Source organism: Manacus candei, unplaced genomic scaffold (genome assembly GCF_025592945.1).
Source record: "Manacus candei isolate 608988 ecotype Guabito, Panama unplaced genomic scaffold, ASM2559294v1 h1tg000048l, whole genome shotgun sequence".
Lineage (NCBI taxonomy): Eukaryota > Metazoa > Chordata > Aves > Passeriformes > Pipridae > Manacus > Manacus candei.
The window spans coordinates 13,979,334-14,101,229 of record NW_026138096.1 but is presented as its reverse complement, the minus strand read 5'-3'; the positions used below and the strand labels follow the sequence as shown (position 1 = coordinate 14,101,229).

The 121,896-nt window shown below is 46.6% G+C and overlaps 1 protein-coding gene across 14 annotated transcripts; it reads left to right on the top strand.

The window, feature by feature from the left end:
* Nucleotides 1-17,115: 17,115 nt before the first annotated feature.
* DNAAF9 (dynein axonemal assembly factor 9) lies at nt 17,116-90,335 on the top strand. 14 transcript variants are annotated; one of them, XR_007906429.1, is made up of 39 exons: nt 17,116-17,236; nt 26,801-26,880; nt 32,196-32,315; nt 33,663-33,787; nt 37,049-37,145; nt 38,185-38,291; nt 41,289-41,366; nt 43,579-43,677; nt 45,238-45,293; nt 46,281-46,416; nt 47,951-48,032; nt 48,930-48,966; nt 51,821-51,908; nt 52,309-52,385; nt 52,666-52,710; nt 53,180-53,225; nt 53,574-53,685; nt 54,138-54,208; nt 54,948-54,998; nt 55,779-55,866; nt 58,941-59,044; nt 61,819-61,965; nt 65,449-65,537; nt 65,767-65,865; nt 66,112-66,229; nt 67,165-67,253; nt 68,472-68,630; nt 70,642-70,767; nt 72,729-72,766; nt 77,191-77,326; nt 77,678-77,764; nt 79,230-79,336; nt 80,040-80,114; nt 80,261-80,463; nt 81,981-82,046; nt 82,374-82,467; nt 83,925-85,089; nt 85,158-85,205; nt 86,103-90,335. XR_007906429.1 is itself a non-coding variant. In XM_051798159.1 (37 exons), exons 1-37 carry the CDS (start codon nt 17,154-17,156, stop codon nt 84,035-84,037), a joined length of 3,528 nt encoding a protein of 1,175 aa, XP_051654119.1. In that variant the 5' UTR covers nt 17,116-17,153; the 3' UTR covers nt 84,038-90,335. The 14 variants fall into 14 exon arrangements, 3 of the variants coding, with proteins under 3 accessions (XP_051654119.1, XP_051654121.1, XP_051654122.1); XR_007906427.1 differs by lacking the exon at nt 85,158-85,205 and having other exon boundaries at nt 85,854-90,335; XR_007906420.1 differs by having other exon boundaries at nt 85,158-90,335.
* The last annotated feature ends 31,561 nt before the right edge of the window (nt 90,336-121,896 follow it).

The following is a 121,896-nucleotide window of genomic DNA, read 5'->3' as shown; positions in this document are numbered from 1 at the left end:
CAATGCTCTCTCCTGCTGGATTTCTTTATCCCACCACACCAGTGGAGAAGCTGCCACCGTGTTGTCCTTGTTTCGTTTTCTTTCTTTCTTTGCTTTTTTTTTTTTTTTCCCTTTTAACCTTGGGTTTTGCAAGCATTAGAGACTTTACACCGGTTGAATGACTCGAAATTGGATTTTCAATCCCTGCAAAGCTCCTGCAGAGGTATGACCCCAGCACTGATGATTTTAGCCTCCAACTACTCCAGCAAAGAGAGCTCGGTGCCCCCCCAGCTGCAGCAGGTCTCACTCAGCACTAATCCTTTAAAGCATTTGGGTACATTTCTAAGGGTACATTTCCTTCATTTCTAAGTGAATCCAGGAGAAACTGAAGCTTAAACAAACATGGTGTTTGTTTGGAACACCTTCAGGTCAGCTCTGTAAGGTGGGGTGTGAGAATCTGTACCACGTCTGCATTGGGAAGATAAATCCACTGCCAGGACCTCAGCAATACCAGAAAGAGTCATGAATACTCATTGCTTTTCACTGCACCTTTAGTTTTCAGTTCCTCCCCCTGTACTGCTTCATTCCAGCACGGTTGTGCTTTGGAAATAAGGCTGAAATACTCAAAAAAAATTATAAACTAACGGGCTTAGAAGCTTAGGGGCACATTGACTGCATCCCACAGCGTGGGCAGCAGAGTAGGGGGGGATTCTACCCCCTCAGGTAAGATCCACCCTGCAGAGCTGCCTCCAGCCCTGGGAACAACAGCACAGGGACGTGGAGCTGCTGCAGAGAGTCCAGAGGAGGCCCCGGAGCTGCTGCCAGGGCTGGAGCCCCTCTGCTCTGGAGCCAGGCTGGGAGAGCTGGGGGGGTTCCCCTGGAGAAGAGAAGGCTCCAGGGAGAGCTGAGAGCCCCTGGTAGGGCCTGAAGGGGCTCCAGGAGAGCTGGAGAGGGACTGGGGACAAGGGATGGAGGGACAGGGCACAGGGAATAGATTAAGGGCAGATTTAGGTGGGATATTGAGAAGGAATTGTTGTCTATGAGGGTGTTGAGGTCCTGTCCCAGGTTGGGCAGAGAAGCTGTGGCTGCCCCTGGATCCCTGGAAGTGTCCCAGGCCAGATTGAACAAGGCTTGGAGCAACCTGGGCTAGTGGAAGGTGTCCCTGCCCATGGCAGGAGGTGGAACAAGAAGGTCTTCAAGGTCCTTTCCCACTCAAACCATTCCATGATTCTATTCTTATAACTGTTTTTTCCCTACACTATCCAGCACCAATACCAGGGCATTCCTCTCCAAGCAGCTCTTCCATTGACTCTCCACTTCCCTCCTGCCTGGCTGCCCTGAGGATGTCACTCAGCACTCAGAAATGCATAAGCTGCAGGTGTATTTATTCAGCACAGCATCTGTTTAGGCTGCAGATGATCTGAGACATTCATCAAGTTAGTGGAGCTCGTTTTATCCTGTGCTGACAGCCTGAATTACACGGTGGGAGAATTTGGGCAGAATCCTAAAGAGTTCCTGCATTTCCATCCCACTTAACTCAGGCCACGGGCTCAGCCATCCTGATGGGATCCCTAGAGCTGAGCTGGAGGATAATAATCTTCAGGGGGGGGGGAGAATAGGAGTTTTTCCTAATATAAATTAGGATAAAAACAGGATTGGCTCCTCAGGGAGCTGCAGGAGCTCTGGGAGTGAGCACACATTGTTCCAATCCTCTGTTTGCAGTTGGAATCACTCAAGGTCCCCAGTGAGACCAAACCTAAATACAAGAAGAAGCCTCTTTATGCCACAGCACTGCTGGGGAGTTCATTTTGTGCTTTGCTGAGTTGATAGTTTTTAAGGTACCTCCTGAGGGAGGGAGGTGGAGAAAGAGCTCTGCAGACCCCCAGAGAGCTCAGGTGAGTGTTTCCACAGAACCCCAGAATGGTTTGGGTTGGAAGGGACCTTAAAGATCATCTTTTACCAGCCCCTGCCATGGGCAGGGATACCTTCCACCAGCCCAGGTTGCTCCAACCTGGCCTTGGACACTTCCAGGGATCCAGGGGCAGCCCTGTGATTTTCAAAAGGGACCTGAGCAAGGGCCTCCTGGAGGCAAAATAAACCACTGATGTTTTAACCCTTCCTGTTGGTGCTGAGAACTGGGGGAAGGAGCAATCTCACGGGCCAGGATGGAGCAGTGGTTCCTTCTCACCAGACACTGCACTTAAAGCTTCTCCTCCAGGTTTGTGACTCCGCATTTTTGGTCAGAAATGCCATTTTTTTTCTGCAGTTTTCATGCAGCTGGAGAGTCCTGTCCCAAATGTTGTGCTCCCAGAGATCCTGGCACCATCCCTGGAGTGTGGGAATTCCTGTTGCAGGGCTGAGGCATCACTGTATGGCCCTTCCATCAGGGAAAGAATCCTTTGCTCTGGTCAGACCCTCCCTGTAGAGCTGCCTCCACCTCTGGAATCCCCAACATCAGAAGGACATGGAGCTACTGGAGCTGAGCCAGAGGAGGCCACAGAGGTGTCTGTCCTTCCAGGGCAGCTGTTCTTGCATCCCTAGGAGTAAATCACACACCAAATTCCCAAAATTTAAGGCACCAAGTGACACAGCAGCCACTGCACCTCCCTCCTCCAGTAGCAAGCTCGGTGTCCACGGAATTTCCAGGAGGGACATTCCATTCCTGCAGAGCTTCCAGCCCCCCAACAGCAGGACACAGGGCTCCTTCCTGCATCTCCTGCTGCGGGTGACAGCAAATTCCAGGTTTTGCCTGGAGGCAAAGGAGAGGGGACAGCGGGAGCCGGCAAAGCCTCGCAGAGCCAGAGGAGGAATCCGCTGCAATTAAAACCGGGAACGTGATGGCAATTTTTGCTGCTTCCCCCGCCCAGCCACAGCCACAGGAGGCAAAGCAACAGCCGGGATGTGTTTCCATGCCTGGCTTTGCACCTTTGTCGTGGATTTGCTGCCTCCTGGTGCCGGCAGAGCAGGAGCCGGAGAGCGCAGCTCCGTGCAGGAGCAAAGGCTCGAGGGGTGGAAAAATCAGCTCACGACCCAAAAACACACCCAGCTTTAAATATTTTGTTGCTCGACAGCAAATCTGGGACATCCGTTGTCGATGCTCTTGTAAAGCACATCGGGGTGCGCCGGTGGAGAAAGGATTTTTTACTAAATTCAGACGGTGGGAGGTAAAAACTTTCCTGGGGAGGAGAGTTTCCCGTGCGAGCAAAGTTTTGTCAGGGGTGTAAATATTCCTGAGTGTTATTTAAGCTGATAACAACGTGATATATTTAATCAGGGAATACCCCGAGCTGGAAGGGACCCACAAGGACCATCCAGTCCAACCCCTGCCCTGCACAAACACCCCAACAATCCCCCCCCTGACCCTCAGAGCGTTGTCCAAACCCTCCTGGAGCTCTGGCAGCCTTGGGGCTGTGCCCACTGCCCTGGGGAGCCTGGGCAGTGCCCAACCAGCCTCTGGGGGAAGAACCTTTGCCTGAGATCCAACCTGAGCCTGCCCTGGCACAGCTCCAGCCGTTTCCTCAAGGATGTTAATTCCAGAAGCCTTTTGTAGACCATGTAGGGAGAAAATAGACCCACCTCAAGCAAAGGTTTTGCTGAAGTGAAGTCTCACTCTGCTGACTTGTCATCTACCCTTTCCTGTGCTTTGGCTGCATCTTCTTTGGATCATAAATGTGGTCAAGAACTGACCAGCCACCAGCTCTAAAACTCCTGATATTTGAAAGGTGCATCCCCCAGCAGGGTGGGGGTTGTGCTTGACATTTGTGTGCATTTCTCGCACATAATTTTTCCTTCCTTTTTTTTTTTAATTAATTTTTTTTTTAAATTCAATGAGAGTTTTCAAACTGCTTTTGAATACCTGGAGGAACTGGGTGATGCTCCTTGTGGCTGTTTGATTGCAGGAAGGTCTAAGACTGCAATGGGAGAGCTTCAACCCACCTGCATCGAGATCTTAAAAAAAAAGGCTGATGTGTCTCCTTTGCATTTTATTATGGGAAAAGCCAGGTGTGGTGATTTCATTACTTCTTCCCTCAAATGAGATGGCAGGAGTGAAATCCCATCCCTTCCATCCCATTCCTCTGCCTGAGCTCTTGAACAGCGAAATCTTCTAACATGAAACTAGAAACACATGTAAGGAAAAATATTTTGTATTATAAGAGTGGTGAGGCCCTGGCATGGGTTGGCAGAGAAGCTGTGGCTGCCCCTGGATCCCTGGAAGTGTCCAAGGTCAGGGTGGAACAACCTGGGCTAGTGGAAGGTGCCCCTGGCCATGGCTGGGGGTGGAACTGGATGGTCTTTAATGTCCCTTCCTACCCAAACCACTCCCAGTTTCTACAATTCTCTTTGCTGAGGCAAATCAAAGAGTTGACCCTCCCTGAGACCGAAGATTTAATTAAAACACAGCTCGAAAAAGAACCTAAAGGGCTCACAACTGTTTTAAAGGTATCAAACCAAAACATTTTAACATTCAGGAGCGAAGCCTTTTCATTTCTCGTTTCAGAAGGGGCTTTTTATTTCAGCAAGGAATAAATATAGGCAGACAACGCAATGAAGGCTGGGTCTGGATGCTCTTTAATGTCTCTCCCGACACAAACCATTCTGTGATTCTCTGAACTCTGTGGTCTGATTAGAAAAACACAACTTTTGATAATAAATAAATAAATAAATAAATAAATAAATAAATAAATAAACGAATAGGATATTTCCTGTATTTCCTTCCCGAGATTCCCTATGGTTCGAGAGATGCGGAACGCCGGGAGCCGCCGGGCCCTTCGCTAATGAGCTCAGCGGCTCGTTTTCATTTAATGGGCTGCCCGAGGCCGCGGTGTAAAACCCCCAAGCCCCTTTGTTTCGGCTCTAAATTGCCATTTAACTCGACAGCTCCGCTCCCATTGTTCCCCGGTGCAGGGATCGCGCAAGGTGAAGCGCGGGATGAAAAGCTCGGGATGACACGAGGGAGGAGGAGGAGGACAAGGTCAAAGCCAAGGTCGGAGACGGGAGATTCCCCACGCCCTTCTCTTGACAATAGGGCGATTTATTTCTGTTCTCTCGGCGGAGGACACTTTTATATCCTAATTTTAGCTTCCCCTTTAGCTTGTAAACAGGGAATACCGCGCTGGTTAAGTAAGAATTACACTCACACAAACCCCACTGGAGATACTTTCAATCTGATGTAGGACCCTTCTTCCTCACGTTGTTATTTTACAGGTAGGAAAACCAGCATCAATAACATGATATTTTTTTAGCCCAGACCTCAGACTTTCCCTTGTTTTATTACGTTGCCAGCCCAGCACGGGGGAGCAGAAAAAACCCCCACGGAGCATCCACACGAAGGGCTTTGTGGCCGTTCCTGCAGATGCCATCGCAGCGATTCCCCCGGGCAGCCTCACCCCCTCCTCCTTTTTAGCTTTTGTCCGACGCTCTCCTCTGCATAAAGCCATTCCTCATCTCCAAACCTCTCCCAGCTGGTCTGGGGACAGTTTGTGGTCATTGTCCCCCGCTCTGTCACTCGGAGGCAGCGTCGCTGCCGTGCCAGGTGAGCATCTCCCTCCTCCTCCTCTCCCCCCCTCACCCAGCGCTCTCCAAAGAACACAGAATATTTCAGAGGTATTTTGCAGGCGGCAATTTAGCCCTTTTTCTAACTCACTCTGGGATCCTTTTCAATTATCTGTGATTGCAGCTTAAGTGTCCATTTTTCGCGCGGGGAGTCATCAGATTTTCCTAATTTATTTTTTTTTTTTTAATATAGGAAAAAAAAAATCTTCTCCTTTGTCTCCCGTAGAACAAAGAAAGGCGAACGCACTATTTAAACAGAGAGGGCCGAGCCCACCCCCAGGGGAGAGGCGCTGCCTTAATGGGGTTACACGCAGCAGAAATTTGGCCGGGAGTGTGTAATCACTGCCTGAATTAATGGGAAAAGGGGATCTTTGGAGCCGGCTGAATAGCCCAGCTGCAGCGATTATCTCGTCACTCATCGGAATGACGACGGAATTAGTTCCAGAGATAAACCCGGACGGCGGAGGAGGCGAGACACCCACCGGGGATTTATTTCCCACTTAACGACACTGGGGAGGTGCCTTTCGGTCGGGCAGCCTGTGCCGCTCGCAGGGGGGTCACGGGAGGTCAGAAGGGGAGCTGGGCATCGGTTTGTGCAAATTCAGTCCTTTTTCAGGGATCTGCCGCTGCTCTGTCCCAAATCACCTCCCTGTTCCCCAGATCCTGCCTTCGAAAGGGCAGTCCCAGCCGGGCTGAGCCCCATCGCTGCTGGGGATGTGGGAACAGTGTCCTCACACCTGCTGAGGGCTGCACAGGTATTTGCCCAGCCATCCAGGACCCACAGCTCTCCTAGGACTTGTGGGTGCCACCACGAGGCTGGGAAAAGTCAAGAGGGACAACTGGTTCCTGGGGAAAGCCAAACACGAGACCTTTGGGTTGGAAATGCCCCAACCACGTGTGCTGGCACCAGAACCCCCCTGCCCTGGGCTGATCCCACAGCAGGGTAGGGGGGGATTCTGCCCCTGTCTCAGGTGGGACCCCCCTGCAGAGCTGCTCCAGCCCTGGGAACAACAGCACAAGGACGTGGAGCTGCTGGAGAGAGTCCAGAGGAGGCCCCGGAGCTGCTGCCAGGGCTGGAGCCCCTCTGCTCTGGAGCCAGGCTGGGAGAGCTGGGGGGGTTCCCCTGGAGAGCCCCTGGTAGGGCCTGAAGGGGCTCCAGGAGAGCTGGAGAGGGACTGGGGACAAGGGACGGAGGGGCAGGACACAGGGAATGGCTTCCCAGTGCCAGAGGGCAGGGATAGATGGGATATTGGGAAGGGTGAGGGTGGTGAGGCCCTGGCACACTGGACCATCTATTCCACCCCCTTACCATGGGCAGGGACAACTTCCACTATCCCAAGTTGCTCCAAGCCCTGTCCAACCTGGCCTTGGACACTCCCAAGGATGGAGCAGCCACAGCTTCTCTGATGCTTTGACACCACATATCTCCCTGACACGTTCAGTACAGCTGCACAGGCAGCTCCCATCCTAAAACAATTAATAAATGCTGTATTCCCTGTCTTGGGATGACTTCAGGAGGTGGAAACACAGTGACCAGTCTTGGGGTGACTTTAGGAGGTGGACACACAGTGGCCAGTTGCACATCAGATACAGCTGTGCTGGATGGTGGGGAAGAAAAGACTGGTGCATTAATTCTGTGTTTTCATTTTAAACATCTGCAGGAACGAGTGTTTTTATGTGAGGAAAGATCCCAACAGCCTCAGCTGACTCGCTGCACTCTCCCATTCGAGGAGGTTCATAAGGAGCCGGGGAGAAAAGCGTGTAATTTATTTAAAGAGGGTTTTGTTTGGTTGTTGTTTTTTTTTTTTTCTCTCTCCTCCTGGCACTCGGAGACACTCAAGAGAGCCTTTGCTTCCATGAGAGCTGTGATTGCTCGAGTGCTCCGGAGCCCACCCTGTGCATTGTTGTTCGCACAAACAGCCCAGCTGCCGCCGCCGGGTGTCACACGCGACTCCTGGCCAAGGGCTCACAATGCCCCTTTTCCCAAGGAAAGCCGGCAGGGCTTGGGAAAACCCCTGGGGAAGGGGCTGGGAACGGGGGGAAAGCCGTCACCCCGAGTGACCTCGGGTGACAGCGACAATCCCTGCGACGGGTCCTGTCTTTGGGCTGAAACACAAAAAAAGGGCATCGCCGTGGCACCAATTCCCGGCAATTCCCAGCAATTCCCCGCTTCCCTCCGCCTTTTCCCAGCTGGTCCAGAGCTCTGGGAATCTCCCCGTGCCCGCGCACCGAGCACTTTAATCGCTGCCGCTGTATTGGTATCATTGCTGCTAATGGTAATCAATAAATTAAGGGCTGTGGGATTCCCCGCTGAGAGATCGCCCCGTTGCGACAAGCACTTTAAACCCCTACACCCCCGCTGGGAAAGCCATTCCCGCTGGAATTGCTGCCGTGCCGGCTGGGACAGCTCCCGGGGGAGACGGAGAGTTGTAAATCACGGTCTTGTAGAGGCTGGTACTGGTTCAGTGCGAGGGATAAAGAGCCCACGAAGGCTTTTGTGCTGCGGGTTGGAGTGACACAATCCCAGGGGTGAGAAATCAGGGATGCTCATCCTTATGGAATCAGGATTTCTTTTTTTTTCTGGTGGAAAACTCAGGTTGGAGTTTTGAACTCAGACCTGAGGTGTGTGTGACAACACGGTGAGGTTGGTGAGGTAATCTGAAATCTTCCAGGTAATAAGAGACAGGACAAGAGGAAAGAGGCTTGAGTTGTGCCAGGGGAGGTTCAGGTTGGATATTGGGAAAATCTCTTCATGGAAAGGGCTGTCCAGCCCTGGCACAGCTGCCCAGGGCAGTGGTGCAGTCCCCATCCCTGGAGGGATTTGAAAGCCATGTGGATGTGACACTTGGGGACATGGGTTAGTGGTGTTGGGATGGAATTCCTGTGGAGCCTCCCTGTCAGCTCTCCTTTCCACTGGCAATTTCCCTGGCATGTTAAGAAAGGCTCAGAGCATTTCCCTTTCCAGCTGCCCTGGATTGGGAGAGAAGACTTTATTAGCAACCCAAGATTTACAGCCTTGTGCTTTCCCAAGCTGCCTATTTCCCAAGAATAAATGGGAAGGGGGAAGCTCTGCACAGCTTTCCTTCCCAAGGCTGGGTTTTAGGCTCTGGTTATTGTTTCATTAAATGAGTGGTTCTGTTTTTTTCTTTCTTGCAGCTGCAAAAAAGCCCTGGGCCCAAGGGTGGCAAATTGACCAAACACCACAATTTCCCCAATTTTCCCTTCCAAACCTCCATATTCACGTGTTTGATTTGCAAAGGATCTTTTTGCAGCGGCCTGAAAGTTTGACCTGCTTGGAGCAAGTCATAAAATGAGCCGTGTTCCTCTAATTTGTCCTGGTTCTGGAGGGATGTGGCAGCTCCAGAGCCTGGAATGCTGCCACGCTGAGGTGCTTGAGGAGCACATCCCAGTCTGCCTCCAGCAGAGCTCCAGGATCCATCAAATCCATGATTAAATGGCTCAGGGGGACACAATGTGTTCGTGCCCATCCATCACTGAACAAAACCCGGGAGCTGAGCCTGGCGTGGTGCTCCAGCTCCTGGCTTTGTCCCAGCTTTGCTCCTGCTGGTTCCCACAGCCCCTCCACCAGGCTGTGAGCTCAGCCTTCCCCCCTCTGGAAAAGGATGGAGTGCTGCTGGTCGGAATTTATCATCACCTTGTTTTCACGGATGAGGGAAAACGAGTTTAATTTCGATTTCCACAGAGGGCGAAGGTGCTCAGTGTTTGCCAGGCTCCCGGATTTCCTCTGGGCAAGACAAATCTGGACAAAAAAAAAAAAAAATCCCAGCTTTCCAAGTGATCTCATTGTTGTTTCCTTCCCCCTGGAGCCAACAAAGTGCTCAGTGAAGTGGCCAGCGAGGCACCACTCCATCGGATATCCGGGAAACGCCGCAGGGAACCTGCCCAGGGGCTGCTTTTTGCCATGGAAGAGGCTCCAAAGGAGACTGAAAGGCAGCAGTGATTCTGCAGGATGGGAATTAGGGATGGAATCCAAAGGTATAAATGCCCTTTGGAGAAAATGAAGAGAAAAGGGTCCAGAGGAGTTGAATTCCCACTGCACGGCTGGTGATTCCCTCCTCCTGCAAAGCAGAGGGACAGAACATGGACTGAGCATGTTAAAGATGCATCAGCAGCGTGAAAATCTTATTTAAATTAAGCATTGGCAAAAGGAGATGAAAAGCCTAGGTTGGTTTTCCCTCCCTGACATCCCTGGCCTTCTCAGCTCACAACATTTCTGAGCCAGAAACCGTCGCAAGCTGGAGACAGGGAGAGCAGGAGTGGGAAACTCCCGGCAAGGAGGAATTCTGGATGCTTTCTGGGAAAAGTGGTGGGTGAAAGATGGAGGGAAATGGTCTCAGAGAGAGAGAGAGAGAGAGAAAGAGCTTCTGGGGATGTGTTTGGGAGAGGAAAACCAAGAGGAAAGGTGCACCAGCACAGCACGGATCACTCGTGGCTCATTATTACAAGGGATGGAGTGATAGGACAAGAGGGAATTGCTTCCCAGTGCCAGAGGGCAGGGTTAGATGGGATATTGGGAAGGAATTCCTGGCTGGGAGGGTGGTGAGGCCCTGGCACAGGTTGCCCAGAGAAGCTGTGGCTGCCCCTGGATCCCTGGAAGTGTCCAAGGCCAGGCTGGACAGGGCTCAGAGCAACCTGGGCTAGTGGAAGGTGTCCCTGCCCGTGGCAGGGGGTGGAACTGGGTGATCTTTAAGGTCCCTTCCAACCCAAACCATTCAGAGATTCTATCATCCATATCTTCCTACATCCCCTAACAGTTTTCCAGTGTCATGCCATGGAGTTACATGAATTAATTTTCTTAATCACCTTCAGTGGACCCCTTAGGAGGAGCCCAGAGCTCTCCAGGACCACCAGCTGAGGAGCTCTGCCCAACGTGGAGATGCTCTTCCCTCTCACATCCAGCCTTTGAAGAAGCTGCTGTGCCTGAAGTCGCAGCCTCTCCCAGCCCAAGGCCAACAGGCAGAGACTTGAGAGCTGTAAAATCAGATGCTCTGGGCTTAAATCAGGTTTTAAGCAGCGATTATCCCCAGGCAGTGTGGAGAGGAGGATCCTGGAAGGGCGAAGCACGAGGAGGGGAGGGATTTGAGCCCTGGAGGAAGTGGGATGGGAGAGGTGGGAAGCTGTTCCTGGAGATAACGAGGTGCAGGGGAGGCCACACAGCAAGTTCTGTGGGTCCTGCCTTCCTCCCTTCAGCTGAGGCTCAAAAAAAAGGGGAACAAAAGGATGAGTGTAGGGCTGGTTGGATCCAAGAGCTGGTGGCCACACACCTCGAGCACAGCTGAGGTGGGGTAGGTGGTGGCTGTGGAAAAGCAGTGGAAAAGGGGCAGGTCCCAAGGAAATCTTTAATTTTGGGGTACCAGGGAGGCACCCAGGGAGGCACAGGATCCCAGGGAGGCTGCACTGTCTCCATCCTTGAGGATTCCCAGGGGCAAACTCAACACAGCCTGGTCTGCCCTCATGGGTGACCCTGCTCTGAGCAGCAGGTTGGACTAGAGACATCCTGAGGTCCCTTCCAACCTGAATTTCCCCACGATCCCAAGACATATCCAGACGGTTCCTCCTTTGCAGAGCCTTTCCAGAGGATCCAGGGTGTTGGGGGAGAGAAGCCAGAACACCACTCCAGACAGGAATTTCCTGACAAGTCCCACACTGGTAAATCTGACACGGCCAAACAGGTTTGGAAAACGCTGCCTTGAACCTCCAGGGACACATGGGGGGTGGGCAGAGGAGAACTGAGCTTGACCCCACAGAGCCAGGCAGAATAATTCTGTGGAAATGATGGTTGGCAGAGATTTGGAAAACAATAATACTTCTTTTTTTGCCTCTCTGCCCTGCTCAGGTGAGATCTCCCCTGCAGAGCTGCCTCCAGCTCTGGGGTCCCAGCACAGGAAGGACGTGGAGCTGTTGGAGCAAGACCAGAGGAAGGACCAAGATCATCAGAGGGATGGAGCAGCTCTGCTGGGAGGAAAGGCTGGGAGAGTTGGGATTGTTCAGCCTGGAGAAGGGAAGGCCCTGGGGTGACCTAACTGTGGCCTTGTAGTGCTTGAAGGAGCTAAAAAGAAAGATGGAGAGAGATTATTGACAAGGGCCTGGAGTGACAGGACAAGGGGGAATGGCTTCCCACTGCCAGAGGGCAGGGTTAGATGGGATATTGGGAAGAAATTCTTCCCTGTGAGGGTGGTGAGGCCCTGGCACAGGTTGGGTAGAGAAGCTGTGGCTGCTCCTGGATCCCTGGAAGTGTCCAAGGCCAGGTTGGAGCAACCTGGGCTAGTGGAAGGTGTCCCTGCCCATGGCAGGGGGTGGAATTGCACGCTCTTTAAGGTCTCTTCCAATCCAATTTTTTGGCTCTATGATCCTGTAGCACCTGGAAATGTCCCAGACCCCGTTGGGATAAAGAAGCCACAACACTGAATTAAATATCTCTCTGCTCCAACCGCCGTTGGAAAAGCCAAAGGCAACTTCAGCAACTTCCAACAGCACCAAATTCCCTCCTTTCACGAAATCAGCTTTGCAAACACAAACACAACATCTCACAACCCCCTCCTGGCTCCTGGTCACCCTCAGCCCTGTGTCTCCTTCAGCCAAACTCTCCATCTCCAAGGAGCAGTGGCTGTAACAAAACAGCTGGGGGTGACTCGGGGTCAGCACCGCTGGTTTTGTGACAGCTTTCCTGTGCCTGCAGGATCCTGGGGTGTTGTGTCTCCCTCCACCCTGTGTTTGATGGGCACATGGGGCCAGATCCATGGTGGTATAAACGTGCAGATCTCAGCTTGTTGGAGAACTAACTCACCTTTTTCATTTCCTTTGACCCAGGGGCTGCTTTTTGCAGCGAAAACGAAACAATAATTTAAGGGCAGAGGAAATTTTAATATCCCTCCTCCCAAAATAGCACTGGAGAAGAGTTAAGATCTTTTAGCCTGAAGGACTTGGATAAATGGAACAGGAGGTTTTTTTATCGCCATCATCATTTATTATTTAATTTTCCCTCCTCAGGTAAAAGTGGGAGACTTTTCTTGCAGCCTGGTTTTATCCCTTTCTGGTGCCATCCATAAATATTTCACTAAGAGCTCCGTGGGCAGCAAGTTTATTTTTGGCATGAACATCCACTGCCTGGAGGGTGGACTCCTCTGAAACATTTATGGGATCCCATAAATGCAACAGGATCCCATAAATCTGAACAAAAAGGAGGAAAAACAATTCTTAGGAAGCACAGCAGGGGATCACCTTGTTTGTTTACCCCACAAGCACAGTGTACTTTGTGTTTGCTCTCCAAGAAATCTGAATTATTCCCTTAAAAGAGCTGTTAGGGTGGGAAAACAGCTTTGTAGGGATAAGGAAAAAATGAATTGGAAGCCCCAAAGGAGGGATGGATCTTAGGAGTCTGACAGTGGGATTTGTGTGAGCCACGAAGCTTCTGTGTTGGGTTTTACTGGGAGCCCTTGTGCTGCCACTGGTACCAGTTACCAGCTGCATCGTGGCCCAGTTGAACACCAGGGATGGAGACAGGTCTTCCAGGAGTCCCAACATCCTGGGAAATCCTGTAGGATGGCTCATGGGTGGCACCAGGACTTCAAAGGCTTCCCAGCAGCCAATGTTTTCCATGGGGAAAGGCTGGGCACGTGCCAGTGGTGTGGGTTGTATCCACTGATTTTTCTTTTTAAAATAAAATTAATTGAATTTTTAAAAAAATTCAGCCTCTCTGAGCAACCATCAGCCCAGGGTGAGAAGTTTAGGAATTCCTCGTGGGTGGGGGAATGAGGGACCTCTCCAGGTGCACATCTCAGGGCGAACCACAGCTATTTTTGGCCCCTGTGTATCCACATTGTTTTCTCCATGGATGCAGCAGGGATTTACTAAAAATAAACAGGTATCCAGGGAAGAGGGTGTGAAGGCAGCTGCTCCCATGGGCAGGTGCCAACGTGGAGGTGCCCAAGCAGAAAACACAGCAAGAAACAGCCCCAGCAGGTCATGGGAGCAGGGATTTAACCCAGATTTGGTGGTTAATGTTGGACCAGGTCTAGGTCAGGAGGACCCACCAAGGAGCACACCATCCCTGGCTTTCCCCCTTTTCCAAATCACTCTGCTTTCCTCTTCTTTTCTTTGGGAATTGTTGTGGATTTCATTCAGCTTTTGCAGCCCTGAAAACACGGAACAATAGTGGGATGGGGAAGCTCAGGAAGCTGGGGAGCAGGAACAATGGTTGGTGTTGTGTCCTTTCCCCTTCCACATCCCTCCTTCTCCAGGAAGCCTGACCTCTCTGTTGGATGTTTTCCAGGCTTTTGCACCCCAAGGCAAACCCAAGGCTGCAGGTCACAGCCTGGTGAGATGCACCAGTGGTGTGAAATGTCTTCCCTTGTTGGCTGAAAGAGTCTTGGAGGTAAAAAATGGCACTAAATCCTGTCCTGGAGAGATCCCTTTTCCCTCTCTGATCCCACCATAGCCCTGCTGGGGCTTTGGAGCTCTGCACACCCCTGGGCAGGCACATGGATGCCCCTGTGATGGATCCATGGCCAGCAGGGACTTGGGTGCAGGTCAAGGAGGGGATGGAAGGAGCCAACACAGCACCCCAATGTTAAGGATGGGGCTGTTGCAAGCAAAGGAGGTGCTGTCAGGACATGTATCCTTCCTTCCATGAGTGTTGGATGTGGAGGGAGCACGGGAAAGCCTTTTGGAGGCTGGTGGTCCATGGACTGGGATGGAGACAACCAGCAGGAGACTGTCCCACTCAGCACATGACAAGAGAGGCAGGAGGGATGTGTTTTAGGAGCCTTCTGCAGGGAAGCCAAGGGTTTTTAGGGATGTGTTTTAGGAGCCTTCTGGAGGGAAGCCAAAGGTTTTTAGCAGTGCTGAGTCCCAAAGGTGTCCTCTTTTCCCTTCAGAGCTTCAGCTCTCACTGGTGACGTTGCCTTAGCAACCTCAAAGTGTGTCCAGGGGCTCCAAAAACAGGGAGAGGCTGGGATTGAGATGGTGCCAACTCCCTGCCAGCACAGGGATGGGGCCGGATGGTGTGACCTGTGCCGTGGGGACGTCTGTACATGGATCCTATCCAAGCTTTATCCAACTAAAACACTTCCCAGCGGCCACGGGGCAGCTGGGGCATGGCCCAGCATATTTATCTTGTCTTTGCTTTGTGAGCAAAGACCAGTTTGGTTTTTTGGGGGACAAAAAGGAAGAGCACTTTGCAATGTGTTCCCACCCGCGCCGGGTTCAAGGCGAGGTGGGTGTGAGAGCCCTCGAGCCCTCCCCGTGTGCTCCCCTTTCCTCTGGGAAGGAAAAAGGAGTTTGCTCCGAGCAGCCCCTGCCCCAGAGCTGCAGATTCAGGGCTTTATGCTGCTCTTGGTGTAATTAAAACAAGATGCAGACAAGGGGTCTTATCCTGCTCTCCTCCGGGGATGAGGAGCAGGGGTGATTAACAGGGATGGGCACCAGGGAGGGACCTCCTCACAGATTAACACTGGGGGAGGGGGATTAACTTTCTGGGGGGGGGAAAGGACCACGTGGGGGATGAGAGTCTCCACAGCAAATTTGGTTTTCCTCAGTGCTCACTCAGCCCCTTCATTCCATGGGGCAGCTTTCCCTTCCCCTGGGGCTTGAAGATGAGGATGCAGGAGGAGCAGGATGTGTCCCCTGTCACTGGGGGACGTGTGATTAACGGGTTCCAAGCCATGTGTCCCTCACAGTTCGTTAAATCCTGGCTCCAGATCCTTCCCTGCATGGTATAGATCTCAGTCATTTAATTACAGATCCTTGGAGGTTTTGTGTGTGGGACCAAAAATCCCATTCCCTGGAAGCTGGGGGTGCTGGCTCAGTTTTTTGGCAACGGTGCAACACACAGGCACAGAGGGGCTGGTGGAAAAATGCAATAACAGTAAAATGGGAAAGACTGGGAAGGCTGGGAATGGGGTGTCAAAGCTCAGAGATCGTGGCAAGACTGGAATCTCCGGGCTGGGCAGGACAGGGCAGCACAGAGGAGGCAAAATACCCCAAATTTGTGGTGTAAAATGAATAATCCGTGTGATGGTGGTGCTGGTACCAGGACATGGCCAGCACAGATGGGGGCTGGGTGGAAAGGGAGGTTGGTTTTGAGGGGGTAACAAGAGAGGGACCATGGGAACAGTGAGATGCCGGGGACTCACCCCATCCCTGGAAGTGTCCAAGGCCAGGTTGGACAGGGCTTGGAGCAACCTGGGCTAGTGGAAGGTGTCCCTGCCCATGGCAGGGCGTTGAAAAAAGATGATTTTTAAGGTCCCTTCCAATCGAAACCATTCTGGGATTCTCTGGTGAAAGAGGTGCCCAGATGGGGCTGTGGCAGTTTGGGGGCAAGTGGGGTGGGGAAGGGTAAATGGGGAGGGGTGACAGGGGGGGTGCAATGCTGGGGGCACACGGGGGGGCAGGGGATGTTCATGTGCTGCAGGGTTTTTGGGGGGCAGTGTTTCGCGGAGGTCAGGGCACATCACCCCAGGGAGCTCCGGGTGGGTCTGTGGGGGTGCGTGACACGCTGCTCCGGGGGCTTTGGGATGCTCCAGGAGCTTTGGGATGCTCCAGGGGCTTTGGGATGCTCCAGGGGGGGAGGTCCGTGTCACACGGCCTCGTGGGGCTCCGGGGGATTCGGGACACACCATCCCTCGGGGTTCCAGACCGGGATCCAGGACACCCCATCCCTCGGGGCTCCGTGGGGTTCCCTCCGTGGGACCTCGAGGGGTCCGTGTCACCCCACCCCAGGGGCAAGTGGGGAGCTCCGGGAGGGTCCGTGTCCCGCTGGTCTGTGGGGCTCCGGGGGGATTCGAGGGGCTCCGTGTCCCCTCGCTCCTGGGGGCTCCGGGGGGGTCTCTGTGTCCCCCCACCCCGGGGGTCTCTGGGGGTCTCTGTATTTCCCCACTCCGGGAGGTTCCAGGGCGTTCCAGGGGGCTCCGTGTCATCCCTCCCCGGGGGTCTCCTTGTTCCCCCTTCCCGGTGGCTCCGGGGGTCACCGCGCCAACCCTTCCCTGGGCTTTCCAGGGGGTCCCGGGGGTCTCCTTGTCCCCCCTTCCCGGAGCGCTTCGGGGGTCTCCGTGTCACCCCGCTCCTCGGGGCTCTGTGTCACCCCTTCCCCGGGGCTTCCAGAGGCTCCGGTGTCCTCCCTGTCTCCTTTCCCAGGGTTTTTTGGGGTCTCCTTATCCCCATTCCCGGGGGGCTCCGGCGGCTCGGACGAGCCCACGCCCCATCACGGGGGGGGGGACGACAGCGGTGGGAGCTGGACGGGCGGGGGGGGGGGGTGTGGGCGTGTGGGATGGCACCGGGGGTGTGCGCGCCGGGGGCTGGAGTTGGGCGAGCCCATTCCCGCCGGAGGGGTGGCCGCCCGCATCGCGTCGCTGTGTTCGCTCCCAGAACCTGCGGCTTGTCCGCGAATTCCCGACGCCACTCGCTGCGAGACGAGTAAAAAATTTCGAAGATGGACGCTGCGCGGGCAGAAAGGCGCGGAGCAAGGAAAGCAAGCCAGGTGTCGCTCGGCTCCGTCCGTTGCCCCCCCTGCCCGGCGGCGCGGAGTGGTGCGCGCGGCGCGGGGCGGGGCGCGGCGCGGCCGCGGCGGGGCCGCCCCGTCCCTGAGGCGCATCGCGGTCGCCATGGCGCTGTGCGGCCGCTCCGCGCTCCTCCCGCCGCCCCCGCGCCACCGCGCCCGGCCCCGCAACCCCGCCGCCTCCGTCAGGTACCGCCGGGCACACCGGGGAGGGAGGGGAGAGCGGGTGACAGCCGGCGGGAGGGCTGCGCTGAGGGGGCGTGAGGAGGAAGGGGGATGGGGCGATGCGGGGCTGTCGAGGGAGATGGTGAGGCGATAAAGGGTTTGATGTGGCCCAGACTGGGGTGTTCGGAGGGCTGGCAGTGCTGATGGTGGAGAAAATAGGGTTTAATGGCAGTTTGAGGTCGTTGGGATGGGAAGGCTGGGGGTGTGCAGGGCTTTGGGGGGGGGGGGATAGAGGAGGTGCATTAACTGCGTTAAGGAGGGGTATTAAGGGAGATGATGGGGCGATAAGGGTTTTTTTTATGGCCCAAACTGGGGTGTTCGGGGGGTTGGCTGTGCTGATTGCGGAGAAAAATAGGGTTTAACGCCCGTTTGAGGGCGTTGGGATGGGGAGGATGGGGAGGAGCGGGGGCTGCGGGGCTCTGGGGGTGCTGAGGTGGGCTGGGATAAAGGGGCATTAGGGAGGGGTTTTAAGGGAGATGAGGGGGCCGTAAAGGGTTTGGTGTGGAAGAAACTGGGGTGTTCGGAGGGTTGACTGTGCCGATTGTTGAGAAAACCGGGTTTAACGCCGCTTTGAGGGCGATGGAACGGGAAGGGCGGGCGGCGCAGGGCTTTGGGGATGCTGAGGTGGAGGGGTTGGGGTATTAGGGAGAGGTTTTAGGGGATAGGAGGGGCTTTTAAGGGGGTCGGTGTGGGAGAAGGTGAGGTTTTCACAGAGCTGTGACGCCGATTAGGGATAAAATAGGTTTTAGCGCCTGTTTGAGGGTGTTGGGGTGGGAAGGACGGGGGTGGGATTGAGGGGTTGGGGCATTAAGGAGGGGTTTTAAGGGAGATGAGGGGGTGTTAAGGGTTCGATGTGACCCAAACTGGGGTGCTTAGAGAGCTGATAGTGCTGATCGTGGAGAAAATAGGGTTTGACACCTATTTGGGGGCGTTGGGGTGGGCTGAGGAATGGGGGTGCAGGGGGGTGGACAGAGGGGTTGGGGCATTAAGGAGGGATTTTCTGGCGTGCAGGGGGCGTCGAGGCGTTTTGGGGGGTGTTGCAGGGGAGGTTTGTGGTCATTAAGGAGGTTTTGGTGGGGCTGGAGCAGTGGGAGCAGCGTGTGAGGGGCTGGGAACAGGAGGAAAGGGAGTAGCACAACAGGGACAGGCAAATTTGGCAGGTTTGGCTACCAAGAGGGAGGAGTTGGTGGCCCCGACAAGAGGCCAGGCAAGGGCCTGACACGACCTTGTGGGGATTGGAAAAGCTGGAATCCTGCTGGAGCAGGGTGTGTGGGAGGCCGGGATGGATGAGGGACAGGGGGACAACAAGGGGAGTTTGGAGAGGGGCTGGTGTGGAGGGAGTGGGCTTGGGGTCCTGTTCCTGTGGGGATATAAACCTGGCTCTGGTTTGGGAGGGGATGGGTGTGGACTGCCTTGGAGACAGGGAAAAAGGGCTTGGGAAAAGGTAGGAAAGGGGAATTAGGGCAGGGGTAGCCGAAGTTTGGGAGGGGGTTGAGGGATTACAGAGAGGAAGGAGGTGGTGCATTTGTGTGGGCACCTTCTGGGTGGTTGAGGAGGGTACAAAGGGAATAAATAACACTCCCTGAGGTTCTGGAATACAGTGGGATAGGCCTTGGAGGAGGTGGGGTGTGAGGACATGTGAGATGGTGGCCTGGGCTCTGGGAGCTCAGGTGTCAGCTCAGGTGTCCTGAGGTTGCCAGGGCTCTGTTTCCCTGAGACTTCAGGAGCAGCCTGAAGGGTTTGAATGGAGGACACGGCCCCAAGTTGTGCCAGGGGAGGTTTAGGTTGGGCAGCAGGGAAAATTTCTCCACTGGAAGGGTTGTCAAGTGCTGGAACAGCTGCCCAGGGCAGGGGTGGAGTCACCAGGTATTTAAAAGGTATTTAAAAGCCGTTTCTGTGGCACTTGGGGAAGTGGTTTTGTGGTGGCCTTGGCAGTGCTGGGGTAAGGTTGGACGGTCTCAGAGGGCTTTTCCAACCTTCATGAGTCCATGATTCTGTCCCTTAACACCACAAAGAACAGCCCAGGAACTGAAGTGCTTGGTGCTTTCAATAGTTCCAGCACAATACATGGAAGTATTCAGCAGTGGAAAGCCAGATAATAGGCGTTGCACGTGAACTGCAGACAAACACTTGGCCGAGCAACCTGGGGGCTGTGTTTGCTGGAGGTTTTCAATTAAAACAAAACAAAAACACCCCCCCAAAAAAAAAAAACAAACAGTTTTTCATGTTTAGTACAAGAAGGGAACAAAAGCATTTTCACTTTTTTGGACAATGAGGAATTCTGCTCTGAGGGAGAGAAATGGAGGTTGTTCTGCTGGTAACACGTGAGCGTGGCTGTGCCGTGCTGGTTGTGTTCCCTCCCTGCCTGCACTTAGAAGTGGCATTGCTCATGAGAGAGAAGCAAAAGAGACCTTTTCAAATGATGTTTTCATGGAATAAATGAATCTTAATTGTTCAGGGAGAGCTCAGTGTTTCTTTAGAGCATCCAAAAACTCACGATCCGCAGCAGAACGCCGGGATGGGAACAAAAAAAGTGCTGCAGGAGAAAATGGTTTCCACTCAAGCCTCTCTCTCTTCCTGAGTGATTTTTGTAATCTGAGACCCTGTTTTAGAGTTTGTCATGAGAACATTCGGGCTCTGGGAACATCTGCAAGCTTTTGAGCTGCACTAGGAGCTCCAGCCAGCATCTGGAATTTGGCACTTTAGAGGAGCCATGTCGTCCGTTAATTTTTTTCCTCCTCAACATTTCTTGTTCTTGTGTTCTCTTTTTTCCTTTTTCTTTTTTTTTTTATTTATTTTCAGCCCAGATGGAGGCCAGTGTTTGCAATAAATTTCCCAAGCAGTCAGCAGATAGCAGGCACTTCATAAAAATAACTTGAAACAAAGCAATCCGTGACCCTCCCTCGCCCTGCCCCTGAGTCCCAAACAGGAATGGAAAAATTCTTCAGACTATATAAAGACTGGGGTAAGGGCCAGAGGGAATTCTTGGAGTTCTTCCACAGACTTTGGAGTTTTGCTGTGCCATGTGGGGAGCAACCCCAGCAAGTAAAGAATGGGTTTGGAAACAGAAATGAAAAATCCCTTGACTAAGGGAGGAAAACTGCCCAAAAAAGGGGATGTTTTTTTGGAGGGTGATGTCATCCTTCCTGTGTCTGTGTTCCGTGGTGAATGAGTGTTTCCCTTCATTTCTGAGCAAAATGTCTATTAAATGGTTGCTTTAAGTATCTCCCCCTGAAAATGACTGTGGATTTGGTGTGTTTGGGAGGGCTCTGCACCCTCCCAGTTTGAATTCCCTTTCTGTAAAACAGAGCAGGCAAATCCTCCTCATTCCTTACCCCTGCTGGTAACAGAACACAGAATTCTCACCACGTGAGGAAATGCAAAACGAGTCCTTGGGTTCATTTTCCTGTTGTCTCTTCCCCTGTGCTCAACATTCTCATCCTCTGAACTGCCCTGTCCTTAATCACAGCGTGCTTAAGGATGTGGCTTTTTTCCTGTGGCTCCAGAGGATCCCTTGAAGAGTTGTTTGGGAGCACAGTGGTGCTGGAAACAAGTTGTTGTGGTGGTTTCCCAACCAGTTTTAATGGGAAAAATTGTGTGGAAAGATGAAGTGAAGTCTGTACCCGGGTGTTCCTGGTGGAATGATGCCGAGGTTCAGGGATTTTGTAACAGCACGGTCTCACTGGATCATTATTTTTAAGGAGTGCTCTGGATTTTAGCAATGCAAAGGCAGAGGTGATTTGACTTCCTGAAGAGGGGAAAAACAGGGAAGCAAACCCCATTCCTTGCATATGGATGGTTTTCTGCCATGGGAAGGTGGCTTAAGGTCTGTGCGTGACTGCAGCCAAAGTTGAGAGGGATGTGGAATCAAAGAAGTGATGGGAATAGAGAGGTAGAAGGAAAATGGGCCAAGGAGAGGAGCAGAGCTGTCACATCCACTCATCCACCTGTGGAGCTCCAGCTCAGGTTCCCCCTTTGCAATTGTTTGGATTGAGCTGATGGAAAAGCATCTTGGAGCTTTGTCCCCAGGAATGGGGTATTTGAGGCACTGCAGCTTCACTTCTGATTTTTGAGGTGCCAGCCAGTGCCTTGTCCTTCTAAGCAGAGGCAGAACAATCACCCTGGGGCTGCTGCTGCTTCTTCAATTATTGCCTTTTTTTTCAGTGATAATGGTTTTGGAGGGTGAGCAGTTGTAGCCTCTGATGTGCCAACATCATCAGGCAGTTCCAGAGGTTTAGGAAGGAGAGATTCAGGTTTGCTCCTTTGTGCTTTGAAGGTCTCTGAAATGCAGAAAAAAAAATGAATATTAAATGTTCCCGACCATTTGAAGTCAAGAAGTGAGGAATTTGGTCCTGGGAATGCCCACAGAGGTGAAATTTCTTTGTGTCCAGTTTTGATATTTGCTTTACTGTTCCTAAATAGTTGTTGGATCTATTTGCAGTCAAGATCTCCAGGTTCATTTTAGAGAAATTTGGGAAATAGCTGGAAAGTTTTATATGTTAAAATATGTAAACATACATATTAAAATACATTAAATTACATTACATAAAAATGTACTTTAAGGTGGGTGAATGCCGTTGTCTTTTGTGAATGCCAAGCAGTAAAAGTTATTATAAGTTATTTTAATGAGCTATGAAAAAAATAACAAAACAAAAAACTGAGAAAGCATGTCACTGTTCAAGCTAAATATTAAATTTCAAATAATCTGCTTTTGACATTAATGGAATTCTGAGAGTCTTTAACACGGTCTGACTTCTGGTTTCTGTTTTCACAGCTCCAGTGAGGTGGTGTTAATGTCAGAGTGGGGGAAATCCAGGGAAATCCTGGACTCTGATATATCAGACAACAATAATAATAATAATAATAATAATAATAATAATGTTTCTGGTAGAAACTGTGAGATCAACAAAAGACCCATAGAAAACAAACTTGATTTTTGGGTGGGGGGCAGAGTGGAAACAGACGGTAGTGACAGCAAGTTAATGAGAAATGAGATTTGGGGGAAAAAAATAACTTTCCTGTTTATTTAGTGAATGTTAAATGGAGCAGTTCCTGTTCAAAGCGTTGTCTGAGGTGGAGAGCAGGAATCTGTCCGAGCCATTCCCTGCAGATCTCCCCGGATATGGGAGGATTCTCCCACGCTTGCCAGGGAGAGCAGATTTTCCCCCTTGTTCGCTGCCATCCATCAAAGCTCGGCCACGTGCGGGTTTTTTGGGAGCCTTTGTGGGGGAGGAGCAGCGGAACATCTGCCAGGACGCGAGAGAAATCCCCCCCTCTGGCCCGTGGGAGGGGATCCATCGGGAATCGGCCCGGGATCCATGGAAATATCGCTGCATTACCACGGCAGGGAAAAGAAGAGCTCGCAGGCAGCGCCTAAATCCAGCCGGCAGCGGGGGAAAAGCGGCACATTGGGGGGAAAAATAAACGGGATTCAATGGAAAATCAAGGCGTTCGTTCTTTGTGCTGCAGAAAGGCAGAGCTGTTAATATTCCCTTTATTTGCCAACAGCCGGTGCCTCGCAGCGCCGTGTCTGTCCCCGAGCTGTGACAGCCCGGCTGTTGTAAGGCGAGGTGCTTTGCATAATTAGTGGGAAGACGTGAACAGATGAGCACTAATTCTTAGAAGTTAATGATTGTCAATTATCTTCCACCCCCACCCCCCTTTTTTTTTTCCTTTGGATCTGCTCCAAGATCAGCAGAAAATCGAGTACCTCAAGGTATAGTTCCTTAATTGGCCCAAACACCCTTTTTGTTGCCAGATGTCACCCCAAACGCTGGCTTTGCCTTTTGACCTGCCTTCATCAGCAGTCAGCTCAGCTTTGCCGCTCTTGGAAAGCGTCGTTTTCCTTCTAATTCCCGGCCTGGAGGTTGTTTGGCTCCAGAAGCTGATCCGACTTGACACATGGCTGCGGGATCGTTAGTGCAGACACAAAGGCAGCGGGAAGGGCGAGGCCGCCCCTTGGAGCATCTTATCCTGCCTCCAAACCGTGCAGAAATCACATCTTCTGGCCAAAAAAAGTGCTGGGAAAATTCCCACTTCCCCTCCCCTGCAAGTTCTTGGCCGTTCCTGAAGTTGCTTTGTAGGATATGGAATCATAAGCAGCTTCCAGCTCTTGTCCAAACTCATGGGAATGGAGAAATGAGTTCAATGGAAAAATCTCATTGAAGGATTTCGGGGCTTCCTTAGGAAAGGCTTCATGAAATGGTGCTTCCAGACACACCTGATGGAACAAATACCTGTCCATTTAATTGTGGCTAATGGATATGGGGGATCCAGAGCCACAGCTTCCAGGGAAGAAGCCCAAATCCCAGTGTTGTGGAAACCTGTCATTTGTTCTGTCGTTTCTTGGTGGTTTCTGTTTGAAATTGTGTGGCTGTGGTAAAATGCAGAGGAGTAAAAGTCAGTGCCCTTGCAGGGAGCTTGCTTTGGAGTCGGGAAAAGCCGTGGGTTTTTGTTCCCAGGACAGTCCCTTTGTTTTTGTCAGATGGCTGGTTAATGTGAAATGCAAGAAAATGCCTTTTTTTCCCCCTCCTGCCCCGACTTTATACCCAGTTTAGCCTGTATTGTTTAAAAGCATGTCATAAGAATTCTAATTATTCTCTTCCCTGTCTCTCAAAGGCATCTTTCTCCAGACACACAAGTCTACTGTGTTTATTGTCAGCCTTTGAATGTGGTGGTTTATCCACACTCGAGATGACGTTGGGAATATTTCTGGGAAGGAGCTTTTTCAAAGGGTTCTCTCCCAGAAACCACTTCTTTAAAGGAGGAGAAAGAAAAAAATATTCTGCTGAAGGTTGTTCAGTGTTAAGAATGAAATAAAAACATCTCTCTGGCCATTGCATCTCATCCTGAAGTCATGAACTTATAATTTGCCCTTTTGTGTCAGGACTGTCTCCTGCCACCCAGATTTACCTGGCAGAAGTATTTTAGCAGCTTCATCTGAGAACTTCATATATTTTTAAGGAAGGAGAGAAATACCCACCCCAGAACAAACATGCAGGTACTTTCCTCCCCCAGTTCCTCTTCCCTTTTTTCCTCCCACTGCAGTTGACTTGGACAGACCAGAAAATACTTTCACAGAGCTCAGGAAGACAACAAAATATGGGTATTTTTTGTTTTTCTCTGCTCTGGTCTCCTTGCACAGGCTCTTAAAATTACTTTTTACTTTAAATGTGTTTGGGTCACCCTTTTGGGGAAGACATTGAAATTAAGATGTAAAGATCTTAGGAGCAGGTTACCTTGTATCACATATATATATAAAATATACATAATGATAATGGTTTTTAATAAATGCAAATATCTTTCCCTGTGAGTTTTTGACCTTGTTCTTTGTCAAACTGAGTTCTAATCATTCTTTTTTTTTTTATAAAAGGGTTCATTGTGGGGGGAAATATTAAAGCAAACTCAATTTCTGTATTCCTGCTGTGTTTCTAATGCACAAAAGGTTTCAAAAATGTTTCACTCTCCAGAAAAAGCTGTGTTTGGCTGGAGAATTCCTCAAATTTGCCTTCAGAGCTGAGCACAGGTAGCAGAGGGATTATTGCATCTGGTTTCTGAGGAGCTGAGTGAAAAATCTCCCCCTTGTGCCCTCAGATAGCAACATTATAACATTCCTTCTGAGGACAGTTTCTCTCCTCACAACTGGTAAATGTTTTAATAAAAGTCTGCTTGTTGTGTCCCTGCAGAGGTCCTTGGCCAGGCTTTCCCATGGTCCTTCCAACCTGTCCTTCAGTTCCTCTGGGAATCCTGGAATTGCAGACAGCTGAGAAGCATTTTGAGAAGCATTTCGCTGATGTGCAGCTTTGTACATGAAATTATTTCATTTTCTTGTTGTTTTTTAACAGAGGCTTTAGCAGTTCTGCTTCCCTGCAGCTGGTCCTGAAATAGCTGTGGGCTTGTTTCCATACCAACAAATGAAATAAGTCCAATTTGTGCCCACAGGGAGGCTTTTCTGCTCTTGGTCTTGTGACATGGGAAGTATAAAAATATGAGCACTAAACAAAAATATCCAAGCACAGTTTGTCACAGTGGATCCTCTCACCCAGCTCAACTGGGGTCCTGCTTGAGGATGGGCCAAAAATCTCCCAGAATGAGATAAAACCCCTTCATTTTGGGTAGTTTTAGGTTAGGTTTTGGAGAATGAATAACTAGAAGTTGCTAAAATGTGCAGCCTAAAGTTCAGTGTTGTTTTCATTCATTTCCTGGCACCCCCTACATGGGCAAACATCTGATAGCACCTGATTAAGTGTCTCTTTGCTGTCATCACTGGCTTTAATTCCTGTTTCCATATTTAACATCAAACTACCCATTCATGCATCCAGCCTGGTGTGTCACAGGAATCAGGAAGTTTGAGGCAAAAAGAATCATTGAGGGTGACCTGAAAAGGGGCAGAATTAAAGCTGGAGTGGTTTGCACTGTTTTTTTTTTCTGTGACAATATTCCAGATATTGCCTGTCCTTCCCTGTGGATGTTGGGTTTCCCTTGGATTGGCCATAATGGAAACCTTTTTGTCCTTCAGAGAAAGTAGAGCACGATAATTGTAGCGTTGCTGAAAAGATCTATTTACTTTTTTTTGATGAAAACAGAAATATTTGACCCGACTGTTGTTGTTTGTTTGAACTGCTCGTAAATTTAGCTCGCTTGGAGTGTTTCTGTGAGAGGCATTTGTTTCCTGGAGCAGTTCTATAAACAAGAAAACACATTCAGGAATATCAACAGTGAAGTTTCTTGTCTTTTGTCTGTGTTTAAACAAGAACGTTGCCTGGAAGCACAAATGGCTTTGCTCTCTGTCTGCCTGCCTGTCGTGGATGGAATTTTTCCCTGGTTTGAAGATGGATGTTGAACAACTGAATTAAAATTTACATCATGGACTGTTCACTTTGATAATGAAAAATCTGGGCGAGACTTGGCATCGTTTCATTTCTTTTAATGGTGGGCTTGATGACCTTGGAGGTTTTGTCCCAAACTTAACAATTCTGATGTAGATTATCAAAGATAGATTTATAGTTTTTCTAACTGTTTATTTTCGTGGTTTATGGAAATAATTCCTTGGGCATAGAGGGGAAAATTCCTGCTTTTAGGATTGCACTTGAAAGAGTCTGGGATGTGCCCTGGAGGTGCTGAAACTCATCTTCCCCAAACTCCTGTTGGGATGTGGGTGCTCCTGCAGTCCCAGTGTCACCTTTCTGTGTGGGCATCACCCACCCCATGGCTGCAGGGCAAGGAATTCCTGGTGCCCTGGTGAGAGCAAACCTGCCCAGCAATTTTTGCAGGAGATTAGGGATTAACAGAGCACGTGGTTGGAAGGGACAGTTCCAGGTTCCAGTCTTTTCAAGGGCTCTGGATTTCAGCTTTTAGTGGGCAAAAAGAACCCAGAATGGTTTGATATGAGGCCTGAATGTGTTTCAAGCACAAAATACCCAAGTTGAAGTTCATGTAATAAAGGAAAAAGCTCAGTCAGCTCTGGAGCCTCCAAACCTGACATTTCACAACAGTGACCTTGAGCACAAACTCTCTTTTCTTTTGCAGCTGCAGCCGCCTCCGAAACATTCAGAGTATCCTGACACAGAGCAGCAAATCCCAGCCTGATGGAATCCTCTGCATTTTAGGTCAGTTTGACATTTTCCCCCCTTTTATTCTCACTGCACTCAAAAAGACACCACAAATTTCAGAAGGATGAAGGTTGTTTTCCTGCCCCAAGCCCCAGCCTGGTTTCTCAGGGAAGGAACAGCTGATTGTTGCTCTCTTTTCTCCCTAAATTCTTCAGCCCATTTACTAATTTAATAAGGCAAAGAACTTCAAGGAGTTGCATGAGAAACCCAGGAGCAGTTAGGATTTAACTGCTGGCACATAAACAACCTCAGTGGTTTCAGTGCTTTATTCCTTCTGGAACTGGGAGAAAAGGGCAGTAGGAAATAAAGAAGCATTTGCAAGTGTGCTCTGGGAAAGCAACAGGGCTTTGTGCTGCTTTACTATAATTAATATAACGTAATATTGACTCTGGTTTCTTTTTATACAATCAGTGTCAAGATATTAAAGGCAGAATTCAGAAATGATAATTGAAATTCTTTAGAGGAAAGGACTGAGGAGTGATTGTTTGAACAATGGATCAGTTAAGGATGGAGAAGTGTAGCCCTGAAGAAGCTCTGTGTGAGAAATGATACAGCAGCCTGGGCTTTTTTTTTTTATTTTATTTTATTTTAGCAAGCAAATTTGGAGCTCATTTACTGAAACACACACAAAAAAGTTGGAAATGTGTATAACCAGGTTGTCCTTTGGCCCGTGCAAACTGTACCACGTGGTTGTTCCCATCCCACATTTTCCAGGGTCAGGCTTTAAGTCTTTGGCTGAGCAGCCACTGGACAGTCAGAAGGTCTGTAAGGTCACTGTGTCAGCCTTATTCATGCAGGATAAACTCCTTGCAATTTGCCTTTGCTGCTCATTTAATGTCCTAAACCAGGCTGGGCCATCTCACCACTGACACCAGAGTGTTTGTGGGCTGCTGTTGGCTCAGAGCTGGAAGTCCCAAGCAAAGAACAGCCACTCCAAACATTCCACAGCTCCAGGGAAAGTGTCCCAGGCAAAAGGAGCTGCTTTGTGCAATCCTCAGTGTCACATGGAGGGTTTATTCCACTCATAGGACCGTCCCTCTTAATAACTAAGCCCTTGTGGGGTGGAAATGTAGGAACTGGGTGCTGGGGGCAGGTTTGGGCTTTGCCCTGGTCCCTCAGCACCCACAATGGGGCTCTTGTGTGCTTGTGGAGCCTGCAGGATTTCTGCCAGAGCTTCCATGTCACTGCTATAAATGCATTAAATCTGTCATCAAATACAAGCTTCAGATGACAAAAAACCCATGTAGTTTTACATCCTGAGTCCTGTTGGCTTGTGTGGAAAGCAGATACTCCTAACTATGGGTTTTTTACAGTCAGGGCATGTTTTATTTCACTTGGCTGCCTTTAATGACCTGAGTTATGCACTCCCCTCAGCCCAGCTTTAGTTTCATACTGGGCTGTGAGTTAAAACCAATATCAACTTTCACAGCTTTGCTTCAAGTTCATTAATATTTGTACTGAAATTAAACCCAGCATTGGGTGAGAACTGACCCAGTATTGATACAAGTCTTTAAATGTACTTACAGCTGATTTTGTTTTGTTTTTTCTAAAAGAATGCCCTAATCTGATTTTGAAGTGGTTGCCTGGTAGCATTCCTGCATTCTTTGCTGGGGAGAAAAGACATCACAACTGACAGGAAAAAGGAATTGGGAGGTTGGCATTTGCTTTTTATCCTCCCCAGAGAGCTTGGGGTACTTTACAGGCTGTGCCAGCAAATCTTTGAGTTTTATTTTATCTCGATTCTGTTCAAGTATTGCTACTTTTTTAGGTTATTTTTTCTCCATTGTATCCATCTGCTCAAGTGTTACTACTTTTTTAGATGATTATTTTTTTTCCTCCATTATATCCATCCCACACAAAGCTCTACCTTGCTGAGGTTTCTCCCACATCCCCAGAGCATTTAGTTCATTGTACCAATTTGTTCATCCCGTTGCTTTTCCAAACAGAGACTGTTTTAAGGATTATTGTGCCTCTTCTGCTGGGAGTGTGTTGGTTTGGGGCAAATCCCTGGAGGTGACCTGGCCCCCTTTTCCAGCCTCACCTTCCTGCTCCCTCCCCTGTGGATTTTGCACCAGCGCTGGTGCTTTGGTGTCCTGCCCCCCCTTCATCTTCCCGAGCAGGCAGATTTTTTTTCTCTCCCCGTGTTTAGCCAGACTCTTTTCTGCCAATTTAGCAAATTTAACGCGCTCTGACTGCAGGCCAAGGAGCAGGAGCAGCTCCTGGGAGCTGGGATTGAGCCATTGTCTAACGACACCCTTGTGCCGAGCTGGGAACGGGCTGGGGGAGTGACTGAACTCCCGGCTCAGCTGGAGACAGGCGTCGGGCTTTCCTAATTAATGGCCTTGCCATTGTTCTGGGAGGGCTCCTGATCTGCTCTCCGGGGTATCTTATCGCTGGCATTGTTCCATTTCCTGTTTGTTTTCCGCTAATGTAGCTGTTCTTTAACTCCCGGTGTTTCTGGAGACTAACGCTAAACCTCGCTGGGAGAGCTGCCCTGGGCGCTTAAAACCCCAAACAAACCCCAAATATTCCGCAGAGTAAATGGTTTTATAGGAAAGCAGTGCCTTCCCCCCCCTCGGGCCTGAATAAATTCACCCGTGTCCTGACAGGAGTTAATCTTATCAGCTACCCCCCTCGTTTAACATCTTTTTGTTTTCTCTCCCCCTCCTTCTGTCATTAACTGAAAAAAAGCAGGGTTTTGGTGTTGAGCTTGGGAGATCTTCTCTGCTTGAAGCCTGTTGGGCTGGTGCACCCAGATAAAACCTCAAACTCTTCAAGTGGTGGTGACATCCTCACTAGTTTTTTTTTTTTTAAATGAGGACAGTTCCTCATTTTTCTTCTGATCTTCCAGAAATTATAACAATGGAATCATAGAATGGTTTGGGTTGGAAAGGACCTTAAAGGTGATCGAGTTCCAACCCCCTGCCATGGGCAGGGATACCTTCCACTAGCCCAGATTGCTCCAACCTGGCCTTTGGACACTTCCAGGGATCCAGGGGCAGCCACAGCTTCTCTGGGCAACCTGTGCCAGGGCCTCCCCACCCTCCCAGCCAGGAATTCCTTCCCAATATTCCATCTATCCCTGCCCTCTGGCACTGGGAAGCCATTCCCCCTTGTCCTGTCCCTCCATCCCTTGTCCCCAGTCCCTCTCCAGCTCTCCTGGAGCCCCTTTAGGCCCTGCCAGGGGCTCTCAGCTCTCCCTGGAGCCTTCTCTTCTCCAGGGGAACCCCCCCAGCTCTCCCAGCCTGGCTGTGCCATTATTGCTCCTCTGAGGACCTTCAGGAGTTGCCTCAGTTGGACAAATAATCAGTGACCCAGATAATCCCCAGGACATTGTGTGTGCTGCCTTTCCAAGGCTGATTCCAAGGAGACTGATTCCATTGAAATGTAGCTCCCTAAAACAATGGGACAGTTGTTTCCTGGATGAAGGGAATCTCCACACTTGGTTGTGACTGAAGTCCCACCTGGACACAAGGGCTTTGGCAGCAGGATCAGTGTGCTGAGTCCCACTGAATTCCAGATTACATTGGGCCTGCTTTCCTGGGGCTGCAAATGTCCATAAAATAGAGGGACAATGTGTCCTGCCTCTCCTCTCTCTTTTGTGCCCTCTCTGTGAGTTCCCAAATCCAGGGAAATCTGGTTATGGAGAAAATTATTGACACAGCAAAACCAACATTGCAGGAGGGGAGAAATGAGTGAGTGGGTCTGAGCATCCTTTAGCTGAGTCTTATCCATGCCATGACCTGAGTGAGAGTGATATTCCTGGATCTTGATATTCCCTGTACCAATTCCCCTGAACATCTCCAGGGATGGGGAATCCAGAGCATCTCTGGACAAGTCCAAGGAGTGCAGTGGTGTAATTTGGGAATTTGAAGGGGTTGCATTTACCTGTTCCACAACCTTACACCGAATACCAGATATTTTGGAGTACACAAGAACTGTCCAAAGGCCAGTTAATGAACAAACAGGGAAAATTAAGAGGTGGGATTCAGTAGCTGGATGCAGACACAGCATCTTGGTAGCACTTTAAAAGTGAAACATAACATAAAAAATGGAGCATCCTTAGGAAAACCTGAGATTTATCCCAATTTCTGGTAAGTTCAGGTGACTTTTGACTTCCCATTCAGGTCCTGAAACCCTGACACATCCAGGCCATGCTGTGACATTCTCAGTGTCCTCATCTTTCCTCTGGACAGTGGGAACAAATCCTGACTTGCTGGCAACCATCCAACTCTATCCTGAAGTAACTTGGTGGGAAAAGTTGACTTTAGAGGAATTTTGTGGCAGTCAAGTGACCTCTGAAACGTGGATGTCAAGGCTGCTGTTCATCCATTTGTGGAGCAAACTGGATTATTACAGTAGAATTAGGAATTATGGCTGTGACTGTCACGCAGAGAGATGGAAATACTTTATAAATCTGCATTTATTCCCTTCCTTTGTGTTTATCTTTTATCTCTTCATGCTCCAGATCTTCAGTTGTTTTCACTGCATTTTTCCCAAGGACCAGGAAAGGCTTTTCCTTTGGAAGCTCTTTATACTCCCTGTGTCTTGTCAGGACATCTTTCCATGATGTGCCAGAAGTCTGGGCTGGCTCTGGTGACTCAGGGATTGCACCATAACACTGATAAGATAATGTTTAATCATGTATTCCAAAGCAGGAGATTTGGGTCACGGGATTAGTTTGTTAGGAAGCTTCAATCAAGAACATATTAATTAGAATGCATCCTGCATCCAGGCAGATGTTTGAATTACTGGATAAAATGGAACTTCTGATGCAGAGAGCTGCAAAAAAAATAGATTTATTTCATTTTTTTTTAGCAAAACCTGTGGATTTAGGTCAAAAGTGGGATGTGAACACGTGGCAGTGAACTTGCAAAAATTCCTTTTTTCCTGCTCTTCTCCCAGTGTGTTCAACAGGAATAAGTACTCCCTGACTGTGTGAAGGAGTTAATTAATATTCCTGCTTTGAGGGCTTCTTACTGGGGGAGAAAACAACCTTTTGAGGTGTTCAGTGTTGGTTCACACAGCATTGACATGTGACTGCAGAAAACCGGATTTTTAATTTTTTTTTAAGCAATATCCATGGATTTAGGTCAAAATTCCACAGCAGAATGTGACACTGAACTTGTAAAATCTCCTTTTCCCTACCCTGTTCTCCCAGTGTGTTCAACAGGAGTAAGTGCTCCCTGTGTGAAGGAGTTGAGTTAATTAATATTCCTGCTTTGGGGGTTTCTTATTGGGGAAGAAAACAACTTTTTGAGGTGTGCAGTGTTATTTCACACAACATTTGACCTGTGGTTTTGGTCTTTCAGGGATAGACAGTCGATACAATGAAGGCTGCAGGGAGCTGGCAAACTACCTTCTCTTTGGCTTGTACAACCAGAACAACAATGACTTTGAGAGGACAGGCTTTCCTGAGGAGGTGCTTGATGGTGAGGAACCTGCTCAATATTTTTACCTGCTCTTTAACCTTCCTGGAGGGAAATGGAGCAGAAGTGGCATAGAAAACAAAAAAATTCATTAAATCTCAAACTGTGTTTGTACTCTTGAAAACAGTTCTTAAAGACACCAATGAGTAACTCATTTTTAAATTTAAAAGACATATTTCATGTGTTTTATGCTCCACAAGTTCCTCAAATGTTATAAACTTAATCAGAGGCCATTAGTTGAGTCACTTGGAGAGGACAGGCTTTCCTGAGGAGGTGCTTGATGGTGAGGAATCTGCTCAACGTTTTTACCTGCTCTTTAACCTTCCTGGATGGAAATGGAGCAGAAAAAGTGGCATAGAAAACAAAACCAGTCTTTAAATCTCAAGTTGTGTTTGCACACCTGAAGGTGGTTCTTAAAAACACCAATGAGGAACTTATTTTTAAACATTAAAAGACATATTCCATGTCTTTTATGCTCCACAAGTCTCCTAAATGTTGTAAACTTAATGAGAGTCCATTAGTTGAGTCACTTGGAGAGGACAGGCTTTCCTGAGGAGGTGCTTGATGGTGAGTAACCTGCCTAATGTTTTTATCTGCTCTTCAGCCTTCCTGGAGAGAAATGGAGCAAAAAAAGTGGCATAGAAAACAAAAAAATTCATTAAATCTCTAGTTGTGTTTGCACACCTGAAAATGGTTCTTAAAGACACCAATGATTAACTCATTTTTGAACATTAGAAGATACATTTCGTGTGTTTTACATTCCACAAGTCCCTCAAATGTTGTGAACTGTAACAGAATCCCTCAGTTCAGTCCTGGTGTGTGCACACATCATTAATTACTGTGATCACACCTCTGCAGCTCTAAAATACTTGAGCTCTTTTTCACTTCCCCAGCTCACCTTTGTGACATTTGGAAGGTGGCCAGTCCACCCTGCTGGTGGATTATTGTTCCCTTATTTGCATGGAACTTTGGATCTCCACCCCCTGGGCTGTGCTGGCCTCTTGGAGCTGGAGCAACTCGCTGATGTGACATCAGGCAGGAGCAGCTGGAGTTCAGAGCTCTGGAAGTGCTCTGGGAAGGCTCATCCCAACACTCCTGGCTGCTCCAAGGACAGGCTGATGCAAGTGCTGTGCAAGAGCTTGGAATAACCCACAGTTGTCTGGAACTGTAACAAGTGCTGTGGTGTCAGAGCCAAACTGTTTCCTTTCCTTGGTGCAAACAAATCAGGAGTTCCTGTGCACTCACACAGTTCAACAGTTTTCTTTTAATGAGGTTCATGATACGAAAGTGTTTTCTCTTTCTGTGTGGGGCCTCCTGGTGCTGCAATAATCTTTCTTCTGCTCCTTGCAGATATAATCATATTAATCAAACCTGACAGTGTTCATCTGTACTGCAACCCTGTGAATTATAACCAGCTCCTGCCCTATGTGGCTCACTGGAGGAACCTGCATTTTCACTGTCTCACTGAAAATGAGGTGAGTGACAAATGAGTGCAGACAAGGCTCGCTAATGAACTTGTTAATGAACTGATATTTAAAGTGGAACTTTCTTTGACATCCCTCCCTGAAGTCTTTCTTCCTTTTCCTCCTCAGCAGGGGAGTGATCTGGGTGCCTGAGTGGGGATTAATCATTTGCAAGAAGAATATGATGTCAATACTTTTTGTGAAGACAAATGGCTCCCCTCTCCCACTAATTACTATTGTTTTGACATGAGTCAGTGATCTTTTAGTGAGGGAAAACATGTGGGTTGTGAGAAATGCAAAATCTGAATCAAGCACCACAGTCAACACTGAGATTTCCAGCAATAGCCCTTTTTGCTGCCAGGGCAGTGTTTGAATTCATTGGTTGCCAGTAGTTTAATATTAGAAAAGATCAGCTTAGAAAGCAATTAAAAAATGTAGAAATTTTATTATGTATTTTCATTTCAACTCTCAAATCTTTCTTTCAAGAACTAGTAACTGCACCACATGGTGATTCTTGCACCACAAGTTTCTTCTTGCATTTAAAAATGAAGGTGTTTTCTAGAAAAACTGAGTTTACTGAAGTACTGTTAGAGGAGTTAAAAATACTGCTTGTCTAGGTGTAGAATAAGGACCTTTACATTCCAGTTGAGAGTGGAAATGCTTCTTCCTTAATTGGGTAGTTCCTTTTCTAAGTTACAATGACACTGAGATCCCCAGGGAGTGGGTTTGGAGCTGCAGTGTCAGAGGGTGAAGCTGGTGCAAGAATGAACAGGAAGATCAAGGAGAGAAACCTTTTGCTCCCTTGAGCTTCCAGCTTGAAGGTGATGGGGCTTCTGACAAATTAATTGTGTTTTCTTGTGGCTGGTTGATGGTTTAATCACAGAATTAGGAAATAATTCTGGTTATAAGACACCATCTTGTCCAACCTCTTGCCTAAGGCAGGGTGGGTGATGAGATCAGATCAGGTTACTCAAGGTTTTCTTGCAGCTGGATGTTGAAAACATCCAAGGATGATGCCTGCAGAGCTTCTCTTGGCTGTCTGCTCCATTTCCTGACTGCCCTCACAGTGAAAAAGGGTTTCCTTTTGCCAAATCTGAACCTCTCTTGTTTTGAGTCATCCCTTTGTCATGACCACTGTGGAGAGCTTGGCTTCACCATCTCAAGGATATTTTGGTGGCTGTGGGACAGAAGCTCTGAGGTCCCAGCTTTTGGAACAAAGGCTCCATCATCATGGTGTCCTTCCACTGCCCTTACTCCAGTTTGCCCATGTTTTCCTGGTCCCTGGATCCCAAAACTGGATGCCTGTTCCCAACACAGTCCCATCAGTGCTTCAGACAGGGATAATTCTTGATAAAGACACAAACAACCGAGCTACAGGTTCAAACCTGCTGTGGCAAAACCTAAAGCCTGGCCTTGGAAGGCTTTTCTGCTGCCAAAACCCCTGCAGGAAGGGCAAATCTGCTGGTGTAAAACACGTGTATTTTGGACTCAGGAGTGGAGCAGCTCCCACCAGCCTGTTGCCAGTGCAGCTGCAATCTCAGCTATTGCATTTTAAGCTCCATCTGCTGCCGGGCTCTGATATGATTTATCTTGGTAAGTCCTAACCTTAATCACACAGTGCTGCCTGGAAAGAATGATGTAACCACAAAGGTGATCCATGGGCCTTGTTATTTGTGGGGATGAAGGCAAAGGTTGGATTTTTTGGTTTTTTTTTTTGAAGCTGAAAATGCAGTTTTGCTTCACTGCTGAGCATGTTCCCAATGTATGTGGAGTGCCTGTTTCCCTGATTACTGCTGAGAGGGAAACAAAACCTTGCTGTGTCAGGCTTTAAGTACATCCTGTTTATAGGAGGATTGTGGCTTTTAAGCCCTTTTTTTGTTTTTTTCAATGGTAGGAATAACTTTTACTTGCTTTTAAAAACATGGAACCAAAAAAGCACAAAGGTTTTAGGAATAAATAAAGCAGTGCTTTACCTGGCTCTGGCAAAACCTGCAGCCTCTCCTTCCTTTCTTCCTACTTGCTTTTAACTAGACTACAGGAATTTAGGGGAATATCCTTAAAGGGAGAAAAAAAAATCCTCATATATTTAAAAAATGCCCATTTTCAAAATGACCAAATAGGATAAAGTGGTGAAATTTGATGCAGTAAATTTTGGGGTGTCTTTGCCTTACCTTTCATGGAACTGGCTGAATTTATTCCTGCAAGAGCAGACTGGGAGCAGGCCTTTAGCACCCTGCCAAACTCCCAAGTTTTTATTCCAGTGGCATTTTTAAGCCTTGAGAAACTGGCAGTTGTTTGGGGCTTGGCTTTGAGCTGGGACTTTGATCTGATTTCCTGGGATTGAAGAAGGAACATGGAGGAACTGGGGCTGCATCTTAAATTCAGACTGGGCTTAAAAGAACTTGTTCTTAAAATAAATGAGTTGGGTGTACCCTGGAGCTCACAGGAGCTGTACACAACAAGTTCATAATCATGTCATTTGCCTTGATAAGAAGTTCAGAGCACTGTATATAAAAATATAAATAAAATAAAATAGGCAAACCACCACCGCCTTCTGATCTTGCTCCAGAAAACAAGTGACTCTTGAAGGAGTTGGTTCCAGATTTGCTGCTGAACTGTTACCTTTTCAGATAAAAACCAGTGTGTTTCCAGGTTTATTTTTTTCCTGTTATGAGCATGATTTTAGTCTGATTTGTCTCTTCAGTGTAGTTTTTGTTTTTCTGACCCACAACATTTGTTCCTCAGTCTGCTGAAGTCTTCAGTGACTTCAGTCATGAAGCAGCAACATGGTGCTGCATGGTGGTGTCTCCTTTCCCTCTCCTTTTCCTACAATCCACCTCTCCTTCCCACAGCTATTCCTTATTCTGTGTCCTGATCATTTTGCCTCAGGGCCATGTTTTTTGTGGCACATTTTTTTTGTGGCACGTGGGTCAACATCCTAAAAATACCTTTAATTTTTTAAATGTAGTGGATGATACTGAAAATCTTCGCTGAGAGCTGAAAACAAAGTATATAATTATACCTTCATCTACCAGTATTAAAAAACTTTCAAGTTTGTTTTTTTTTTTTCAAAAGAACTGTTTCCAAAAGGATGATTTCCGTTGGCTTCAGTGCCATCACTGCCGTGCTGGAATTTCTAATGCAGGGAGTAAAAGAGATGCTTTAGCTCCTTGTAGGTGATATTTTAGTGGTTTACATGCTACATATTCACTTGCCTGCTAAACAAATCAGGGCTTACCTGATCCAGCTTGATTTTTAAATGGCTTCTTTCAGTATGAAGACGAAGAAGCCGCCGAGGAATTCAAGATCTCCAGCTTCGTGGACATGGTCCGGGACTGCAGCCGGATCGGGATTCCCTACAGCTGCCAGGGTAGGTTGGGTTGGTTTATCCTCAGAGCTGAACATCCAAGTTCAGGGAATGGAGATTTCCTCACCTTTGGGAAGAAATAAGCATTATGAAGTGTGTCAGTAGGTTCCTTTCAGCCTCTTTTTCCTTCAGAGGTGGATTTTTTTTTCTGCCGAATTCCATTTCTGAGGAGTGGAAGCCCCCGGACTCGATCTGAGGAGGGAACACTCACAGTGTGAGGCAGAGGAATGATTTGCATTCAGAGAAGTGTGTTGTGCTGCTACAGAAGTTCTCTGTTCCCATGGAAGCTCCAGAGAAATCCTCCTTTATTTAAGGGAAGAATAAACGTTTCGTTGTGCAAGTTTCCCTTTTTAGCGCTGAAAGAGCTGCCCAGCACGGCTTCCTGTTGGGCTCTGGAGCCAGCCTTGCAGCCTCAGCACTGTAATCTCACATTCCTTTTTTATTCCTAATTCCCAATTGCTTCCTTTGAGGAAGGGGTGATAAGCTCTGACTGCCTGGAAAGTCATTAATGGTTCAGGGCAGGGGGGAAGGACAGAGGTTCTGTGTTAGGCAGGATCTGAAGAAGGTGTGGAGCTTAAGGGTGGCAGTCACACTTCATGTGGTTTACAGCTGCTCCAAGGAGTGCAGGATGAATAGTTTTTCTCTCCCCTGACTTAAAATTATAATTAAATGGGGATGATGGAAGAAATTCTTGGCTGTGAAGTTGATGAGGCCCTGGCCCAGGTTGGGCAGAGAAGCTGTGGCTGCCCCTGGATCCCTGGAAGTGTCCAAGGCCAGGTTGGATGGGGCTAGTGGAAGGTGTCCCTGCCCATGGCAGGGGGTAGGACTGATCTTTAATGTCCCTTCCAACCCAAACCATTCTGTTATACTGTGACAGTGTTTTACTCAAGAATCAAAACCACTTTTCACTTAAATATTTCCAGTTGTACAAAGGCAGGTTAATCGAGACCCTCTGCGAATTCAGGCCAGCTGGGAGACCTCCCAGAAAGTTAAACTGCCAGGATTTGTGAGGGGATGTCCCTGTGCTCCCTGTCCTCTGCAGGTCACCTGCAGATATTTGACATGTTCATCGTGGAGAAGTGGCCGATCGTCCAGGCCTTTGCTCTGGAGGGGATCGGGGGCGACGGCTTCTTCACCATGAAATACGAGGTGGGTGCTGCCATTTTCACTTCCTTTCTGAGGCAGGAGTTAATCATGGGATTATCTCACTTGGAAAGTACCTTTGGAGATCGTCTGGTCCTGACTCACAGCTCAAGGGAGGTTCCAAATCGGATGAAGTTTTTCGGGATGTTTTGAAGCTGAGTTTTGAATGTGCCTGGAAGAAAACACCACAGTCTTGGTGGGAGACTGTTCTGAGCTGCACAACACCCTGTCCTGGATAAACCAGGGTTATTTGGTCACCCTCTCTAACCCCTTATTGTGATTTAGAACTGTTTTCCTTTCCTTCTAGAGTCAACATTGCCAATAACTCAGTTTTTTTGGCTCTGCTAGGTGGGTTACAGACCTTCCTAGGTGGGTTTTAGATCTTCTCACACAGGTTCTAGATCTTCCTGGATGGGTTATAGATCTTCCTGGATGGGTTATAGATCTTCCTGGATAGGTTATAGGTCTTCCCACATGGGTTCTAGATCTTCCTGCATGGGTTATAGATCTTCCTGGATGTGTTATAGATTTTCCTAAATGGATTCTAGATCTTCCTAAATGGGGTCTAGACTGTACTAAATCAGATCCAGACATTCACAAATTTTTTTCTAGATCTTAAATGGGTTTTAGGTCTTCTTGGATGGGTTATAGATCTTCCTAGATGGGTTTTACATCTTCTTACACAGGTTCTAGATATTCCTGCATGGGTTATAAATCTTCCTAGATGTGTTATAGATCTTCCCAAATGGGTTATAGGTCTTCCTAAACAGGTTTTAGATACTCCTAAATGGGATGTAGATTGTCCTAAACCAGATCCAGACAGCCACAAATTTGTTCTAGATCTTACTAGATGGGTTCTAGGTCTTCCCAAATGGGTCCTAGATCTTCCTAGATGAGATATAGGTCTTCCTGGATTGGGTTCTAGATCGTCCTAAATGGAATATAGATATCCCTAGAGTGCCCTAAACCAGATCCAGGCAGTCACAAATTTGTTCTAGATCTTCCCAGATGGGTCCTAGGTCTTCCCAGATGGGTTCTAGATATTCCCAGATGGGTTCTAGATCTTCAGAGCAGGAGGAGCTGGTTAGTGACCAACACCTTGAGATGAGCTGAGGAAATAAGAAGTGACTGTATTTCTTGGGCCATTGGTTATGACACAAGAGATGCATCTGCTTCCCTCCCTGACATTATCTCTTCCTGGCTCAGCAGAGCTCACTGAACAAGGGCAGCACTCAAAATCATTTTACTCCTGGATTTAATAATGATTTGCTGCTCCACTCTGAGCAACTGGTGCCATTTGATTTGCCCATTTATTAATTCTACTCCAGCATATCGTCTTCAGAGAACAGCTTTGCATTTCTGTGCTTATTTGAAATGCCTTTTATTTGCTTTTCTTGAGCCTGTGCCACAGCAATGCAGATGTCCTACTTTTCTTGTCACTCCTCCTTTTTTACAGCCAGAATAGGCTTTGTCTGACTTGTGACAGCTGGAAAACCCCCAAAGAATTAACAGTACATTGTTAAAAGTCCCATCACATGGAGAGCTGTACACACTTACTCAGAAATCTGCTCTGTGAGTCTTTGTCTTTCTGAGCACTTTTCTCTTCCCACTGATACCTCTCCTCAGGTTTTTTTTTCCTGTTTCCACCGAGGTGCTGTAACACCTTGTGTGAACCTGCCCAAACCCATGAAATGCAGAGTGCAAACAGGGGAGCATCCTTGTGGAGGAGCATCAACCACCCTTGTTGACCTGTGAAATCACTCACTGACAATTTGTCTGTCCATTCAGGAGTTGTTTGGCTCTTTAATTGCCCTTTAATTACCCCAATTTATTTCACAAATCCTTGGAGGCTTTGGAAAAACGTGCAGTCGTGGGTGTGGCCCAGCCAGAGCCTCTCCTCTTTCATCCAGGGAGTCGATTCTGTCCTTAAAGCACTCAAAAAGGAGCAGGGAAAATTCTTGGCCTCCTGTTTTAAGAGCAATCCTGGAAGCTCTGGCAGTTCAGCCAGCTCTTGTTTTCTTCCTCCTTAAAGGGGATTTCAAGTGGGAAATACCATTCCTGACTCTTTAGCTCAGTGTTTGTGTGAGGTTCTCTGTCAGGCAGCTGCTCTGTGTCACTGCTGGGGAAGGAAACCAGTCTAAGGCAGGAAATACTGTAAATTATCTAGGAATTAATACTTCTGCCATTATTAAGAGGGGGGTGTTTTGGTGCATTTTTGGCTCCTCAAGCTGACTTTCCCTCCGTTGTGTGTTCTGTTAGATTTGAATATAATGTGAGGATGATAATTTAGGATTTGTTTTCTAGGATTTTAAGGACTTTTTCTCCCTTTCTACACAAGTCAGAGTTGCTCAGGATGCTGTAATTTGCTGATGGGTGAATGGAAGTGATGCCTGGGAAATCATCATTAACAAACCTAATTAAACAAGTAACTGGAGTAGCTGTAAAGCAGTGGGTTGATAAAATCCCAGTTGGTGCTGCATTTTGAATTAAGTGGGTAGTGGGCAAACCTGTAAATGCAGAAATCATTCAGATACAGGTGTCCCTTCAGGGTGTATTTTGGAATATTGTTCTCATATTCATCATCCTACTACTTGGAAGAAGGTGTTGCTAAGTTGAACATGCTTAGCCTAAATTATCATTACTTTAGGGCAAGAACATGTGTAGGTTGAATAACCTTGAGATTTGATTCTTTCTGAGGCAGTTCTTTGCAATTAACTCAGTTTGAAAAACTTTATGAAATGATCTGTTTGAAAGATGCAAAGAAAACTTGGCTTCAAGTGACCCCTGAAGATGAGGGGTCACAGGATCCACAACACTTTCATCTGCTCTGTTCTTGTGTAACCAGTGGTGTGAGAACATTTCTAAATTCAGAGTTCAGGAGGGCTCTCAGGGCAGCTCCAAGGCTGTCTCACTGCAGCTTAAACCCATACCTGTGCCCTTCTTTGAGATGTTTTTCACAGAAATGTGTTTCAAATCTTTCAATGTGGTTAAAATCTCTTGCAGTTGATGGATGTCAGCGTTGATTTGTGGAAGACCTACAGCAAGATGGATCCTGTTTCCTTGGAGGATTTGCTCTTTGAGGTAAAGACAGTGAAATGTTCTGAATCAACTCAGAGTTGGAGCAAAATTGTTGTGATTTTGTTTGGTTTTAGTAATGTTTATGGACTTAATCTACAGGGTCCTTGTCCTCCTTCTCCTTTTCCTCCTTCTCCTTTTCTTCCTTCTCCCTTTCCTCCTTCTCTTTTTCCTTCTGCTTTTCTTCCTTCTCCTTTTCCTCCTTTTCCCTTTCCTCCTCTTTTTCCTTCTTTTCCTCCTTCTCCTTTTCCTCCTTCTCCTTTTCCTCCTTCTCTTTTTCCTTCTCCCTTCTCTCCTTCTCTTTTTCCTCCTCCCTTTCCTCCTTCTTCTTTTCCTTCTTCCTTTCCTCCTTCTCTTTTTCCTTCTCCTTTTCCTCCTTCTCATTTTCCTTCTCTCTTTCCTCCTTCTTCTTTTCCTTCTTCCTTTCCTCCTTCTCTTTTTCCTTCTCCTTTTCCTCCTTCTCCTTTTCCTTCTCTCTTTCCTTCTTCTCCCTTTCCTTCTCCCTTTCCTCCTCCTCCTTTTCCTCCTCCTTTTCTTCCTCCTTTCCCTCCTTTTCCTCCTCCTTTTTCTCCTTTATCTCCTCCTCTTCCCCCTTTTCCTTGTCCTCCCCTCAAATCTACCACAAACTCTGCAAAACACTAAAATAACTTTCCTTGGATTCCTTGAATTCCTTATTTTACCTGAAATTCTCCTTAAAACCTTCCTAACATGTGACCTTCATGTCCAAAGCACAGGAAGTCCGGGGTTTGTGTGTGTTAATCCTCCTTTTGCAGCAAGGAGTGGGAAGAAAAATCCACTTTAACACAGAGCCATTCTTCCAGGGGAAACAAAAAAGCACTTTTCAGGATGCTTTATAACTCCTTAAAGTGGGTAACAGTGACACTCAGTGGCTGCCCTGGTGCTTTGGGAAACCCAAACACTGGGAAGTGATTCCTGGTGTTAATGCCATGCTCAGGGCTGGAGGAGAAAGCAGTGGATGAGGCCTAGTATTTATAATTTATTCATATAGATGTTTTATGAGTATTAGGATATATGATTCTGGTGTTAATTTTTTAGCAGTTTTCAGCTTGGCAGCAAATCAGGCTTTTAAAATGCAGCAAGTTCAGCAGTAATTATCCCTTATTAATAGAATGTTGGTAGTTTACACCCATTTGGTTGTTTAATCAACTGCTGTAATGAAAATTAAAATATCACAGAGCTTACAGGGCTCTCAGTCTGAGCAATCACTATCTGATATTTCACCTCCCCTTTCCTGTGTGAAAGGGAGATAAATATTTGGGACTTTTCCTACACCTCCTAAGTCTATTCTGAAACAAGCTTATTCATCCTATTTTAATGTTTTAAACCCAAAAGTTGCTGTTAAAAGGACTTCAGATTTTCTGAAAACATCAATTCACGAATGGGCTTTTCACACAACTTTAATTTCCCAGGAGTTGGTGATTTTAGAAATGATTAATCTTCTCAGGGAGGGTGAAGTCAGGTGATCTCAAAGAGCATTTGAAGCTCCTCTGTGTTTATAATTTTTTTTTGGTTCACCTGCTGAAACCAGGATGTGTCTCATCTTCCAAGTCAGGAAGTGACAAGGGACTGAAATTATTCTTGAGACCACTTTAAAATTGAAAATTTTAAAGGCTCCTTTATCAGCATTGCACACTCATTTCCTTTTATTGATCCTCTGATTTTTTAAAATTAACTCAAATGCAACAGATTACCTTTTTTATTCTGCTTTAGTGAGGTGTTACTGATATTTCCTTTTTTCACTCCCCAATTGTTTTTACAAATGCAGGGACAGAAATGACTGTGCTTCCCAAATTCCTCACCCTGTTCCTCACTTTCTGTCCATGAGCTTCCTTAGTGTCAGATAGAAATTACTGCAGAACCGTAGACTGATTTAAAATTGCAATTTAAATCTCTGCAAGGGGAAGTTTTGTGGAAAATATGAGATCTGGGTTTTGAATTCTCTCAAAGCACTGTAATTCCTTGGGTTAAAAGCAGGTGGTGCAGGGCTGTGCTCCTTCTCTCTCTCCAAAAAAATCCAAACCCAAACAAACACACAAAAAACCCCCACAAAAAAAGAGCAGCAAAGTCCTTTTCTTTTAAAATACCTTTGTTTTCTTGTATTTCTTGTTTCACTGGGCAGTTTGTGTTCTGTACTGCCCAGCCAAATATCAACCTTTGACTCTCTCTGGAAATTGAATATTGAATGTTTTTCTTGCAGGATTTAATGATCTTTGAACGCCAGTGGACCAACTTTTTTGCTAATTTTGACACCGAAATTCCCTTCATTCTGGAGCTCTCGGAATCTCAGGCAGGGGAGGTAGGTCTGCTTCAGGAACCCTTGGAAATCCTGCTCTCAGCTGTGCAGAAGGAATAAGGATTCAGCATTAGGGTTATTTTTATTTTTTTTTCCTGCCACATCCCACCTTTGAGGGCTCTGCAGAGGGACCTGGAGAGGTTGGATCCATGGGCTGATTCCAAGGGGATGAGGTTCAACCAGGCCAAGGGCCGGGTCCTGCCCTTTGGCCACAACAACCCCCGGCAGCTCCAGGCTGGGCCAGAGGGGCTGGAGAGCAGCCAGGCAGGAAGGGAGCTGGGAGTGGGGATGGACAGGGAGCTGAACAGGAGCCAGAGTGTGCCCAGGTGGCCAAGAAGGCCAATGGATCCTGGCCTGGAGCAGGAACAGGGTGGCCAACAGGGCCAGGGAAGTGATTCTGCCCCTGGACTCAGTGCTGGTGAGGCCACCCCTGGAGTGCTGTGTCCAGTTCTGGGCCCTCAGCTCAGGAAGGACATGGAGGGGCTGGAGCAGGTCCAGAGGAGAGCAACGAGGCTGGGGAAGGGACTGGAGCACAAGTGCTGTGAGGAGAGGCTGAGGGAGCTGGGGGGGCTCAGCCTGGAGAGGAGGAGGCTCAGGGGAGACCTCCTCACTCTCTGCAACTCCCTGACAGGAGGGGGGAGCCAGCTGGGGGTTGGGCTCTTTTCCCAGGCAACCATCAGCAAGACAAGAGGGCTGGGTCTTGAGCTGTGCCAGGGGAGGGTTAGGTTGGAGATTAGAAAGAATTTCTTTGCAGAGAGGGTGCTGAGCCATTGGAATGGGCTGCCCAGGGAAGGGGTGGATTCTCCATCCCTGGAGGTGTTTAAGGACAGACTGGATGTGGCATCAGTGCCATGGGCTGGGAACCACAGCGGGGTTGGATCAAGGGTTGGACTTGATGATCTTGGAGGTCCCTTCCAACCCAGCTGATTCTATGATTCTATGAAAACCTGTGGTTTGGGTTTTTTTCAGTCACCACCCACCTTAAAAATCCCTGGTATGGTGATTTAGGATTGCTAGGGGGATTCAGTGGAGTGTTTGCTCACTGATAATTTGATTTAGCTGATTTATACCTGCACAGCAGATATTTGTGGGTAGATTAACTTCGGGTTTGCTGGACTCTGGTGTGTGCAGGGCTTAGCAATTTGGAGTTGCACGTATCAAAATCTGAGATATAACAGAGGGGAACACGAGCCTGGGTGAAAAAACCACGGAATTGGTGCCTTTGAGACGTTTTGTTGCTTTTTTTGAGCAAACTGGACTAGTGGAAGATGTCCCTGCCCAAGGCAGGGGGTTGGAACTGGAAGGGTTTTAAGCTCCTTTCCAACCCAAATCACTCTGTGATTTTATGGTGATTTTTTACAGAGGTTGAAAGTAGTTTTAGGAGGTTCAGGAGTTTTCTCTGAGGAAGATAATTCAGGTTTGTTCTTAATCATAGTGAGGTTATATCATGCTTTCTGTTCTGTCCTGTTACTTGTTAAATTTTTTTTAATAATAATTTTAATATTTAATTTTAATTTTTAAACAAAAATAATAATTTTGTTTTCTTTTTTTAATTCTCCACAGCCCTTCAGAAGTTATTTCAGCCATGGCATGATCTCAAGCCACATAACAGATAACAGGTATCACTCATTTTTCCCTGGGAATTCGTACCTCAGTATGTTATTCCCATATCCCTGATGCCAGAATGCATCAGTTATAATTCCTTTTGGGACCATCTCAGTATATCCCATCTCATATTAAATAAAACCAACATGCAAAGGCACTTCCTGGAAGGGTAAAACTGAATTTTCACGGGATTTAACGCTGGAGTTCTTAAACATACAATGTGATTGTGTTTGAAACTCTCCACCTTGTGCATTTGATATGATCCATTTCTTCCCTGTTCCATCCCTGGAAGTGTCCAAGGCCAGACTGAACAGGGCTTGGAGCACCCTGGGCTAGTGGGAGGTGTCCCTGCCCATGGCAGAGGGTGGCACTGGATGGGCTTTAAGGTCCCTTCCAGCCCAAACCATCCTGTGATTCCATGACAAAGTTTTAATTGAAAGAGGAAAATTGTTTGTCTTCTGTTTTAAAACCAAAGTTCTGCTGTTTTGAGTTAAATCAAGGGTTTTTAGCTACTTCAATGTCTCTGCAGCTTCCTCTTTATTTGGAATAAACCAGTGTCCCCCACTGTTGGCAGCATCCCTTCATGTTTGCACTGAAAGAATGAAAAGACAAACCTTGACCTCTCCAGCTGAGTCTTGGGCCCAAAGCCAGAACTAAACCCAAAATAGTTTTGTTTCATTCCAATACAGTCATTTCAGGGTTTTTCAAGATGGTAAATTTTAAACATAATCACTTTTCAGTTTACTTTTAAAAAGGGGGGGAAAAAAACCCTTCTGATATCATTTGGGAACAACCTTGAGATTTGTTCTTGTGCCTGAAAGAAATTATCATCTTGTCAATGCAAGCAGCTTTTTCTTTTGGAACTCGGTCTTTACAATGGGAAGCTTTGTGAGCCCTGGTAAAACTCACTACTTGGTCCCTCAGGCTTGAAAGCTTTAATTTCATTGGTTTTTAAGTTCCCTGCCAAGTGTTTGGGTGGTGATTCCCTGTTTCCTCCCCAGCCCCAGCCGGCAGCCCTTCGTCCTGTTTGGCAGCCACTCCACCAAGGAGAACCTGAACTCTGGTAACTTTAATTTTCCATCAGAAGGACACCTTGTTCGAAACACTGGCCTTGGTGGGAGCACTGCCAAGCACATGGTAAGGCTTTGGAGTAGTTACCTGAGATTTTGGAGCTTTTTTTTTGGCAGATTTTCTCTTTTTCTTTGTGTGTTTTTTGTACTTACCTTCCATGAGTTAAACACCTGATTCTTCTTAACGTAAAAACACGTTAGTTTAGCAATTAGTTTAAGGAAGAAATTTTCTTTTTCTTTCTTCTTCTAAGTTATAAGACTGGATGCTTAATCAGGAACTGGTGAATGATTTATTTCCTGTAAAAATACAACTTTTTAAACAGTTGTCTGTGGGGTGGGGGAGAGGGAAATGCTGTTTGTGAGGACGTTTGTCCTCATGAAGTGAAACCCTTCTATGATGTGTTTAATCCTGACACACAGATATGCTTTTAATCAGATTCCTTAAGAAAGAAGTGAAAAGACACCATTTTTTTTTTTTGATATTAGAACAGAATTTTGTGAACAGACAGGAGATTTTTATGTGTATCCAAATTCCAGCTTGCGTCGACCAAACAAAACCCAGCGAGTGTCGATGAAACCGAAACTCTCTGTGGTGTCCCAAGAACGTTCCAATGAATCTGTGGTGTTCCAAGAATGTTGCCATGAAGTTGTAAAGATTAACTTGTTTCCATTTTCAAGTAAAAGCTTAGTTGGTAAACATTTGATGAGGTCGAAGGCGGCGCAGGGGCCGTGACCGGGGGAGCCCCCCCCGGCAGTTGGGATCCTCTGGCTGGAGGGGCCTCCTGGCTCCAGAAGGCAACGGGCAGCGAAGGAGGAGAGGTAGAGTGTGGACACCTCCCTGCTCCCTCCAGGGGCTCCGGGAGTGTCCGACAGTGGTGCGAGTCCAGGTGGATGTGGTTGAGTCCAGGTCATCGTGGAGTGGACGGATGAGTGAGGGGATGAGTCCGTGACAACATTCCATGTGCGCTGTCCTCAGGGAGTGGATGGACGTGGGTGTTCTGGACACGTCAAAAGCCTGAGAAAGGATTGTTTTGTAGCATCCTGCTGAAACCTCATCCTCCATCTGCTGCTCTAACACACTCTGTCTCTGAAAACACTTTCAACTTTTGTCTTTTCTTCCCCTGATAACATTGAGACCATTTGCTGCCTTTCCGAGTGCGAGTACAGTTTTATTCTGATGTACTTGCTCCATCTGTTCTCCTCAGATTCTGATGCTGTTCTTAAAAAAGGTGGTTTATTTACAGGTACAGGTGAGACTGTTGTAATAGGGTGTCATGAAAATAGTAAATAAGACCAGCATAGTTATGGGAACCTGACCCACTTTCCTCTCCATGAAAAGAGCAGTTGGCATAGGAAATTGAGAACCCAAGTCAGAGCTCATCTCCTTCCCAAAGTCTTTCAGCCATTCAGGTCGAGTCCAAAGTGAACTAGACCTTTGAAAACGTAAGTTTGCTTTTTCCACCTCCAGTTCCGTGTGTGTCGTAAACTTCCTGTAGTTTGTCAGTGCTTAGAGGACTTAAGGGGATCTTAGTTTATTGGCCATTCTTGCACCAATTTGCTTTACTAATGTCTCTTTGTGTCTCATTAATACTGACTACCAGGTAGTGCAGTGTGTGTCTCCCAAGGGACCTCTGGCTTGTTCAAGGACCTATTTTTTTGGGACCAGTCACGTTCCTTTCCTGGGTGAGTACATTAAAAAATGCCGAGGCAGATACTCTCTTTAATTATTTTTAAATTTGCAGCAATTAAAATCTGGCTCTGATCCCTTTCTGAGCCTCAGGAGTGGTAGGTGTTGTGTAGTTCTGCAGCCAGGGCATGGGATCATAGCAGATTTCAGGGGTAAAATGTGTCAAGAGGTGAGTGTTCCACAGAAAATCTGTCAGATCTGACTGTGCAGGCCTTTCCCAAGCACTAGACAAATATTTAAGTCAATGTTCCTTACAGCTTGATAGAAGAAAACTCTCCAAAAATATAGTAATTCAAACTATTTATTATCCTCAGATAACTGAGGATTTTTAAAAGAACAGAGGAAATTCTTTCACCCTGTTTTTAATTTTTTAAATTTTATTTAATTTTTTTTTTGTTTAAATTTCCCTTATCCTCTGGCTTGGGCCCAACATAGTGGGTTACAACAGCTGTTTTCCCATGTGGAATTTTTAAAGCCCATTTTTCTTCCCTGTTTTAAATGGCTGTAAGAATCCTTGGATGAAGTCAGTCCTTAGGGTTGCTGTGTATCTTGAAACCATAACCAGCTTAGAAAACAGCTTAGAAAAAAAGAGAGGATGGTTGGAGCATTGGAATTAGGGATGGATTTGCTGTGGTTGTGCTTTTTCCTGGGCACCCAGGAGTGACCACACTGGGATACAGGATATGGGGGGAGAGGGCTCCTTGTTCTGACCCCCTGCAGCTGATTTTAGGGGACTCAGTCTTGGCTGCCCTGACACAAGTTTTGCTTTGCTCTGCTCTAAACCTGCAATCCAACTGCAGCCACGTAAAATCCTGGATAATCCCACGTGAAATGTGCAGCAGAAATGTCCCCAAATTGCTTAAACCAACCCTTTTTTTTTTGTTTTCACCCAGGAAACGACAACGAGGTGCACAAGGAAGCTGATCAAGTGTAAGCTTTTTATATTATTCCTTAACTCTTCTCTCTTTTTACCTCGTGGCAGTTGGTCAAACCTGCTTTTAGTGGCTGTTGGCATTTGCAGAGACACATTTTTATTCAGAATAATGTGATTGTGAGAGGGTTTCAAAGGCAAAGTGCTTGTGGAGGGTTTCAGTGGGCAAATTAGGAATTTGCTGTGACCATCCCTTCTGCTGTGCAGCAAAGTAGGAAAGGAAATATTAGTAAATATTGCTAAATTTTAATAAAAAAATTGTTTTCAGTTACTTGAATAATTTTTAAAGGTGCTGCTTATATAGCAAGAGGGAAAATATCTCAAACTGAACAGGAGCATCATCCACAGACAGAAGGAAAAGGAGTTTTCAGACCAGTTTCATCAAGTGTAAGATTTATAGTGAAATGCCAACAGGGAACACTCAAACTTGCAAAGGAATTCACTATGGAAAGGCAGATAAAAGTTAATTTTTCAGTTGGGAAGCTGCAAAGCATTTTAACCTTCTCCAAATCCAAGTGTGTTTATCCATGTCCATGTCCTGCATGTTGGTAGATCCTGTCCAGCTTTAGGAACATAGAAAATCTGCTTTGGTCCTGCTCTCTCTCTCTCTCTCTTGACAAACCAGACCTTTCCTTAGGGATTTTGTCCTCCTTGGTAGTTGGGATCATTTCAGGAGCCTGGATTTGCTTCTGCAAACCTGCCTGACCTGTTAGCAAGAGATTAAAGATGTGTCAGCACTTCAATACTGAACTGCTGTTGATTTTTATTAATTTAATACTGTTCTCAAAGACATAAAAGTGGAATTACTGCCCTGAGCAGCAGATTTGTCCTTTTTTTTTAGTAAAAACTCCAACAGGTAATTTTTCTGCTCAAACATTACTTGTCCCACCTCTAAAAGACTTTAAATACATTTCTAGCTGAGATGAGTAGAGAAGCTGTAAACAAAGCAGTTGATAAAGGCAGTGTTTTTATAAGAATACCTTTTTTCTTGGAAGCATCCCTGTGTTGGATGAAATAATCAACAACAGCAGCATAATTAGCTTTTTTTTGGCAAACCTGATCTCATGATTTTGGGCTTTTTTTGCAGCTGAGTCCTGTAACTGGTTCTTATATTTGTCAGTATTTCCATAAGCAACATTCAGCCCAAATTTGGCTGTATTTAGGAAGCAGGGCTGCAGGTTGGCTGGAATGCATAAACTGACTGTACCTCTGAGGATAAACTGGGGTAAACTTTGTAGTTTTTTATTTTTTTTTCAGAAAATGCCATTCTGTGTTTTGCATTGTCAGTGTTAAAATTTTAAGGTGGGAAGAAGAGTAAAGTATTTATACTGATACACTAATATTAACTGTTGATGATTGATGGAAAGCACAGCCCACTGAGGTGTTTCCTTGCAAATATTTATGTGAATTTGGGGGAAAATAGGAATGGTCACAGAGTTAGGAACAATTAGACACGTTTCCCATACCAGATGCACTGAAAATGCATTGACTACATATTTAGTCCATGGAATTACATGGAAGAAACCTGAAAAAGTGGTAGGAAGTTTGAATTTTAAAATCACTTGGTGGTACTGGGGATGATCAAAGTCAGGCTTTGGTGCATTTTGAGGTCCCTCCACATTTGGGAGCTTCAGGTGCTCTTCTCCCATCCCTCAGGAATGTTTGCATTTGGCTTCAATGCTGGATCCTACTCTTTCCTCCCCCTTCTCCCCTCCCTTGATACCAAACAGTGGCAGAGGAGTAATGAGAGGAGTTAAAATTTGGGCAAGTAGGACTTTCTGGTCATTTTACACATCTTTTAGTTGCAATTCAGCAGGAATTTTGAACTGATGTTTCTTGATTGGGCACAGGGGGGGTTTTTTTCCCAGTTGTTCTGAAGCTGTAAATGTGTAATGGCTGAAAAGTCACTCTTGGCTTCACCAGCTCTGGTTCATTTCTGGGCAATTTTTTCAGTTCTCTTTTAAGAAGGGAACAGGACTAAGCTGTGGTGTGGATGTCTTGGAATCCTGGAATGGTTTGGGTTGGAAAGGACCTTAAAGGTGATCGAGTTCCAGGCCCTTGCCATGGGCAGGGACATCTTCCACTAGCCCAGGTTGCTCCAACCTGGCCTTGGACACTTCCAGGGATCCAGAGGCAGCCACAGCTGCTCTGTCCAACCTGGGCCAGGGCCTCACCACCCTCCCAGCCAGGAATTCCTTCCCAATATCCCACCTATCCCTGCCCTCTGGCACTGGGAAGCCATTCCCTGTGTCCTGTCCCTCCATACCTTGTCCCCAGTCCCTCTCCAGCTCTCCTGGAGCCCCTTTAGGCCCTGCCAGGGGCTCTCAGCTCTCCCTGGAGCCTTCTCTTCTCCAGGGGAACCCCCCCAGCTCTCCCAGCCTGGCTGTGCCAGGTTGTTGCTCCTTTCATGGCCTTCAGAAGTTGCCTCCCTTGGACAAACAGTCGGTGACCCAGATTATCTGGAGGACTCCGTGTGTGCTGCTTTTCCAAGGCTGATTCCAAGGAGACTGATTGCATTGAAATGCAGCTCCCTAAAACAATGGGATGTGATTCTCAACAAAACTGCAGTGAAAGTCAGTAGGAAAACATGTTTTCACTCTTGCCTGAGCAGGGCTGCATTTGTCTCGGGAGGCACCTCCCCAAAATATTCTGTAACTCCAGCAACTCCCTCGCTCTAATTTAATTTTCTCAACCCAAAAGCTTAATTATAAACCTACTTCTGCCCTCATTTGAGCCAGGACCCCTTTTTTTATTAAGAGATTTGTGCAGTGAGAGGAAGAACTGCCCCTTTAGGCAGAGGAGGAAGAAAACTCTCCGTGTGTAGTAAATGTGTGTGTTTGGTTCTCTCTTCAGTGCTCTGTTGTCGCAAATCTATTCTGCTGTTGTAGAGGCTGTGCTTGCTGGCATTGAGTGCTATGCTAAAACTTCCACTGAATCCAAGGTAAATGAAGCCCCCCCTTCTCTCTCTCGTTGTTCATTTGGATTGCTCACGCTGGGCCATGACATGCAAACCCAAATTAAACCCTGAGAAGAAACCCTTAACCCCAAAATTAGTGTCGTGGTTCGTCTGCGTAACACAAAGGTCAGCCCGTGGCCTCCAACCAGTCCCTGAATTCTGCTTAAAAAAACCACCTTTCAGAGTGTTCCTGTTACCCACCTACAATATTTTGCCACCTTTCATGAATTTTCCTGTGAAAGAACAAATTTTAGCCTGGTGCATCAGTGTGTTCCTGTTCAGTGTCTCGTTTCTCTCACGGGTTGTCTCCTGTGGCTGCTGGGATTTGGAAAAGGATGGGTGGGGAAAAGGGGGTTTCATCCTCCATCTCCTTTTTCTTTTTCAGGCAAAGGAGGTGGCAGAGCAGGTGCTCATGGCTGTGTTAGACACCCTTTGCTTGACACAGCTCAAATCTGCTTTACGGTGGGTATTTCTTACAGTTACTGATTGATCTCTTGTCTCCGTGGGGAAAAATATCAAATATATCAAATATATTGGGGAAAAATATACCAAATATTGATTTCAAACTGGCTACCAAACACTTCACGATGCAGTCAGGCTTTAAAAATAATTATAATTGTCCCATTTGCCTGCTTTTTTTTATCATTTAAGTTATTTTGCTTCAATTCTACTCCTGGTAATTTTTCACGTGTAGAAGAATTCTAAACAACGTGTTTCACCGGTGCAATTTCTCTTCCTGCAGCTCCAAAATTGCTTTTCAAATTCAGGCTGTGAACAATCATGGAAGGTTTGTATCACTGCCTTAGACTTCTTGTTATCAATTAGTGCTTTTCATACCGTGATAAATTTATTTTTCTTCTCTTAGAGCTTCTCTGAGAAAACGTTGCACTCGATTATTTCACACGAGATGTGCAAAAGGCTTTTGTGCATGAGATGGTTGAATGATTTCATATCTGTAGTTCTGTGGAATCCTAAAAGCATTAAAAAAAATAAGAAGCAATTGGGCAGAGCAGTTTTATTAACTGTTAATGAGTAGAAGCAGCATGAGCTCATTAAGAGTTCCCTTTTAAAATTTGCTTTTAACTTGGCTGATATCACAAGCTTGTGCTTCTTAACCCCCACGCTGTCTGATTGAAATGGCCTCCACAAATAAGAGCTTATTTTAAATTAAAATAAAATAACCTTTTTTTTTTTTGGCTGCTTTGGAGCCCCTAAAAATGATCTACCTTCTAAATATTTAATTGTCATTGTTCTAGAATTACCCCGTTAGATAACGAGGACAGCCTGAGTTTGATCAAAACGGTGAGTAAGCCCTTCATTATTTATTATTATTGGTTTTATTTTATTTGTATGGTTTTATTGGAAAATAGAGCTCAAGTGGCAGGTTTTCTGGGGCGTGTTGAGATCTTTATCTCTGTAAGAGGAGATATAAGAGAGATCTCAGATGCTGCAACAGGTTTAATATTAAGTCAGACCGTGGAAATTGGAATAAAACATTGACGTTAATTAAGGTTGATGATCTCAGACTTTCCACCACTGTGGAGAAGTGGTTGCTTGGGGTGCTTAAAACACACAGATTTCTCTGTTTCACTTGAAATATTTCAAGTTCTGCTTTCCCTTCCCTCCCCTCCACCCCTGGGATTGCTGCAGGCGTCCATGATGGTGTTTGACATTCCCGACTTGCTCACGGGAAGAGGATGTTTGGGATCTGTTGTGTTTTCAGAGTCCTTTCTGACATCACAGATACAAGTCAAAGAAAAAGGTGAATATCTGAAATTCTGAGTGTCATTCTCTTGGCTTGGCTGTGCTGGAAGAGCACAAGGGATCCCAGTGGGTGTTGTTGCTGTTCCCCTGATGGGTTTGGAGCACTTTTGGTGGGAAGGAGAGCAAAGGAAGAAGCCACATAAACACCAGAATAAATGAGGCTTTCTCTGGAATTGTCCAGCAGCCCTGTGTCTGTCAGAGCACAAGAACACTGGGAGTTAGGCTGTTGTGACTTCACTTAAACACTCATAAATCCTTAAAGCAATGAGAACATTTTCATATTTCCTGAAGAAATTTCAGCTCTTAAAAGCGACTTATTGGGCAGTCTGAAGTACAGGGGTGGAATTATGGTTTGGTGGGTGTGGTGGCTTTAGATCTGAGGCATGATTTGATGAACTTGGAGGTCTTTCCCATGATTGTCCTGCTTTGCTTCCCCGGTTTTCCCTGCAGATGGCAGCATTACTCCAGAAACCAGCCACGTTGTCCTGACTGCAGGAATCCCGAGGTTCACATCCTGGCTGGTGAGTCCACACACACTCACCTGGCTTTGTACAACAGGGAACACTTGTTAGGGATGGATGGATGGATGAGGGAAAATACAGAACTTGGGCATTGAAGTAGAATGTTAATATGTGAATCTCTTTTGATTTTTGAATTTGCACGTGGAGTGAAACACTAATGGGTGGAAACAGGCTGTGGATCCATTCTTAACACAAGTTTGAAATCATTTTTAGCTGTTACAAGTATAACAGAGGGTAACTTCTGGCAAATTCTGCTTATTGTGAGGCACTCTAGATCACCCCAACAGGAAGCAAGGTCTGATTCCAGCCCTCTAATGTGCTGCCCTGTGTTAGAGGCAGAATTCCAGTGAATTTAATAAAGCTGAGCAACATTCTGCCTTTGGCAACCCATAATTTACCAGTAGTATAAAGTAAGACTGGATGGGATACACTGTTTTCTGTCCATACACTAGTATTTTAGCCTGTAAAAGCATTTATTGGGGAGAATGTTATGCATTTAATTTCATGCAAGGAACTGTTTTGTTCCCATAATAACACAGTATTAAGAGCACAAAACTGCCTTTGCAGCACTCTGGGCTTGTCTGCCTCTGGTACCTGAGGTTCTTGTTTGCCTCAAAACTTCCTTAATGCTTTTTATTTAGCATTAGACTGCCTTTGTTTAACTTGTTTTATTTGACATTAGACTTGCTTTATCTGTGATATAAATAACAACACAAATGGAAACTCTTTCTGGCTCCAGGTTGAAGACAGTGATGTGAAACTCTCTGAAAAGGCACAGCAGGCGTTGAAGGTAAAATGAAACATTTTTGTTAAACCAAAGAAGTTCCACTTTCATAAACCACTGTGCAAAAAAACTGAGCTCCTACCAAACTGTCTTTTATTTTGTGTGTTATTTCTCTCCTACAAGGCTTGCCTGTTCTTTGAAACTCTGACCTATAAAAAGTACATTGTATGTAAAAGTTTGAGGGTTTCTTTCTGTCAGAGAACGACAAACCCCAAGGGCAAAAAAGAGCTCTAATAAAGCTACAAATTCATGGAAGTCTCACTCAACATTACTCCTGGAGCTCGTGTGTTCCCCAAAACCCCCACAACTCAATGCCACTCTACATACAAACTTTCTTTTAACTTAATTAGCCTACTAAATGTCTAAAGGAAAACACTCCGGAAAGAAAAAGGCCTCTGGAATCTGGGAACATCTTAAATCACATGAGTTTCACATTTGTGGTTGACTTTGTGGTTCCCTGGAATGTTCATTATAAGTAGATTCATTTTCCTGCCCTGTCCTTTTAGCTCAGGGGACTGACAAACTGCAAACAAAAAAAAGCTCTGCCCTGTGGTTGTGACAATGACTTGGAACTTCACAGCTGCTGGCAAAGCCAAAATGGGGGGAAGGCTCTTCCAAACCATCCTGCCACTGGCCCTGCTGGATCCAGGATAAAACTCTTCATTTCCTAAACTTCTGATGGCTGCTGTTTAAAAGGAAAACCTTCTCTCTTGGAGCAAACACATGAGAAAATGTCCTGGTCCTTGATCCAGCCTGTGATGTTACTGTTTGTTTGTTCCTGTTCAGGAGGATAAATCTTTCCTGGGCACTTTACTCACTGGAGGGGATGGAGTGTATCTTTGTTCCAGCAACCCACAGGCCATGCCTGCAGAAGGTGAGATGTGCTTGGGTGGGGTTTGTTTTTGTTTGTTTGTTTGTTTGTTTGTTTTATTTTTTTAGGTGGGTTTTTTTTTAGTTTTTTAAACAAAAGAGGCACATTTTCTGGTGAACCAAACTACACCATCACCTTAAGCTTTCTTTCCATTTGCCTTTACATCTTTCTGCTCTTAAATTCCATCTGTTGTTCTGTTTATCCCCAGCCTCTGCTTGAAACTCCTAATCCTGGAAGGAGGATTCCTCTAGGCTTGCTTTGCATGGACAGTGAGGCTTTGCAGACCTGGGAGATGCCTTTTTTCAAAACATGCCCAAAATGACTGTTTCTGTCTTTAATAGATGATGTGCCAGATAGTTCCTGCCTTTTCTGTATCTATATGAACATGAGGTTGGAAAGATTGGGCATTACAGTCCTTCCAGCTCTGGAAGTGAAGGCAAATATGGACCTTTACACTGCCTCTGATGTAGGAGAGGATTTATAAACTCATTTACAGCCTTGTATTTGCCTCTACAAAAAGCTCTTCCCAGAGCTGATGTGAGGTCCCACTTTTTCCTTTTCTGTTTTCACTCAGGAATTCAGTGTTTCCCAGCACAGGTTCTCACTGTGCTACAGGAAGATGCTTGATCTTGGTTCTTCTCAGATTCAATCCAGTTACTGCTTTCTGACACAAAATTACTCACAGGAATCTTGGATTATTCCTCCTCTTTTGGCACCTTTTCCTTCAAGAACTTAAGGGAACGTGAATATCCCAATAATACAACTAAAGACAATTTGGGTTGTTGGGAAGGTTTTCCCTCACTTCCCTCACTCCCTCCCTTGTGCCTTGAACCAATAGATATTTTTAAGGCCTGATATTTGATATTCCAATGCACAGAGAATGTGCAGTTGTGTCAGTGCTGATGTACAAGAGAGATGATGAATATCTGACATGAAGTTCTCAGCACGAGCTGATGATCTTCAGAGGAGAATTTTCAGCTTTGTAGTTCTGCCATGTGGTGTCCAGGATAAATAATGAGGTACAAGGCAATTAAAAAGCAACTGTCACTTAGAGGAATCTGCTTTTGCTCCAACTGAGCAGATTTTAAAGCAAAAATCTTCATGCAGAATATGATATTTAGCTGTTCTGCTGTGGGCACATGTTCACTGAGTAAATAATGAGAGAACGGTGGCATTTTTTTGGCTCTGTTAAAAATTGCTGTTTGTGCCCCTGTGGAGCAATTTACTTATTCCCTTTTTTTTTTGGGGGGGGGAGAAGACTTATGGAGTTAAATGTCTTGATAACTTTTGGGTTGGAGAGTTCCAATAGGGGGTATCAGGACCATTGTGAGTGAGGGGTTGTGTCAGTGGGTGAGGGATTTTCTAGACTCTCAAGTGAAAATGAAGTTGAGCTCTTTCCCTTTTTGTTGTGCTCAAATTTGGGCTCTGCTGAGGTTGCAGCTCTGTGGTCTGGCACTATTGGGTGCAAAAGGTGCATAAAATCATGGAATGGTTTGGGTGGGAAGGGGCCTTAAAGCCCATCCAGTCCCACCCCCTGCCATGAGCAGGGACACCTCCCACTAGCCCAGGTTGCTCCAACCTGGCCTTGGAATCTTCCTGGGATCCAGGGGCAGCCACACCTTCTCTGGGAAATTTATTCCAGTTTCTTACCACCCTCACAGGGAAGGATTTCTTTCCAATATCCAACCTAAATCTTCACTTTTCCAGTGGGAAGCCATTCCCTGTGTCCTGTCCCTCCATCCCTTGTCCCCAGTCCCTCTCCAGCTCTCCTGGAGCCCCTTTAGGCCCTGCCAGGGGCTCTCAGCTCTCCCTGGAGCCTTCTCTTCTCCAGGGGAACCCCCCCAGCTCTCCCAGCCTGGCTCCAGAGCAGAGGGGCTCCAGAATCCTGGAATGGTTTGAGTTGGGACTGTCAATCCTGCTGATTCCACGCCCTACCATGGGCAGGGACACCTCCCACTCTCCCAGGTTGCTCCAACCTGGCCTTGGACACTTCCAGGGATCCAGGGGCAGCCACAGCTTCTCTGCCCACCCTGGGCCAGGGCCTCCCCACCCTCCCAGCCAACAATTCCTTCCCAATGTCCCATCTAACCCTGCCTTCCTTCAGCTTAAGGCCATTTTCATTAAAACAAAACCTTAATACTGAACAGGTTTGAAGATCTCATCCCAAGCTGCCATTCCAAGTGGAAAACATCTTTATTATTTCCTCCCAACCTTGTTCTGGGAGCTGTGCAGGCACTTTCAGCCATATATTTTAGTTACTTTGATTTTTTTTTTGAAATGTAACGGAGTAAAACTTGTTTATTTTCTTCTTTTTTCTTCAAAGAAAATATTTAACTTTTCCCTTTTCCTGACTCACAAACTTCCCTGTGTGGGATGTGATACTGCTTTTAAATGCAGAGGGCCAGCTGGCAGCCCCTGCTCAGACATTTGTTGGTGGCTTTCTGAAGCCTGTCAGAAATCAGCTGTTTACTGATACCACTTTCTAACACTTTGATGGAATTTTCTTTTATCCATTATCCCACCCAGCCTTGCTGTTTCTCATTTCCAGCTGCTCTCCTTCAGGCAGGTTTGTTAAGAACCAAAATTTAAATGTTGTAAATGTCAAAGTAGAATATTTAAACATTCTTTCAATTTTAAAGTCAACTTTTCAGTTTAAATTCCAGGTTAATTTTTAATTTAAAACTTAATTTTTTAGTTAATTTTTTCCCCTCTAAATCAAACTTTAACAGTGTTTGATTTTGCCACTTAAACTATTTGTTCAATATTTAAATTTCGAGTCATTTGGGATGTAAGCTTTTCTTAAATTCTTGTATTGTCAGTCTTATATTTCTGGAAGTTTGAAATTCAGTGGGATGAAATTTTTTTAACTTTTAAAGAAAAAAAAAACCACCTCAGAATATTTATGCTAAAGAGGCTCCAGGGGGTAAAATGAAGCCAAATGCAATCACAGTGATATATAAGAACCAAAATCCTGCAGGAACATGGATTTTTTTTCCTCAGAAAGGAATGACATTCATCACAAGATGTTGAAATACTGATATATAACTAATATCAATCCTTTTCCTCTCAAATTGTAGGTAAACTGCACTTCTTTTCTGATGGCATCCTCTTTGCTCATCCCCACCACGGCAGCATTTCCATCTCCAAGAACCACATGAGTTCCATCTCCCTCTATGATGGGGTGAGTGTTTGCTCTGCTTTTACTGCCAGCAACTCTTTATCAATCTTTAACAATAATTCTGGTGCAAAATCTCCATTTCAGCCCCATTTCTTATTTCAGCTTTTACCTGTGTCTGTACAACTGTGATAACTGGTGCAAATCTCCACACTTGGTGCTGATTGACTTAACAAATCAGTGATTAGTGAGTAAAGAGGAGGGAATTTGGTATTAATCTGGGTGAGCAGTTTGGTGTTAATAGTGTGAAAATTGCTTTTGATTGAAGGAAAGGCTGAGGTGTTCTGGTGTCATGTGGTGTTTGGGAGGGTGAAATGCTGCCTTTTATTCACATTATATTCGAATATCACTTGTTGTGGCTCAGTGGGAACCGAGAGGTCCGTGGTGGCAGCTCAGCTGATTTTTCCTGCTCCAGGCAGCCACTCTGGGTTTAACTATCACTCCTTCAGAGTGCAAAAGAGATTATTTGGGTTGGCTACTGTTTTCCTAAAGTGGGGAAAATCCCAATTTCCTTTAGTTGCTCTTTTGTTGGGGTACCTCCATGTATGATTTCATCCTCTAATCCAGGAAAGCAGTGAACCACGACCCCAGTGTGTGATCCAAACACATTCCAGCCCAGGAATCTCACCTGAGCTGCCTTTCCTTGGACATCACGGGCTGCCCCTTGGAGTTTAAGAAGCTATTTTAACACTGACCTTCCTTCTATTGTTTGAGTCAAGACACTCACTTTCAGAAAGCTTCCTATTTCTGGGTCCTGGCCATCCCTGCTGAACTGGTGCCAGATTTTTGTGTGAGGCAAAGCCTTGACAGGGAGAATATTATTGTTCTACTGACTTGGCATAATGCAAGGGTGGAGGGTTTGAACTGCTCAGAAGCGACAGGAGAAGCAGGGTAATTGTTCCTTCCTCTTTTCCAAGAGTTACTGCAACAGTATTCATGGAAAAAGAAAGGTTAACTTAATGCTGGGATTCAAATAAAAGATACAAAGGCTTGAAGTGATGCAAAGTGCAGGTTTTTAGCAGCTCTGTCGCCGTGTTCTACTTTTTAACTTGAAAATATCTGAGCTTTTGCTTCAACACGGAGAAACTGGGCACAGAGCTGAGCTCCTGAAATCCTTGAGGCTCGTGGACATGGAGACAGAGTGGATTTTGGCCATTCATCCACAAATATTCCCAAGTAATATTTAGATTTCACACTGTTAACATCTCGTAAAACTTGGAACCGGCTCCTTTTACCGTCGTGTCCGTGGGGATTATTGCTGCTGCTTTTCGGCTTTTTTCAATTTTGTGGAGCCCCAAATGTTTTCCAGGACAAGGAGCACATTTGTTGGACACTTCACAGGTGTATGAGTTGGCCTTTCAGCCACATCCCAGGAAATCTCTGGGCCATCCTGCAGAATCCAGGATCTGTGGGTTCTTAGTCCCAAAAACCATTTTCTTTTAAGAGAAATTGTTCTCTCGTAGGAGAATATTTTTTGTGTGTTCCTCACTCACCTCAGTGACTTTGAGAGGATTATTTTTATAATTAATCCCTCAGTCAGCAAAGGATGAAGATTCTGTTTGCAAATGTCTCTGAATTGATAGCAGCTCTTATGTAACAGTTCCCCAACTCGAGCTTTTTCTTCTCCAGAATTAGTACATTGAGTTACTTTCCCAGTTCTGTTGACAGGGAGGTGGATGACATTCACTTTCTGGTTTGAACCCTAAGGCATGGAATCCCTGTTTCCCAGGGATGTTTCATGCTGGCAAATTGTCCTGATTTTCTAATACTTTGGTGTGACAAGAGTTCCAGGTCCAAGCTTGAGCCTGTCTTGAAATCCAGAATCACAGAGTCGTGGAAATGGTTTGGGTTGGAAGGGACCTTAAAGCTCATCCAGTTCCAACCCCTTGCCATGGGCAGGGACACCTTCCACTATCCCAGGTTGCTCCAAACCCTCTCCAACCTGGCCTTGGACACTTCCAGGGATGGAGCATCTAATCTGGGAAAAACAAACAAAAAAACAACCCCCAAAAGACCAAGGGTCAGTGTTTCATAGAACAAGAATCAGACAACCTGAGTTCAGCGCTTCTGAGGGAGACACAACTTGTGGGCTTCAGGGTCCTGTTGGTGAAGACAATTCAGATAAAAAAGCAAGAAATTTAGTAGAACTTGTGCTCAGTGAAGAATCTGAGAGAAAAGGGGCACTTCCAACATGCAAGTGAGCTGCTCTTTGAATGACAGGCCTGAGAGTTGTGTCTTGTGCCAGAACGGCCCCTGTCAGGTCAGAAGCTGAAGAGCATGGTGCAGAAACTTTGCAATAGCACCAAACTTCCAATCTTTTTAGTTATTTTGAAGCATTTAAGTCATTTGAGGTGGCATTTCATTCATTCTCCATGTGGTGTCTGTGTCAGAGGTGTGTGGGTGTGGATGAAGAAGAGTTTGTTGGGAAGCATTAACAGAAGAAAGGTCTATTTTTTTTTGATGGGGAAAAGAGTAGATATTAAAAAGCAAGCTTTTCTTTTCAAGACAAAACTTAGGTGTTTAAAAGCATCTCAAATCCTTTATTTTAAGCTTCTGATATCTCCAGAAGCTGCAAAATAGGAATTCAGGGGGCCTATAAGTGGCTTCAGTTGACCCTTGTGCTCCATCCCTGTGCCATGGAAACTCAGGAATGCCCAGCTCTTTGTGCCTGGGGGTGACTGTAACAGTTTTTTTCTCATCTCTGCTGTTTAATGCATGAAGCCTTTTTTTCACTTTCAAGAGCTGTTAATGATAACTTGTCCTGTTTTTCCCATTTCTAGGATTCAAACAGTGTTGTTGCTGCTCTCTTCATAGACTTCAAAAGTTCCCTGCTTCCTCACCTCCCAGTTGAATTCCATACCCAGAACAACTTTCTGATGATTGCACTTTTCCCCAAAAGAAAGATTTATAAAGCTTTTTACTCACAGGTAAAGGAAAAAAAAGATTGGTAAGCTTTCCTTAAGTTCTTGTATTGTCAGTCTTATATTTCTGGAAGTTTGAAATTCAACAGGATGAAATTTTTTTAACTTTTAAAGAAAAAAAAAACACCTCAGAATATTTATGATAAAGAGGCTCCAGGGGGTAAAATGAAGCCAAATGCAATCATAATGATATATAAAATAATATATAAATCATGGGGACCCCCATAATTCCTGTGTTTAAGATGAGACACAACGGTGAGTTTGGTGCCTGTATTAACTAAGTTTGGAGAGAAGGGGTTTATGTCTCACATAAATTGAGCCACTAAAGCTTGTTGCCTGATGAGTAAATACAGGGAGAGTTAAAATTCTTTCATCAGTCTTCACAAACAAAACCTTTTCAACGTAGAATCAATATAAAATCTGCTGCTTTGGGATCTCCAGGGTCTCTCTTCCAACTGGGAACTCTGATTCTTTGTGTGACCTGTGGCATCTGCCTTGCAAACTCAAGCTTATCAAGGCCTAGACCATCCCAGGAGTGTTATTGCTCCTGATCTCAGGACCTTGCATGTGTGAGAAGCCTGAATTTCTGTCTGAATTTCTGGGGTGGGGTGGTGTTTGTGCAGTTTAATGCTCCCCATGTGCTTCCCTTTGCCTGCTCTGAGAGCTCCTTTCCTGGGAGCTGCATTTCCATGTGTGCCCTTGGCTGCAGCAGTTCCATGGAGTGGCAGAGGTTCTATTGTGTGGGGTTTTTTTTTGTGGTCAGACACGTTGGGATCCTGGTTCTTAGGGAAGTTCTGTGGAAGGCTTTAAGTCTCCCATATGGCATTGTGTTGTTCCCTGAATGGATTGGCCTCATTCAGAGTGCTGCAGAGGCTTTTAATAAACCCAGCTTGGGAACAATGGTGCTTTTGAGGAAATGAGCCTGGAGATTTTAGGACTTCACAAGGGCTTTTTGGGATGTGATCATCACACTGGACTGGGAAAGACCACCTAGCTCAGTGAGTAGTCCCCACTGGAAGTATTAATGGCACCATAAAATGTCCCCTCCTTTTATCTTAAGTGTTTAAATTCTTCCCACTGTTCCACTCTGTGAATGGCTGGGAATCTGTTTGTTTGGTTTGGGATTTTCAGCCTATTTTACGAGTTCTACTTTTATATCTGTTTTATTTTTCTCTCCTCTCCCAGCACACACCCTTGAGATATCCAGAAATTTCAGACCTATTCTTTCTGCCTTATTTGGCCTAATAAAATAAAACCAGATCCTTTGTAATCTGTGCCTATAAAAAGTTCTCTTTTCTTCTGAGTGTTGCAGTGCTTTTCTTTTGATCTTTTTTTTTTGGCTGTAGACATCCAAACTGTGTGCAGTGTCTGAGATCATAGAATCATAGATGAGGGGGTTTGTTTCCTGTACAGAGGCATTAACAATTCCCTGCTCTGAAAATGTTCTGAGATCCCCTTGGTTTGCCTTTACTTTTCACTGCTGCCTTGGATTCACAGATTCACAGACCTTCAGGTCCTTCCTCTCTTGCCCATTGATGTTCCAGCTGATTTTAGAAACATTTCTTCCTTTCATGCTTACCTTCCTCTTTATTTTTCCTTCCATTTCCTCCCAGAATGTTTCTAGCATTCTTAAATTTACTTTTCCATGAGGCATCTCCCAGCTTAGCTCCCCAAAATGCTGTCAGTTCACTTCAGCCTCCCGAATTCATTGCAGAGGATATCCCAGGGCATTCCCTGAACAACTCTGCTGCTGGACTTGCCCAGCCTCTGCTGCTTTTTCTCAGAGCTATTTATCCCTGTCCTCTTTTAAATTCACTTTTTACCACACAGGGGTTCAGTTTCTGCAGTTGAAGCTTCTCATCTGGCCCCACACCAAGTCGCTTTGCTAAAATTCAAGTCAATAAAACAAACCTTTTGTCTTAAAGATGTTCCCTCCTGAATAAAAACTCTCCATCAGGTGGAGTGCCCCCGGCTGTGTGAGCCTTGGAAACTTGTTGTTGTGGTTTGTCAGTTTTTACCTTCAGGTATTTATTGATTTGCACCAAAATTCTCTCTATAAATCCACGTGCCCTTGAAGTCTCACAGATCCCAAGGATTCACTAAGATGGAGGTGCTGGTTTTACTCCTCTAAATCATCATACCTCACTTATTGGACCTGTGCTTGAGTTATTCCAAGCTTCCTGGAAACAGGGAATGGCAGATACCTGTTCCTGCAGACCTGGGTTTGTTAAAAACTGAGGTGGTGGCAGGATTTTGAGCACACAGAGCTGAAATCTGGTTTTACAAATCCTGTGAAAATGGGACAAAACCTTTCACATCCTCCCTCTCATGGGTAAGGGAGAAAGGTTTGTTCAGGCTTTGGGATGTGTTGATTTCCCTTGTTTTCTCCACCTTCTCTAAAGCCCACAGCAGCTCTTTTGCCTGACCTGTGTTTTCACTTCATCCCCAGCCCTTTTCCTCCTCCAGAATACAATTTTCCCTTCTTCCCATCCCTTGGAGGCATTTCTTTTAGTCTCTCCTACATCTTTTGAAGTGGCTGGGTTTTTTTTTTTTTTTTTCTGGTTGCCTGGATCTTTCTGCACAGGCAATATTGCCTTTGTTAAGATCAGAAAGATCTTTTATTCTGCTGGTTTTTTATCTCCTGCCCTGGTGTTTGGGATGCTGATTTGTTAATGGGAAGCAGTTGTCTCCCCTCCAAGTTGTTTTGTCTCGCAGAAAGTTATTGTGAGAAATGACAATGGCTGTTGCCTTTTCCTTAGGAAAAGAAGGGAAATACCGAGCCCTGACTGTGTGATTCATCTGAATCTGATTTCTAGGTTCACAGTGCCAGTCAGATTAATGTGCCTTGGCTGGAGCAATGGGATGGGAGCCAAAACATCACTCCCTGGAGGAATGAAGGGCTCCCTTTTGCTTTTGGGAAGGAGCAGAGTTTTTCTTAAATGTCTAGAAATGTTTGCTGCAGTCTTACCTCATGAAAATGGTAATAGGACTTAAAAGAGGCTTGAATTAATTCAATTCCTGCTGTTCAGCACTTGGGTTATAAACACCTACATTTTTGTCAGGGAAAACTAAAGTGTTTCAGTGAAGTTACTTCTTAAAGCAGTTCCAGCCCAGCCACAGAGGTCACAAAATCTGATCTGTGGAGACTTTTGCCATCATTTGAATTCATGGAATGGTTTGAGTTGGAAGGGACCTTAAAGATCATCTCATTCCATCCCCTGCCATGGGCAGGGACACCTTCCACTAGCCCAGCTTGCTCCAAGCCCCATCCAACCTGGCCTTGGACACTTCCAGGGATTCAGGGACAGCCACAGCTTCTCTGGGCAATTCTTGCAGCAAACCCAGTATTGTGTAATATTTGATGGCCAGTGAAAATGGCTGAACAAATGGACAATGAATCCCTGAACAAATGGACAGTCAATCCCTGAACAAATGGAAAGCAAATTTGGGACAATAACAATGCTCATGCCCAACTCTGCTTTGCTCCAGGTTTTCTCCTCGTGGCAAAACCAGGCAAGCTCAGGATTATCTTTAAGGGTTGTCCAGGAAGAATTCCTGTCTGTGGAACAAAAGAGAATGTAAGTTCCTACCAGTGCAGTGCAATTCCACATAAACTGTGTGCTACAGTCAGAAAAATGCTGTTACTCATTGATTTGGACAAAAATTAAAAAAAGAATCGTTGCCTTCTTAGTGCAACACTCACTTTATTTTTTTTGGTACTATTTAATATGTAGCCATGTGGTTTAAAGAACATCAATGTTTAGGTTTCTCCTTTAACTAATTCATTAATTACTTTGCTTCTTTTAGGCATTCCAGTGTTCAGAAGCTCTTTAATGCCTTGTCTTTTCCTTCTGGGGAAAGATGCAGGGAGCTGAAATTATCCTCTGCCCTTCCAGAATTGGAGAGGTGAGAAGTTATTTTTGTGTTCAGGGGCTGAGTTTTGTCAGAAATGATACCAAATTATTTTAGTACATGTAGTCATCTAAAAATTGCTTATTAAATAATTCTTCAATCATTTCTGTTGTGAGATGAATTCTTTCCTCTCCAGTTTGACCTTTGGATAATCTTATTTTAGCGATTTCCTGGCTATTTTTACGAATTAAATCTTTTGCTCGTGGTTGTAAAGAAAATAAAACTTTTTATTTTCACAAGGTTTGTGAGACATTTCACCATCAGCAGCGTCAGCAACAAGCCAGTGGTGAGGGCACATCTCCCTGTTTTGTTGCAGCAGTCAGAAACCACTCCTGAGAGCAAAGCAGAGAGTGAGAAGGTGAGGACAATAATAATAATAATAATAATAATAATAATAATAATAATTCACTATGAACTCAACAGTAATTCCTAGTGTAGAATATTTAATAAATGTTGCCATTAGTGTAATAAAAGCACTGCTGGATGTCCAGCCATACTCTGCCTCCTCCTCCAGTACCACCAGCTCCCACTGAACTGGATTCTTAGAATATGAATAATTTTCCTGGTTACATATGTAGTTTTTTTTCCCACTTAAACAATCTTTTGGAAGTACAAATGGCTTGTGAAAATGAGGTGTAAATCTTCAAGTTTTCTCTTCTGTCCAGAGAGACTTGGCCCTAAAGCAGCAGCTTGTTTTTATGAATTGCTGCATAATTTAACTGAATTGTTCTCTGGAACATAAAAGTCCTTTAAATAGCATGGAGGGAGCACATGATATTTAACATTTGCTGATATTATCTGTAGAACACTCCTTTCTCTATAGGGGCAGTAACAATTGGTCAACTTAAGGCCTGCTTTAAATAGCATTTTCAGAGAAAATATTTCCTTGTAACTTCCCAGCATTTGAAACCTGCTGAAAGCAACCAAGGCAGAGCAGCAGGAATATAATTCCCTTGGAATATTGCAGTGTGGTGGCACTCATTTCCTGGGATCTGCTTCAGAGACCCTACTGACACTTAATTCATAAACACTTGGGAATGATTTTAAATCTGATTTTAAGGTTGGTTTAACTGTGTGTGTTTAAGAAAGAAAGAAAAACATGTTTGAATGTGCCCTTTTCATCATGAAAACAAACTATTTGGTGTCTTTTCTCGTGTTTCTGTGGTTACTGTCACTTCATTTTGTGTTTTGAGTTAAGATTTTATCAAAATAGAGGCCTTGGGGGTGTTTAATTGTTGTAGCTCATTGCTGATGTTGGACTTGTCCCCTTCTTCCCTGTTCCCTGTTTTCCAGGTGATCATCACCATCCTCACTGGGCTCCCAGGATGTCGTTCCAGTGATCTCTGTGCTTTCCTCGTCACCTTTACCAAGGAGTATGGAAGGTTTGTACAGTCCTGGTTGTATTAATCACCAAAAAACAACCTGACATGATTAAATTATCCATGTTTAATTGTTATTTTTAAACCTCGTTTCTAATTTGTAAAGAGAAGTGTTGTAAGAATAAGGTCAGTAAACATTTTTGAGGTCCTGTAGGGTCTGTTACTTCACTTTTATGACTTCAGGTATCTCACTTAACTGTGTCTCCAGGTAGATTTGCCCTTAAATTTTAAATATTCAGACAGAAAAAATAGCCCAGGAGGTTTTTTTGTTGCTGTTCCATGTTAGGAAAAGCACAGGAATCCCTGCAGATCTCACGTGTACCTGGAATGCCACTGAGGTTACAACAGTCAGGAGAAATCTCAGAAGGGCCAAATGAATCCTGCCTTAAGCAAGGATAGAAGGTGCCACAAATTGAAGGAAATGAGTGAAGAGCTTCCTTTTTTGGGGAAAAGACTCCCCTGGCACTCCTTGTTTTTAATGTGACCTGATTTCTATTCTGCAGGAGCAGGAGGTGCGTTCAGGACATTGTTGTGTGGCAACAAGATAAATCTAGGGGAGGAATTTTTTCATTCTGTGTGTTGATAGAGCTTCTGGAAAATCAAAAGAAACAGTTGTTATCCTTTTAAATCTTGCAGCCAAACACCTCAGCATTTCATCTTAGTCATGTTCTGCATGTTTTTCACTTTTTACTCAGCGTCTTGATATTATCAAGTTGATTCAGGGGAGTTTTTTGGTTCTGTTATAGGGCAAAGTGACTTTTGAAGGTTGTGTAATAATACTTTTCATCACGTTTCCTGCAAATGTCAGTGCTGTTTTCCATTTTTGCAGTGGAAATATTTTCATGCCCAGAGTCTTTTGAATTGGATTCGTATCATTTTTGATGTTTACTGCATCACTGACAGTGATCACAGTTACTGCTGTGATGCACAGCTTTGAAAAAAAAGCTGTTCAACATTGTTTTATTAAAAAACCAACCAACCAAAAAAAAACAACCTTGTGGCACTAATGTAAAGAATGTACCTGTGCTGGAAAGGACAGAAAGCCAAGTCAATCCCCCTTTCCCACGTGGTCAGGTGGAATGAGCTGATGATGAGCTGGTGAGAGATGTGGGATCTTGGGGTTGTCAAAATTTATTTTCAGTCTGTTGGTTCCAAATAAAAAGAGAACAGAAATGTTGTGTCACAGAACGTGAACCCCTTTCCTTGGTTCCTGTTGTTTAGGTGGATTGTTTATAGGCAGACCATGGATAGCCCAGAATGTTTCAGTGCCACCCACTTCCAGAGGTACCTGTCCGGGGTCCTGGAGGCTCAGCAGAACCTCGGGGGCCGTCAGTCCATGTTCTCCAAAAAGAACAAGAGGCTCCTGGTGGTCCTGCAGGGGTAAGTGTTTGAAACTGTGGCAGTGTTGCAGAGAATAAGGGATTTTTCAATCCCCTTCCTATTTCCCAGGCATTTTTAAACTTTCCCTTTAAGATTCTGAGCTCCAGTGTGGCACTCTGGGAATTCTGTTTTATAGGTGTACTAAACTCAGCTTCTCTGCACCTCTTGATATTATTGGTTGTTGCTCCTTTGGAAGGAGTGTCCATGGGATTCCTTCAGTCATTTGGAAGCAATGGGCACTCACAGCCCAGACCCCCCCGTGCCCTGGGCTGATCCCCCAGCGTGGGCAGAGGGCAGGGGGGGATTCTGCCCCTCTGCCCCTGTCTGAGGTGAGACCCCCCTGCAGAGCTGCTCCAGCCCTGGGAACAACAGCACAAGGATGTGGAGCTGCTGGAGAGAGTCCAGAGGAGGCCCCGGAGCTGCTGCCAGGGCTGGAGCCCCTCTGCTCTGGAGCCAGGCTGGGAGAGCTGGGGGGGTTCCCCTGGAGAAGAGAAGGCTCCAGGGAGAGCTGAGAGCCCCTGGCAGGGCCTAAAGGGGCTCCAGGAGAGCTGGAGAGGGACTGGGGACAAGGCATGGAGGGACAGGACACAGGGAATGGCTTCCCAGTGCCAGAGGGCAGGGATAGATGGGATATTGAGAAGGAATTGTTGACTGTGAGGGTGGGGAGGCCCTGGCACAGGTTGGGCAGAGAAGCTGTGGCTGCCCCTGGATCCCTGGAAGTGTCCAAGGCCAGGTTGGACAGGGCTTGGAGCAACCTGGGCTATTGGAAGGTGTCCCTGCCCTTGGCAGGGGGTGAGACTGGATGATCTTTAAGGTCCCTTCCAACCCAAACCCTCCTATGATTCCATGGCTGTGCCCTTTGGAGCTGCCAGCACAGAGCAGGGCTGTCAGAACTCTTTGCCTGATGAAAGAGGTGATATTGGAGTAACACTTATTAACATGTTTCTGAGAAATGCCAGTTTTCTTGTGGAATAAAGGTGAAGACTCTGAGCCACCTCTGTTTGACATTTCCATCTCCAGGGTAGCATTTGAGGACCAGGATCACCTGCAACAAGTTTCCCCCCTCTGTTTCTGAGTCATTATAAGGTGACACAAACTAACCAACACACCCTGACCTGACTGGAATGGTTTTACTTCCCAGGATTCAAAGTGTTCCTCTGTTTCACTACATGGAGCTCAGCATTTTCTTCATTATAAACCATTCTGATAGTGCTAAAAATCATCTTTTTTTTCCATTTAGAGCCACATTTGCATTTTTTTTTTTTACTCAGAATTAGCAGGAGTGGTGTAAAGTCCAGCAATGTGCAAAATAACTGGTATTCTGTAGCAGCAGTGGCTTCAGGAACAGCTAATTGGCAGTTTTCCATCCTTTCTGGATAGTTGGATATTGGTACAGACAGCTCTAGAGTAGCTGGAATTCTCTAAATAATCCATTAAATTGCTACCTGACAGCACAGTTTTGAGAGAAGGTTGTGACTGGCTGAGAAATAAACACCTGGAATTAAAACTCAGGTTCACTTAAACTTTGTGATCACACAGAAATAGGACCCAACAGTGTCTGGAGCAGTGAATAAGAAATAAACTCATTGATTATATTAAAATTAATAAATACATTAATTACAGAAGCATATTTAAATTGGGATGCTGATAAGTGAGAGGGTGTTGCTTTTTTATTTCTTTTTCTTTTTTTTAATTTGACTTGTGTTTAATATGCTTGGCATTAGGTGTAACTTACTTTTGTTATATTATGCTTTTTGTGCTTCCTGAAAGCTGGACTTTTTATCCTGCTTTTCTCTCTGTGTTGTCAATAATTATTTTTAAGGTAACTCTCAATCAGCTCCATTTGTCTGGATTGGCTTAAATTGGATTTGCCAAGTTTTGAGCTGCTTTCTCACTATTCAATGGACTTTTTTAGGAATCCAACCTTCTTGCTAGTGATGGATTTCTTCCTAAATGGTGGAATGTGTCCTTCTGCTTCTCTAAAACCACATTTCATTCTCTTTTCTTACAGATACACTGATGTTATTGATGTTGTACAAGCTCTGCAGACTCACCCTGACCCAGATGTGAAATCTTCCTTCCTCATTGGAGCAGTGAACACCTGTGTGGAGCCCCTGAGCTGCTACATGGAGCACAGGTATGCTTTAAAATATATTTAAAAGCAGATATGTGTGTTTGTAAGATCACTTTTATAATAATTAGGGATATATGATGGTTAAATGCCAGTGAAGTGTCTTAAATCCCATAAAACTTGGAAGTGCTCTTTGATTTATCAGGATGGCACTTGATTTCCACAAGGTATAGAATTATATATTATATTAATGAAAGTTTAGCTTCTGGAAGAACAAACTAAATCTACTTAAATACATAAGTCTAGGTAAGGATTTTGTATAATTTGGACAGCCCCCTGTCCCTCTAAATCATTTTATTTCTTACAACCCTTTTTGGAATTTGGACTGAAAATCGAGACGTTCATCTGGGTTTGGGTTCTTGATTCTGTCACTGCTTTGGGCCGTTAAAAGAAAGACTTTGCAGCCTTTAAACGTGGAACTGAAGGGAAGCAATCCCAAATTCAGTGGAAGGGAATGACAAAGCACGGAAGCCAAAGCACTGCAAGTGTTAAAACCTGATATCCTGGGTCACTGCAGAGCCAGGGCGGGGAGGAAACGCTCGCCAAGCCAAGTCGGTGACATTTGGAAACACTGTGCCTTGGTTGCTGTTTCGTAGTTAGATGTGTGTGCTCCAGACTTCAGCAAACATGGGAATCATCTCTTAGATTTCTCTGTGAAATTGTAACCCTCCCCTTTTTTAATTATGCCTTGCAGCTGAGTTGATCAAAGTAAGTGGAAGCAGTTAGAGTGTTCGGAGTTGTTAGCGTCGCTTCTGTTTGTGAGCCAACTCTGTGCTCCACAGCTTAGAGCTGAACTGCCCGAGCAGTTTATAAAAGTGCATTCCTGAGATTTCCTGGCTGTTCTTAACCACTAACCACTGTGCTGCTTGTGCTTTGCAGTAGTCAATAAATAGACCTTATCTTGCTGCTTTCTTCTTGTCTCCGTGACAAAGGTTGTCAAGAAATAATAAAACTCCCGTGAACTCCTGGGGATTTGGTGCTGGAGTGCTGCTTAAACTTGTGCTTTCCATAATTGGAGGAAAGACAAGTTCCATTTCTTGTTGGTTTTAACTCACTAATGTGTCACTAGCCCTGGTCCTGAGTAGCATTTAGAGCAGCCCAGCCTGCAGTGCTTTAACCAGCAGAGTTTTGTCTCCTCCAGTGCAGGAGCAGTTGAAGGAAGAGGCTCAGCCTGTGCTGTGGGTCGTTTATGTCTTGCTTTGAAGTTTGTTCTGATCAGAATTTACCAAGTAGTGCCAATGGCAGCTCTTGCAGTTGGGCAGCTTTGGTGATTTCACTGTGGGAATGCACAAGAGTGGGTTCAATGTTTGGCTTGAAACTTTTGCAGTCGAGAAAATCAAACCCCTTTCCTGCCTCAAAGTTCATTCCTGTAGAGATCCAGCTCTTCCATGAGCCTGGGATGGAGCTTTTCCCTTCAAAGTTTTCCCTAAAACTATCTTTGAATAGCAAACCAGAGCAGGGGGAGAGGGAGTTGAAGTGGGACTCTCTCTAGAGCTTTGTGTGCATGCTAAAGCTTTTAAATTATAAAAATAATGATAAAAATAATTGTCACTTGTCTGACACAGCACCAGAAATTGGCATCATTATTACAATCTTCCCATGAAGAGTTCCCACCGTGCTTGGAAGGCAAATTTTTTTAAGACAAGCATAAAAAAATTCCTGTTGTTTAAATAGGAATTCTGGTGACCTTGAAGCCTTTCTGACTCTCTGGAATACACAGTGGATTGTGTGGTGGGAATTAGCTCTTAAATCCATTGGAGAACTAAAACCAGCTACAAAACTAGTTCTTGGGGAAGAAGTCCTGAGAGACACAACCTGTGGGGATGTTCCAGTGGTGTGGAGTGAGGAAAGGAAGCATGAAAATGGTTTGGTTAGTGAGATTGTAGCTGTCAGTGTCCAAACAAATGTACATGTTTTGCTTAAATAACAATATCCAGCCTTGATATACAAACTTTTTGGTTTTTTAGGCTTCTTTTTCCCAAGTTCTTGGACCAGTGTTCCCAAGGTAGGTGTCACTTTTCTTGACTTGGTGCTCTGCAGAACAAGCAGCTGATCCACGTGGCCAAATGAATACATTTATATTATATATTTAGCTATAAATTCACGTAGCCAAAGGATCATGATAAACCCTTGGAGAACAGACAATCTCTGCCCAAACTATCAAACATCACAGGCACCTGGAGAAGGTGGAAGATTCTGGAACATGGTCCCTTCCCACCCAAACCATTCCATGAATTCCTGGTTCTATGGAAGAAGTTTAAGTGTCAAGAGCAGAAGCAGATTTGACAGTTGTTCTTTTGTGCAGCTGATGCACAACATTAAGGCAGGACAGAACATTTCTTTTCAAGGTACCAGCTCTCCCTCCCTCTCAGCATAGAACACGTATTTTCAGGATGAAAATATGAGATACCACTACTGGACTGGTGAGAGAGATCAAACCAATAACAATATAGAAGCAAAATGACATTATTTATTAAAAGCAAGTAAGAAAAAAAGTCCACAGGTAACTCAAATATATGCAGAGGTTTACATATTTTGCTGTATTTTCTGAAGAAGAAACTCTGCTTTTAAGTTGAGATTTGGATCTCCATATATATGTGTGTATATATGTAAATGTATATATACATATATATGTATATGTATATTAACATGTATGTGTACATATATGAGTAAATATATATATTATATATTTACACATATATTTACACATATATGTACACATACATACATATGTACACATATATGTACACATATATGTGTGTATACACACACATATACATATATATGTGTATATATATACATATATATGTATATATGTATTTTTAAGTCACTGTTGTACTGCAGCTGGAAAGTATATAGATGCTGCATATAGATCATTATTTTATTTTTATTTGGAGGAAAATGTTGGTGCTGCAAATTGGGGAAAACTGTCCTGATTATAACCATGGGGGGATTTGCAGAGGGAAGGAGAATATTAAGAATATAAAGAATTATCAGTAACTGCAGAGAAGTTAAAAGTGCAAGCATGCCTTTTTGTAGTGTGACAGAATAAAAAAGAAAAATAAAAATAATAAAATAAATGAAAATAATAAAGCTATCTTTTTTTTTTTTAAAGTGATTTGTACAGACCTAATTGAGGGACAATTTGTCCTTGTTGAAGGAGGAACTAGAAAATGCTCAGGACAGGCACAGCTAATTTTCCTACAGTCAAAATGCTGGAAAAAAAATTACAAATGCTGGAGGTTAGAGGAATATTCTACTGGCAGGGAATTATTTGTGCTCACTGGAAAGTTTTGTCCTGTAGTTTTCAGGTACAGAATGTGACACTGGAGGGCCCAGAGGGCCCCACGTGTGAAGAAATCGTTTCCCATAAATAGGGGTAATTTTTGTGCAGGAAGTTTTAGGGGGAGAAGTGTGCTTGGAACTGAGATGGGGGACACTCCAGCTTTCCAGACTAATGCAGAACTGTGTCGTGTGTGGTGCAGGGAATTTAGTTCTGTGTAATTTATAGAACTGTGGAATGGTTTGGGCTGGAAGGAACCTTAAGGATCACAGAGTTCCAACCCCCTGCCATGGGCAGGGACACCTTCCACTAGCCCAGGTTGCTCCAAACCCCATCCAACCTGGCCTTGGACATTTCCAGGGATCCAGGGGCAGCCACAGCTTCTCTGGGTGATCTGAGATATCTCTCAACAGAGAGAATTCCTTGTGATTGCACATAATTGAGAATTTAATTCTGGTGCAGCAATAGCGAGATTTACTGAGACATTCACTTTGAGAGATACTGATCCTACTTGTCCATAGGATATTCCATGAGTCTGAGTTGGAAGGGACCCACAAGGACCATCCAGTCCAACTCCTGACCCTGCCCAGGACACCCCAACAATCCCACCCTGTCCCTAAGAGGGTTGTCTAAACCCTCCTGGAACTCTGGCAGCCTTGGGACCATGAGCATTCCCTGGGGAGTCTGGTCAGTGCCCAACCACCCTCTGGGGAAATTCTTGGGGTGTTGTGCACCCCAATATTGTTGTTTGTGTTCCTTTGTCACCAGTGAGCCAAGGCAGTGTTGGGCATTGAACAAATCTGAAAACAGAAACTTGTAGGTGTAAAGAAAACCAAGTGTGGGCACAGGCAAGTAGGAATGAGTCAGACCTTTGGGATACCTACCTTGTCCACATAAGTGTCTTGGAAAATTTGGGGGTGAGTGGGGTTTCCCTTGTGCTGCTGCTTTCCAGGTCTCTTCTGCTGTTGGTTTCTCTATAACAAAGGGTCCCTGTGCACATTATTGATGTGACATCATTTTCCATGAGTTACATTCCTGTTTGGAAAGCCCCAAGAGCAGCAGAGGCAGATGAGGATGGAGGCAGACTGACAAAGCCTCCAGCAGAGTGACCAACAGGAGCAGTTTTGCTGTGCACATTTGCTTCACCTTTTCCAAAAAAATCCTGCCATCATCTCTGTGCTGTAATTCCCTTTTATCTCTCCTTTCTTCCCTGTTTTAATTCTTTCCTTTCCTGCACAGAAGCTGTAACGTGACACCTTCCCAATCCGAGGGCACTTTGGCATCTCTTGTAAAACAGTTTCATATACAACTCAAATTAAGACATCACCATTGTTAAATATGCCCATTGTACATTTGGGAGCAAAGAGGCTCCATTATTTTCCTAAAGCATATGTATTTTTAATCCATCCCTCCTGTTTCTTTCCTGCTCCTATTGAACATGCTATTCCCCAGGCTGCAAGGAATTTTTTCTTTAGATCAGGGTATAAAGAATCAAACAAAACTGGGTGGTCTCCAAAATGCATCTCTTAGAAACAGGGATGGCAGTGGCAGTTTAAATAGGAATGGTTTGGGTTGGAAGGGACCTCAGAGACCATCCCATTCCACCCCCTGCCATGGGCAGGGACACCTTCCACTATGCCAGATTGCTCCAAGCCCTGTCCAACTGGTCTTGGATGCTTCCAGGATGGGATTATGAGCTGATTCATACTTTATCTTATTCATACTTCAGCTTATTCATACTTTTCATTTTAATTGCATGATTAATATCCCCGAACTTGATATCATTTCAAACCTGCACATAACTTAAATTTTGAATCATTCTTGCTGTTCTGCCCCTTCAAAAGCAAGTGGATATTGGAGAGGACATGGATGTTCCTGAAGTTGGAGTGGAGACCTCTGTGGGAGTTTAAAAAAAGGAGAAATACAATGATGGAGATTTGTTTGGGGCGTTATGAAAATTTGAGTTTGAAAGGGTCAGTGATGGAAGGAGCAGCAATGGGGAGCATATGGTGCAATATAAGTGCCCCAGAACTACTTGGTGCAGGAATTTCTGGGTGAAGAAGCCTCTGCAGGACTTCTGTGAAGACTAGGAATAGCTGCAGGCAGCAGATGATGGGGTGAACTTCATTACATCTTCTTTAAATGGTGATGGGGGCAGGGGAATTAAATCCTGCTTCAGTTGTTCCTGGATGCTGGAGAGTTTCTGTTCTGCCTTACAGCAGAGTGTCTGAACTGAGCTGCACACCTTAAGCAAAGAAATAACAGTCACCCTAAAATCAGAGAATCATTCAGGTTGGAAAAGCCCTCTGAGATCATCAGGTCCAACCATCAGGCACCACCACCACGGTCACCACTAACCCATGTCCTTCAGTGCCACATCCACAGTTTTTTTAGCACTTCCAGGGATGGTGATTCCACTGCTGCCCTCAGCAGCCAATTCCAGTGCTTGACAACCCTTTCCATGAAGAAATGGTTCCTGATATCTAATCCAAACCTCCCCTGGCACAACTTGAGGCCGTTTCCTTTATGTTTCCTCTCCTTTCCTTACATGTTCTGGACCATCCTGACATCCTGGGGAGTCCCAGAGTGTTGGCACTGCAGTGTCTGTGAGGGAGCTGGGCTGAAGCTCAAATCATGTATAATTGGGAAGCAGGGATCCTGTAACACTGAAATTAATTGGATTTTTTTCTCTGTTATCTTTTTGATGCCTCGTGGGTTCACACGTGTTGTCTGAACTCCATTTTGGTGTTGTCTTGTCTTTCTTGAAAGACAAGAAATAACCCCAAACCCTTCTCTTGTTTTTAAAAGTGGCAGCTGCCAGAGTCCAAAATACTGCTTTTTAGCTGTTTAGCCTCTTTACTGCACGTTGAATTCACCAAGAGGCTTCGTGGTTTCTATTAACATAGTCCTGCTCAAATTGATTCTTGTAGGAATTTGTTATTTTAATTAATTGAGTCTTTTGATTGAGTCTGAATTGCCTCTGTTAGATGAAAGATACTTTGCTTGGTTTTTTGTTCTTTTTTTTGCTCTTTAATAACTGGAGGCAGTGAGAGGGAAGGGAAATAAGAGAAGAATGGCTGATGTATCACTTAATCATTTCTTTATCGCTGCTTACATGTAAATTATGCTCTGATTTCCTTCCCCAGGACTAGTGAGTAATGTGGTTTTCACAAGTCATGCTACAGAGCAGAGACATCCCCTCCTTGTGCAGCTGCAGAGCCTGATCCGAGCAGCAAATCCTGCTGTTTCCTTCATCCTGGCAGAGAATGGAATTGTAACAAGGTACCAACAATCCCCATCCAAAATTTATCACTTTTGGCAGATGGGACACGAGCACTTAAAACCTTGTGTTCTCCTGTTTTATTCTGGTGATTTATAGGAAGGAAATGCAGATTTTTCTTAATTGCTTCTCATCCAAAAGGGGTTTTTCCCTTTACATTTATGACCATATAAATACAGGGATTAGGAAGTGGGGTTTGTTTGCAGAGTGTGATTTATGTTACTGCAACTGCCACACTAGAGGAAAAATACTCTTAATTTAGGTGTCAGTAACACATTATGTTTTATGTAAACAGGTAGTGGCTATTTTATGGAACTTATAAAATTAAAAATCTTCATTTTATCTCCTTACAGGAACGAGGATATTGAACTAATTCTCTCAGAAAGCAGTTTTTCAAGTCCTCAGATGATGAGAGCTCGATATTTAATGTACCCTGGCTGGCAAGTATCTAGACTGAGAAGCACGAAAACTATTTTTCCAATTAACTTGAAGATTCAAATGTTTCACTGACTTCATTTATACTTATTTTTTTTCACTCACTTGGAACAGGCAGCAGCTTTGTAAATCATTTTTAAGGCAGCTGATGAGTTTTCTTAGTGGGTACACGATTGCCACCCTTTTATGGGGGAAAAGGCTCCTTTCTGGACACCATTTAAATCAAGGGCAAGATTACTGTTGCTTTGCAGAAGAATGGGAAAGAACCCTCTGGGAATAAGCTGGGAAGGCTTGGGATGGGTGAGGTCAATAATGACTGGAGTAATTTCCCCCTGACAGCTCTTCAGCCTTTCTGGAATGAACCCGCTCTGTCAGTGGAGCCATTAACAGAACAATTATTCATAAAAGCCAGGACCTCAGTGACAGCCTTGGCACAGGCTGAGGGCACAGAACCACGTGGCACCAAGATTGCCACTGAACTCCAAGGAGATTTTTCATGGATCAGGGCTCTTTACACATCTTGTTGCAGTTATCTGTGCTGCACCTTTTTTGGCAGGAATATAAACCTGTCAGCCCTCATAACTCCTGGCTCCAGTGGTGGCTGTGCTGGAAACATGATTTATTGCTCATACCTTGCCAGGCCTGGATTTGTGTGTGTGTGTGTCTTTTGATTCATAAATCTGGTTGTAAATTGGAGGCTCCTGGAGAAAACTGGCACAAAGCTTGGGAGATGTTGGAGCTGCTGGTGGATTGTGTGGAGCCAAAGGGAGAGGGAGAGCAAGCAGGCAAAGAAAGTATTTCGTAGAATCATAGAATCTGATTCTGTTTAAAACTTTTGGGCAACTGTTGATCTGTTTGATGACAGTATGAAAGAATTATGTGGGTAGTGTGTTAGGAAAAGGAAAAGGCAGCAGGAAGAGCATCAAAATATCCAGGGAGATCTTTTTGCAGCCTTCCAGTACTTCAACTGGGCTCATGAAGGAGAGGAAGAGTGACTTTTTACATGGGTAGATGGTGGTAGGGCAAGGGAGAAAGGTTTTAAAGTAAAAGAGGAGGTTTAGATGGGATACTGGGAAGGAATTTTTGGCTATGAGGGTGGGGAGGCCCTGGCACAGGTTGCTCAGAGAAGCTGTGGCTGCCCCTGGATCCCTGGAAGTGTCCAAGGCCGGGTTGGAGCAACCTGGGCTAGTGGAAGGTGTCCCTGCCCATGGCACTGGCTTGGAAATGATCTTTAAGGTCCCTTCCAACCCAAACCATTCCTTGGCTCTTCCATGAAAAGGAGCCCTGAGCACTTGGAACATTCTGACACTGTTGATGCCACATCTTGGAGAACATCTGCCATCTTGGAGAAGAAAGCTCGGCGCTTTCCTCCCTGGGTGGGAGGGAACAGATGTTCCTTTGAAGCAGTTTGGTGGGTGAAAGGCACCAGCTCAGGTGTTTTCTTTGTTTCTGGGTTTGTTTCTGCCCCAGGTACGAAGGCAAATACGGGGCTGGGCCCGTGTTCCCCCCCATGGTGCAGATCTGTGTGTGGTTCAGCCGCCCCCTGGAGAAGACCCGATTCGTGGCCAAATGCAAAGGTAGAGCTGAACTTTGCCCCACTTGACTGAAATCCAGCCTTGAAATCCTGAGGAGCAGAGGGGAAGGAAGGCCCTGACATTAACACAGCTATTTACTTACTGCTCAAGTCAACCTTTAATTGAGAATTCAGCTTTCCTTCCTAAAAGTACAGTAAATTCTGTTCCTCGGTGTCTGCTCGGGAAAACTGATACATGATTTTGTTCAGATAAAAATCTAATTTAGTTTTTTGGGTTTTAGGACTGAGACAGTTGTGCTTTTTTAAATTTTTTTTTATTTACCATTTATTTTTTGTGTTTAATTTTATTTGGTGGTGTTGAAATACAGTTTATAAGTGACCATCGGCTTCTGCTTTTTATGCCAAATAATTCTTTGTAGCTACTGGAAATTAGGTTGAGCTCTGTTTTAGGCAGATAGGGTAGATATATAATCATGCCTTTCCTCGACCAAGCAGTTTAAGGAGGACCATTTTACTTCCCACACACACTGAAAGCACTTCCTTGTGCCAAATACGTGATATTTCCCAAACCCCAGAGCAGAGAAATGAGAACACAGAGAAATGTTATATGGTGGAACTCAAGGGACACAGCAGCTTTTCCCTTGGAAGCACTGGATTAGGGATCAGTAGCTGAGGTCTGAGCAGAAGCTGCACCAAGGAGAAGGAAAAATAAGTGAGATAATGTATTTTTCTTCTGTTTCAAACAGCCATTAAGTCGTTGCTCAAGCCAAGCCCTTTTTCTGGGAACATTTATCACATCATGGGCAAAGTGAAGTTTTCAGGTAGGAGCAAATCACTACTGAAGGGTTGTTTTGGGATCTCAGTATATGCATTTAAGAACTTATTTCTGTGCTGGGTTGTGACTGTTGATGTTAAATGAGATCAGCAATTACCAGGGCATTTTTTCCTTCTGCCTTCTCCTTGTTAGACTCTGATAAAGTGATTGAGGTCTGTCACAACACCTCCTCCAATTCCCTGAGCCTGGTGCCTGTCCAGGAGGGGCCAACTCCTCCTGACTCCAGAAATGATCCCAGAGACTGCAGCAGTCAACAGGAATACTTCCTTGTGTTCATTGGCTGCTCCCTGAAGGAAGAGGATATCAAAGATTGGCTCAGAGAAACTGCAAAACAGGTTTGTGGGCAGGTTTCCTTTTGCTTCAGCATTTGGCTGAAGAAATCCCAGTGTCTCCACAAAACATTTGTATTTTTAATCTCTTTTTAATTCTACCAAGGCATTGCCATTCTAGGGTGCAAATGTATTGCACAAAGGGGGGGACTACCAGTTGCTGTAATTGCTGTATTGTTTTAGGACTTGCTGCAGCTCATTCATGGATTGATGTGCTCCTGAATGCTGGAGCAATATGGATTCTGTCCAGGATAAACACAGGGTGATGTAGCTGAGCTGTGATTGCCAAGAGCTCGAGTGTGGGGTGAAATAAATCTCCTTCAAGTACCTGAACGCTGCAAAGCAGAACATTTGTTTTGATTCACTAAATTAAACCTCCTTGGAAGTAATCCACTGGAATGGAGGGCTCTGCTCACTTTGTCACCCTCAATTAGCCAAGTGTGCAGCTCTGGGAGGCTCCCTGGATTTCTGCATGGCTGCTGTGCTGCTGCAGTAGGAGCTGGGGGAGGGAACAGGGAATGTGCACCTTGGCAGGAGCCCAGAAGGCACAGTTTGCACACAGTGATTGATAGAATCTTAAATTCACAGAATTACAGAATGGTTGGGTTGGAAGGGACCTTAAAGACCAGCTCATTCCAACCCCCACACCTTCCACTAGCCCAGGTTGCTCCAAACCCCATCCAACCTGGTCTTGGACACTTCCAGGGATGAGGCAGCCACAGCTTCTCTGGGCAACCTGTGCCAGTGCAAATTTTGGAAAATTTATTAATTTAAAATACTCCTGATTACTTCTCTTTGTCTTAGGATTTATGTAGTATTTTTAAAAATTTGTGTGGGAAGGGAAAATGTTTCCTGCAAACTGTTGGAGCAGTTTTTAAGGATCCTCAGGTTCTCACCTCAGTTCTGGCAGGTCATGTCCCTTCAGGGAAGTCATGGATTTTTTGGGGTTGTCTCATGCTCTGCCCATCTCACAGGGGGAACACATGGAAAGAATTGCTCTCCCACTCTTAACTGTAACACTCTTAACTATAGGAAAACTTGGGACTTAAATGCTTATCTCAAGTGTGAAGTGTTTCCTCTTTGAGCAGTTCAAGACAATAAATAGTCTTTACAATCTCCCCAGTCCTGGCTAATTTAGGGTTTTAGGTAGTTCTGAGAGCTACCACTTGCTGCATGAAAGAAAGGAATTGTAGAACTTCTCAGGCTCAAAATGAAGTTGTTTTTCTGTCCCTGTGCCAGCTTTCTTCATTTCTTACACTAAAGCTGCATTTAAGTTGTATTGTTTAAAAATACAGGTAGAATTTTTCTTTTCTAAGTACTTTATGTAAAATCAGTGAATTTTGACTTTTGCTTTCACAACATAGTTGTGAGCACCTCAATATAATTTTAGAAATTAATGTTTGATCTATTTTGGGTTGGTTTTGGGGGTGGTTTTTTGTGGATTTTTTTTTTTTTTAAACTAACTAAACTGTGCTGTCACATTGTCACTCAGTAATTGTGCAACTGTCTAATTCTTCCTACAGAAACCTCAGAGGAAAGCCCTGAAAACCAGAGGAATGTTGACCCTTCAGGAAATAAAGAACATTCACGTGAGTAGAAGCAATTCCTTACAAGCCCCTTTTTTTGGCTGATTTCCTTAAAGATCCATCTGGATGACAGAGCACCTGCCACAAGTGTGCTGAGCACTGAATTATTACAGCACTTACTGTCTTTGGACATCCTTGGAACACAACTGGACTGGAGATATAAATCTTAGAGCTTCCAGTTCCTCTGGAAAGCAGGAGGAGCTGTAAAATCTTGGCCATCTGTAACAGTCCTTCCATTTTAATTTTACCTAATCCAATCTTTTAAGGCCTGTGTCTGCACAATTCCCAGTTTGAAGTGTTTCACTTGTGGTATTTGTTCCCTCAATGCAGGTGAAACGTCACTTGGATCCGCTCCCAGCTGGTTATTTTTACAACGGGACTCAATTTGTGAACTTCTTTGGTGACAAAATGGATTTTCATCCCTGTATCCTTTCAAAAACTGGGGGGTTGGGGAAAGGTTTTGAGCTGTGCAGTGTCAAAGCACACGTGGGAAGGAGCCAGTTCCTTGCCACTTAAAGCTCAGGGTTGAATTTTTCAGAGATAAGATCTAAGAAGCAGAATAGAACCAACGAAACAATCCCCAAACTGCTCATGAGCTCACTCAGGGAATAATTTATGGGCCACAGCTTGTCAAAGGAATATTTTTCAACCCAAATTGGGCTGTAATATCCCTAAGTGCCTGGGCATGATTGATAAAGCTTTCAAAAGAATGGAATTTTGTCTGTGCACACACTCCACTGAAAACAATTGTATTTTTGTCTTTAATATTATTACTCTGGCATTTCTTGCCAATGTTCCAGTGTATTCCTGTTCTTGTTCTCCACTTGGGGACGTGGGTCAGTGGTGGCCTTGGCAGTGCTGGGTTGATGGTTGGACTTGATCTTAGAGGGCTTTTCCAACCTTAATGGTTCTGTGATTCTCTCGTTTTCATCACTTCTCATCGCCTTTGTCTTTGTTTTATTACTAATTTCCCATTTGGTTTTATATTCCAACTTGACTTTTCGCCATGATTCAACAAAGTTCACAAAAATCCAAGTGGCTTCTGTGATGCTGCTTTGGAATAAGAGCAAACAGTTATTTTCTGTGTCCTATGGGACAACATAAAGAATTAAAACAGCAGACTTGGACTTCAGGATTCACTGGAAAAGTTAGGGATGTTTATTCCTGGAAGTGTCCAAGGCCAGGTTGGACGGGGCTTGGAGCAACCTGGGCTAGTGGAAGGTGTCCCTGCCCTTGGCAGAGGGTGGAACTGGATGATCTTTAAGGTCCTTTCCAACCCAAACTACTCTGGAATTCTGGGATTCTTTATTCCCCCTCCACCTTGGTGATTGGCAATGAAAGCTCCAGGCCCTGGTCAATCCTTTCAGCGGGATTTGAATTTTAGGCAGAAATTTTTGGACTTCTGTATCACCAAAATACCTGTAAATACATTCACAGAGTCATGGGGTGGTTTGGGTTGGAAGGGACCTTATGGACCATCCAGTCCCACCCCCTGCCAGGAGCAGGGACACCTTCCACTAGCCCAGGTTGCTCCAACCTGGCCTTGGACACTTCCAGGGATCCAGGGGCAGCCACAGCTTCTCTGGGCAACCTGTGCCAGGGCCTCACCACCCTCCCAGCCAGGAATTCCTTCCCAATATCCCATCTAACTCTGCTGTAGTTCTTATATCCTTCCTCCTGCCTGGGAAGTATCCCTTGTGCAGCCCCTTTTTTTCCCTGGTCCCACAGTAGTTGTGCTCAGCTCTGACTGCACGACTCCAGAAGGTCATATATTGAATTCCTGCTTTCCCTGAGCATCCCTGACCTGCCACATCCTTCAAACCTGGCTGTTTTTTTACTAAATGCCATTTGCACTGATGTTTTGCCTTAATTTTTCCCAAGTAATGGACCAATTCATGAACGATTACCTGGAAGAAGCCAACAGGGAGATCGAGAAGTACAACAGGGAGCTGGAGGAGCAGGAGTACCACGACCTCTTTGAGCAGAAGACATAAAGCACGTGGGTCCTGGGGGTTTCCAAACCACCCAAAAAATGCTCTTTGTCCTTGCTGGGTCCCTAGAAATTGAGGGAATTGTCTGTTTGTTCAGCACTCCTTTCCAAACTAAGAGATCATTCCTGTAAGGTTGGCGTTTAACACGGGATCTGCTTAGCTGTGTGTCCTGTCAGGTTTGCTTCCACTTCACCTTAATTCCAGACTGTCCAAAGCATCACCTGGAATCTCTGGGGGGGGTTGTGGGGACTTGTTCAAAAGAAGAACGAGGAGAAGAAGAAGAAGAAAAAGAAAAAGAAGCAAAACTTTATTTATTTCCTGTAGTTGGGAATGTAATCGTGGAATTGGGCTTTGTGCAGAGAATCAAACTGCTCTGGGTGTCCCTTGGAATTTGTGGCACAGGAGCATCGATGAGCAGTGCTGGATATCAGGATGTGGGATTGGGGGTGTTCCCAAAGCCAGAAATGGGGGAGCATTTACTCAGAAAAGTCCCCAATCCCACAGCTGTGGGGTGTTCCCAAAGCGAGAAATGGGGGAACACTGGGAGGAACTCTGGAGAGTCCCCAATCCCACAGCTTTTAGGATGTTCCCAAAGTGAGAAATGGGGGAATGATTCAAAAATTTAGGATCTGTAAATCTGCAGCTGCCAGGATATTCCCAAAGTGAGAAAAGAGGGAACAGTTACTCAAAAAAGACCCTAATCCCACAACTGCCAGGGTGTTCCCAAAGGGAAAAATGGGGGAATAATTAAAGAATTTAGAAGAATAACTAATCCCACTGCTGTTGAGTGTTCCCAAAGTGAGAAATGGGGGAACACTGGGAAGAACTCTGAAGAGTCCCCAGTCCCACTGCTCTTGGGATGTTCCCAAAGCGAGAAATGGGGGAACATTTCAAAAACTCAGAATTCCTAAACCTGCTGCTGTTGGGGCGTTCCCAAAGCGAGAAATGGGGGAATGATTCAAAAATTTAGAATCCCTAAATCTGCAGGTGTGTCAGGGTGTTCCCAAAGCGAGAAATGGGGGAACAGTTACTTGAAAAAGTCCCTTCTCCTGCAGGTTTTAGGGTGTTCCCAAAGCAAGAAATGGGGGAGTGATTCAGAAACTTGGAATCCCTAAATCTGCAGCTGTGGGGATGTTCCCAAAGTGAGAAATGGGGGAACAGTGGGAAAAACGTGGAAGAGTCCCCAATCCCACAGCTGTCAGGGTGTTCCCAAAGCGGGAAATTGGGGAACACTTCCTTGAAAGGATCTCCTTGTCCCACAGCTGTGGGGTGTTCCCAAAGCGAGAAATGGGGGAACACTGGGAAGAACTCTGAAGAGTCCCCAATCCCACAGCTATTGGAATGTTCCCAAAATGAGACATGGGAGAACAATGGGAAAAATGCAGAAGAGTCCCTGATCCCACAGCTTTTAGGTTGTTCCCAAAGTGAGAAATGTGGGAACAGTGGGAAGACCCAGAAGAGTCCCCAGTCCCACAGCTGGCAGGGTGTTCCCAAAGCAAGAAATGGGGAAACATTTGAAAACTCAGAATTCCTAATCCCACAGGTGTCAGGGTGTTCCCAAAGCAAGAGATTGGGGAACAGTTGAAACATTTCTATAGAAGAGTCCCTAAACCTGCAGCTGTCAGGGTGTTCCCAAAGCGAGAAATGGGGGAACAATGGGAAGGACTCTGCAGAGTCCCCAATCCCACAGCTGTCAGGGGGAGAAATGGGGGAGTAACTAAAAAATTTAGAAGAATAACTAATCCCACAGCTGTTGGGGTTGTTCCCAAAGTGAGAGATGGGGGAACATTTTAAAACCTCAGAATTCCTAATCCCACAGCTGTCAGGGTGTTCCCAAAGTGAGAAATGAGGGAACAGTTACTCAGAAGAATCCCTAATCCCACAGCTTTTAGGTTGTTCCTAAAGCGAGAAATGAAGGAACAATTCAAAAACTTAGAAACCCTAAATCTGCAGCTGTGGGGATGTTCCCAAAGCAAGAAATGGGGGAATGATTCAAAAACTTAGAAACCCTAAATCTGCAGCTCTCAGGATGTTCCCAAAGTGAGAAATGGGGAACAGTGGGAAAAAGACAGAAGAGTCCCCAATCCCACAGCTGTCAGGGTGTTCCCAAAGCGAGAGATGGGGGAACATTTGAAAACTCAGAATTCCTAATCCCACAGCTGGTAGGATGTTCCCAAAGCGAGAAATGGGGGAACAATTCAAAAACTTGGAATCCCTAAACCTACAGCTGTGGGGATGTTCCCAAAGCGAGAAATGGGGGAACAGTGGGAAAAACCCAGAAGAGTCCCCAATCCCAGAGTTGTAGGGTGTTCCCAGAGTGAGAAATGGGGGAACACTTACTCAGCTGAGTCCCCAATCCCACAGCTTTTAGGTTGTTCCCAAAGTGAGAAAGGGGGGAACATTTTAAAAATTCCTAAACCTACAGCTGTTGGGATGTTCCCAAAGCAAGAAATGGGGGAACACTTGCTCAGAAAAGTCCCCAATCCCACAGCTGTGGGATGTTCCCAAAGCAAGAAATGAGGGAACATTGGGAAAAATATAGACAAGTCCCCAGTCCCACAGCTGTCAGGATGTTCCCAAAGCGAGAAATGGGGGAACATTTTAAAAATTCCTAAACCTACAGCTGTGGGGAAGTTCCCAAAGTGAGAGACTGGGGAACACTCACCCAGAAAAGCCCCCAATCCCACAGCTGTGGGGTGTTCCCAAAGCGGGAAGTGAAGGAACGCTCCAGCCCTGCACAGCCCTTGGAGGTCTCACCCTCTGCACAGTTTGATCTGCACTCGAAATTCCGACTTTCTAAAGGAAAGGTTTTTATACATTTCAGGGGGGAAATGGGTGGAGAAATCCTAATTTCTTCCCAGTGCCCTTTTTGGGGTTCCAGGAAATATTTCATGGCTGGGCTGCATCCACACCTTGCTGTTGCTTATTCCAGTCCTTTATAAGCAAGGCGAGGGAAGAGGGAGATCCTTTAGCTGAAGGATTCCTTTTCATGGAGAACACTGATTTCCAAAGGTAAAAAATAGGAAAGGATGGACTTGAAACAGGGAGGAAGTTTTTCGTGGGGCTTCCAGAAGGATTTGATATAAATCAAGTTTTATGGTTCCTAAAAGCTACGACAGGAATGTTGGCAGCTTGTCCTAACTTAGTTTAATTTGAAGTCAGGCCTTTGTAAATCACTGACTGAAGGTTTATAAAGTACCTCAGCAGCTACTTACAGGTATTAATTACAGGTATTAATTAGTGGTGTGGTCAGAATTTAGGTGGGAAGAGCCCAGGAAGGGTTTTTTATTTTCATAGTCCTGCCCCTGAGGGACAGTTCAGTCTTTTAATACAACTGTAACTTTTATTTTTTCAGTCAGATCTGTGTAAAACAGTGAGAAACAGACTGAAAAATCTCTTAAAGTGTTAAAAATACTTACAAAGTGTCTGCACAATCTCATTCCGTGGCAGGAAAATGAGATTTAACCATCCAACCTAAGGCTGATTCCAGTTTATGCCTGGAATAAACTGGAGATGGATTTTTTTACCTTTGGAATACGAGATGGCTGAAATTTCAATAACCTGAAATGCCTTTCAGGTGGTTTCAGCCCTTTTAGGTGGTTTCACCCTGGAATTCCAGGTGCTGCAGGCTGGGATGGAGACCTTGCTAAGGTTTCATTCCCAGTTTTCCCTCCCTAGATTTGAAAAGCCGAATTTAGGACTTTATTATTTTAAGGTTTTTTTTGCACACCACGAGACTTTATATAAACTCCTTGTGTCCTGTTAGAGGCCAGTAAAAGCCAGCAATTAGTTTGTGTTTTAGGCTTCCCAGGATATTCCCTGGATCCCAGGGGTGGAGCATCCTGAGAAGGCTCGTGAGTTTATCTATGCATGGCTGAACTTTATAGTCTTAATATCCTGTAGTGCCTGTAGAGCAAAGGTAGCAAAGCAGTGGATTTAGGGGGGGAAGGGGGGGAGGGCTGGCAGGTGTTCACAGCTAAAACAGGTGGAATTATTGATTCCAGAATTCCTGGAGTTATCCAGTCCTGGCTGCAATAAAAAGGGGGCGTTAGGGAATCGAGATCCAATTAGGAATTGTGTGGCCGATAAAACTCATCGACCTGCTCCTTCCCAGCCCCGGTTGTCTCATCTGCAAAGCCATATTTCTAGAGTTAGTGGGATGACTGTGTAATGTCAGAAGAAATTCCAGAGGTTGGGACTTTGTGGTGGAGGCTTTGTCTCGACTCCTGAGTAAAAAAAAAAAGAGTAGATTTAAGTGCAATTGTTTGAAAAATAGATGAAGATGCTGTAGCTGCTGGGGCTCTGCTGAACTCTTTTTAAGAACTCCAATTTGTGCAAGCTCTCAAATCCATGCTGATGGGGCTGATCCAAGCTGGGATTCCAAAGCCCCCCCCAAAAAAAGGAAATAAATATTGAAAATTGGGTGTTTTTACTGTGCAAATTGAGCTGTTCCTTAAAAACTGGAGCAGGAGAGCTCGGAATAAAGGCCTAGTATCCTTCTCTGCTGTGCTGCATGTTCATGGTCATAGCTGTGTATTTACAAAAAAAAAAAAAAAGACCTTTCACCAGACTGGGAAATGGCTCAATTCATGTATTTTTGGTATTGAAAGAAATTACCTCAATTTTTACTTCTTATTTTTTTTTTTGAACTGTGACTTTTCAACCAGAATTTCAAACAAACAAACAAAAAATACCGAAATAGTGAAACTGTGACAGTTGGTATCCTTGAAAAACGTTGTAGTGCCTTGGAGTGACACCATTTATTCCCCAAATAAATGAGTGTCGGGGGGGGAGGGGGTTGAATCCCCCCCTATTTTTTTTATAAAGGAAAAAACAGTTTTGGTGAAAGGACTTAACCAATTTAACCTAGTGACAGATATATAGCACAACTGGTTAAACTGTTGAAAAGAAAACTCTTTGAGGACTAAAAATGTGTCAATGCCTGATGCTGCTGATATTTGAGAGCGGCTGCTGATTGTTGGGGAGTTATTTCTGAACAATCAGCAGAGCTTTTGTGGTTTTTTTTTATAGAAAAGTGTAACTTTTGTACTCTGGTCAGAGCTGTTTGTACTGTATCGACCCCCAGCCAAGGGGGAATCTGATTCCTCCCTCTCTGGAAGTGGAGGTGAGGATGGAGCAACTCCCAAGGATCTGATTTTTGAATATTTTTAGCTACTGTACAACTTAAAAAAACCCAAAACAACAACAACAAAAAAAGCACCATTTGAACCCACCAATGTTTGGATACAGCAAAAGTGCCATTACACTTCCTTTCTCTTTTAATGTGTCGGGAAAATTTGTGTCCAGGCATTTTTTTTTTGTGATCCTGGGGGTAAAAAAAACAAAAGTGCTGAGAGTCCTCAAGGGGTTTCCACGCTTCGCTGATCTCCACGTGAGCAGCTTGTGGTGGTGTTTTTTTTATTTCTTTCTCCTCACCAGGAATGAGTGTGATCAGAAGTTACTGAAGTTATAGGGAGAAAAAAAATAAAAATAAAAATAAATAAAAATGTGAGAAACTTAGGAGAGGAACCTCTGCAGCTTGAGCTGCTCTGCAGTCCGGGAGTATTCGATATTAATCCGTGCAATTTGGTATTTAATCCACTTTTTTTTTTACACTTTGCATTAACACAACCGGTTGCAGGGGGGAGTTGAGTTGCATGTTAAGTTCCCTCATAAGTTTGTTTTTTTTTTTTTGTTTTGTTTTGTTTTGCTTGTTTGTTTTTTTTTTTTAATTATCGTTATTTTTTAACGGAAAACTTGTCTGAATTTGCACAGAAAATTTAAGCTCTGGAATACTTTGGTATTTCTGAAAAAGGGAAAAGCAAAAAAAAAAAAAGTTGTGGCTAGTATAGTGAATTGTGTAAACTGTGAGTTGGTAGAACCACGTGGTCGATCTAATCATAGATTGTTCAAGATGTACCTCAGAAAAGCTCTTTTTTTTTGTTTTCCACAGCACTCAGATGTAACACTTCTCACTTGACAACGTGCCAAAACTCACTTTTATACTAGTTCTCAATGCTTTAATATTTGCAATTTTAAGTTAAAAAGAAAAAAGAACAAACAAAAACCCCCACGTGTTCTTTACCAACACTACTGTAACTTCAGTTCAGCTGAATGGTGTGATTGAAGCTTTTTGCCTCTCGTATTTATTACACAACTTCGAGTCAGTAAAAGATAAAATTTGACCTTTCCATTTATTTTTGTATTGTTTTACATGTTTATACCTTGCAGTTTGTGTGACTTTTACACCTGTAACTCAGATGTGATGGAAAGAACCAATAAACAGTATCCATCCACTGCCTGGCCTTGACTCCTTTGATAAACTCACTGCTTCCTAAACTGGGATTTTTAAACTTTCATTTAAAATTCGTTCATTTTTTTGAACCAGGCAGAAAGGTGAGTAGTTTATATTTGAATTAAAATACAAAGATTTAAGGGTTTATGGGGTTTTTTAGCTGCTGGTTTTAGTTTAGACCTCCCTGCTTGTGCTTTTAATGGGATAAAATTTAAATGTAATTGTAGGAGGAAGGATTATTAACCTGCTTTGTGCTGCTGTCTCTTGTCTTCCAACAGCTGCACATGAGCATAAGTTGATCACTGCAGACACACAAATGCAGGGGCAGCCTCATGAAAATGAGGATGCAGCTCCAGGCTCAGCTCCCATGGATCTGGAGTCATGCTGCCACGGAGAGGCCAATCCCACCTCACCCTCCTTCCCTGCCTCGGTGGCTGAGCTGAGTCAGATCAGTTCTGCTGATTAAATGCAACCTGCAGGTGATTTGCTGTCTCCATGCCTTTGGCATCACTTCTGGATTTCTTGTAGGAAGGTTTTGTGCTCAGTTTGATTTTTGTGAAGGGTTTATGTAAACCCAGCCTGGTTTGCATATTCCAGGTGTGCACACAAGAAACAGCAGCTTCTGGGGCATTCCTGCAGTCCAGGAGTGTTCCCTTGCTGTGCAGCTGGGTTGGGAAAGCAGCTTCCACTTGTAAATCAGGAATTTGTGTCCCAGCCCCAGGGCAGAGCCCATCCCTGTGCTGGCACTGCTGAGGCACCTCCAGCCCTGGGGGCACTTCTGGGACCCTCAGGCAGGAGAGACATGGAGGGGCTGGAGCGTGTGCAGGGAAGGGAACGGAGCTGGGAAGGGGCTGGAGCAGCAGGAGGGGCTGAGGGAGCTGGGGGGGCTCAGCCTGGAGAAAAGGAGGCTCAGGGGGGACCTTCTGGCTCTGCAACTCCCTGACAGGAGGGGGGAGCCGGGGGGGGGTCGGGCTCTGCTCCCAGGGAACAAGGGACAGGAGGAGAGGGAACGGCCTCAAGTTACACCAGAAAAGGTTTAGTTTGAATACTGGGGAAAATTCCTTCTTGGAAAGGGTTGTCCAGCCCTGGCACAGCTGCCCAGGGCAGGGGTGGAGTCCCCATCCCTGGAGGGATTTAAAATCCCTGTGGATGTGGCACTTGGGGACATGGATTAATGGTGGCCTTGGCAGTGCTGGGGAACAGTTGGACTGGATGATCTCAGAGGGCTTTTCCAACCTTGACAACGCTGTGATTCCATGGTGATGGAAGCCACCAGCCATTGCTTCAGCATTGGATCAATAAACAGGATCCATCCCAAGGGCACCAAAACCTTTCCCAGAGTGGTTGGATAATCAACAAGCTTTGAACCACCAGCAGTGCTTCCTCACGGGGGATCAAGGTTGACTCTGCTCTTGGTGGCCTCAAGAAAACAGTGTTTGGGGGCAATCCCTGTGTTGCAGGATCAGAAGGACTATTCAGGAGCTCTGAGTAGAACACCCAAGGTGTGGGGGTTTTATCTGCTCCCAGTTTCAAACCCTTGCCCATCCCCTGGTGGAACTGGCAGTTTCCCTCAAGGCTGGATCTCACCCACTGCAGTTTCCACCCTCTGCTCATCCCATGACCTCGTGTGGGGCCCTGACCTCCATCCCTCTCCTCCAGACTGGGGCTGTTAAGTGTCCACTGATTTTTAAAGCAGCCAAAACCTCAGAGAGGGAAGTTTTGTGTGTGTGTGACGTGTTTGAAACACCGTGAACACGTTTAAAAACTTGTCATTTCTGTGATCTTCTCTTTCAGGAACAAACCATAAAGGTCCTTTTTGATCCAGCTCCTGTGAGGGGCTCTACAGGTCCATCCTTTTTTTAAGTGGTTACTTTGTGTGCTGTGTCCTATTCCCACATTCCAGTGCTGACAAGGGGAACGGAACAGGTGAAGTCTCTGTTCCAGCAGGTCAGGCAAGAACAAGCTGAGATCCTCAGGGATCTTTTCTGCCTTAAAAGAAAAAAAAAATCTTAAAATTTAGCTGGGTTTGGATCTTTTCTGATCCAAAACAACTTCTTACTGCCTACAATAAGGAGCACGGATGGAAGGGTGTCCTAGGAGCTGGAAAGCTGCCTGGGGGGAAGCACCTCAGGGGGTTGGCTGGTTTGTCCCCCTTATCATCCAGAGTGTTCCCTGTGAACTGGAGTTTCCCCTTCAATAACTCCTTTTCTAGGGAAAAGAAATTTGGAATATCACAGAATCATGGAATTGTTTGGGGTGGAAAGGACCTTAAAGATCATTCTGTTCCAACCCCTTGCCATGGGCAGGGACACCTTCCACTGTCCCAGGTTACTCCAAGCCCCACTTGTGGGTCACTGGGATAACCTTTGCTTTTCTGGTCCCTTGTGCTCGGGTATGAAACATTCCAAACCTGAAGTTTTTGGAGCAGTGGCCAAAGATAAACACAGATTGGATGCTGGGAGGCAGGTCTGGAATGATGGGAGCATCCTGCTCTCTTGAAACTCCTTAAAAAGGAGTCAGTGAAGAGCAAAACCCCTCAACTAATCATAGAATTGGAGAATGTTTGGGTTGGAAAAGCCCTCTGAGATCATGGAATCCAACCATGAATTCCAGCACTGCCAAGGCCAGCACTGACCCCTGTCCCCAAGTGCCACATCCACAGGGATTTGAAATCCCTCCAGGGATGGGGATCCATCACTGCCCTGGGCAGCTGTGCCAGGGCTGGACAACCCTTTCCATGGAGAAATATGAAGTTTAAAATGCTCTGAGAGGGACTGGATAATGGGGATAAAGGGAAACTACCAGAGTTTGATTTCCTGAGAGCAATGAGCTTGATTTTCCTGGATGAATCCAAACATATCCCTTGAGTCAGGGGTTTTAGTCCTGTTTCTTGCTCTCAGTTGTCTCATTTTGGTGACTCTGCTTGTATCTGGAGAGGTTTCAAGCTCTGCTTGGCTTTCCACGAGCTCCTCTGCCTTCCCTGTGAATTCGTCTGGAATTTCTCTGCCTACGTGTCCGCCAACAAACGGTTCCTCTTTAATCTTCATAATTCTGCAGCCTAATTAAAGGAATGAATTCCCAGCAGGAATTGCCTGGAAAATGGAGCACTTGTTAATTGAATAGCCCTGGGTTTGGCTCCCATTGTCCACGTTCAACAAGGTGCTCCTGTGATCCCTCCTATTGAATTGGCTTAAAATAAACCTTCGGGGCAGTTTGATGTCTCGGTAGGAAAGAAAACACCCAATGGGCAAGGCCTGGAGGGTTTCAATGGCTTTATTGCTCCAGGACAGACAGAGAGGGAAAAAAAAAAAGCCTGGAAAGGAAAATCTGGGTGCCCCATTCATGGCTAGGAAGTCACACAATGCATTGTGTGGGTCAGTGTAAAACCGCCCCACACGAGCGAAACAGGAAATTTCTAATAGTTCCAATGGAGCTCAACCCCACCAAAAACCTGCCATTTTTCTGCCTTATCAAAGTTAGTTCAATATTTGCTTTATATACATCCTGTTCCTGACTTTGATTCCCCCACACACTCACCTTCCTGCCTCCAAAAACCTGATTTATTGCCGAGCCCTTGTGCTGCTCCCGAAGCTTTGGCTGCGCTGCTTTAACTCTTTATCTTGTCAGCCCCAGACGAGGGTTTGGCCAAGGGCTTTCCTTCTCCTCTCCTCCTTCCCTGGAGCCCTGGAGAAAGGATGAGTGAGGAGCTGGCAGGGATGGAAGGAAGGGTCACAGGGTCTTCAGGAGAGAGAGCTGTGGAATATCTGAGGTGCTCGAGTGGGTGGGTTTTCCAGGTTGTCTCTGATTCCAAGCTCAGTGTCCTGCTGCTGGAGCTTGGATGAACGAGCACGAGAAGGAAAAGCGGGTCCTAGTTCCATGTGCTCGCTCTCTACATCAACCTCCTCTTTCCTAAAACCCAACTTGGGCTCATAAAATCATGGAATGGTTTGTGTTGGAAGGGAGGTGAGGGATCACCTCATTCCACCCCCTTGCCATGGGCAGGGACACCTTCCACTAGCCCAGGTTGCTCCAAGCCTCATCCAACCTGGCCTTGGACACTTCCAGGGATCCAGGGGCAGCCACAGCTTCTCTGGGCAACCTGGGCCAGGGCACCGCCGTGCCAGGGCCTCACCACCCTCCCAACCAGGAATTCCTTCCCAATATCCCATCTAACCCTGCCTCTGGCAGTGGGAAGCCATTCCCTGTGTCCTGTCCCTCCATCCCTTGTCCCCAGTCCCTCTCCAGCTCTCCTGGAGCCCCTTTAGGCCCTGGAAGGGGCTCCAGGGTCTCTCCACAGCCTTTTCTTCTCCAGGCTGTGGAGGTTTCACTCACCCTCCCGGCCGAGGTGCTGGATTGGGGTCACTGCCCTCCCCATGCTCCGAGGTTTTTGCAGCCCTCGCCCCATCCCAGGGAAATGGGGAGGAAGTGCCCTGCTCCAGGGCAGGAGGGATTTCACCAGCACTCAGGGAAGGTCCCAAAGTCAGGTCTGATGCCGAAGACTGTTGAAAGACGTGTTTCCTGTGCAACAATAGGGAATTCTGTTGTATTTCCCTGTGGAACCTCTTGAGATAAGGCTGAAGTTCATCCTGTAGCAGCAGACACAGCCCTTCTGCCTGTGCTGGCACGAAGAAGAGCACAGAGACAGAATTACAAATTGTGGTGCCTCTTTTATGACTTGAGCTGTCAGAGCTGACCTGCCCCACTTGGCGTCTTCCATCCTGAACGGACCACCAGGATCACAGGATAAGGGGGAAGGGCTTCAAAGTACCAGAGGGCAGGGTTAGATGGGATATTGGGAAGGAATTCCTGGCTGGGAGGGTGGGGAGGCCCTGTCCCAGGTTGGGCAGAGAAGCTGTGGCTGCCCCTGGATCCCTGGAAGTGTCCAAGGCCAGGTTGGAGCAACCTGGTCTAGTGGAAGGTGTCTCTGCCCATGGCAGGGGGTGGAAAAACATCATCTTTAAGGTCCCTTCCAACCACAACCATTCTGTGATTCTGTGATTCCCTGCAGCTTCCTTTCTTCTGGAGATGGGGTTAAAAAACTTCCTTGAATTATGTTTTCTTTCCCCCCCTAAAATAAATCCCAAATCCCTGCTGTCCCCCTGCCCCAGGAGCTGCTCCCTGGCAGTGGGATGTGGTCAGGACACAGTGGGGCTGATAAGAGACTTCTCCAAGCCAAGGCCTGGGCTTGGTTTGTGCTGCAGATTAAAATCGTGGCTGCAAAGCAAACGAAACACAAAAGTCCTGGGTTTGGTTTGGGAAGGGTGTCCCTTCCGCTGGCTGTTTGTTTGGGAAGGTGAGGTGGGTGCAGGCTCTACTAATAACCTTTCCTGGGAACATGGTGGCTCTCAGAAAGGTCAGAGAGAGAGAACAAAGTGGCCCCAGGCAGGGGATGGGACTCTGTGGGGGATGGAGTGGGCACAGAAGGAGGGGGGTGCCCCTCACCCCAACCTGGCTGTGCCAGTCTCTGACCCATCCTGCAGGCTCTGGTGGGCATCACTGTGGCTCCTGAGTCCTTTCAGCCTCTTCTCCCAAGGGAAGTGATCCTTACAGGGCTTAAAGCAGCGTGGAGGGAGAGGAGAAGGGAGGGAGAGAGGCTGTGGCTGCCCCATCCCTGGAAGTGTCCAAGGCCAGGTTGGAGCAACCTGGGCTAGTGGAAGGTGTCCCTGCCCATGGCAGGGGGTGGGACTGGATGGTCTTTAAGGTCCCTTCCAACCCAAACCATTCTGGGATTCTATGGAGCTGCTTTGGTGGGCTGTGGGAAGGACGGGTGCTGGAATTCAGTGCTGGAAGCATTGAGGTGCTCAGCACTGTGGAGGAGCCTTGTTGGGATGGACATGACATCCCAAAGCAGCACTGGAGGGCAGAGCTCCTCTGCAGGAGGAGGAAGGGAAGCCAGGAATGCTCCCAGCCCATGGTGTTCATATCCAGGGAGCGACTGTGGCACTGGGAAGGAGAGGGAACACCTTTTTATGGGGTTTCTTTCTTCCCATTTCATCCTGGATCAAACCACAAGTTTCCTTCCTTACAGCTGGAATCAGCAAATCCCAGAATGGTTTGGGTTGGAAGGGAGATGAGGGATCACCTCATTCCACCCCCCTACCATGGGCAGGGACACCTTCCACTAGCCCAGGTTGCTCCAAGCCCCTTCCAACCTGGCCTTGGACACTCCCAGGGATCCAGGGGCAGCCACAGCTTCTCTGGGCAACCTGGGCCAGGGCCCCCCCACCCTCCCAGCCAGGAATTCCTTCCCAGTATCAGTTCTAGAGGCAGCCCCACTCCCCCCTGCTGTGGGACATGGTGACAGAGGAGGGACAAGATCATCCAGGATCCATTAAACTCTATCCTACCCTCTCTATTCCCTCTGGGATCAGGAGCAGTCACTTCCCAGGGATCCTCCGCTGCCCCTGGCTCAGGAACAGTGCTGAGCTCACCCATGTGCTGCTCTCCTGGCAGCCAGGGAGGGGAGGAAAACAATCCTTTCCAGTCAAAGCTTCACGTGTGCAAAGAGCAGCTCCGAGGATTCCTTTGGCACAGCCTCCCACAGGGAATGCAGCTGCTGGAATGGGCCAGGGAAGCGCTTCCCCCCTGTCCTGGGTCACTCTTTAGTTGGGAGGGGACATTCCTGACTGTCTGCAGCCACTCTGCCGTGGCCAAGCATCTCCTGCTCTCCATGGAGGTGTTCCCATCCCTTTCCTGCCTTTGGGAATCCTGCCCATCCAGCATTTCCAGCACAGTCTGTGCACTGGTGCAGACAGGCTTCAGAAGCTGAGCTGTGAAGATGCTGCTTTTGGGACTCGTGGTCTTCCCCTGTCCCTGTCCAGGCCAGCAATCCACACTCCCATCCCACCCACAGGACAGTGAGGAACAAATCAACATTTTCTTTGGGATCTGGACATGGAAGAGGTTTTGTAATAACTTAAATCCCTGTTTTGCTGCTCTGGGTGTGCAGTTGTCCATGCAATGTTGTCCCTACCCATGTTTTCCGTCCTTTTTTCCCCCAAAGTCCCCTGCCATGGGGGGATGAGGATGCTGGAAATTGCCATTACTGGAAGTTGCCATCCCTGGAAGTGTCCAAGGCCAGGTTGGACAGGGCTTGGAGCAACCTGGGATGGTGGAAGACATTCCTGCTCTTTGCAGGAGGGTGGAACTGGATGGTCTTTAAGGTCCCTTCCAACCCAAATCCGTCTGGAATTCCAAGGCAAAAGGGAAGCTTGGTAAAGGATGCTCTGACCTTTTCCTCAGGAATGCATTCCTTAAAGGTTTGGAGCCATCCTTGAGGCTGTCAGTCATCCTTGGAGAGTTCTGACACCTGTGCAAGCCTAAAGTTTATGGAAAACTGATCTCAGCCCGTCAACCAGGACAGATTCACTTTTGTAACTTAATTAAATTACCTCTTTTTCTCTCTTTTTTTTCCCTTTCTTTTGCCTGTGTGTCAGAGCCTTTCAGTCCTTCCCGTATCACGTGAAGCCAGATTTCCTCTTCCATTTCCAGGGGAAGAAAAGGGAGCTGGGGAAGCCTGTTCAGAAAGAAAAGCTGCTGGGGTTTGGGGTGGTGGTGGGGAGAAAGGGTGGTTTCTGATGGAAAGCACAGCCCTGGTGCTGAGTTATTTGTGCCTTTGCTTCAGCCCCAGCTCTTTGCTGCTCTGTCCCTCCTGCTTGGCACCCCTGGGTTCCTCCTTCCTCCTCTGCACGTGGAGACTCCCCCTTCTTTCCACAGAGGTGTTTTTGAGTTCTCTTGCTGTATTAAACCCACTCTCAGCCTCGGTGCTGTTTTCAAACAGAAAAGCAGGGGGGAAAAAAAAGGCAAAACAAGGGGGAAAAGTGAGTGAAAACCTCTCTGGTTTGGGATGAAAAGCTCAGCTTAGAGGAGACTCAGAGCACCAAAATCTTTCTGCCTGATCCTGCTTTCCAGTTGACCCTGCAGGTGATGTAAGGAGGGGACAACCTTTGATTCAGGTGATAAATCCAGGTCAGAGCACTTGGGAGAGCCCAGAGTGGCTCTGAAGGTCTGAAGGTCCCCAAATTAGGGGAATGTTTCCAGGCAAGGAGCAGAGGTTGCTCTGTCCTCCTCCCCAGTGGAGATGGAAAGGAGCTGGGGAAGGAAAACCGAGCTCACAGCTGGTCCTGAGGTGCCTCTGATGGAGGATATTTTGGGATCTGAGCTGTGTTTTGTCCCCATTTGGAGGCATCTGAAATGTTCAATTCAGGATGTCTCTGGGGAAGGCTTAGGGAGGAAAAAACAAAGAAGAGATTCAGCACATTTCTAGTAGAGATACTGGAGCAAAACCTGAACTTATATATTATTAAATATATGTTTATTATATAATTATATATTTATTATTTTAATATATTTCTAATATATTATAAATACAAATATATATTATATAATATATAAAATTATATATAAATATATATCATACATATATAATATATAATAAACAATAAAATATAAATAATAAAATAATAAACATACAATAAATATAATCATATAATATATAATTATATTACATATATAATTATATAATATATATTACATATAAGATATAGAAATTATATATACAATTATATCTAACTATATATAATATCTATCATATATAATAAATAATATAATATAAATAATAAAATAACAAATATATAATGTATATAATTATATAATATAGAAAATTATATAATATATATTACATATAATATTTAAATTATATATCTATCTATAAATATATCTATCTATAATATCTATTATACATAATAACTAATATAATATAAATAATGAAATAATAAATATATAATGTATATAATTATATAATATAGAAAATTATATAATATATATTACATATAATATATAGAAATTATATATCTGATTATATCTAATTATATATAATATCTATTATATATAATAAATAATATAATATAAATAATAAAATAATAAATATATATAATTATATAATATATAAAATTATATATAATATATTATATATAATATATAATATATTATATATTATATAAAAATTATAATATATATTTATTATATATATTTATAATAATAATTTATTATTATTATATTTATTATGACCTGAAAACAGCCTTCCAGCCTGGCTGTCCCACCTTGTGGTGCCACCTTGACCACAGGAGACCAAGTTCTCCAAGGAAAGAAGCGTTTCTGGAGACAAAACAACCAAACCAAATCAAAACAAAAAAACCCCACAACTTAAAAAAAACCCAACAGCTAAAAAAAAATTCATTGTGTGGTGTTTATAAAGCACAAGTGAAAAAAAAGGTCTGGGTACAGAAGCTGGATGTTCCCTCATGTCCTCTCTCAGCCCTTGGAAAGGGAAAACCAGACACAAGTGTGGAGTTTGAGGTTAAAAAGTGTCCACCAGGGTTAAGGAGCCTCCCAAGGAGGTTTGTTCACCACTGGCTCCCCTGTTGCTGCTTGAGCTGTGGAGCTCAGGAGGGTCAGAGGGGTTTGGCTGTCAGTGGGCTGGGCAGAGCCCAGCTCGTGGTCATGCTGAGAAATGAGAACACAACCTGCTCTCCTTCATCCAGAGGCTCAGGAGTGCCGTGGATCCATCAGTGCCGGGGCAGGAGAAGCAGCAAAAGTCACTTTTAAAAAGAGAAAATCCTTCAGGAAAGATGGAACCAGGCTGGGGGAGCTGGAGGGGTTCCCCTGGAGAAGAGAAGGCTCCAGGGAGAGCTGAGAGCCCCTGGCAGGGCCTGAAGGGGCTCCAGGAGAGCTGGAGAGGGACTGGGGACAAGGGATGGAGGGACAGGACAAGGGGAATGGCTTCCCAGTGCCAGAGGGCAGGGAGAGATGGGATATTGGGAAGGAATTCCTGGCTGTGAGGGTGGGGAGGCCCTGGCTCAGGGTGCCCAGAGAAGCTGTGGCTGCCCCTGGATCCCTGGAAGTGTCCAAGGCCAGGCTGGAGCAACCTGGGACAATGGAAGTTGTCCCTGCTCATGGCACTGGGTGGAATGGGATGGTCTTTTAGATCCCTTCCAACCCCAACCGTTCCATGACTCTGTGATTTCTTGGCTGCAAGGTCTGTTTTTGGGGGTGGCTTTGTCTTCCTGCCCTCAGGATTCCATACAGAGGAAGGAGCCCTGGTTCATCCGGGGAGATTCTGCCACCACCAAAAGAGGGAAGGGGGATGTTGCTGTCCCTGGGAACAAAATCCACGGGAGCAGAACCCGAGTCACCCAGGCTACCAGGCTTTTATTCCTGAGGGGCTGACAGCAGAAGTCCTTTTTTTTTATGGATGTTTGGAGCACACAGTGTCCCCAGGGACAGGAAACAGCCAGAGCCAGGGCAAGGAGGGCTTTGGTGAGGCAACAAAAACACTGTAAATGTGATGCCACAGGTTTCTCCTCACTGCAGTGCTCTTGGCAAGCCCCTCCCGAGGAACTCTGCCCCCTGACACAGGGAGAAGTTGTTCCTTCTCTTTTGTTCTCGCCCAACTTACGTCCCGTGGAGATTTGTTTTTGCAGCTCCTGGGGATGAAAGATCCTTGGCTGCTGCCATGGAACCCCTCACGGGGTGTCCATGGTTGGGCAGCTCTGGTAAAAGGGGGCTGTACCTCAAACCCTTAATCATGGGGGACTTGGGAGGCGTGTTTGTCTACCCAGCACATAATCTCTGGGTTCTGTTGTTATAGAAATGCCCTTTGAGGCTTTCCCACCATCCCTTGGCTCTGGAAGGTCTCTGCTGCCTGTGCTTATCATCTCCTCCCTTTTTTCTGTGGAAAGTGGGACTTCCACAACCAGTTTTAGTTGTGCTACATCCTCCTGCTCCTCCCCGGGGATTTTCTGGGCTCATCTTTTCCTCCCGGCCCCGTGTTATCAATATTGTGTCTCCAGCCTGGAGAGGAGGATGGTACCTCCAGATGTCTGTTTATCTCCAGTCCCTCTGGTGCTCCAGCCCCTCTGGAGACACATCCCACGGCCAAGTTTTCCCTGAGAAATATTTTTAACCCTTGCTCCCTCCCACTTGTCTTCCCAGCCGGATCCCCCGGGGACCTGCTGAACGAGTCTGTTCTCACTCACACGTCTCCTGTGACTGCACCAAACAGCTCTGCCTGCAGAAATAAACCCCTTACATGTGTTTTTCTTGTCTGTACCCATTTTTTTTCCTGGCATTTTTGCATGAAATCCCAGCTGTCAGGCCAGAGAGGGAAAGTTCGAAACCTACTTGAGTTTTAACTTGAAGTAGACAATTTTTTTCGCCACATCTTTCTGTATTTTGTACAAAATTTTGTACAAAATTTCGTAGCAGTTTGAGCCATGTAAGAACTGTTTTTCCTGGTGTGTTCTCTGCCCTGACTGACCGAAGTTTTTGTGCTGTTCTCATGCTCATTGTGGGGTTTATTTGACGATGTGCAGACATTTATTTGGTCTTTTAAAGTCACGAATCCTACCCCAGGGCAGATATGGGTTTGGCTGTATCCTACCTTAAAGATCATCCCATTCCAACCCCCTGCCATGGGCAGAGACAACCTTCCACTAGCCCAGGTTGCTCCAAGCCCAGTCCAACCTGGCCCTACCATGTGGACTCTGAGCCTAAAGTTCATCCCAGTGGGAAGACTTGACCCCATGCCCTCCTGTCCTGGTGTCTTGGTTGTTCCTGATAACTCAAACCTCCTCATTTCCCACCAAAGATGCTCAAGGAAGTGCAATCACAGGTGGCAAACGATGGGCATCTCACGTTTTGATAGCACTGAAGTGCAGAAGCACGAGAAGAAGGTGATGAAAACACAATTTCCATGGAAAACTCAGTGGTGCAGCCTCATTGGATAAGTTCAGCCTAAGCACGTTAATGTAATTAACATTTTAATGCAATTAACATGAATTACACGTTAGTGTAATTAACATTAATGACACTAAAGGCAAGATAAACAGGCAGGCCCAGAGAGGGAAATGTGTAAATCCAAGGAGTGTTTGGGCTCAGTATTTTCTGGACATCCCCTGTGGATCCATGGAGGAAGATCAGAGGTTGGTGACACTTCTTTGGCCAGACTTTGGCCAGGCACAGGCTTGTGGTGTGCAGAGATTTGGTTCAGCCTTTCCCAGACTCACCTGCTTTGATTTTGGGTGTGGGGGAGTCTCTCATCTGAGATGAACTTTAGGATTAGGTGCAGCCTCCTTGTGTAGCCATGGGCTACAGGGGTGGCTTCTGTGAGGCTGCTGGAATGCTCCCCCATGTCCATGGAGCCAGTGCCATCCCAGCAGGGACAGTGGGAGCATCACTGGGATGAGATTTGAAAAGAGGACAAAGACTTCTGGGCAGCAGCAGCCAGAGGAGAGGAGTGAGAATGTCTGAGAGCAACAGCTCAGCAGACAGCCAGGTCAGGGAAGGAGGAGGGGAAGGTGTTTTAAGATTTAAGTTGATTTCTTACTATCCTACATTGATTTGTTTGGTAATAAATTCAGTTCATTTCCCCCAGTTTGGTCTATTCTGCTCATGACAGTAACTGGTGAGTGACCTCTCCCTGCCCTGATCTCATCCCATGAGCCCCTTGTTATATTTTGTGTCCCCTCCCCAGCTGTGGAGGGGAGGGAAAGTGGCTTTGGTGGGCACCCACCACCCATCCAGAGCCACCCCACCCCGCTCCCATGTTCATATTCCAGCCATCCACAGCCCCCTGCACACCTGGAATCCTCCTCCTGACTTTCTGCCCCGAGTTTGCTCCGAACTAGGTGTGTTTTCCAGCTGCAGGCACGTGCTGTAATCCAGCTTTGCCTAATTTAATCCTGCTGGGCAGAGGGGGCGAGCGGAGGAGAGAGACACGTGGGTTTGTCCTCTCGCTTATCGTTGTTTTTCCATGAGTGATTCTCACCCCAGGGCTGTTATTTTTGGAGACTCGGGGCTCCTGTTTATTGCAGAGGCTCCTCGAGCCCTGGGCTCGGGATTTGAGGGACGTAAATCTAAACAAGGATGACATTTCAAATAGGTTACGGGCTGTACCCGAGCGCGCGCCGGGAGGAAATAGGAGCGGGCTGACTTCAGAGCCTTGAGGCGAAAAATCCCCCGTGGGAGTGTCATTAAAGTTCTCAGCACCTCCAGGTAATTACATTCTGACATAAGCTGTTTGGACCACAGTTCAAGGTAACTCTAATCTGGAGCTCGTTATGATGGATAAGGAGGAATTAATCACCGAGCTGGAAGCCGGGTTTTCCCCGCAGGCTCCTGATCGTGACCTGCCTGCTGGAATTCGGGCAGGGATGGGGCAGTTCCAGCTGACAACGTGTGTGAACACTCAGATACGAAGGGTGGTCAAGGGGGTTGGGGGGCACAGCTCACAAAAGTTAACAGCAAAACTGACTGGGAGGGAAAAGGACACGGAGAGGAGGATGGAACTGGGAACGAAGAGTCATGGAATGCCAGAATCACAGAGTGGCTTGGGTGGGAAGGGACCTTAAAGCCCATCTCATTCCACCCTCTGCTATGGGCAGGGACACCTTCCACTAGCCCAGGTTGCTCCAGCCTGGCCTTGGACTCTTCCAGGGCTCCAGGGGCAGCCACAGCTTCTCTGCCCAACCTGTGCCAGCCGTTTCACTTGCCAGCCAGTTTTGGTGCTCAGCTGCTGGGGGGAGCTTGGGGGACAACAGTGACTACCAGCAGTTTTCCAGGCTATGGCTTTTAGGGCTGGGCCCAGGATTGTCTGCTCAGCCTCATGGGGGAGCAGAGGGGGTTTTTATTTTGTTTATTTTTATAATTATCCATTTTGTATGTGGTTATTTCTCTATGGTTATTGAGCCACGGCCAAATGTGTGACGTCCAACAGGGTCAAATGTCAGGTCCTGAACTTGGGTCACAACATTCCCCTACAGCTCCAGGTTGGGGCAGAGGGGCTGGAAAGCTGGAAAAGGACCTGATGTTGATGGTTGACAGGGGCTGAACACAAGCCCAAGGGTGCCAAGAAGGCCAATGGCCCCTGGTCTGTGCCAGCCCTGGTGTGTCCCAGCCCCAGGGCAGTGCCTGTCCCTGTGCTGGCACTGCTGAGGCACCTCCAGCCCTGGGGGCACTTCTGGGACCCTCAGACAGGAGAGACATGGAGGGGCTGGAGCGTGTGCAGGGAAGGGAACGGAGCTGGGAAGGGGCTGGAGCAGCAGGAGCAGCTGAGGGAGCTGGGGGGGCTCAGCCTGGAGAAAAGGAGGCTCAGGGGGGACCTTCTGGCTCTGCAACTCCCTGACAGGAGGGGGGAGCAGGGGGGAAGTCGGGCTCTGCTCCCAGGGAACAAGGGACAGGAGGAGAGGGAACGGCCTCCAGCTGTGCCAAGGGAGGTTTAGGATGGATATTGGGGAAAGTTTCTCCTCTGAAAGGGTTGTCAGGCATTGGAAGGAGCTGCCCAGGGCAGTGTTGGAGTCCCCATCTCTGGAAGGATTTCAAATCCCTGTGGATGTGGCACTTGGGGACAGGGGTCAGTGGTGGCCTTGGTAGTGCTGGGGGATGGTTGGACTCGATCTCAGAGGGCTTTTCCAACCCAAATGATTCTGTGATTCTGTGTTTCTACAATTCTGAAAGACACACAAGAACTCGGAATCACCCTGTGCTCCTCTTTCCCTTATCCATCCGAGTGGACTGGCCAGAACCTGGATCAGAAGACAAAGATCTGAGGGTCTGTACTTCTTAAACTCTTCTCTGGCACCACAGGCAAGAGTTCAGCCTGTGTCTATCACTGCAAGCAATTCCCTTAGTTTAGAGCAGCCCTTCTACTTTATTCGTCAGGGGAACCTTCCAACACCCAAGTGTGGCTCCAGCAAGCTTGGTGTGAACTGTGAACCCTGACACATCATGTGCAGTGACTGATTTTCAGCCCAGAAAAGGTTCAAACCCACTTGAACTTCTGCTAGAAGTCAAATTTAAGTTGCCAAACCCGAAGAAAGCAAACCGTGTTCCCCCACCATCTTCTGTGCAGCATCCAAAAATAACCCAAAGTTACTGGAAAGGAGGACCAGAATCCTCCTTTCAAGCATCAATCCGGTGCCAGCATTGAGAAGCATTTCCATATTTTTCTTTTAGCCCACCTAGGTATGAACAAGGGGTTTGCTTTCAGCATTTCAGTTTGCTTTTGGTGTCTGTGGTGCCTTCCAGCCCGTGCCAGAGTTGAAGAGCGGAGCTGCCTCTGCTTTCTCCTCAGTGATGACATGTTTTGGCTGCAGAGCTGCTTCCTTGCCTGTTCCCTCTCCTTGTTTCCAGCCCTCAACCCTCTGAAGTGGATATCTTTGTGTCCTCCCTGATAATGAAGGCCTGGAAGAGATTTTAAAGACACAGACGACAAAACACAGCAGCCCTTTACTTTCTTTCCCCTCTCCTGTGCCCTAGCACAGAGTTTCTCTGCAAGGAGGCCTTACATGCTTTACTATATATTTACATTTTCAAAATCTTGCTGCCATCTGAAGCTCTTGGCTCCAGTCTGGCCTTTCTTGGGGTCTTTTTTTTCTTTTTTTATTTTATTTTTTTGCCTGTTTGTTGTTTTGTTGTCGTTATTCTCTGGAGAGAAAGAAACAACGCGGGGTTTCCAAGCCCTTGAATAAATGTCAAATAAAACATTCCAGGCAATTATTCAAGCTGGTAATAAGCAGTGAGACATCCTTCCTGTAGAGAAGCTGAACAATGGTTTCCTCTGACAGAAGCAAAATATTAGGAGCCTTCCATGTGTTGGTGCTGATTCGAGCGGCGGCAACGTCTCCGAGAGGGACAGGAGGCCCCAGCGAGTATCTGGATATCCTGAGGGAAGAAAAGCTCTGTGGGGAACACCCACACTCGTCCCGACATGCCATAAAATTCTAGAGGTTTTGTCCACGTCTCCTCAACATCCTCAAAGCTCTGAGAGCGTTTGCTTCCTTCCCTGGGTTTTTTGGTCGTTCCCGGCACATCCAGGCTCAACCGGAACAGCCCAGGGAGGCAGGTGAGCCACCCCCACCTCAGACTCCAGGATGAATTCCAGGGAGGAGCTGAGCTGCCTGTCTGACCCCTGTCCCTGCAGTCTCAGTGAACACATCCCCTTCCCAGACCATTTTTGGGAGCTGTTCCAGCACTGTCTTCTCTTTCCCGAGGGCGACAGCTTGGAAAGCTTTTGGCTCTTTGATCCTGGGCTCTGCTCCTGGAACAGCCCCTCTCCTCCACGGGCTGTACATCATGGGGAAGGGATTCCATCCAGGATCTGAGAGGCCACGGATAATGTGGTCACAGATATGGACGAACTCCTTGCGGGTCCTTCCTTCTCCCACAAATCACCCCCAGGATTTGCTCTCTCCAGGGGGGTACCTGGTGCTGGTGGCTTTGTCCTTGCTCCAGCTGGTGCCCTGCTCGACCTCAGCAGAGGTGTGGAAGGCGATGTGGCCCTTCCCCAGCGTGATGGTGATCCGGGGGCAGTGTCTGGGCTCGGAGAGGCCGTGGCCGCTGGAGCCGATCCCGCTCCCACAGCTCCCGCTCAGCCCCACGGGGAAAAGCTCGTTCTGGTTCATGGGTCTCAAACAACCCATGAGGAAACTGGCCCCGTTCCTGAGTGGGATGCCTCCCAAATCCTCCACAAACACGGAGAGCTGGAGTGACCCTGGAAAGGGCAGAGCACGAGGCAGCTCAGTGTCCCCTCCTTAGCTGGAGCAGCTGGGTGGTTCTTGCTCTAAATCCTGATTAACCAGTTCCTACGTGGCCAGCAAGGGTTGGGATGTCTCTGGGGAGCCAGGAGCAAAGGTCCCCGTGGAGACACAAGCAGCTCCTCTTTATGCCTGCTCTCCTTGGTGCCAAAATCTCTCACCTTTTGGTGAAGACCCCCGAAATTAAAGGGGTTTTTGGGTGGTTTCTCTCCATTTTGTGGCTTCAGTGGCCTCAATCTGCTGAAGGACCTTAGTGAGACCCTTCTTCACCCCTCACCTTTTTCCTCCTCTCTTGAAAGAGAATTAAGATATCACTAGATCTGGAGCTAAAAGGGACAGGCACAGTTGTCCTTTGGGTCCTGAGACACCCAAAAAAACACTCATGATGTCCCATATGGGGAAATTCTTGCCTGGCTTCTTGAGCTGGAGTCATTCCTCCAAGCTGCAGGTTTTATACTGTGGGGTCAAACCAACACACAAACTGGGAGGATCAAAATATCCCAACCTGGCTTGCAGGAGATCCCAAATCACTGACACATTTTAGGAATTAATTGAATTTTACCATTAGTAGTAGTAGTAGTAATATGATTAAAATATTTTTGTCCAAATTTTTGCCTCCCCAGCTCACAAGCTTCTGGCTCAAAGCGTGTGCTAACCAAGGAGCAGGACATCCTTTGGGAAGGGTGGCTGGGGATGGATAGGTGCTGGGACTCCTTCCCAAGGATTTTTGTTCCTTGGGTGGACATAAGGAACCTCCTGCTCAGGATCCCCACAGATCACCCAAGGCCTCCCCAGCAGCCACCAGGCTTTGAAGCCAACCTGGATCCAACTTCACTCCCGGGAATGGAGCAGCTCCAGGGAGGTCACCGAGGAAGGGAAGAGCCGTGCTTGCCTTGGATTCACCCCCACCCTCCACCTTCCACGTCCTGCTCCCTGCAAATCCACCCTGCAGCCCGAGGGAGCAGCTCCTGGAGCTTCCCAAGGGAATTCCCCCTGCTCCTGGGCAGCAGGGATGGCTGGATTTTGCAGTGGAGACAGGGAAAGGTTTTACAAGCCCTGAAGATGGGGCTGTCTAAACTCATCATCGCCCCACGTGAAGATACAAGTATGGGGCAGCCCGGCTAGAAAACATCTATTTAATGATATTTTCTACCTTTTTTTCTCCAGGTTTAGATGAAAACACGGGGAAAAAGGGCCACAGAGAGCAAGACTTGGAGTCCTTTTGCCCTCGAGCTCTCCCAGAGCCCGTCCCTGGCACAGGGATGAGCTGCGTGCCCAAACCCAGCGCCCTCCAGGGCCGTGCAAACGAAGCTGCTCCTCATTCCCGGGGCTCCCCGAGTGCCCAGGGAGGGATTGTGTCATGTCCAGCGTGTGGCTGCTCTGCATCCTCCCGTCCTCACCGCGGATTTGCTGGAGAGAGGCTCGGCCGGAGCCGCGGGCTGGGCTCGGCACCCGCCGCGCACAATGTCCATTTGTTTGGGGTGCTAACACGGAGTGACAAAGGACTCCAGAGTCACGCTGAACAAAACTGTCCCCTTGCTAATTATTAGATTATGAAATGTGTTTCATAATGCAATGAATAATGGGGGGCTGGGGGGCGGGGGGAAGAGACACGACACACGATTATTTCTTTTTTTTTTTTTTTTTTTTTTTTTGCTGTTCGAATCTGGGTTTTTTTTTCATTGTGTTTGCCCCGGAGTTTCTGCTGGTAGGTTTGAAACAGAGATGTGAAAAGAATGGGAAAGGCTGGGTTCTATTTGTGCCTCGCCTGTTAAAGCTGTGACTTGGCTCACACAGTAAGTGCAAACAATTCTCTCCTGGCAAGTGTTCAGTGGAGACATTGCTGATGACAGACTTTATTAAGTGCAGGTTTGCCTGTGATTAAATTCGCTCTGGGCTGGTTCCTGAAGCTGCTGGCCTGGCTGGATGTGCCGTGTTGGGATCTTTAGGAAGAAAGGAAAGAACAGAACATTTCATGCAGAGGAGCCAGCGATGATGAGAGAGGGAAGCCAGCGATGCCTTTTGCTCGGGGAGGGAGACCCGAGGAGATAATTAATTGCTGCGTTTAAAACAAACATTTGTTTGGTTTATTGAGTTAACCCAAGCAGTGCCTTGGAGATTCCTGGTTTCCAGGCAGGCCAGGTGGGGCTGGGGGGGTGTGTTCCCATGTCAGCACAGGGCTGCAGGGGGGGCAATGGATGTTGCATTAATTATTTTGGGGAGAAAAACCACCATAAAGCACAGGCATGGTTCTAATTTCTCAAAGCCTTGTTTAAACTCTTCCCTTTTCCCATTCCCAGCTATTGTATGGACAGCACAGCACCGATGACAGCCTTTCTACACACAAAAAAAATGCTTTATAGAGACTAAATTCCATGAGTGATGCCCTCATTGCTGCCCTTCCCAACCCTACTGGCCTGGGCCACGTTAGGAATTAAAAGGGTTGGGTGTTCAGGGAATGGGTGCCAGGTATTCCCTGAAAATCTGGTCCCTTTGCAAGGTGTCCCACCTCCAGCACTCATCAGAGAGTGATCTGTGGGAGGAATCTTGGCTAAAAGTTTTGAAGCATTCGAGGGAAATGGGAGCTGCTCGGATTTGACAGATCAGGAACTGATCCACAGGAGTCAAAGAGGAAAATTAGACTGATTTTGCAGTGAGACCCTGAGCATTTTCAAACTGAGATTGCCTCAGATGTGCCCTGTGAGGTGATGTCTTGCTTCCAGCAACCTGGATGGATACATCCACAATTTTGCATCAAGATCTGCTTTGGTTTAGACATCTGGGAATTCTTTTTTTCCCCAATCTGGGTTTCCAGTGTGGTGTTTAAAGCACATTTTTGATACAGGGCTGGCTGTTGAGGCTCTTTGCAGTGGTTAAGCTGTTCAGGTCAAGCCCAGGAATAGGGTTCTTTCCCTCCACAAGAGGAGAAATCCAGGAAGGAGTTTCTCCCAAGGCTCCTGCTTCTGCCCTGTGAGTGTTGTGTGACCTGGAGTGGAGGTAAAATTCCCTCCTCTGGACACCCTGAGGTTCTGCAGAGGAGAAGCACCACAGGAGCTTTATTTCAATCAGAATCAACCTTTCATCTCTTCCCAATTTATTGTGATTTGCACAGGCCACTCTCTGCTCCAAAGGTCCTTGATAACCCACCTCAGCAAAACACCCTGGAGGAGTTTGATTTCTGGGTAAGTAATAACCTCCCTCAGCCAAAAGCTTTCCAGGGTGCTTTGTCTGCTGCCCACTCGTTTTCTGTGAGGCTGATGACTCCCCCCCAGTCTGAGGTTGCTTTATCTCCCAGTTTATCTCTCACTAAAATAAACTGCAGGAAAAAAAATCCATCTACTCCCGGGAGAATGGGTGTACAGAGGGTGTCCAGGGAAAACGAATATTGTGTCGATTCCCTCTGAAAAAAATCATTATGAAACCACAGCCAAGGAAAAGCAGCTCCATCCCCCCTCCCTTCTTTTTTTAAAAATTGGAGCATGAGCATTTCAGGGGGTTTATCTGGGAGTCTCCCTGCCCAGCTCAGGGACACAATGGGGATTGTGTCTCAGGTATGTCGGAGCTATTTTGCTACTGTTGGTGAGCTTGGATGGGAAAAGTCAGGCACAAAAGGGCTTAAGTGATTTGGCTCAATTAAGTGTAATTTATGGGCCCTAATTCCCAGTTTACTAATCACAGCATCACACAATGGGCCCTGATTTCAGAAATGGCTTAAATATGTGCCTCTGCTCTGCTTCATGTTAAACGTGTGCATAAAAATAGACAGATGGGCCATTTTGAAAGGGGGAATGTTTTCCTCAAGCCAAACTTAATTTCTTAGGAGCAAAAACTGACTTTTATATCACCAAAACTGAGCCCTCGCTTTGCATTTGCCTGTTTTGAGGAGGGAAGGGTTCAGAGAAAGGAGGGGGAAGTCTGAAAAAAAAAAACTCTGGTGTTTTAAAAACTCTCTACTCTTCCAGAGAGATGGAGGGGATGCAGGAGCTGCCCATGGGGGTCTCTGGGCCAGTGGGTCTCCGTGAAGTGCTCAGGGTCAGTAAGGGAGAAAAAACATCCTCCTGCCTGCAAGGTGGGAGGAGAGGAACCATGGGAAGAGCAAGGAAAGCTGTAGTGTCATGATGGGATGGATGAGAAGGGAAAGGAGCTTTCTCCACACCATCAGAGCTTCACCAGCTTCAGCAAGGGAGGACTGAGCTCACATTTGGCTTTTCATTTTCTCCTGCCCTCGTTTTTCTCTCTGGTTTTCCTGCAGAGGTGCCCAGCTGGGAACTGCAGCTCCCAGCCCTCTCCCAGCAAACCTGTTCAAATGTCCCTGTGACCTGCAGAGATGATTTTACCCCGTGATACATTCCAATATGACACCTGATCTTGGTTCAAAAGCTCTTCCAAGGGTTTATGTGGGATTTAATGCACGAAACAACCTCTTGGTTCCAGTTTGTGCCCACCTGGACTTTCCAACATCACCCCTGCTCAGGGGTTTGCTGAGAGGGTCAACCTGACATGTATTGGGGTCATCCTGGAGAAAAGGAGGCTCAGGGGGGACCTTCTGGCTCTGCAACTCCCTGACAGGAGGGGGGAGATGGGGGGTCGGGCTCTGCTCCCAGGGAACAAGGGACAGGAGGAGAGGGAACGGCCTCCAGCTGTGCCAGGGGAGGTTCAAATTGAACATCAGGAGGAATTTTTTCCTGGAAAGGGTTGTTAAGCACTGGAAGAGGCTGGCCAGGGTGGTTTGGAGTCCCCACCCCTGGAGGTGTCCAAGGAATGACAGGATGTGGCACTCAGTGCTCTGGGCTGGGGGACAAGGTGGGGATGGGGCACAGGTTGGACTGGATGATCTTGGAGATCTTTTCCACCCTTGACAGCTCTGTGATTCATCCTGTGCATCCTGTGCAAACCTGAAGGTTTGAGGACAGTGTGTTGGACCCACAAGGAGCTGACATCCCATATCCCTGCCTCTTGCTCCAGGTGATGTTTCATTCTCCTTCTCTTTTCCCCATGCTCAGCTAAAAACAACCCGCACTCACTGGTGTTTTAAACTGTTCTCAGCAAGATAATTACCTACTAGAAATTCCACAATTATTTCATTATGCATTATTACAGACCTTAAAAAAAAATAAATTAAAAACCCAATCCCATCATGCAGTTAATGGAAATTATGGAGTTCTACAAATAACTTTCATGAGAGTCATTATTTGCTGAGAAATCCCAAGTAATTACATGTGGAGCCACATAAGAGCAGAGCTGCTGTGAAAAGGAGGGTTTGTCACTTTGTAAGTGACACTTATGGCAGACTGAAAACAAGCTGCAAGGGGAAGGTCATTGTCTGGAAGGTTCCTGCCCCAGCCCAGGGAATGAGGAACATAATGTGGATGTTCACATGGAGATGGTCCGTGTTTGCTTGGGATCCCTGAGCCCCCACCAGGGCTGAGGGTGAGCAGAGTAATTCCATGGATCTTCTGCCAGCAGCTCCTGGGGATGTGCCTGAAAACAGGGGCTCCAGGCCTGGTGAACCCAGACTTTTGGGAGCACATTGGAAGGGTTGGGGGTGTATCCAAAGTCAGCGTGAGCCTTGTGTTTGGGAACCAGTGATGGCAGGGGGGACACTCCCCTGAATTCAAGAGGGACACATTCCAATTCAGGATTGCCACAGGAACACTGTGGAGCCTCTGTTCTGCTCTCTGTGTTTGGACTTGATGATCTCAAAGTATTTTTCCAACCCTAATGATTCCGTGCAGGACACGAGGATGTGTCTTACCTGGGCACGGACAACCTGCCCCCTGCACCCACTCCCTGCACCCCAGCAAGCATCCAGGGGGCACCACTGTCCTCCCAGCTCCGTGGTGTTCCACATGTTTTTGCTGCTGGAGCCTGGGATCCAGCCAAACCCCGGGATCCTCACACAGCCCAAACCTCCCTGTCTGGGAAGAGTCAGCAGGGGAGAGAAATGCAGAGCAAACACCGCTTTGGACTTGCTGTCCTGGAGAGCAACCCAACCTCCATGGCAAGTACAAACTCCTCTCCTCAAAGCCAGGCCCCACTGTTGGCCAAATTCAGTTTTTCTCCAGCTCCTTTCTTTCCCCACAGCGGCTCCCAACCCTCATCCCTCATATCCCTGGTTCTGGCTAATCCAGCACAGCCAGAAATGCTCCTCCATCCAAGCACAGGAGGAGGAGGAGGGGGGCAGCTGCCGTGCCCAGGGACAGGGAGGGTGCATACAATCACAGAATCCTAGAAACATTTGGATTGGAAAGGACCTTAAAACTCATCCAGTTCCACCCCCTGTCATGGGCAGGGACACCTTCCACTAGCCCAGGTTGCTCCAACCTGGCCTTGGACACTTCCAGGCATCCAGGGGCAGCCACAGCTTCTCTGCCCAACCTGTGCCAGGGCCTCAACCCCCTCACAGCCAGGAATTCCTTCCCAGTATCCCATCTATCCCTGCCCTCTGGCAGTGTAAATGACTCTGGTTGTGTGGCAAACCCCATGCCAGGTGTCCATCCCCACCTGGAAGAAGAAAGCCCAAGTGAGTTTTACCTGCCCTTTTCCTGGCATAAATGGGCATAACCAGAACACACAGCTCTTCCCATTTCCAGGACCTTCTCTGGCATGTGGCTCTTCTGGGAGAGACCCAAGAATCCAACCACACCATGTTCTAGGAAAGGGAAAATACCAAGCCATGTGAGGCGAACATGAAGGCTTATTATTTCCAAAATGACCCCATTCCTCCTCCTACCCAGCCCAATTTCTCTGCCCACCCTCCCTGGAAAGCCACGACAGCTCTTCTCTCCAGCTTTATTCAGGAGTTTGACAGTTCCCCATGCAAGGGAAGAACTGCCAAGGCCCCGGGGCCATTCCCAGAGTGTGGAAACAGCCACTGCCCCGCTCAGGCGAGGTACAGGGACACTGGTATTGTCTCCCACACATGGATGTCGTAGGGAAAAGGACCAAGAAGCCACTGCATTGTGCTGGGATTCCCGTGTCCCCAGACGACCGCTCCCAGCACTCCTCAGATCCATTGGATTCACACTGTCAGGGAAAAAGCCTCCAGTGTGTTGGAGCACCAGAGCCAGGTGGGCTTGGCTGGTGCCTCTGGGGCTCACCTGGGTTCAGGTGTCACTTCCAGGGTGGTGGGAATCAATCTCTACTCCAGGCACTCTCCTGAATTCCAGAGCGGGACGTTTCAGTTCAGGACTGTGGAGTCTGTTCTGCTCTGTCTGTTTAGACTTGATCTTAAAGGTCTGTTCCAACCTGAATGATTCTGAGCCTGAATCCAGGAGGTGGCTTATGAACAGAGGGCTTTTCATGTCTCTGAAACCACGGGACCAGACTTCCAGATATTGTGGCAGAGCCAGAACCACACTGCCCACGCCTTCTCCAGCTTTGCTGTGGGATTTTTGGCAGTGACTGGGGGGGGGGGATGACCTGGATGGATAACCTGGGATGCCCAGACTTCCTCTGGGGTGGAGAGGATGGATGAGTTAAAGGGAACTGGGTGGGAGGGTGAGTTTTCCACATGTTGGGCTCGCTGGAAAGAAAATGTGCACCACAAACCCCCCCAGAGCTGTGTTTTTGCCCCCCCCCCCCCCACTATTTCTAATTTAAAATGAAAAAAAACCACTGTTTGTGGCAAAACAAGGTGTTGTCCCCATTTTCCTAGGCACGGGTCTGGAAAAGCCTGAGGGCTGGAGTTGCAGGCTGGAGGAAAGGAAGGTGGAATTTCCCATTCCTTCAGAGCTGCCGGTTGGGATGTGAAGTGTCCTTGCTCTTGGGATCTCTCTCTGTCCACTTCAAAGTGTCCTCTGGCCCCGGGATGGGTCTCTCCAGCGGTGCCACTTTGCAACACTCAGCTGTGGACAGCAGGTTTCCAGTCCTGCCCCAGTTCACATCTCAGTGTATTTACACAGAATAAAACCAGACTCGTGGCCCTGAAGATGCTGTGAAGCTCCATCAAACCCGGGCACCAAAATGAGTGGAAAGCTTTTTTTGCCCTACTGCTAAAATTTCACTTTTTAAATCCCCACCTGACCCCTTCCTGCCCCTTCCTCCCATTCAAACATTCCCGTTTCCGGGCTCTTCCCTCCTTTGTGTGGGAGCATTTTGAGCAGCAGGCTTTTCTTTCCCCGGGTTAAATTTAGTCCAGCTCGTTCCCCTCGATGTCCTGCCCCTGCTCTTTCATTCCTCAAAGACTTTCCTGCCTCAGCCATCTGTGAGACGGTTTCACACAGATGGAAATTCCTCTCTTTTTTGCCTGTGGGAGATGCTGCTGCTGTAATGGCTGCAGATTTTCCTCGGGGTGTGGGTTTGGAAAGGGATAATGCAGCCAGGAGAGCACCTATGTCTGAATGATGGTGCTCCTGCTGCTCCCTCACATCTCTGCCGTGGGGCTGTTCCGGGTGTGCAGCTGCAAGGCAGGAAAATAATATCAGTTATTCCCAAGGAAAACCAAAAATACTCCCCCATCAAATATCTAAGTACCCGTTTGAACATCTCCAGTTCCTCCCAAGGTTGTGCTGTGCTTTGTTTCAGAGATGGAAAGAAGTAGGTCCTGACTGAGAGTTGCAAAGTTCCCAAATAATCCTGGTCTTGACTATCAGGGAATCACGGAATGGTTTGGGTTGGAAGGGACCTTAAAGACCATCCAGTTCCAACTCCCTGCCCAGGGCAGGGACACCTTCCACTCCAAGGTGGGCTGTGCCTGAAGGCCCTGAGGAAATGGCTCAGAGCATCTTGTGTTGCTGGTTCCAGTGTTTGGAGTGGAAGGGTGGAGCTGCTTTCCCCAAAAACACCCAGGGAATGATCCCGCCAGGACTTTTTCCCGTGGTTAGGATGGAAGGATGGATGGAAGGATGGATTGATGGACACAAGCAATCTTCAGGCTACTCCTAAATGGCCAAGAAACAGGTCCAGCTTTGCACCTGCAGTTCCTGGGGCTCTCCCATCACCTTCTTCTCCCTGAGGAAGGGCAGCAGGGCTTGGTGCATGGGGAGAGGGGACAATCCTGCACCCACGGCTCCACAGCCACCCCTAGAGGTGCAAACCCCCGCTCAGAGGTGGTCAGCAAACTGCTCTGCTGCTGCTCCTGGCACCAGTAATTCCTTCCTCTTGGAAGAGACCGAGTGCACTGGGTTTCAGTGCAGCTGGAGCTCTGACTAAACAGGGAAACAACTTGTTCCCCTGACTCCCCGCTGCCTTGGAGGTATTTTTGGTTGTTTATTACCCTCTTATTCCTACCTTCCAACTCCCTCCTCCTCTCCTCTCTTTTTAATAGACTAGGTAGACTCTGAAATCCTCAAGCATCCCTCTTCCTGAGGGAGATTAGCCCCAGGCCAGGTACAAATTACAGGTTTCAACAACAACGGAGAGCACAATTATTGCTTATGCCTCTTTGCTCTCGCTAACGAGTTGACACATGAGAGCTGCAGACCCTGCACTGGGTCAGCCTTTGCTGCTGAGGAAACTGTGCTGACCCCGGGGGAGGAATTACATCATCAGGGCCGAGGGAATGGGGAGGAATTACAAAATTCAGTGCTGTCCTTCTGGGCTCCAGAGGATGCGGAAAGTGGGAGCATCACACAACGACAGGCAGCCTGAAAGGAGGACACAGCTGATTCCTCCTGCTTGAGGAAAAGCAGGATTTGGGCTGCCACAGGTATGAAGGGGTTGGTGGACATGGTCAGACTGTGGCTGTTGCTGGATCCATGTGTTTTTTATGCAGGAAGGACACTGGAATCACCAGCTCCCAGGACAAACACAGCCTGTGCTGCCTCGGGGTGTCCTGTGCTCCGAGTCCCTTCCTCTCCCCCTTGCACCCTTTCTGGGAGGTTTTCCAGGATCCCTCTGCAATCCTGGTCGAGATCCTGAAAAATTCCTGTCCCATGATGAAACCAGCCCTCCATGTGAACCGGGGGGGGGGGCTCAGTCTGGAGAAAAGGAGGCTCAGGGGGGACCTTCTGGCTCTGCAACTCCCTGACAGGAAGGGGGAGCTGGGGGGGTCGGGCTCTGCTCCCAGGGAACAAGGGACAGGAGGAGAGGGAACAGCCTCCAGCTGTGCCAGGGGAGGTTTAGGTTGGATATTGGGGAAAGTTTCTTCTCTGAAAGGGTTGTCAGGCATTGGAAGGAGCTGCCCAGGGCAGTGTTGGAGTCTCCACCCCTGGAGGGATTTCAAAGCCCTGTGGATGTGGCACTTGGGGACAGGGGTCAGTGGTGGCCTTGGCAGTGCTGGGGGATGGTTGGACTGGATGATCTTGGAGGACTTTTCCAATTTTAATGATTCTCTGGCTCTATCTGCTGGTGGCACCACCTGTGCTCCTGCTGAGCCACCTCAGGACTCACCTCTGGCTCTCGGGTAGGACCTGGGTGTCTCTGCAGCTAAAAACCATTGAGTCAGAGAAGAAATCCCTCCTGGTCTTTCCCAGGGATTTTTAGCCTGCTTCTCTTCTTCCAAACTGCCAAGTCCTTCCATGGTGAGGGAAGGCTGGAGAGCAGCTTCCCAAGGTCACAGATGACTTCTGAGGTGGCCTTTGGAAGGTACTTGTTTTGCTGCTGTTGTTAACTTTGTTGGCCCAAAACGTGAAAACCACCTTGGAGGGGGAATCCTTGGGTTTGTTTATTTTCCAAGGTGGTTGTCATTGCTGGAGTGACACAAAGGAAGCCTCAGATTTGCTTTGATAATGTGGAATTTGGATGAGTTGCCTCTGCCATAGCTGGCCTTCCTCCTCTGCAGTGGGAAAGGGGGTGAAGAAACCCCAGAGATCTGTGGATGGACAGACAGATTACTTTTTTTTCCAAGGGAAAAACGTGCTCTACACCAATTGCTCCAGAGCCTGCCTGTCCCTGTGGTTAATTACAGCAAATCAGGATTTGGTCATTCGGGTTTAACCCAAAGTACTGATGTTTTCCCTATTCCAGAGGTAGAGTGGGATGACAATGCCATGGAGAACCCTATCTCCAAGTGCAAATACTTCTGGTTTTAGGACAGTTGGAGAATCAATGGTGGCCTATTGGCAGCTACACCTCTACACTTGGATGGAGCAGGAAAATCAGGGTAATTCCCTTCTCCAAGAAGCATTTCCATGTGTTGGAAGGGCCTGCAGGTGGGTGCAGGGAATGAGTGGGTGCTTCGGTTTCCCCACATGAAACTAGGACTAATCATGGAATATTCCTCCTTGCTCCCAGAGCCAGGATTCAAGGAGAATCCTTGAATCTACTAAGTCTTTGTAGAATTAATAGAATCAGTGCTCCTGAGAGGTAAATCTGCCAGAAAATGACAGGACGAGAGGAAACGGCCTCAAGTTGTGTCAGGGAGGTTCAGGTTGGACATCAGGAGGAATTTCCTCATGAAAAGGGTGGTCAGGCCTTGGAAGGGGTTGCCCAGGGAGTGGGTGGATCCCCATCCCTGGAGATGTCCAAGGAAGGACTGGACGTGGCACTCAGTGCTCTGGGCTGGGGGATCAGTCAAAGCTTGGACTCGATGACCCTGGAGGTCTTTTCCAAACTAAGTGATCCTGTGATTCTGTGAAAATCTTTCCTTCAGGAGCACCCCCACCTCCCACCCAGTACGTTTTTGTTTTGCTCAGATTCACTTCTGCCCCTTCAGGTTCTGCAGGAAAAAAAAAAAAAAGTCATTTTTTGGTATTATTGCTTCGCACTTGAAACGTGGGTGTGCTGGGGGAGAAGTTTGCAGGAGGAAACATGTGATAAAAAAAAGCAGAAGGAAAGGTTCAGTCCAGGAATGGCTGAGTTTTGGGGGGTTAAAGCTGTGGGCAGAGGCAGCTCTTGTGCTCCCTCGACGTCTGCACGGCGCTCGCTGGTTTTATCTTGGTTTAGCTTCTATTTGCTGTTGTTGTTTTTAATCATAAAATGACTATTTGTGCCATGCAAACAGCAGAGCCTGCTGTGAGCCACTTAGCACAGCCCAGAAATGTCACTCTCCGTATTCATCCGGCCTCTCCCATGCTGGGATTTCAACAGCTGCACTGGGGCACTGGCCTGGCTCTTCCAGGAACGTTGGATGTCACCCATCCCTCTCTTCACTAGCCTGGTTTTCTGTCCCTCTTGCTTTCAGGATTGAGGCTCCCAGAGGTAGAACAGCCTTGTCCAGGTGGGATAAGAGGTTGGGACTGCTCCAGACTTGCTGATTTTTTTGTCTTATTAACATACACACAAACACTGAGAGGATTCAAACGGCACCAGTGGGTCAATCCACACTGGATGCTCGGATTCACTTTGGGGTGGGGTTTAGAGAGCATGGGGGTGATTTGTTGAAGGTTGGACTTGATCTGAGAAGTCTTTTCCAACCTGATTCTCTGATTCCACACGGGGCATGTTCCCTGGGTTCATCCTGAGTGCACAGGATGATTTTCTTTGTGGGACAGTCACACCAAAACCCAGCCAACCATGTGCCACGGGGGGTTTTCAGGTTCTCCATTTACTCCTGGACCACATCTGAGCTCAAAGAGCCGAATTGTTCCTGCCCAGCTGTTGGCACATCCAAGTTGTCCTTGTTCCTGGCAGCTCCTGGGCTCAGACACCCCTGTCACAGGCTGACAGGGATTTCACCCGAGTGAGCAACAAGAGGCCACTTCCGAATCCTTCATGGTCATTCCCTGACCTCAACTGGGACTTAGCAACTCAAAAAACACAGAGCCTAGAGCCCCAACCTTTCTCCACTTGCTTCTGCAGAGTGTACTCTATGTTTGAGGAATTTGGGGGAAATCTAAGCCCGATTTTTTTCCCCAGCTGTGCTTTCTGAGCACAAGTCCCTGTCCTGGCTCCTCACAGGGCATTTGGGAGAGAAACAGTTTGGGATCAAGGCAGAAGATCCCCCCACAGCACTGAGCCCATCTCAGAAATACTGAGAAAACTCTCTCTCTCCTCTGTGTTCTCTCCAGGTGACCGAAGATGTGAAAATCCTCACTTGCCCACTTTTATTCTGAGCACTTTTTGTTGGGTTTGATCTCGTGTTTTAAGTCAGTTCCACCTTGCTTCTGTATTTATGGCTCCAAAAGAAATGTAGGCAAAAGCACCACTTTGATATCAACCTAAACACTTTCCATCCTCGTGCCTTAACGTGATGCCTCATACACAACCTTGAGCTGAGAAATCCCTAAATCCCTGCTTGCCAGCAGTTGGAGAAGAGGATAACAGGGCACTGCTGCTTCCTTACTTTCCCCACAAATGTAATCCATGTTTGGAGAGGATGGGTCCCATCCCAGGGACAGTTGTGCCATCAGCAGGCTCTTGGCTCACATTCCCAGACAGGCATTTTGCTCTGCCCTGAGCCCATAAATACAATTTTAAAGCACCCTGGGTGACATTATTTCTGGCAGTTTTCTGGGAGTCCAGGAATTGCTTCACCTTTATGAGCTGTAGTGGCAGGAGCTCCAAGGTAAAATGGATCCAGGGGAAAACCCTCCATGAGATGAGCAGGAAGAGACCATCTGACATCCCTGCAGTGCCCCTGTCGTGGGAACCAACCTGGCAAGGGAAGGGAAAGGACCTGGGAAAGGCTGAGTTCCTAAAAGGGCTGTTGGGGTGCAGAGAGTTTGGGGTGAGGAAGGTGGAGATGGTCAGGAGACAGGGGGAAGTCTCCCACGGCAGGGGTTGGAATGAGATGATCCTTAAGGTCTCTTCCAACCCAAACCATTCTGTGATTCCATGATAAAGAGGCCACCAAAGCAGAGCCACATTGGACTCTGGCCATTCCACATGGGGATGTGGCACATTTTCCTGGTGTGGTACAGGGATGGAGCCAAGGGAATAAATGCTAAGCGAAAAAAGATGAAGAAACGCAGAATAAATGAAAAAATGCAGAATAAGCAGAAAATTAATGAATGCAGAATAAATTAAAAAACCTTGGGAGAAGACCCCCAGTGGGTCTGCATGGTGGCTGGAGTCCCTGGAGGGATCCAGAGCAGCACACGTGGGGCTAAAAGCAAGTCAGGAAAGCCTTTGGAAAAGGAGGACATTCCTACTCACCCTGCTCCCGACACAGCCACAGCTCCACGACTTCTGCAAGAGGCAGGTGGCTCCCACCAGCCTGGTCCCTTTTATCCACGTGCCAAACCAAGCCTGGCTTCCTTTTTTTTTTTTTTTCTTTTTTTTTTCTTTTTTTTTTTGCACCCTGCAAATGCCAGGAGGGCTAAAAATACCGCCGAGCACCGAGGAACGTGCCAACGGCGCCGCTGCCAAGCAGAGCCCCCACAGCTCTGGCACTGCTGCCGAGCTCAGGGAGTGTTTGCAGGAGGGATAGAGGGGAGATAAGAGGCTTTCCCTTACCAGTGGCCAGGGTTTGGCAGGGCAGCGTGGCTGGCTCGTGTCCTTGTCCCCTCTCTGGGCAGGGGAGCTGCTCCAGGCGGGAAGTGCAGCCGGTTTGGGTGTTTTCTGGGTGATTCTGGGTATCTCCCACCTTGGTTTTATTTCTGGGCATCTTTTCACTGCTTTCTTACAGTTATTTGAATGTCACCATCCTGGATTTGCTCCCCTAGGGATCTGGGGAAAGCCAGGAGCTGGTGGAGTTGTCCTTTTTCCCCCTCTCCTTAGCATCGCTTCAGCGTCTTGGGAGATGCTCATGGAGCAATTCACACCTTTGCAACCATCTGCATCCACCCTGAACTCACTGCAGCCCCGATTTTCCCACTCTTCTGCAAAATTCCCTGCATCTGCAGGACTGGAAGAATTTTTATTCTGGATTTGTAACCCTTTTATTTTGCTTTGCAACCCTTGTACTCGGGGTGGCGCCCTGGGAAGTCCCCCCTGCACATCAGGATTAAGGACACTGTCTCAATGAGGTGACCAAAAAATTGGAAACATGGATGTTGGAATACTGTTCTTTATTATTATCTGTGATCCACTAAGTGGCATCATATCCCTTGTTTCTGTTCACTCAACTCTGTCTCCAAATATTGAGAATTTTCTTTATCAAGCAGACAGGAAATAATACGGGAGGAAAAATATTTGCCAGTTGAAGGGAAATG

Bases quoted from the DNA above. Each gene is read 5' to 3' on its own strand.
- DNAAF9 (XM_051798159.1), top strand. From the start codon at position 17,154: ATGGCGCTGTGCGGCCGCTCCGCGCTCCTCCCGCCGCCCCCGCGCCAC. The intron at 26,881-32,195 runs GTCAGTTTGACA...TTGGTCTTTCAG, and splicing joins TGGAATCCTCTGCATTTTAG to GGATAGACAGTCGATACAAT. The intron at 72,767-77,190 runs GTAGGTGTCACT...TTCCTTCCCCAG, and splicing joins CTTGGACCAGTGTTCCCAAG to GACTAGTGAGTAATGTGGTT.